The 144,179-nt window shown below is 38.4% G+C and overlaps 2 protein-coding genes across 3 annotated transcripts; one reads left to right on the top strand and one right to left on the bottom strand.

Annotated features, from left to right (window-relative positions):
- The first annotated feature begins 499 nt into the window (after nucleotides 1-499).
- KCNK15 (potassium two pore domain channel subfamily K member 15) lies at nucleotides 500-7,563 on the top strand. The gene is made up of 2 exons (XM_087720403.1): nucleotides 500-1,129; nucleotides 6,538-7,563. Exons 1-2 carry the CDS (start codon nucleotides 814-816, stop codon nucleotides 7,452-7,454), a joined length of 1,233 nt encoding a protein of 410 aa, XP_087576529.1. The 5' UTR covers nucleotides 500-813; the 3' UTR covers nucleotides 7,455-7,563.
- Nucleotides 7,564-24,478: 16,915 nt separating this feature from the next.
- RIMS4 (regulating synaptic membrane exocytosis 4) lies at nucleotides 24,479-120,970 on the bottom strand. Of its 2 annotated transcripts, none has more exons than XM_087720401.1 (6): nucleotides 120,225-120,970; nucleotides 58,822-58,963; nucleotides 39,731-39,843; nucleotides 36,039-36,140; nucleotides 34,082-34,221; nucleotides 24,479-30,798 (listed from the first exon to the last, which is right to left on the bottom strand). In XM_087720401.1, exons 1-6 carry the CDS (start codon nucleotides 120,319-120,321, stop codon nucleotides 30,580-30,582), a joined length of 813 nt encoding a protein of 270 aa, XP_087576527.1. In that variant the 5' UTR covers nucleotides 120,322-120,970; the 3' UTR covers nucleotides 24,479-30,579. The 2 variants fall into 2 exon arrangements, with proteins under 2 accessions (XP_087576527.1, XP_087576528.1); XM_087720402.1 differs by having other exon boundaries at nucleotides 58,822-58,960.
- Between the last annotated feature and the right edge of the window lie 23,209 nt (nucleotides 120,971-144,179).

Genomic DNA, 144,179 nt, shown 5'->3' with positions numbered 1-144,179 from the left:
CTGTTTTCCAGCTTTTGAAATCCAAAAAGTTATTGCCAGTGGAGAGGGGGAGCTAAAAGACGCCAAATGCAAATAAAAGCCAGTTTAATGTTTGTCCTGCTAGAGGGGCTCACTGCTCAAAATGTCAGAGCGCCAGGACAAAAACTGGGCCCAATGACGTCATTCAAAGACCAAATAAGCTGTGCAGTTGGCTATGGGGGGGAAATGCATGCAGTACTTGGAAAGAAATTCTACTGGGTTCCATCGGCTATGTGTGCACCAGTGACTGCCTTGCTGAGAGAAACCGATGGGATTTTGCTTCCAGTATGGCTAAGGCTCCGGACCACAGTTAGGAGCTAACCTGAAGGCGATTCGCGGTCTCCGCGTTCAAGGCGCTCAGGTTCCAGCTAGGACAGCGCGAGTTCACAACCAAGCTCCTTCGGCTCACCGGGGCGCGGCCTCCGGTGGCGCAAGCGCTCCCGGCCCCACCCGCCTCCTCTTCCCACACCCGCAGCTGGGAAGGGGAGGCGTGGTAGCTCCTTGCCTGCGACTGGAGCCGCCGCTCGTTTCTGGCTGCAACACGCCGGAGATCGCCGCCGGTACGAGCAGCTTAACCAGGGCGGAAGGCGGAATCGACCTCCTGGCTGTCACTCGGAGAGCCGCTCGATCTGAGGCAGGGCAGGCGGGACGGGAGGTGAGCCCGGCTGCTGGCGGAAGCTGCTGCTCTCCAACCGGGCTCCCTCGCCACGCAAAGCCCGGGGTCGCCGAGGGGATGGCGGACTGCGCCTAGGGAGGTCTGGTCGGCTGCTCCGGGGCCATGCGGCTCCCCAGCTGATGATGCCTCCTTGGGGCGGCCGCCTGCTCGCCATGAAGCGGCAGAACCTCCGCACGGTCTCCCTGATCGTCTGCGTTTTCTCCTATCTGCTGGTGGGCGCCGCCGTCTTCGATGCGCTCGAGTCCGAGGCCGAGATCGGCCACAAGCGCCTCCTGGAGCAGAAGCGCAGCGACCTCCGAAAGAAGTACCGCTTCTCGCCGGAAGACTACCGGGAGTTTGAGCGGCTGGTCCTACGGGCCGAGCCTCACCGAGCCGGCCGCCAGTGGAGGTTCGCCGGCTCCTTTTACTTTGCCATCACGGTGATCACCACCATCGGTGAGTGCGCGGCTCTCGGCATCCAGGGTCCGCTTTCCCTTTGACCACGAGGCGGCAGGGTGGCCCTCCCCTCCCCTCCCTTCCCCCGCCCCATCATCATCATCGTCATCATTATCATCCCCTCGCCCTCCTTCCAAGGAGCCACCTGTGGGTGAGCCCGGGGCTCCATCTGCCCCGCCAGCTGTAGGAGGTGTGCCGTGTGGGCATCCTGGGGCATCCAGTCTAGGCTGAACGCCGAGCTTAAAAGGCATAGCAATTTAGGGGCGTTGGCCTCTGCATGTAGAAGGATTGGTGGACAGAGTTTACCTGCGTCCAAGTGAGCATTTCACTCTTCCGTGGACCCAGAGCCCACGAAGTCACAAGAAGCCGATGACCCTAGTCAGTGTGAACTTGGTTCCTGCAGCTTCTCTTACACCAGCCTTCCCCAGCTTGGTGGTCTCGGGATGCTTTGGGGCTACAAGTTGTTTTGGGGCTACAAGCTGAGGAATTCGTAGGCAGATTGGACCACCAGAAATCACTTGTTGCAGCCATCAGTCAGTGTGAGCTTCCCTCAGCTCTCCCAACAAGCCTACATTTCAAACTTAATTTTAGCTGTTTTCACGATAGAATGTGTGAGCTAACTATTATGAAAAGCATTTTGGAATATGTACAGAGTACTTCGCTTGATCACAATCCACTTTCCACCTGGAACTGGGGTCACTTACGAAAGAGAAAAGGACGGTACAGGTAGCCCTCGACTTACAACAGTTCGCTTAGTGACCGTTTGAAGTTACAACAGCCCTCAAAAAAGCGACTTACGACTGCTTTTCAGACTTACGACTGTTGCAGCATCCCCATGGATGTGTGACGCAGATGCTTGGCTACTGACTCATATTTATGACGGTGGCGGTGTCCCTGGGTCATGCAATCCCTTTTTGAAACAGTCTGACAAGCAAAGTCAACAGGGAAACCATAATCACTTTACAGCTGTATTATTCATATAACAACTGCAGTGATTCACTTAGCAAAAGTGGCAAGAAAAGTTGTAAAATGGGGCAAAATTCACTTAACAAACTTCTCCCTCAGCAGTGTAAATTTTGGGCTCAGTTGTGGTCGTAAATTGAAGACTTTATGTACTTCCAATGAAGGCTTGAGATGTAAATACTGCTCACTGAAGAAGTCCAGCCTCAATTCCAGTTTAGTGTACTCACACTGGTTCATAATTTTCAACAAAATTACTACTCTTATACTCTTTTGCAATCTTATACGCTGTAATGTAACTGGCCACTCATCCCCAGTTGATCTGGGAAAGTGAAGAGAAGGGCCAGGGGAGACATGATAGCAGTGTTCCAATATTTGAGGGCTGCCAGAGAGAGGAAGGGATCCAGCTATTTTCCAAAGTCCCTGAAGGCCAGATAAGGAATAATGGGTGGAAGCTGATCAAGGAGAGATTCAACTTAGAAATAAGGATAAATTTTCTGACAGTGACAACAATCAAACAATGGAACAGAAGTTGCCTTCGGAAGTTGTGAGGAAGTTGTTGGAGGCTTTCAAGAAGAGATTGGATTGTCATTTGTCAGAAATGGTGTAGGGTATCCTGCTTGGGGGTGTGGGGGGTTGCATTAGATGACTTACAAGGTTCCTTCCAACTCTGTTAAGCTGTAAATTGTCAGCAGAGTGTCCTTGCCACATCAAGGCTGTTGACCTGGTCTCTGAAGCCGTTACTGTTACCGATCTAGTCCTAAGACTGGGGGAGAAAGGGGAGGGGCATTGGAAATAGTGACATGGCTATAGGATTAGAAATGGCCACTCTCAACTTAGGCCCACAATTGAGCCCAAAATTTATGTTGCTAACTGAGACATTTGTTAAGGGAGTTTTGCCCCATTTTTCAACCTTTCTTGCCACATTTGTTAAGTGAATCACTGCAGTTGTTAAATTCGTAAGCATTTGTTAAGTGAATCTGGCTCCGCCATTGACTTTCCTTGTCAGAAGGTTGCAAGAGGGGATCACAAGACCCTGGGACACTTCAGCCATCATAAATATAAAATCCCTAATTTTGATCACATGACCATGGGGAGGCTGCAAAGGTTGCGACTGTGAAAAACGGTCATCGGTCACATTTTTCAATGCTGTTATAACTTTGAATGGTCACTAAATGAACTGTTGTAAGTCGAGGACGACCTGTAGTTCATTCATGTAAAGGCGCACGGGTAGTCTTTCACATGCAACCATAATTGGGTCCAGAATTTCCATTGCTAAGCAAGGCAGTGATTAAGTGTGCCTGATTTTAGGACCTTTTTGCCACAGTTATTATGCCAATCACTGCAATTGTTAAATGAATCGTGAGGTTCTTAAGCAAATCTGGCTTTCTCAATTGACTTTGCTCATCAGAAGCTAGCTAGAAAGGCAATCCCATGATTCCCAGAATGCTGCAACCATCATAAATACATGCCAATTGCCAAACACCCAAAGTTGATCACATGACCTTGGAGACGCTGCAATGGACCAATCGTAACTTTTTCCAACCCTATTCTGACTTTGAATGGTGGCTAAACCTATAGTTTTAAGTTGAGTATCCCTTTCGTATATCCAATTCTTCTATTGCAGATGTATATCCTTGTGGAGCATGAAAGGGATATAGTGGCTCAGTGGCTAAGACTCTGAGCTTGTCAATCAGAATAGTCGGCAGTTTGGAGGTTCGAATCCCTAGTACCGCATAACGGAGTGAGCTCCCATTACTTGTCTTAGTTTCTGCCAACCTAGCAATTCGAAAGCATGCAAAAATGCAAGTAGAAAAATAGGAACCACACTTGGTAGGAAGGTAACAGTGTTCTGTGCGCCTGTGGCGTTTAGTCATGCCGGCCATATGATCACAGAGATGTCTTCGGACAGCGCTCTTCGGGTTTGAAATGGAGATGAGCATCACCCCCTAGAGTCGGGAATGAATAGCATATATGTGCGAGGGGAACCTTTACCTTTATCCTTATATGGAGCATGACACAAATTAAATCACTTAAAACAAAAGCAACATTCTCTCTGCTGTTATAAAACAAGGCATAGGAACGTATTTATGGAGAGAATATATGTATTTTTGGGCACTTGTTTCTGCCCTGGGTTTGCCCAGCATTTTGGAGAACTGGCAGTGATTGCTTCTTTCACCATCCATGGGGCAAGTGGGTTTCAAATATTAAAAATTACACATTAATTACCAACTATGCAATTTAGGACATTTTTGTTTTCCCAATCCCCACTGTCCAAATGATAGAGTTTGATTTTTTTTTAAAGGACAATATTTGATAGAAAGAAAAAATAAGTATTGCACCATAATGAGACTCCTCTCTCCCCACAATAACATAAATAATAGCAAGTATGATTTCCATCTATGGTGATATATTCATGTATCTTTAACTGTCTTTTCTTTGGAGAAGAACTGCTTACATCATTGTTTATGTACAGGATAAAGGGACAAGCATGAATGGGAAAGAATCCATGCAAAGTTGCTCTTGCCAAACCTTGCAGAAAGCAAGTTGCAATGTCCTTTGCATGGGACTCTTATCAGGGGTGGAATCCTACCAGTTTAACAACCAGTTTGCTGAGCGCACACATGCACCTGACCTGCCTGATGAGCACTGCATGCATGGGCACACTTTACAGAAAACTCACCTTCTGCATTACTGCTGGCGAGGAAACCAGCTGAGGTGCGGCAATCCACTCTGCTGGGCTTCTGAAAAGGAAGTATAGATGAGTATAGCGCGGGGGCAGGTGGGTGGACCCACATCAAAGTCAGAGCGAACTGGTTCACTCCCAGCTGATAGTCGGAGCTACTGGTTCACCTGAACTGGTTTGAACTGGTAGAATCCCACCCCTGGACTCTATCCTTAGAGTACCTTCTCTTCCACTGTACTTTTGTGCAACTTACATTTCTCAACATTCAATTTTTGATCCCCACTTTCTTTTATCTTGTCATGCAAATATTGTTTTTACTTCTCAGGAAACCAGGACTTGGGTTTCAATTTGGTTAAAGAATGAAGTAGATAGTAGAAAAGATGGGCATTTTTCTCGGTGGAGGGATGTAAGACATGGAGCCCCAAGTGAGACTCACCAATAGTAATGTTGCTTTTTAATATTTTCGCAGATTACATTAGAATGGGCAGTAGATGATGCTCATTGATGGTGGGGGGAAGGGATTACAGAGAGTTCTCCAAGCAATTTCCGAACTGAATGGATAACCAGTAAAATGTAGATGTAGGTTATGATATAAATATTTTATCAAAAGTGCTGTAATGAGCATACTGTCCTCAAAGAAAACATTGACCTGACATTTGGCAACTGTTTGGCAAAAAGATAATGGTGTGGCACATTTCATTAGGAAAGGAATTGAAAAGAAAATAAACCCCATCATTTATAATGCTTATAAACAAATCTAGAGAGGAATGACATTTGAAATATTTATTTGTCTACCCACTCCAGCCAAAAAATGAGGAGAAGAGAAAAGAAAAGAAAGGAAGGAAGGAAAGAGAAAGAAAGAAAGAAAGAAAGAAAAGAAAAAAGATAAATAGGGAAAGAATTAGAAAAATAACAAACAAAATAATAGTTACTATTAAAACATAAAGAAAATCAGTCTTGTAGGTTTGGAGTGGAAATTCATCGTTCAGCTTTGCTAGTAAGTCTACAAAAGCAGCTACTAAACAAATATTTACTAGTTTTCTGCCAATACAATTTCACGCCTGAACTAATTTATGTTCCACTCAATAAACTGGGCATGTACGAACAAGCTGGAGTTGTTGCTTATAGGCATCTTTGTTTTTAAATTTACTGGAGTAGTGGCCTTTTAGTGAACTGGCTACTCAACAAGGGTATTGGATAGAGAAGACCAGAAAGCTTTTCCAACGGTTCTCAAACTTGGCATTGAACATAACAAATTTCACTTTCTCCTCTTGAGTAACTCCACTCGCTAACTGTTCATGCACATCTTTAACACTTTCAGCAGCAAGTGTTTTTAATTCTCGGAAAGGATTATCAATAATCTCTAGTGTGAACGTGGAAGCCTTGTTCTACTATGTATTATGGGTTAATATCAAGTTTTCTTCAGATAACATCACACATTGGGCCAATAAATTATTGCTTGTGTTTTCTAAGGGATCATATCATTTCATGTTTGCATTTCTTCTCATCATCCTTAAATATCTGGTCCTTCAACACATGTGAAGTTTCATCATTTTTTCTTTGTGTATCATATTGTACAAGGTTGTTTTGTATCCATGGGGAATATCTAGTTCTTGAGACCGACAGCACCCGTCGTCACCCAAAGGCAGTTACATGAAATTTCCATGATTAAGCTAGTTCTTGAAATAGGATGGACTGTAATTTTCTTTCTTTCTTCATTTTTAATAAAAATTTCTCTTTTTATTTCTTTGTTTTGCTGCAGGCTATGGGCATGCAGCTCCTGGAACTGATGTTGGCAAAGTGTTTTGCATGTTCTATGCAATCCTTGGTATCCCACTCACCCTGGTTATGTTCCAGAGCCTTGGGGAGCGCATGAACATCCTTGTTCGGATGCTGCTAAAAAAAATAAAGCAGTGTCTGGGAATGAGGCAGACCACAGTCTCCATGAAAAACATGGTTGTGGTTGGTTTTCTCTCATGTATGGGGACATTAGGCATTGGGGCAGCTGCCTTTTCCTACTTTGAAGGCTGGACTTTCTTTCATGCCTTTTATTACTGCTTCATAACCTTGACCACCATTGGATTTGGAGACTTTGTCGCCTTGCAGAAACACGAAGCTTTGCAGAAGAAGCCTCCTTATGTCGCCTTCAGCTTTATGTACATCTTAGTGGGCTTGACGGTGATCGGGGCCTTCCTGAATTTAGTGGTCTTCAGATTTTTGATCATGAACTCAGAAGATGAGCGCCGGGATGAAGAAGAGAAGGCGTCTTTAAGGCGAGCCAGAAATTACATCAACTTGAAACCCAGGGAAGATAGCCAGAGTACAAATGACATCTTGCTCCCTGTAGAAGACAGGACCAGTCAGATGAACCTCATCCCATTGATCCATGATGACGCTGAGCGGCAGAGAGGAAAATCCTTGGTTTCTACCACAAAGGTCCCTTCCTTTTGTACATGCCTGTGTTACAGGCCACGGCTGAACAGAAGCCCAGATCCTCCCCACGCTGAACCTTTCAACTGTCATACAAATCTGGTTTATTATAACTCCATTTCTTACAAAATCATGGAAGTCTCCCTAGGTGGTAAGGATCACACTGGCCTGAATTCTCCTGGCAGTACTTTGTCATCTGATAGTCCCAGTTGCCGAGGGCACTCCAGAGTCCGGAGAAAGTCTATTTGAAAAGCATGCATGTTCTTTGGAACTTTTGTTTTTTGTTTTTAATTTTTACTCGGGCCTGTGTCCTGCTACCGAACATGTGCTTTGATGATAAATTGTGAATTGAATTGTCAGATAATTGTGGAGTGCCCTCTTTTCTTTCCCCTCCCCCTTTTCCTTGCAGGCGTGTTCTGAAATGTCTACCCATGGATTGGGGTGGGTTGCTACCAGCATTACTGGCGGTTCAGCGTGCAAAAAATTCTCTAGGTCTGCAATGGAGATTGTCCTGTGCATGCGCAGAAGCAAAAATCAAGATGGCGCCAGTGACAATAGAACCGGTTCGGGTGCGTGGGCGGCCGTGTTACTACCTACTCGGCTGAACCGGGGTAAACCAGTAGGAATCCACCTCTGTCCTGGATATTGCATTCCTGCCAAGCCCTTGCAATGCTGCCTGAGCAATGCCCTTTGGAAATTAATGCTGAATAATAGTTCTTCCGTCAACATATGTCACAACATTTGCATTAGAAGGCGAGTGCTCAATGGATTTAAGTACTAAAACTCCACAGTGCCTCTGAGTTTCCATAACATCTGTGGAGATGTCTAATTATTCCACTGGGGTAAATGTACAGATAATACCCAGTTGTAGCAAGACAGCCTGTAGGCTCAGCTTGTCTTGTTTTTGCTGAAGAAGTCGACAGATCTACACCCTAAAAGAAACGGGACAGATGTCAGACTTGTGGGTTCTACTGAGTATTCTGTAATAGGGCAAAGAATGGACATGCAGTTTGGGAGCACCTTGGTGGTGTATTAACTATTAAGCAGACTAAGCACGTGCTTAGGCCACCAGGCCCAAAGGGGGCACCACAAAGTTGAGAAAGAAAGAAAAACACCAATGAAGATTTGTACAGTATGTACAAAGGAGGGGGGCACCAAGATTTGTCAGTGGTTAGGACACCAGTGAGCCTTAATCTGTCACTGGATTCATTTAGCGACTGCCTCATTTAATGACTGTTCACAGTAACAACAATGGTGAAAAAGTAACTTTACAAACAATCCATTAACCATCTTTGCCGGTAAAGGAAGGTAAAGGAAAGCTGAACTAAGGTCATAAGCACAGTCACAGTTTCATTTAGCATCCACTTCACTTAACAACAGAGCTTTGGTCATAGTTTTGGTCACTAAACAAGGACTATCCATACTTGTGTGCCCCACCGAGGCTTCTTTGTAATAGTTATTGTGGAGAGGTTCTGCTTTCTCACCACAACTGTCTTTGTCTACAGTAGTGGTGCACATCTTTAAACATCAAAAGTTATTTGGAGGGATGTTGATAGGAAGATTCTTCCATTCATATTTTATAGAACAGTGTTTTACTTGCTCTCCCATTAGGTGTTCTGGATTTGAAATGTTATTCAGGGATGAAGGTGGGTGGGCTTATTTTAAGGCGGAAAATGGGGAGGACTAATGGTGCCTCAATTAAATTTATGTGCATGTATTTACAAGTGTTTTAGGCCACTGAAAACAGCCATATAGCTGTCCACCAGACGTGAATGATAATCTATCATAGTCCCATCACTCAGACTACACATCTATGTGCATCTCACTTCATTTTAGCTGTGCAAATAGCATATTTAGAAACCTATTTGCATACACAGTGGTAGGAAATAAAATTGTACAGTGATCTATCACTTTGGGGCTGAAAACAGTATTCAGGAGGAGTGGGAAGAAAGATACTATAAAAAGGCAATGTGGCTTTTTTAAACTAAAGAAACACAGCAGCGATTTATATAGCCAACTTTCACATACAGACAGCATCCAATTAAAGGCATCGCTCTGTCTGGAAATCATTATGGAGCAATTGCCTGCCACGACTGTTTCATGTCTTTAGCCCTTCTCTCGGTTATTTATATTCCAAGCCTTCCAGTGTTGCTAGGATCTCTCAACTGCCTTTCTCCCAGCTGATAAAACTGGGCAAGGCACGTAAGATAACATTGTTCCTTGGGCCTTCTAGTAGTTTACATTTCACCTGAAATCCTTAGCGGCCTTTGGAAGAAAGCCAATCAACCTGTGCTAACCATCAGAAAACCTCTCCTGCTCCTCTGCACCAATCCCAATCATCGTTACAATTGTTCTCCTCATTTCCCTTCTGGTTTAGAAGAACAAATGGGATCACATCTCTGAGGGGCAGCAGATTGGGGAGCAGCCAATTGTGATTCACAATGTCTCTTATTGCTCCTTCCCTCCCAAGGTTTCAATCTTGTTGGACCAATATATGCAAATATTTGCTTGTAAAAAAAATTAATTATTATCACTTGGCAAAGCTAGGCATAGAATAGAATAGAATAGAATAGAATATTGCAGAGCAGAGCATAAACAGTTCTAAGCCCTGTGGAGAAATTTCAAAATCAAGTAGTCCATATTTGCAGGCTTTAAAATTCATAAACGTCATTAAAAAAGAAAGAAAAGGGAAGCTGGTGCACCAAAGACCGAAACCAGCCTTGGAATAGCTGTATCTATTCAGCCGCCTTCAGCAGCTCTACCATCAATATATGCAATATATGCCTAGAGCACCGATGGAGGTCCAATAAGTCCGAAACGAACCGAGCAATGGTAACCACCTGCACCAAGGAATACACCAGAGCGCTTAGGGCAGCAAAAAGATCCCACATAGCCACCTTGGTTGCGTCCGCTGAATCCCGCCCAGCCGCCCTGTTTAAGATAACCCGCTCCCTATTAAATAAAAGGGAGGTAGGGGAACCCTTGCAGGGCAGAGCTGAGGATTATGCCCAATTCCTAGCGGACAAAATTGCTCGGTTTCGGTCGGACTTGGACTCCACCCCTGCAGTTCCAGCCGAGGCACAAGAGGATCAAATGGAACATCTCTGAGTTGAGTTTCAGGATGTTACCCCCGGGGATGTGGACAAGGCCATGAGGGCTGTGAGTGCCTCCACCTGCGTACTGGACCCGTGTCCCTCATGGCTGGTTGCCAGCAGCAGTGAGGTGACACGAGGCTGGATCCAGGCGGTCGTGACCGCCTCTCTTCGGGAGGGGAACTTCCCCGCCGCACTGAAAGCGGCGGTGGTGAGACCCCTCCTAAAGAAGCCATCTTTGGATCCAGCTGTCCTTAATAACTATCGTCCAGTCTCCAACCTTCCCTTCCTTGGGAAGGTTGTTGAGAAGGTGGTGGCCTCTCAGCTCCAGCGGTCCTTGGAGGAAGCAAACTATCTCGACCCCTTCCAGTCAGGCTTCAGACCCGGCTACAGCACAGAAACCGCTTTGGTCGCATTGACGGATGATCTCTGGAGAGCCAGAGATGGAGGATTCCCCTCCATCCTGGTTCTCCTTGACCTCTCAGCGGCTTTTGATACCATCGACCATGGTATCCTTCTGCGACGACTGCGGGGGGTGGGAGTGGGAGGCACCGTGCTACGGTGGTTCTCTTCCTACCTCTCAGACAGGTCGCAGTCGGTGTTAGTGGGGGGGCAGAGATCGTCCCCTAGGCCCCTAACATATGGGGTGCCTCAGGGTTCGGTCTTATCCCCCCTACTATTCAACATCTACATGAAACCGCTGGGAGAGATCATCCGCAGGCACGGGATCAGATACCATCAATATGCGGACGATACTCAACTGTATCTGTCCGCCCCGTGCCAACTCAATGAAGCGGCAGACGTGATGAGCCGGGGTCTGGAGGCGGTTATGGACTGGATGAAGGCTAACAAGCTTGTGCTCAACCCAGAAAAGACCGAGTGGCTGTTGTGTTTCCCTCCCAAGGATTCCACCAATATTCCATCTCTCAGGCTGGGGGGTCAAACTCTATACCCCTCAGAGAGGGTTCGCAACTTAGGAGTCCTCCTAGATCCACAGCTATCGTTCGACCATCATTTGACGGCTGTGGCTAGGGGGGCATTCGCCCAGGTTCGCCTGGTGCGCCAGTTGCGACCCTACCTGAATCGGGAGGCACTCACAACAGTCACTCGGGCCCTCGTGACCTCTAGGCTGGAATACTGCAATGTGCTCTACATGGGGCTGCCCTTGAAAAGCATCCGGCGTCTTCAGCTGGTGCAGAACGCGGCCGCGCGAGCGATTGTGGGTGCACCGCGGTTCACCCACATTACACCTATCATCCGCGAGCTGCGCTGGCTACCTGTCGACTTCCGGATGCGCTTCAAGGTGCTGTTAATCACCCATAAAGCCCTACATGGTAGTGGATCTGGATACTTGAGAGACCGCCTTCTGCCAATTACCTCCCTGCGACCAATAAGATCACACAGATTGGGCCTCCTCCGTATTCCATCGGCCAGCCAGTGTCGGCTGGCAACTACAAGGAGGAGGGCCTTGGAACGAGCTCCCCGTGGAGATTCGTACCCTCACCACCGTCCAGGCCTTCCGCACAGCCTTGAAGAACTGGCTAGCCCGTCAGGCCTGGGGATGAAGATAGTTGCCCCTCCCGAATGATGAATGCATGTTGGTTACTGTTTTTATTATATGTGTCTTTGTTATTGTCTGCATTTCCCCTTCCCTGATTTATGTGAGCCGCCCTGAGTCCCCTCAGGGAAAAGGGCGGCCTACAAATGTCAATAAATCTACAAAAAAAAAAAATGCAATTACAAAACAGAAAAGGGATCAAGTTAGAAGAGAAACTGTGTGTCTTTCATAGTCTGCTGCTGCAGCAGCTGCTGCCTGGACTTGGTTGGCAGATAACATGAGAAATAATGGCAATAGAAGGTTGCTATTTTCCCTTTGGCAACCCAAGGCTTTATTGTAGAGCTGCTGGTTATATGTGAAGTGAGAAAGAGAGTAAGTATTGTCTTCTCCGTATCATTTTTTGGCTTTACTTGGGATGGTTAGCAGTGGCATGGTTAAACTCCTTTCAGAAAGGCCAAGGATGATATTTATATTATTGTTTAGGTTCTGCGGGGTCCTTGGTGCCCTCTAGGCTTGGTTGTTTTAGTTCTGTTTCTAGTTTAGAATAGATCAGAATAACAGAGTTGGAAAGGATCCTGGAGGTCTTCTAGTCCAACCCCCTCCTTAGGCAAGAAATTCTATACCAGGGGTGTCAAACTCAAGACCCATGGGCTGGATCTGGCCTGCATGATACTTAGATCTGGCCTGCGGGGCCGCTCTGGAAACAGCAAAGGACCTGCCCGCAATGCTTCTGCCAGCAAAAATGGGCTCTCGAACTCCGGTTTGGACTGCCACGGCCTCCTGCAACCCTCTGCCAGCAAAAACTGGCATAGTTTTCACTGGCAGAGGGTTGCAGGAGGCTGTGGCAGCTGAAAATGGAACTCAGGAACCTGTTTTCGCTGGCAGAACACTCAGGCCACCTCTAGCGCTCTTGACAGGAGTGATGTCAAGCTGGCCACACCCACCCTGACCACGCCCACCCTGGCCCCCACAAGGTCACTGATTAATTGTTTTAACTGTCAAGACATTTCTTCTTAGTTCTAAACATACAAAGTTAATAACGTACAGAAAGCATTCTTGCTGTCAAAGGATTTATTTGGGGACCCTCCATCTCAGAAAACCCTAAGCTACATTTCCTCATCGGGCAGCATCCACCTTTGGATTCAGGCCAATTCAGATATTCTCAATGTCCTGCAATACTAGAATGTGTGCTGTGATTTAACACTGACTCTTCCCATTCTGAAGTACCTTTTAAAAATCGGGAAGATCACCCCTGTGGGACAGAGGATTGGCCTATATTGTCTGGGAATGTTAACTAAAGTGCTGGGAACGAAAATGACACTTTCCCCCCCCAGTTAGATAATTAAAATAGGCACACCAAAAAGCAGCACTAATGTCTTAACACTGAATTCCAGTCTTGAGTGTAATGACTAATCTGCCACAGTGGTTAATTACTTTTTAATTTAGTTTCTTGTACAGTGAATGCAGGAGCTTCCCCTCCTAAGGCGCCATAGAAATGCCATAGGGGTTGCACTTAAATAAGTGGGCACAACATTTCCAGGCTTCCATAAGAAGTGAGTGGGCTTCTAAATGGCTTCAAACTAATTTGAATAATTATTGCAAATCAGGCTCAGGATGGTGAGTGAACCTAGTTATTTGTGACTTATTCAACAGCCTGTATGTGTAGCACTGGCTTCGTGTGACATATGAACCTTTGCTATTACATAAGAAGTTGCTTTTCTTAAACAAGGTCTATTTGCCCATCTAGTCCAGCATAATCTAGCTAGGCCTTTGGTGATGAGGGAAATGTCCAGATACATTTTTTTTATCCATATATTTTTAGCTATAATATTACATGTATCCTTTTACACGCAAAGCAGACATATTGCAGATGAGAGATGTTCTTATTTCTTTCACAAGAAATATATTGCTATATTTATTGCTTGGCACTCTCCTATGATTGCTGAACAATATTGGGCTGGGAAGTTAGCTTATTATAATATTAAGCCTCTTGGAGTATAATAACTCTTGAAAGGCATGGATGACAAGCATAATTTTTCCTTTTTAGAAAGCCCAATTTTGTTGCATATTGTATAATAATGTATGGGTTTCTGTAAACACACATTGTCTTGCTAATGAAAAAATTGAAAATCTTATTATGCAGGAGTTGGAAGCAGAGTATCTGTGTTTGCCTGCCGATGATTTAATCTCAGGATGTGGACCAATCACCTGATTTGATTCTGGGTTTATTCTAGTATTTTAGGATGGGGGATCCCCTTTCCTTGAATCAGAAGTTGTCTGCTTCAACTTTGAGCCTGATTTGTGTCTCTCATCAACCAGCATGGGAGAAACCATAAATGGCTGCATCTTTTTCAACAGATGAATTTACTGTGACAAATCAGTACCATGTTTCCCAAAAATAAGACAGGGTCTTATTTTCTTTTAACCCCCAAAATAAGCACTTCCCTTATTTTCGGGGAGATCTTATTATTTTTCAGGTGTGGGAGGCGGCGAGCGTGGTCACCTCATGGCTGCTTCTGTGTTGCAATATTTTTGGGGGGAGGGCTTATTTTAGTGCATGCGGTTAAAAGCCTGATTGGGCTCATTACCTGGAGAGGTCTTATTTTCAGGGAAACAGGGTAAGTATATCTGAAGGAATCAAGTTGCTTAATTTTTAAAAACATGTCAGAGGTTTACATAAAGGACCCTTTAATTCCACCCCCCCACCCCCCGACAATGGTAATGTTATTTTTGGAATTGGTTTAGCAACCAAATTTAGAGAGATGTAAATTGGATGGTGGGTAGGGAAAAAATATTAATCCTACATTGTTTAATAGGTAAAGTCACTGTAGAAGTTTAACACAGGGAACCTGCAAATTACCAAACAAAAGGAGGTTTTTATTATTTTAACTTTTCTATGCTATAGTTACTAGGTGCTGGACAACATTAAAATACTTCCTATGCCGTTAATCTAATAACCCACCTAAAGTAATACAAAATTAACCTATATTTAAACCTATAAACAATGGAGTTTAAATAATGTGGGTGTAGCAGCTGCATGAGACATCAAATTCTAGGAAATGAATGATTTTAACAACATTGAAAGTAAGTTTTATACTGATTTTAATGAAATTGTCTGGAAGACTCTGTTCAAACAAATGTTTTAATTTGGCTATGTTTTCTAAAAAGATATAAGTGCTCAGGTCCATTTTGTTACTACATATGGATGGTGCCTAAACTTTTCCAGTGGTTTCTATGTCCATCCAGAGGGACCTTCTTCGTGAGAAAAGATATTCTGTATTCTTCCTTCAAATATTTCTGTACTTGCTCTAAGTAAAGAACTGTTTCAAATTAAAGTGTGACTTTATTCCACCCTACAGGTGTGCATACAATGGGGAAACTATCCTCCTGAACTATTTCAGGTCAGCTACATATGTCTATGGAGATTCTCAGTCATCCAGGTCATGGTTGTCCCAAAGGTGCTTTTTCAGGAGGCAACTGGACTTTCTGGTTTTTCTTTGAAGATGTTTCACTTCACTCAGCTATAACAGATTAACAGAGTTGGAAGGGACTTTATAGATCATCTAGTCCAATCCCCCGCTTAAGCAGGAGATCCTATATCATTTCTGACAAATGGCAGTCCAGTCTCTTCTTGAAAGTCTCAAGTGATGAAACTCTCACAACTCCCGAAAGGCAAGCTGTTCCATTGTTCTCACTGTCAGAAAGTCCCTTCTTACTTCTAGATTGAATCTCTCCTTGGTCAATTTCCATCCATTATTCCTTGTCTGGCCTTCGGGTGCTTTGGAAAATAAGAAGCTTCTTGGATGAGAAGTGAAACATCTTCAAAGAAAAACCAGAAAGTCCAGTTGCCTCTTGAAAAAGGACCTTTGGTTCAGACCAGCTATAGTTACATAGAACTGAAACTCAGAGAGGGTGGTGGAAGTGGTGTCAAGGTTGGTCTCTCTTGGACCATGGAGATACATCTCTGCAATTCAATCTTCCCAGCATGTTCCTCCCTTCCTCTCTCTTCACCAACTGCTGATTTCAACTTTTTCTCCCTGCTGCCCAAATCTGCTTGGACCAAAATATCCTCATTTTATTCTGTGCACAGACCAAACAGGTGCTTCTGTTCAGGCACAAGCTGTTCCTTACCCAGGATTTTTTCTGCATATACCTATTTCTGGCTTTTTCCCATCAGAATGCTTTATAGGGAAAAAAATTGAAACAATCAAGTTTTATCAATAATCTATCCTCTTTTAATATCCCAGTCCTTTAAAACGGTGTTTTTCAACCTTAAAATCTTAATCTTAAAATCACATCTTAAAAATTGCCGTAGTTGAGAAACTCTCCTTTATAGCATCAAATCATATGCAAAACATATCTGCTTCAAGTTTTTTTTTTCATAGGAATCTTCCTTTATTTTTCCTATCATAGGCCATGTAGCAATTTTGACTAAATCTAGGGCAAATGTATGCCTTAACCCTGGCTAAAAGAAGAACAGATTCTTTTCTGTACGAAAGATCTTGGAATTTCAAAGTGCATTTATCCAGAATCCAAATTGCTGGACTAAATAGACTTTCTGTGATAATGTAATTCTGTTTCTCTTGATCATTACATCTGGAACAAAAAAAAGGGAAGCCATTTTTCAGATTGGGCCCTCAGGCCTGCCACATTTTCTACTGTAGGAAAATGGGAGGGGGGATTATATGGAATATGGAAGATATATAGTCTAATTAACATTCCTTTCTCAGAGTGGCAAGGACATTTTGCCCTGCATCTTGAGTGGCGTGCCTGGGAGGCATCTCCAGTTGGGATGGAACCCTGACAAATAATTGACATCATGACTTTTAGAGTTTGGTTTAAATGGAAATATTTAGAATAGTTGGGGGACCACCTGTTTTTTCCTATATGAGAGGACAGGCTCATTGTGAATCTCTTGTTTAACACCCCCACCTAGTTTTCTTAATCTGACTAATCAAATTAGGATGTTCTCACATGCCATTCTGAATCAGAAAGCAGACAATCATATTTTTATCTAATGGGAAGGGCAAAACAAGCCATTTAGAGTACATTGTTTGCAAGTGCTTTAAAAAAAAATCCATTTTTAATTCAGCTTCAGTGTGCTAATAATTTATGAAGAAGTAAGTGGGTCAACATACTTGATACGTTGCTAAAAATAGTAACTGCCATGTGAATAGCACTGCTTCAATTAGCTGTGTGGGGATTTAAAAATACAAATTATCTGAAAATACACTTTGATAACACATGGTGTAATTATTTTGAGAGCTGTCTTTGTTCGGTGATCTCAGAATAGATTGGTATTTTCAGTTTTACCTTGAATTAATCCTCTAGAAGTGTGAGGTGGAGTGAGAGGGTTGGACCAACTTAATTTTTTTTATTTAAAATTTCATTTCTCCACTGAACTGCTTTAATGACCGAATTATGAATGTTAAAATTCATAGTTAAATAGTTACAATTAAGTATACTTTGAGACAGGCTTTCATTTTTTTCCAGAAAATATGAACATATTTTTCCTATATTCAGACGCCTGGACAACAGAAATGCATTCCCCATCTTTTAACTTGTTTTTTAACTTTACAAAGATACTAAATGGATTAAACACTTGGACCTTGTAAACGAATTCCTTCCGGACCAAATTATAATATGCTTTTTTTATTGAAATATTTGGTTAAATTTTCTACGTTCATAGATATGCATGAGATGCCTTAGGTTCCTCCCTCCTTTCCACTATTTAATTAACTAAAAAAAAGGAGGGGAGGCAAAAATACAACCCTACTTAACATGTTTCCCTGAAAATAAGACAGGGTCTTATTTTCTTTTGACCCCTGAAATAAGCACTTGGCCTTATTTTTTGGGAGGTCTTATTATTTTTGAGGTGCAGGAGGCAGCAAGCATGGTCACCTCATGGCTACTGTTGTGTTGCATTATTTTCAGGGAGGGCTTATTTTAGCGCATGTGCTCAAAAGCCAAAGTGGGCTTAATATCTGGGGAAGTCTTATTTTGGGGAAAACATTGTAGGTATACCACAGCAAGATTGCAAAAGTTCAGAAAGCCGCTACATGGAAATCATAAGAATTATCTTTTATTCCTTTGCTGTCATCCAATGCTTGTCCAGATGCTTGCACTACAGATATAAGCTAATTTTAAACATGGTAAGAAATATACAAATAGAATTTTTTTTATTACATTCTTCCAATTTCCCAAAATTAGGAGAACCATTTATGGGTATAATGTAGAGGTAGTCCTCAACTTAAAACAGTTCATTTAGTGGCCAAAGATACAACAGTACTAAAGAGAGAGGCTTATGGCCATTTATCACACTTACAATCATTGCAGCATCCCCTTGGTCATGTGATCAAAATTCAGATGCTTTGCAGCTGGTTCATATTTATGATGGTTGCACTGTCTTGGAGTCACGTGATCAGCTTTTGTGACCTTCTGACAAGCAAAGTCAATGGAGAAGCCAGATTCACTAAACAATCATGTTACTATCTTAATAACTGTAGTGATTCACTGTAACAAGAAATGTAAAATCAGGCAAAACTCACTTAACAAATGTGTCACTTACAGTAGTAACATAAATGTGGGGTTGAATTGTGGTTGTAAGTCGAGGACTATCTGTAGGGTATCTGTATGACTGTAAATCTTTGACCATGGCTACCCGTGTGCCAGTGGTGGGTTCCGGTTGGTACGCCCCGGTACGGGCATACCGGTGCCTGCTGGAAACAGCAGGCACCATTCCGGTACGGTGCTTCAGAGGGCCCACCCACCCGCCTGCATTCCTTACCTGTATTTGACCTAACTGGGCTATTTATTTCCACATATGCATGCAGCGTACAGCACCTGTGTGACACTCCGCCAAGCAGCTGGAGCATCACAGGTGGGTTTGCATGCATGCGCAGCGCGCGTGCATGTGGTGGACGCCTGGCCCCGTCGTAGCATACCGGTTGCGACGGGATCCAGAACCCATCACTGCCGTGTTCCTGTGAGAAGAAAATACTCTTAAGGCAAAACCACAGTAAGGAAATACTTAATGAGTTATTATTTCACAGAAATGAGTGCCATCTTGTGGCCAACAGGCAGAACAACTACCCAACATCCTATGATTACAGAATTTTGTCAAGCAGGAAGATTTTTTTGACATGGTTGAAGAGCCAGCCCAAAGAACCTCTTAGGCTGGGGACCTCTCCTGATTTTCATCCATTTAAAAAAATCACAAGACTGACATTTGACTCAACTGCCAATCTTGTTTCTCTCCTTCTCTCCTTCCACCCCCTCTCTGTCTCTGTCTCTCTCTCACACACACACAGACACACAGACAGACAGACAAACACACATGTATGCACCCCTTACCGTATTTTTCGGAGTATAAGACACACCCTTTTCCCTCAAAAAAGAGGCTGAATATCTGGGTGCATCTTATACATCGGATACAGCATTTTTTGCCTCCCGAAACCCTGCCCCTTCACCAAAATGGGGGTGCATAGCTTTTAGAAAGCTTTCAGAGAGTTCCTAGGGTCTGGGGAGGACAGAAATGAGCAAAAAACAGCCTGTTGTTTGCCCCCCCCCAGCAGCATTCTATATGCTTCCTAAAGGCTATCCATGCCCTTTTATTTACAAAAAAACGGGCCCATTTTCGTGAAAAGGCCATTTTTTTCTTGTTTTTGCCTCCCCCCAAGCCCCAGGAGCACTCTACAAGCCTCCAAAGGACTATTCATGCCCTTTTTCTGAAAAAAAAAAGAGGCCCATTTTTGCAAAATAACAGGCCGTTTTTGGGAGGTTTGTAGAGTGCAAAAACTTGTTTTCAAGTTTTCCTCTCAAAAACCTTGCTGCATCTTATGCTCTGGTGCGTCTTATACTCCAAAAATACGGTATTTCTTAGAGTCTTCCACTTCAATAGACTTAAGCAGAATGAGCTTTTGACACTCTAAATATAGCAGCACCTTGGATTCTGCATCCAGAAACAGATTGCACTGCTTTCCATGGTTGTAGGCTTAGTGAAGACTGGCAAACAAGGAAGGGCACATAGGCAAGGGAAAGACAATAAGTTCACAAAGGAACTTTTGGTAGCTGTCACTGGAGAACTGGTGCCAGGAAAGCAAAAGCATAGCATTAGCAAAGGATGTTACGAATAACAAAACAAACAAACAAACAAACTTAAGTTTTCCTCAGTTTCTCTTAAAAATATGACGTTTTATCAGTGGTGATTGAAGAAGGCAAAATTCTAACAGGGTAACAAAGGAAAATCAGAGTAACTCAACAGTCCTTTTGGGTTATTTCTCTCTCTCAAAAGAAAAAGTTCCAATAGGAATTTGTGAAAAACAAGATGAAAGGCAGGATTGAAACTAAATTTTTAGGGATATGGTCAGAAAGTGCATCTTTATTTTGAATTAAGCTAAACGTCCATAACAAAATGGATAGCATCTGGCCAAAAGTCAGCAAGGACTTGTCTGGGGAAAAAAAAATCTTGCACAGCTGTAGCATCATCAAACTAGATATAAGTATCAAGTAGCTCTATAAGAATCAGAATTGGCCCATCTGCTATTCATTATTTTTTAGTAATGACTTGAAGTGGTTTAGGGAAATCTAGTTACATCTGCAGTTGATACAATTAGTGGGTGGATAGCTCATAATGTAAGAAAACCATTTAAAACTGTACTGTGACATAATGTATTTTGTTTAGTTTGGATCTTGTGTGAATCAGTCTGAACCCACTCGCTGTAAACCATGGTTTGACTTATCTTAATGTCTCTAGTCATTTTTCCTTGCGCTTCCTGCCTCACTCAGCTTCCCACATTCAAAGTAATTTGTTAAAAAAATTAAAGAGATACTGGCAAATAATAAAACTAAAAACAATAGCCTCTGGCATCATCTTAATTTCTAAGAATGCTTCTGGAAGCTTTCTGAGAAGATAAAAAGGATTGGTAGACACTGCCCTGAAGTAGAAAAAAGTAAGCAAGGATATTGAAACATCCTAAGATGGTAAGTTAGAAGTGGTTGCAAATGGCAGCCATTTTGCAGACTGAAAAAGTCCTTTGGCAACCATTTTTGTCAGACTCTCAGGACATGTTCTCAAATATCTAAACAAGACTTTGTTACCCAGAAAGGTTACAGATACTTAATGTACTGTAGCTAAAAGGAATCTTCAGGAGGCAGAATCTGGATCCAGATTATTTTTCTGAATGATTGTTTGTGGATCATATACTTGTGTATGACCACAGTGAGGCAGCAAACAGTTCTGTGACTCAAAGCCTGCTTGCTATTCCTTTAACGCAGTGGTTCCCAAACTTGGCAACTTTAAGACTTGTGGACTTCAACTCCCAGAATTCTCCAGCCAGCAGGGAACCATTGCTTTAACGGTTCCCCTTTTTACACTCTTGTCTTTTTGCAGTGTCTCCAGAACTGATGGAATTTCTAAGTGGGGCTTCCAGTGGGTTCTGTTACTTTCACAAAGCAGCGTGACTGCTGGCCCTATAGAAACTGGCAAACCATCAAGCGAAACAACCATTTGTTGTTTATTGCCATTACCATGCTGAAGTTGCTAGGTGATATTGATGCTAAGGCCACTAGTTGCCTAGCAACTGTCAGAAATTGATGTTGCCTTTGGAAACTGGGTTGAGGGACTTTATAGTGGCTCTCTCACATTCCTTTATTAAACTTTTGATTACCAGGAATGGAGCAAACTTGGCATCATTTCTTCCTTTGCTATTCTTTCTGGATATTACTTCATCCCTTCATTCCTTTCAACATTTCATTCCATCTTCCATTGCTGTGTTCAAAGGTGTATATATTAATATGAGTAAGACCTTTGGATGTGGCTGTAATTGACTCCAGATAAAGCTTGTGTATTCACCTACCAATATTTCTATCATATATTCAGTTTTGTCCAACTTGATAGACTTGCTAGATTTGTTGGTCTAGTGATAACATAATGGTGTTATCAGCCTATATGGCTTATCAATAACCACTTTACTATGACATTATCCATGCCAATGAGGAATTCTGGGGCCACATCATGTTTAGAAGAAATGCGAAAATATTTAGGAGAAAAATACCCTAAGACTAGAAGATTGGATCCTGCAACATTATCCTGGGACATGTATATTCTCCTTCATTTGTGCATCTTATTTGTTTATAAACATGCATATATTACCTACTCAATATATTATATAACATTTATGAAAATATTGCAACCCATTAGAAGGTTCCCAGGAAAAACCTGAGCACCCCATTCAATTATGTTGGTTCTCTGAATTGATCTCATCTAATATCTTACTTACCAGTTCCAACACTTATTGTGTTTTATGTGTTAGAGTTCCTGCTCCCACCTTCCTCCAACAAATGTTGAAGAGAACATGCCTTTTAAATCTGAAAAATGTCTAGGGTTATGGCAGCAATAACAGTCTGATTAGAAGTCTTTTTGGACAGACTTAATACCAAGGTTATAATGATATTATACAACACTTGTATTTACAATACAAGAAATGCATTTTACAAGAGTTAAATCTAAATGGAATCAGCAATAAGTGAGCATATTTCAAATCCTCATAAGGAGTGAACCTAATATGTATGATGCAAATTGGGCATGTTCTCTTTACTTCATTTCTTTCCTGAACAAGGAAAATGTGTTTTTAATTCCAATGCAATGTGGTAAAAAAAGCATGTATTCAATAAAAAGCCCCAGATTCGTTTTTTTAAAAAATGAAGGAAGATTTTTATTATTTTATTATTATTATTTTCAACAATTTCTTTAGCTTAACACTTAATTGTAAATTACCCAACCATTGTGTATTTTCCAGATAAAATTAACAAAGAAAACAGTATACCAGAATCTTCCCTTAAAGACAAAAGACAGTATCCAACATGAAGGTGCCAGACACTATGTGTGAAATCACACTTTGCCACATGTACAGCATTGCGATTGTGTGCAGAACAATCTGCCACAAAAAATTCCAACCAGGGAAATGCATGCACCTTTAGTAAAAGTTTAATAGTATTCATTAGTAGAAGTTGGTGCCCTGGTCTTTTGGGGGAGAGATTGTGCTGTGTGCTGCAGTTGTAAATTGGCAATAAAACAAAACAAACCTATTTATTTACTCAAACTGCTGGAATTCTCGTGTGCTGGTTATTAAATTCTAACACCAGCTAAGCATGGCAATGGAGATGAGATATCCTACCTTGAGCAGGGAGATAGGGATTAGATGACTACCAAGATCTCATTCTTTTCCATACTTTTACACAGTATATTTTGACTATCTTCATACCTAGAGTTATTGTGTACAGGCTGGACTTAATCAACCCTCACATGAAGCAAAGGCGCTTACCTATATGAGTTATTATTTTGGAGGCTATGTAATCATACTATTTAGGGATGGGTTTTTGCTGGCATTACTGCCAGTTCGGTGCGTGTGCAGTTGCCTATAAATAGCTCTGCACATGTGCAGAACATTTAAAAAGGTCAAAAAAAGATGTCACAGCAACCAGGGAACCAGTTTGGGAGCGTGGCAAGCATGACGTCGCTACTGGTTCGGAGACCCAGTCGCCATTTCCACTACCGGTTCCACCAAACTGATGTGAACCGGTAGGAGCCCACCTCTGATACTATTGAACTTTTAACCTTCTGAGTGGGAGGCGAGCATTTATACCACTAGGCCATCATGCTACTCATCCATTGCACCCTGATGCTTATAAAAAGGACTCTTTTATATTCTGTTAACTATTGTGTCAAAGATGCGATCTAAAGACAATATTTGCACCCCCTCCCTCTTACTCTGGTTTCTTAGCAGCTCTAGAAGTAGGCTAGCAGATATTGTAACTAGTTTCATATTCTGTGAATATATATATATATATATATATATATATATATATATATATATATATATATATATATATATATATATATATATATATATATATATATATATATATATATATATATATATATACACTTTACCACGGTGAATTCCATGATTTAACTACTGTAGTCATGCTGACTTGGGAATTCAGGGAGTTGAAGTTTACACATCTTAAAGTTGCCAAGGTTGAGAAACACTGGTACACATAATGTGACTTTTCAGGGAAGGCCTTGGCATTAGAGTGGTGAACTTCTCTAGGGAAAATAATGAACCTTTGTGTTTGGGCTCTGGGTTTGGCAGATGGAAGTAAGAAAACAGATTTGGCCCAGAGGAATTGTTCCCTGACAGCTATTTTAAATTTGGCACCCTAAATGTAGCTGGTGATTAAATTAATCAGCACAAAGATATTTAACTTTCCATCGGATTGCCAGAAAAAAAGGGCTACCTGAGCTAAATTTTAGTACAAGAAAGTAAAATATATTTTCAATGGGATTTTGCCTGCTCATTTCTCCCCCCCCCCCTTCTCATTGCATTTCAGCACTTTTGTTTGGCACTGGATGGGGAAGAATAATATTTTACTTTGTAAATTGGGCTGATGGCTTTTTGGATGCTATTTAACATTTTATAACCAAGTAGATTCTACAGCTGTCATCTGGCAGAAGCCTTAGGTAAAAGCTCCTAGAAATCATTTGCAATTTTGTGAAAAGACACACAAACAATACAGGTTTGGCCGTTGATTCATCCTTGCGGTTTATCAAGGTGCATGTATTTCTCTGCTTTGGTGTCATGTTAGAAATATTAGAATATAGCCAAGGAAAAATAATGCACTGTAACTCGTTTCTTTCAGTGAGGAACATTTGCCAAAGAGGCCATTAGAGGGGGCAGTGCTACTATGAAATTCAGAGTTTACATTTTGGCAGTGGCAAAGCCTGGAACAACAATGACAAATGTTAAATAATCCCAAAACTAGAAAATCTGACACATCTGTAAATTTTATATTGAACCCTGTATCATGAAAGTCAACTTACAGAAATGTGATAGTCAGTGAAAGAATTTGCTTGCACAAGTACTTTGAGAATTAAACCATTGGCAGAGCATTACTAAAACACACTTAAAGGACCATGATTAATATGGCTATTCCAGAGCTGAAATCCCAAAGAATTAAGTCTGTCATTGTAGATTATATCCATGTACTGACATCTCCACATCACAATCAATACACACCCCAAAAAAATATTATTGCTTGTAAGACTATTTAAACTTATTATTAAAAAAATCTTTTATTTTGTTTATAGGGATATAGGATTAGGACAACTAGCAAAGTATTGTAGGTCTCTTTTTTCCCCTCAGCTTCAAATTTCAACATCCATTCCTTCAAGAAAGGCTTAGTTCTTAAGATTGTTAGCAGTGATTTAATAAAGAATTGCAAATATTCTTATACAATATTAATAATATTAAATTATAAATTCAAGTGGAATTTATACAGGAAGATTTCCTGGTAGCTATTTACATATTTCTGCATTTCCAGACTAAAATGTTTAAATTATAATATACTGTATCTAATACTAACTCAATAAAGTCTTTCAAGGTTAACTTATGAGTTGTGCTGAAGTTCTGTTTTAATTCAGTGGGACAAACCCGTTACTATGATCTTGTAACCCATTTATTTCTAGTAGGTTTTAAAAATGTTTCTATGGACAAGAAAAAAGCAATATTATGCCAAGAGCATAAAACATTTTCTGTTAAAAAAAAGATTAAATTATATAGCCTCTGTAAAAAAAAAATACAGCATTTTTTTGTTTTTAAAGAACATATTTCTCCAGTGTTAAACAGCCTGTAATAAACTTAGAATGTATTTCATTAAAAAGTTGACCTGCTATCTAAGATGGTTTCTACTATACATGCTTACACTGAGATTCTTACTGCCTCAACTTCTACAGAATTTCATTCTATACATTAATTTATGACTACTTTTTAAACAGTACATTTATAAGAGAGCCAGTATTAGAAACATTAAAAAGGCGTTATATATACAACGAAACCGTTCACGAATTGTTCTTTTCTTTTTCTTCGGAACTCTCATCACAGAGCTAGAAATTATGAGTTGAACTACAGCAGTCTGATTTTGTTTTATCTCTCATGTTCAAAATAATTCTACTTATCGAGAAAGAATAATCAGGTACTCCCGGGAAACCCAGATTCAGTTTCCTGTTTCAAAAAGCAGATTTCAATTCTTAATCTGGGTACATCCTGTTCCATGAAAATTATTATGGACAGATCTTTTCACTCTTAACAAATCTTTATTCTTGCAAATTTCTACACCATTTTTGGCTGTTGTTAAAAAAATGGATCTCATATGGCTCATCTTTTATCAGATGTATACAGGTGAAGAAAAACTGCACCTAAAAATATAACTTAATTCTGGTGCCAGTAGGTAGGTATATTTGCATGTAAGTAGGGGTTGGAAGTGGTTGTTTTCAGATCAAATCTATATATCTGCCTTACTATTTATGATAATTGCTGGAGTCTTGCAACTATGAGTGTTGCTAATTCCCTCTGATGACACAGTTTTGTCAATAATTATTAATAATACTGTTCCCATAATATATCCATCTTCAGAGGAAGTCTTTTGGACTGAATGCTAGGAATGAGAAGGGGCTAAATAATTTCCATAAATTTAAAATGTTACCAGTAAACCACCCCCCTCCCCTCCGTTTGACTTGTAGTACATGCACCAGGATTTCTTGTTGGGACTTATTATGTGGTCATGGCTGATATATTTGATCCTTCCTATTACTTTGATGTATACACCATCCATGTGTATAGCTGGTTTCTCTTTTAGAGCAGGGGTCACCAACTTTTTGGACCTTAGGAATCACTAAATTCATAATTTAAAATCTTGAGGACCACTAATATGAATTTTTAAAAAAGATAAATAGTATTTAGTGCAATATAAAACATGCAAATAAATTTTCTGCGGACCACCAGTGGTCCACAGATCATGGTTGGTGACCACTGTTTTAGAGGATGCAGAGAGCTTAACCAAGAAGTGGAAACTATAATTTGTGACTCTTGTTCTCCTGCTCCGAGCGTGAATGAGATGCAGGGCACATAAAATGACTTGGAGGAGCACTGTAAAAGTTGTTTACCCTCTGGCACCATTTTTATTTAATACTATCACTGACGTAACTTTACAGAGGAGTTAGTAACCTTGACTGCTATTTCAACAAATTTCAATTAATTTGTAAATAATTTGTATACAGACCAATTAATGGAATCGCATGCTTACAAAGAGCATAAAACCTGAATTTCAATAAATCAATTTTCAATACTTCATTTAAAAACAATCACTATGTGCATTATGCATATGGTTTAATAACGTATTCGAAATCATTCTAGATCAAATAGCAATTTATATCTCACTTTACAACAGTGATTTATTCAGCAGGCTTGGAACCAGCTTTTAACCTGATCGTAAAGCCAATACTGAGATGACTTGAATTAACAGAAATATTTCAATGCAGATGGTATTCTACTACTTTTGGTATTATGCTGAACAATTTTGCATATTAATTATTGTTTGCAACCTTCCAAGTCAGATAGCTGTATATTACAGTAAGTAAATATTTAAATCACAAATGTATGTTAGCTTTATATTTCATTGCCTATTTGCAAATGCAGGGTGTACATTTACATATATTAAATCATATGCCATAATGTATACTTCTCAATCAAGATAGCTTTAGGCAGAATTTCTCAGAGGATGAGAACTTACTGAAAACTTTATCATCTTTGTCCACTCAACTTTTTATCAATGATTTTTGCCCTAGGCATGCAAAACTCTTTTTTATGCTCCCAGGGCTTTAGTCTATTAAGAAGTGAATTTTAATCATGTTAATATTCTATTCTATTTTGCTATATTTAATAGAATCTCTTACTGGAATCCTTGGGGTTTTTTTCTGATGCAGTTTTTGTTGTCTTTTTTTTTATTTTGTTGATAATTATCCCGGGAATATAAGAATAAAAGATATTTAAATTTGCAGTAAAAATTGGCAGCTGATTGCAGAACACATACAAAATACGATCAGATTTATAAGTTTAAATAACCAAAACATCTTCTGAATTTATAAAACATGAACATCTGCCCTTCAGTTCCCAATCCTGAAATGCATCAGTTTCCTATAGTTCTTCTAAACAACAAGATTGTTAGATTGGCTACCAACTATTAAATCTAACCTAAACTATTCTAATTCATACAGATATTGTACAATATTGCCTAATAATTACTATACATAAGTATGAATATATACCAACTTGAAGTATAAGGTTTTTTAAAAAATAAACTTAAAGAGTCATAACATACTTTGACCAGTGTCTATACTGCAACTATCTTCCTTCAGTCTATACACAGAAATTCTCTGATATGAATGTTGAAAGAAATTCTCTGGAAAGCACATAAATAAAATAGTTTTAGACAATCAGACTGAAACTCTGGAGGTTTTATGATTGTAAATGCTTAAAATTAACATCATTCTTGTATTCTATTATCTATATTAGATTATTCCTAGCAGAGTTCATACTAGACCTATTGATTTTGCGATCAACATTTGATTGTTATTTTACAAACCATTAAAATGCTACATATAACATATAACTGTCTAGATTTCATTCTATGGGTATCCCTATAGTCATGCTTTAGCCATGCTTTTTTTGTGTCCCCTGATTACTACTTTGTGCTGTAATAACAGGTTAGGAAGCCATTTTCAGATGGCTCCAAAATATTAATACATAGTTTGGAATCTTGACTTGTGAAATGAAGACAACTGTTGCCATTCTAACAGAAAAACATAGCAATCATTAGAGTAGAAACTAAAAGGAATATAATAACATCTAGATAGAATTTCTAATCCTGGCATGAAACACTGTTTAAAACAGCTGTCTCTAATGCAGTCTTCTTATGAATGTTAACTTCTAGATGTGTTGGGGTATAAATCCCAGAATTCCCAGCCAAATATGGACATCCATCATGCTGCCTGGGAATTAGGGCCTTGTAATTAAACATTTGGTGAGGACCAGATTGGAGAGGCAATTCTACTGCCTTCAGTTAGAACAATGCCCAGGAAATCTAGTGTAGAGATTAAACTATCCACCACCAACTGTTCTTGAAATTTGTTGTCTAGCCATATATTATATATGTGTATATATAGCTAACCTTTTTATTGGCTAATTTAAAATATTTACATTATTATTATTATTATAGTTTCAAATTCTCCCAAAGGTAATTTGCAACAACTAGAGCATTTTCACAAGTGACTTGTTAGAAAGTCATTATTCCATCTGCAAACCTTCAGTGACAGTTCCATCTCTTCTGCTGATTCAAAGCTAACTCTGCTAAAAAATAAACCTTCTTTTTATACTAGATGTATATCAATATATCTAGCACAGTAGAAGCCATATTCTTATTTGCTGCTTCTGGAACATGTACAATTGTATAATGATGCATGGAGGAATCAAGAATATAATACGAGTAGGGCATGTTCACTCACAGATTAGCTATATGTACAAGCATACAAAGCCACATGAAAGCCAAAATGCCAATTTTAATTATTCCCTGCGCTCATTAATTCAAAAGTGCATTATAATAACTCACATATGAACACAAATAATTTCAAAGACCTCATGATGCTTTTAGAGTCACTTGTGAAAATGCCTTTTCTACTTCCTGCAACTGAACTTTGAAAAAAATCCAACTTTTCCTCTTCTTTTTCCAGGTTGCCTCGCAACACTGGTAGATCAAATAAAAATTCCTTCTGTTAAATGTAGCTTCCCAAGACCTTTTGCACATGTCTCTCAGATGATGAATGGAATGTCACCTTCTTGTATCTTCCCCTTAAATAAAGCAAACCTTTATATTGTAATTTTATTTGCAATAGTGGAATAAATTATTGTCCTTGAAACCAAACCCTATTCTACATCAAAAGATATGCACTAAAAACCCAAAGCATGGCTAGAATTTGGGAATAAGAAGACACAACGAGAAGAAGCACAGCAAAAGCTGAGGTAAGGTATGGTGTGTGTCTTTTGTGTGCTGACAATGTTCATATCCAATAATAAACCTAATCGCTACAAATTTTCCAATTTGTAATTTTTGTGCAGTGTTCCAGTTATGTGGTTTGCTATGTTCTGTGTTGCAACTGAGTGACCTAGAACATTTCTAGTTTTCCCCACAAAATAATTCTTCAGCAGTATTGTTGACCTAAGTCCTATAGTAGTAGAAGACACTGCTGGTAATTTGGCACAGTATTAAAAAAATACAGCAATGGTACTTGTACCTTAAATGCAACTTGCTCTAAGAAATAATTGCAGTTCTTTCTCCCTCCTCCCCATTCTTTAAAAGGAAAAAGAACATTTACAAACTCCATAAAGTTTCCCTGAAACTGCTGTTATTTAGGTCAGATGTTTGCTTTGAATAATTAAGAATAGCCAAAGTTCATTTTATTTTCAAATTTGTAAAATAGTATTAAAAAAGAACATCTTCCCCAATGAGAATAAATGGTTGCAACATTTCAAGATGTTACATTGATCTGAAGATGTGTAGATGACAGTGAATAAATGAAAAACCAAAAAGTGTGTCTTATCAGCATCATTTCATAATTAGGACTTGTGCCCCACAGCTCCTCCTACTTGGATGGAGAAAGGTCAGTGGCCTCCATTTTGATTTCATCAAGGTTACTTGGCTATCCTCACCTTCAGACTCCCCCAGGGACTGATTGAAGATGCAATGCACTTGAGGACAGCGTTCAGGCAAACAAAACCTTGAGATCATGATCTTAAAAATAGAATCAGTACCCTTAGTACTTCCTTGCTCATTAAGATCTGTCACAACAAGGTCCTACTGTACTCTCTAGGGAAAGCTGTGAGGACTGGCGCAGGAGGGGAGCAGTAGTAGGATCCACCATTGAAGAGGTTGGGAAAAGCTTATACCAACCAACTGCCAGAGTGGACAAATCCAGTTCTTCCAAGAGGACCCGAGCAACACCCATGAAGTGCTTGCGTTCCATGCGCCCATAGTTTCCCCAGACGATCACCTTGGGAACAAAAAGAATGGGAGTTGAGTTGGATCCAGGGACACTAATGATAGATGTTGAGATTTTTTTTACTGGGGGATTTTTTTTCCTTTTGACAAAATATTGTCACACACTGAGATCTGATCAACATCAAAAGGAGAAACTTGAGGGAAATATCGGAGGAGGTTGACACCAGGCATTTCCAGTATTGTCAAGATGGAAAAACCTATTGGTTTGTCTCCTACATTTCTACTTTTGACATAGCATTGTGGAAGACAGCCCAGCTATAGGAATATAGACATCTCTTTTAATCTACATTATATTATTCGATCCTCCTAACCTATTGTTTACTCTTACTTACAATAGCTGGCTGGGGTCTTACTATCTCCTACTATCTGACCTATTTTTTTTTCTAATTATAATATATTGAAGACCTCCTGCACGATATTGAGCTATGGTTCCTTCCACGTTTTGTCATTTTCTATTAGAATCAGAAAAATAAATTAGGGTACAGATGAGAAAAGAAACGATTCCTAATTATGGAAAGCAGTGGGGAATGGTTCACTATTATATCCCTCCCCTTTTTAAGGCATATGAATTACTCAAGCCAGTTGGTAGAGATTTATCCTTTTATCAGCTACACTGAACAATGTTTTTGAAGATTACATTTTGTATACCATCTAGAATCTTTTGGGACTGAGTCATTCATAAATATTATAAATAAATGAAGGACTATAAATATTTCAATAGGTTTTCAGGCTAGTAACTGTTACTGATTTGATTATACCTCCACCATCCTTAACTAGAGGGCTGGGTTGTGCCTTTGAACAATGTTTAGAAAGTCCATCTGGCCCCAGAATTTTGCAGCAAGACTGCTGATTATGGGAAATATATGACTTTCCTGGTCATTGGGTTTTTTCCCAAAGGCAATTAAAGTTATTGGTTATATATGACTTATATACAGTACATGGCTTCATACTATAGGGCAGTGATGGCGAAGCTTTTTCTTATGGTGCGCCAAAATTGTGTGTGCATGTGCTATCGCATGCGCATGCATGCCCACACAATTCAATCCTACCCAACCACATGTGCATGTGCATGCGACCCCTTCCCAAGCTCCAGAGGCTTTCCTGAAGCCTGGGGAGAGTGAAAACAGCCTCCCCCTGCCCTCTGGAGACCCTCCAGAAGCTGGAAATGGATCATTCCTGAATTTCCAGTTGGCTCGTTTTTCACCCTCTCCAGCCTCTGGAGCTGCCAGCAAATATGGCTCCGTGTGCCATCTGTGGCATGCGTGCCATAGGTTTGCCATCATGGCTATAGGGCCTGGTTGTCATGCTTTCTGCCCATTCTGTAAGACCGATCAGGCATGTTTTGAGTCCCATCCATCCAGTAACATTTTCAAATGGCTGCTAAGAAAACATATTTTTTGTTACATTGCCTGCTGTATGCAATAGCAGTCCACCAGAACTTTGAATTGCCTTTGTATGACTCTTGTAAACCTATTTTTTTCCTCAAGCTCTGGAATAGATCAATATATCTCTTTTCACAAGGTTCTAAAAGGTTTGCCTTTCCCCCTGAAAATTGCACCAGAACATGGGATGAATCCATACAGAGTTTAAGACCGTTGAATGAGATTTGTGTTGGTTGGTCTCAATTGCTTCCGTTATTATTGTTATTTCTATTTCATTGCCCTGTTTGTTTTTAACATTCCAACGCTGTATCTTTTTAGAATGTGTTTTGTTTTAGTTTTTTCATGTTCCTTTAAGTTGCCCAACATCACTCTTACATATTGTTAACAATATACATCAAATAAAATAAACAAACAAACAAGGGAGCATATTTGTCAGGAATACCAGCGATAGTTTCAGAAATTTTCTGCAAAAGGAGGGAAATGTAGCTTTGATTTCAAGTACTTGACATGACTACTATTTTGACTTCTCAAAATTTCAAGAGCTGTTTATAAAACAATTGTGATTATGTATTTATTCTATTGACTTGAAATGCTGAGAACATTGAGCAAAAAATTCTAAGGTTGCTGCTCAAGATCCTGTAGCAATATTTTTCCCCTCAGCAATGTTTTCACAGGAGTGGCAGGAAGCAGCCTGTGATTATAAGGTGTTTTTTTTCCTGCTGAAGAGAAAGCGAAACAGAAAACTTTGATCAAATTTACCTCTGCTTCTTTTGGCCGGATTATTAAGTGGAAGTGCAAAGCCCTCAGAATAGCATCTCCTTTAGAGAACCTCTGCAGGCAGAAGGAAGGATAAGGGAAGAGTGCCTTGCTGCACCATTTCAAAAAGGCACAACATTGCAGTAGGAAAATACTAGTTTCACTCTGCAGAAGAGCCAGAAAGAAACTGATTTGCTGATGTTGTGAAAACACTGGAGTTACTTTCTGACTGGTGCAGCACCCTGGTGTGCACTCTCCCAACTTTTTGCCAACAAGCAAACACATTTCATTGGGATTTTGAGAGTTAAACTGTCTTGCTCCTTAATTAGATTTTGGTACCTGCTTCCCCGCCTCTCCCCCCACCATTGGTATGCTTTTCATTTCATTTAAAGAGTGTAGAAAGTCAGCACCTTCCCCCCCTTCTAGAAGCATGAAATATTTTGAGGAATATTTTTAAAAAGGCAGAATATTATATTTCCCTAAATGAGAAATGGAGAAACATGTTTTTCGAGGCAGAAAGCAGCCCACCACAGATGTCAGCTCTTAAGACATAAAAAGCTTATTGAAAGAAGGTAAGTATCTAGATAGCTATATTCATCAGCAAATACCCCCACCCAAGAGCCAAAACAGGACAAAAGCCATTAAGTCACAATAGGAATTGCATCACCCTTAGAGCAGTCCAAACTTCAACCAAACCTGGGAGCTCAGACAAACACCTAGGATTTGCATTTCCACTTTTGCCTACAGAGCTAGCTATGACCCCTACATAACCCATACATGACCCCATAGGAATCTGACAACAGCAAATAGAAGACATGTTCTTCCACAGGAACAGGAAGCTCAAGTGCGAAGCCCAGAGAAGGTATAAAAACTCCTCACTCTAATTCTATTTTGTCAGCTGCCCAGAATCACAGGTGCTTGGTGTTTCTGCTTCATCAATAAATGGACCCTCTTTCCAATCAGCCTCCAGCCTCCATTTTATTTCCAGTGCCTTCCTCCTGGATTGGAACTGAATCAGGTCGATATTTCTTCCCACTAGAGTTTTGATCATGTTATTTTATTTAGTTTTGATTGTGTCCTGAAAGCAATTTTAATGGAAAGGGGGAATATAAATAAAGTGAACAAATTGCATCTTACCTGAAGTACTTTACCTTGCGGGCTCTCTGGGAAAAGTAACACTTGATTGTACAGGGGGTCTAAAGACTTGCGAGCCACTTTAGTTTTCTTCTTTGCAATGCAAACCCCATTTTCTAGGAGATAGGCCTTGATGTATGCCGCTGGAAGAAAAGCATGTGATTCAGGGTAAGTTCAAAGCCTTTTTTAAAAAAAAAAAAATCCACCATGAAGCTCATATGGCTTTTTTCACAGGCAGGAAGTTGTTTTGTGGAAAGAGTTTCCTGTATAGTTACTGGCTTTATTTTTAAGATGATTTTAAAAAGTTTCTTCACTTGTGTGTCTCAGCAAAGATCAAACCTAACTATTACTTGAATCTCAAGGAAACATCAAGGCTGTAAGCTGGGCTGAAAAGTCAAAATATATTTTAGAAAAAGGCAGTGGCAAACTAGTTCTGCATTGCTTCACTTAAATTTCAGTTTGTACTTTGCTTGATGGTGCCCTGATCTAGTGCCTGAAGGTTGTGGGGATTGGAGGTGGATGAGCAGACTGAAACTGAATCCCATTAAGACAATGTTATTGTTTATACACATGAGTTCTGGGCCCCATTTGCTTCCTTTATTACTCTTGGTGGAATTGTGTTTATCTGAAGAAGTTGATGTAAAAACTCAGGGTTCTTCTGGTTTCCCAGCTTCAGTAGAGCAGCAAGTTGGGATCCGTGGCCAGGGAACTTTCAGCCAGCTCTGGCTGTTCTGTCAGTTGCAAATTTAATTCCATTCTCACAACTAGACAGCTTGTGAAAATTAAGTTTCCCAGTAAGAAAAGTAAGAAGGGGGTTTTCTTCCTAGGGATCCTAATTGCACAAAGAGATGAATTTTTGTTCCAATCATAGTGGGGAAAGAAAAGAGATATACCTTAATGTTCATGTACTGTGTTTCTGCTATAGATCACACATCATAAGGTCACTCATATTTAATTAAATTGTGTTACATGGAGTGCAATTAATTTCCCACAGTGATAGCTTGATTTGTTTACAGCTACAATGACAGTTCACAATCATAACGTAAAGCTCAATTTTTAGCAATGATTGGAAGAATTTTTCTCACTATCTTGCATGAACTTTTTTATCTCTATAGGAGACTTTATAATACAGTTAACCAATGAGATGATACAACCAACAGTTCTTACTAGGTTTTAACAATTTGTGGACTGTTCGTACTCGTGGTCCATCATCTTGCAACAATACTACTCAATGCCTTGAAACAGAAATGCAAAAAACTACCGTATAAGGAGAATAACAAAATGGTTTTATCTTCCCTTTCTCATACCTTTCCTCATCCTTTTTGCAAGCAAAGAAGTGCCCTAATAGATTGCTTACTCCATGTAGTCACATTAGCTAGCAGAGTAGCTAACATCCCAGCCTATCCAGCCATATGTTTTCTTGAATGCTTAGGAACATCACTGCAAATCCAAGGATTGTTTGGGTAAATTGTCACTGGCAAAATTGGCCAATCAATGTCCTCTCAGATTAGTCCCAAGGTTATACCCTGCACAATGGTAAGGAAACGTTAATGGGCACTTTTGGGAGGGGATTGGCAGGAAAAGACTAGCTGAGTAAAATAGAATGTTGGCAAAAGATTTCAAGCCTTAATCTAGACTTTTTTGGGGCTGGGACTATCTTAGAACAGATTGCAACTTTTCAAAAGGTGTGGTTTTCACTTTAAACATCTTTAAAAGTGTTTATCCATGTCTGAAAATTTATCATAGAAGGACTTCAAATCATTCAGCTGTCACTAAAATATTTAACTGCACTGTACAGAGAAATAAATTGCTGTAAAACCCTTCCTGATTATTCTTTCTAGAATCAAGCAGCTTCTGCTAACAATATCAGGGACACAGGTATTGTCCAGCATTTTGTAACAACAGTGAGGAAACAACAGTTTATTAAAAGGAAGAAAGAACTGAGATTGAAATATAGTACCTGGAAGGGTTTTAGAGCCAGGCTTTGGGGTCAATCCTCGGGCTTGAATAATATCCACTTCCAGCTGTCCATTTCGTTCTTGCAATCCGATTTCCACATCTCCTGTGCACCAAGCAAGGTGTAAATTAAAAGCCAAATAGTCTTAACATTTATTCCCAATATTCCATACAAAATAGCAACATTTAACAGATTCTTTACATTTAAATGGCTTTTAAATATAAGGGGGTCTGTTCAACATTGATTATTTCTAAGAAAAATTGCAAACTTTAGAGATAGCTTTTCCAAATACTTCCTTCCAGACATTTTGTGTTCACCCATCACCTTGGCAATTCAGTTTAGCACTAAGTACACCACGAGGAATGAATATTCCTAAATCCTCAATTTTTTAAAAATTGTGTTTGTTTATTGGAGCTCTGCCCACAGCCTGGAGTTTGATCTTGATGGGGCACAAAGTTGACTCAGCTTTCCATACTTCTGAGGCCAGTAAAATGAGGACTCAGATTGTTGGGGGCAATGTGCAAATAATGTTTACCTTGTAAACAGAGTGCTGCAAAGCGCTATGGGACAGTATATAAGTTTAAATGCAATTGCTCTTTATTTTACTGACCACCTTTTCTTGGGAAATGCAGGACAGTTTGCATGGAGGGTTCCCTGTGATTTTATTCAAGATTAACCTTTTGGTGTAGGTTGGGCTGTGAAAGAAGAACTAGGCCAGAAAATCACTCTGTAAGTTCTATGGTCACGTAGAATTGTTTTGATCTACAGGGCAGCATCTTAACAGCTACATTTCCCCGAACAATACTACAGTGGCAATAGTGCAAATAAGATGGGAGAAAACAGCTACAATTAGAGATATTATCTGAATCAACCGGGGGGGGGGGGGAGACCATCTGCCCAGGAAGAACATGCTTGCACTTTTTCCATCTGTTTCTCTTTGACCTTTTCCTCAAGAAATACTCCAAAATACTGCTAACCATTCTCTTTTGCCTCCTTGCCTCAGCTAATTTCAGCAATCCTTGCACATTTCTGGGACAGGGTTACAAAAATTGTCTGCTGCTAAAGGATTGTTCTACAGAAAATCATTTTTGTTTTCTTTCCTTCTTTCTTCTCTTCATCCCTCCCTAACTTCATAGCATAATTAGATATGTTGTTATAGAACAAAATTTCTTAATATGTAAAGAATGGTAATAGACAGTTCTATAAAGTAGGGCATAACTCTTTTTAAACAAATATCTGATCATAGATTACCATGTACAAGTAGTGGCCAAAATTGTTGAAACCTTTTGGAAAAAGCATATTTTTAAGGTTTGATGGCTAATAACACCACGTTTTTTTGGAGTAGTACCATAACATTATATATCGACGGAAAGATAATTTAATCAAGAATGTAATGCAACAACGTCTGATTAATTATCTGTATTCTATGAAAAATTATAGTCAAATAGCCAGAAACAGGAAGCACAACTTGCTTAAGTTGATATCAGGTAGCTTTCCTTCATCTGATTGTAGCCAATGAGCATGAGTGTTTAGAGAGCCAATCAGGTGTCATCTTGCTTTGGCAATGAGCCAATCAGATCACAGTAGGATTCAGTTATTGATGACATGTATTGAAGCTGAGAGGAGGACATTTGTCAGTGTGTTATGTGATCGCTATCAAGTTGGTTGGGATTTTTTTGTGTTCTTTCATTTAGTGAGCTTGTAAAACATAATAAAATTAAAGTAATGGTGCAAAGCATTGACTGGTTGCCCAGAAAGCGATGTAAAATAGTATTATTAAGTGAACAACGCTACAGTTATAAAGAAATTAGAAGAAAAATTGGTGGCAACCTAACCAAAGGTGGCATTTCTAAGATTTTGTAGAGGTATAAGGAGACTCAGTCACTACAAAACCACACTGGTAAAGGCAGGAAAAGGTGCAGAACAGCAAGTGATGATAGAAGAATTAAGAGACTGTGCCTATATGACATAAGAAAACCATCTGGGTATATACAAGATGAAATGGTTCAACCAGGGGTAGGTTCCTGCCAGTTCTAAATTCTTCTATAAAATAAGTTCCACAAATCTACAGTGCCGTTTAGAACCGGTTCCAGCTCCCTCCCCCCACCCATCTGCACATCATCAAGATGAAGAGCGAGAGGAGGAATTCTGGGAGTTGAAGTCCACAAGTCTTAAAGCTGTCAAGTTTGAACAGCTCTGGGGGGTTTTTTCTAAAGGGTTAGGGGTGCAAGGGTCTTGTAACTTGACAGCTTTAAGACTTGTGTGCTTCAAATGCCAGAGTTTCTGAGCCAACATTTTGGTTGCTAAGCAAGAGCTTTGTTAAGTGAGTTTCAACACATTTTACAAGTTGGCCATACCCACCCAGTCACATGGCTGACAAGCCACTCCCACCCAGTCACATGGCTGACAAGCCACTCCCACCTGGTCACATGGCCAGCAATCCACTCCCACAAAGCAGGCCATACCTACAGAAGAGGTTCTAAAAATTTTTGAAACCCACCACTGAGTACAATGCAATGTGAAGTTGAGTGCAAGGACTGCAGGAATTTGGCCTAAAATCTAGAATTCCACCAAAAAAAAGTTACTTTTATCTCTCAAATCCTTCATAAGAGTTATTGCATTACATTCTTGATTAAATTATATTTCCATTGATATATAATTTTATGGTACTACTCCAAATAAAAATGGTGTTATTAGCCATCAAATCTCAACAATACTGTACACTTTTCCCAAAAGGTTTCCACAATTTTGGCTACTATTGTAAGGTGGTCATCTGGAGATATATATGGTGTGGATAGAGTAGCAAAATCTATAAGATGGCGGTCCTGGCATTGTGGCAGAGGTCATGCCACCTTGCATCCATACACAATATGAACAAAGTTCTGATTGCAAAGCAGTGCCCATTATTAGGGCCTGTGATAACAGAGAAAAGGATGGCCTTGATCCTTAGCTATATAAGGAAGTATTGGCAAGCTAGGAAGAAAATGGATCCACTTTAATAAACAGAAGGTTACAGCATTCAAAGTTCAGCTGCAGATCACTAAATTGAAGAGAATATAGTTTAAACCTTTCATCTGCTTCCCCTTCAGCTTAATCTGTCCATCTCAATTGCACTGGTTGCTTCCTTATGACCATTAGAAAACCTTTTAATCTCTGTATCCTTTTAACTGCTAAGGCAAAGTACATACTGTATAATTGAAATTAGGACTTATTCCTTTCCTGCTTTTGTCCAAATCTCTCCGAGTTGTTTTCCCTGACCCCTTGTGATATGGATTCATCTAACACAGGGTTGTCAAACTGGATTTCTTTAAGGGTGGAACAGCATTGCAGTTGTCCTCCACAGGACGGCCGGGGGGAAGGGACAGACAGCAGACGGGAAGGACGCCTGCTGCAGCACCCTGCTTGCTAAAATGTGGCAGACTCCATTTTGGCCAGCAGAGTGCTACAGGAGGCTGTCCAGGCCAAAATGGGGCACTGGGGGCCCCTGTGCCCCATTTTCATGAGCAGAGGCACCACAGGCCATAGCTATTTCCAGGCTGGCCCCCCGGGCCAAATCTAAGCACTCGATGGGCCTGATCTAGCCCGCGGGCCTTGAGTTTGACACCCCTGATTTAGCCAATTCTTTCTAAAGCACCACAGAGATAGATAGGACGAAATGAATACTTACTTACATTCAGAGAAAAAAAAATTCTTACCCATGGAGGTAGTGGCCAAGGTCTGGCGACCCACAAACTGTGCTGGTCCCATGCTGCCCAAGAAATCACTGAACTGCCCAGTGGATGCCAGATGAACTCCATTGAAATTCAAGCTGCAAAATCAGTAGGTTAGCATTGACTATTATTTCAAGTCTTTACAATAGTCAACAATTACTTGAAGATATGCATAGAATAAACAACTATTTCTATAGATGCCATTCTCACTGATTTTCACACAGATTGTTACATGTCTTTTTCAGTCGATTTCTCTTTCTAATTTAGGAAATGTATATGCGCGAGCAGGTACAGATAATTACAAGCAAATTCTTCTTGGTAAAAGAATTTGAGGAAAATATAATTTTCTACACCAATCTTAGATGTTTGCCCCTCTCAACTGTACTCCTCTCTCCTCCCCCAAATACTTCAGAAAAATATAAAATATCTATCCTGCAGAGACAAGTAGTTTGCAATTAATGTTTTAATGAATCTCTTCTGATATACATTTTAAGAAGAAATCTAATATTGCACAGACCAGCTAGTTGCTACTTATGCTCAAAGAAAGTGCTGGAAATTGGGGGGGGGGGGGGATCGATCTACTGTTACATTTTTTTTAAAAAACTAAGCTTTTTATTCTTTTAAAGATCCTGTTCAGAAATTAAAATAACAGGGTATGACATACAGAATGTCTGCTACGGAATAAGCAGATAATTTTCTTAATTTTATTTTAGCACCTCTTTGTCACAACTGGGGAGGAGGAACCCCCCACCCAATTAATACATAATTTTATAATCAAATATCACCCCTCATCTTATTCAAGGGTGTTTTTTTCCCTTATGTAATTGTTTTTCCCCTAATTTTTTCCCTAATGTAAAATGTCTCCCAAATGTCTCTCAAAATGTCTCTCTCGTGTTTTGGGTAAAATTGGGCTCATTGCTCCCAAATCATTGCTCATATTCTCTTTATCATTTTGATTTTTCTGCCTTTTCCAGCTGCATAATATAAGATAATACAATCATTTGAGGCAGCAACCAGTTAAAAATAGTATTTAAACACTGCACTATATACTTTTATAAAGACATTCCATTGATCTATTTTCAATTCCTGTCTTAAGAACTTCCAACATGGAAGCTGTGTTTTGCATTTTAACCACACCCAATGAACAGTTTCATCAAGCCATAAACCACAGTGTCATGATCTATTTCTTGGACAGCTGACTCAGTTTTCTCCCAATGACCCCAATACAGTCTGAAGTTACAACAAAAATAAAAGCAAAGGAATAAAGCAAGCAAACAAACAAACCCCAATATAACACCTTTAAAAACTTATTTATTAAAAACTAGTTGATTACCTGGTGTTGCCCAGGTATTTATTTATAGGGGGAAAATATCTGGACCAAACATAATTTCTAATGTTGGATTTTCCCCCTTACCAGAGAAAGCCCCCTTGTGGAGTACTGTGAAGCCATTACCATGGCAACGCCACTGTGCTGTACAGTAGAAGCCATTTTAAGGCAGAAAAGGCTGTATCTTCACACAACAGAACACACATCCCGAGGGATGTTAAGGGTGTCTAACCTCAGGCTGGTGCCTTTGGCTTCGTGCTTGTGCCAGCAAAGCGTGATTGGAGCTGCTGTTTTACCAAGACACAGAACAGGACAACAGCATTGCCTTCTTTCCTTACATCAAAGGCACCACAGATAAAATCAGCAAAATTCTCCACAAACACAATATCAAGGCAGCCTTTGGCACTGACCAAAAAATAGCCAACATCTTAAGAAACCCCAAAGACAAGATCCAGCTAAAAAACCAAGGACTCTATGAAATACCATGCAAAAACTGCCCAGCCACATACATTGGACAAACTAATAGGAGAATAAATGCATGCATCGCTGAACACAAGAACGCAGTCAGAAAAGAAGAAAAAACTCCCTCCCTTTTCCAGTGCCTTAAAGCAAGAGGACATGAAATTGATTTTGAAGGAACCAAATTAGTCTCCAAAACTGAACACTTCAACAAGAGAATAATTATGGAAGCTATTGAAATAGAGAAACATCCCCACAACATGAATAAACGTGATGATTTTGCATGGTATTTCATTCATTTGTTTCTTTATTGTTTCTATGAAGTGGAGTGAGTTTTGTACATGTGAGGTGATGGATTCTGCGTAGGGTTGAAGTTGTTTGGCAAGGAATTTGGCAAGATTCTGTAGAGGTGAACCTATGGAGCTGACTAAGGGTCTGAGTGGTGTTCCTTCTTTGTGCATTTTGAGGAGGCCATAGAGTTTGGGGCATCCGGAAGATTTCTCTCTGGGGATCATTACTTTTTAAACCCTTCCACATATATGTTCTTCAGCTAAATATTGACCACTAGAGCAGGGGTGTCAAACCTTGGCAACTTTATGACTTGTGGGCTTCAACTCCTAGAATTCTCCTAGCATGCGCTGGCTGAGGAATTCTGGGAGTCAAAGCCCACAAGTCATAAAGTTGCCAAGGTTGGAGCCCCCTACACTAGAGGACCTCCATTTCTGTTCTACATGGTAACTGTAGGGTGGTTTTTTAGGAGGAATTTTAATTATATGCTCTTTTGAAAATCCAGATTAATAATAACTGCAAAATATTTAGTCTACATGTTTTTGACAGTCTTGATGAAATAGAACTTTATTAAGTATTACTTTTGCAAACTTTCTTTGCAGAAGTCATATTGATCCTTAAGATCTGTCCTTGACTTTTCCTCGATGTGTTCTTTATTAATTTTTGCAGCAATTATCTAGAAGAGACTATAAGCCAGTAACTTCCTTTTGGGGCCTTTAAAAAAAATAAGTAAATTGGAATTGCATAATGTTTCCAAAGTTATAGAAATTGGCCTCGGGAAAATATCATCTCCACATTCAGGTTTTTTAGAATTCTCAGACAGATATTGTAATGTTTGCTTTCAATGTGTTTGTATGATTTTATTGGGAATTTTATAGCAATAGGCTCCTTTGTCTGATGCCTGAGGAACACATCTCACAGAAGAAAATAGCAGAAAATTAATTATACCATTTCAATCAATTGATGGGAATCCTTTTAGAAACGGGAGGGGAGATTTTAACCTTTACCTCCAAATCCCTTGTAAATTAAAATGGGTGGGAGGCTGAAAGATTTCATCCCAGCATATTATGCTAGCGTTCTGTTTAAGGAGCTCCAGAATTTTATGTAAAGAAACCTTCATGAATAACATCATCTTTATTTGCAATTTAAAGTGATACATCCTGTTCTACCATTTGTTTTTGCCTTATGCTGCACTTCCTGCTCTTCCTCGTTAGAAAGCTAAAACATCTTTATGGCATCATCTAACCATCACTGATATAGTACAAAACCTGTCCTCATTACTGTTATGTCAGTACAATGCTGTTTGAATGACATAAAAGAGAGTGGAAGTCACTAATGAGAAACCGACCCAAGTGTTGTCTTCAGTCATCAGTGCAAAAATAAATAGGCTCAGTCTGCCCAACAGAATGCTAATAACAATGCATTTCCTGCAAAATTTGTTTGTTCCAAAACCATGTTAGGAAGAATTCCATTCCACATAATTATATGAATATAGAGAGCCTAATGTGTGGCCTATAAGAACAAATTTACGTACTGTAGTTAGTTAACAATCAGTAGCTGGTATATTTCACCAGCTGTAAGATGGTAGTTAATTTATAATCAGAGATGTTAGAATCCTCCATTCTTGATTTGGATACATTAGTCCAAAATGTCCCTTCTCCTTTATTCTACAAATGTGTATACCTTCTGGGTTTATTCATCAGCAAAATAAGCCCTGTTCAAAACTTTTTTTCATTATTAATTGGAATATAATTTAATCATTGTATAATGACATAGAAAATGAGCGACATTCACAAAACCATAAGGCCTTTCTACTCTACAGATAATACATATCCATCTTTAATGCATTTCTTTGTTTCTGAAAAATAAAATAAATTATGTATTGCTATATCACATTTATAGTTGATGATGAATTAGAGAGCCTAGCTGCTAGACCCACCCTATTCCTGCTGCAGATATTTCTCCCAGATGTTGGTGCCATGCAGAAGCAAGGCTGGAAAAAATATATCAGTCTTGTGCTACTTGTGAAAAATCAAGCCAGCATCTTTCAACAATGAATTGGAATAGGAGGAGACTGGCAGGATTGGCAAATGTGAGGCTGGCATAGTTTCTTGCCATCTGAAAGACAGATGAGCTTCACCTTAAATCTGCAATAGCAAAAAGCTCCCAAACTATCATTCTTTGTACCTAAGATGCAAATGCTTAATGGTATATGTATGTGTATATGTATGTTTAGGTGCATGTTTAGGCTGAGGAAACTGGAAATAAAGGGAAGTTAAATAGACAAAGTGAAGGAGTGACATTAAGTGGCCTACAGGAATATCCTTTAAAGAAACTCCAGAAGGTCCAGATTATTACTAGAGACAGGTTGAGATGGGATTTATCCATGCAGTCACTGGAGATAAACATTGACTTGATGCACTTAACTAAATCATAAACAGGTTCCTGTGCAACTTGACCAAAAAACAAAATACCCAAACCAAAAGATTAAGACAAATTACTTCTTGTACATTCCAGAAAATATAAATCAGGGAAGAAGGAAACTGATTGGGAGGGGGAGGGGCTCTACTTATTCTCTTTTACATAAAATAAGACGTTCGCAGTTCTATTAATTGTCCCAGACCTGAAGAAACCCCTGCATTCTTTATTTAACAATGGTTTTGTCCTCTGTGCTTGGCTCTCTAATCTTTACATATGCAAGCAAGGAACAAAAACAAAGCTAAACTCAATGAGCCACCTCTTTTAAATCCCTTCAATCTCTTGCCTTCTATCATTTCTGCCTTCTAGTCAGTATAATTAATGATGTACTCATTCCAGCAGCATGTTAATGATTTTTAGAAAATTAGATCAGATGGCTTTAGGAAAAGTCCTCCTCAAAACTTTATACTGATGGAAAAACCTACCCTGAGGAGCAGCTGATGAACCAGTATGTGCTGTATCATCAGGTTTGAACAAGGTCAGCAGAGGGCAGAAAGGGTTGCTGGGCCATTGTAGTGGAAAGAAAGCTATCAGCAAGAAAAGGAGGGTGTGAAGGAGAAATAAGCCCACATTACCCTCAGTCAAGCACTGGAGATTTTTAAGAGCCGAGGTGGCGCAGTGGTTAAATGCAGCACTGCAGGCTACTTCAGCTGACTGCAGTTCTGCAGTTTGGCTGTTCAAATCTCACCGGCTCAAGGTTGACTCAGCCTTCCATCCTTCTGAGGTGGGTAAAATGAGGACCCGGATTGTTGTTGTGGGCAATATGCTGACTGTGTAAATCGCTTAGAGAGGGCTGAAAGCCCTTTGAAGCGGTATATAAGTCTAACAGCTATTGCTATTGCAATTGCTATTAATAGATTTGTGAGGTGGAAGCAGGGGTGGGTTCCCGATCCTGTTCCAACCGGTACAGTTGGAATGGGCCTGGCATTGTCCACATGGACGCGTGCAGCACATGTGCACACATGCGTGGCGTGAACATGCTTCGTACCTGCCAGCGATGTCTCCACAAGCTATATGGGAATATGGGAATGTCTCTGGTGGAGTGTCGCGCAGGCACTGTACGCACCATGCTCGTGTGCGTAAGCGCCAAAGGCTTTAAAGGACAGGTAAGGAGATCAGGCGGGCGGGTGGGCCCTCCGGAGCACTGTACCGGAACGGTAACCAGTGCTCCGGGCAGGCTCCGTTATGCCCTTACCGGGGCGTACCCCCTGCAACCCACCACTGGGTGCAAGGAATTAAGCATGACAGGAGTAGTTACCTCCAAGTATTGTTGCTCACCTATAGACAGGAATCTTGCCAGACTTAAGCACAAATTTGCATGATTATTACATGTACCCGGTAAAAGGTTAGGGAGGGTTACTTTGGCTCTCTTCCTACATATCAAAACTTCCACACTGAACTGCCTCCTTGGAAAAAGTAACTTCTTTAAAATGTTCAATATAATCCAGGTTTATAGGCACTGATTTATAGGTAAAGGTCCCCTTGCGCAAATGTGCTAGTTGTTCCCGACTCTAGGGGTCGGTGCTCATCTCTGTTTCAAAGCGGAAGAATCAGCGCTGTCCAAAGACGTCTCCGTGGTCATATGGCTGGCATGACTAAACGCCAAAGGCGCACAGAACGCTGTTACCTTCCCACCAAAGTGGTCCCTATTTTTCTACTTGCATTTTTACATGCTATTCAAACTCCTAGGTTAGCAGAAGCTGGAAAAGTAACGGGAGCTCACTCCATTACGCGGCACTAGGGATTCAAACCACCGAACTACCGATCTTTCTGATCAACAAGCTCAAAGCCTTAGCCACTGAGCCACCATGTCCCTATTGATTTATAGGTGTTTATAAATATTTGGAGAACCAGTTTGACGTAGTGGTTAAAATACCAAGCAAGAAACTAGGAAATGAAAGCTTCTAATCCCACTTTAGGCATGAAGCCAATTGGGTCACCTGGCCAGCCAGACACCCTCTCAGAACTAGGAAGGAGGCAAGACAAACCAATTCTGAAATTATCACTAAGAAAATTGCAGGTACTAGTCCCTAGAGTCACCAGGAATCAACACTGATTCCAGGGAAAATCAGGCTAATGAAAGCAGCCTTGCAGTTTCATTTGAATTAGATAGCTTCAAGTTGTCGTTTACTTTTAAAATTACCAGCTGAAACCTTGGATCAGACCACCTTCAAAAATGGTATTTTGAGGATGACTGTGGGTAGTTCTACTGTATCATGCTAACCAGGAGACACAAAAAAGAACAAGTGCATGTATAGAATCTGCAAATTTGCAATAATCTCTGATCCTTTTTGATCACATAACATTGTGATGGATTGCTGAGCTGATTTATTTCTGGATTAGCCTTTTCTTATTTGAAATTGTAGTACAGCTCGTATTTTGTTTTAAAAGCTAGGCTCTTTGAAGCTTGAAGCTTGTGAGTAGACCATTTTATCATTTGCTTCCTCCTACCTCCCAGTTTTAGTATTTCAAAATGATCAGATTTTTTTTTGACAGATAAATGCACACCATCTGAAATATTGACATGGGAGCATGGTGTGGGCACAAGCAGTATGTTTTATTTCCCTTTGGCATGGATTGGGAGGTTAGGGGATTTTTGTTTCCCATCAATGATTATTTTTTCCCTATGTTGGCAGAGAAGGGAATTCTCTATTGATTGACACTACTTTTGAAGAATTCAAGTTAAAAAAAAACTGATGTTATGAAAATGCCAACTAGTTCTGCTCTTAGTTACAGGGACTGACAGGAGTACCACAGACCACTTATTAGTCTTCAATGATATTTAACATGTATATAAAAAGATCTATGGCAGGTGTTATTGATATGCTGATGATGCTATACTTTTCCATATAACATGAATCAAGAATGTCAACATGTTCCAAACTAGAGTCTGAAGACAGCAATGAGATGGATGAGAGCCAATAAACTAAGAATAAATCATGACAAGATCATGAAGTTCTTCAGTGTGCAAATTTGGAAGTTTGCTTGTTGTCAAAAAGAACACCTAAACCAGTTCTCTGCCCTAATGACCAGCTGGGTAGGCATGGCTCGGTGGTCAGGTGACTGGGTGGGCATGGCCAACTCAACATCACTCACGTCGATGGGCGCTTCGCTTTAGCTGTTACAATGTAATAAGGGTTGATCAGAGAGGCAGTTTCTGTAAGCAGGGCACTAAAGATTAGGCTAGAAACAACACCAGAATGTTTCCTTCCTGCCTTCCTTACAGGATTAGCCCTGTAAAATGGAAAAAAACAAAATGAGATTTCTTCCAACAACCAGGTCTCCTGAATAGGTGCGGACTGAATCCAACCACTGGAGAGGGGGCTCTTACAGATTTCACTGTCATGGAAGGTCAATTTTGAGTGGCAGCTATGCTAAAAAATAACCTTGTCCCTGAAATTCACAAGGGGCTTATTGTTACATCATCTTTTAGACCTCTGCTGAAAATCCTTCTGTTCACCTAGGCATTCTCTGTATGGAGGTTAGATTAATTTTTTTCCCTAGCGTTTTTCCCATTTCTATTTATGGTTTATATATTTTTAGGGCATTGTTCCTATTCTTTGTTTTGTAAACCATTTCGAGAAGCTTTTTTACAGGAAGTGGCACAAATATTAAATAACAAAGCATGTGGAACAAATGTAACCATGTAGAAATAGAAGCAACAGCAGCATCAACAATAAAGTTAGACCGAAAGAACAAAGTCACAGATGTTGCAGTTATTCATGACAATACTAGGTCAGCCAATTCATTAATGCTTACCTAGTGGCTAATCCCATCTTAGTTAACCTGCTGTTGTGCTCCTAGTTGAACCTGACATTTCTAATATGTAAATATTCTCCTAGCTCAATGTCTCTCAGCATCACATTTATTCTGTGCCATCAATCAGCTAGATGTTCAAACAGATCACCTTATTGTCTTTGCTGGATTTAATGATATTTTTTCCAATACATTTCCTTGTAAATTATCTGTATTCTTGACCTGCTTTTAAACTCTTATTTTGGAAAGTCATAGTCTTCAAAGAGCCTAATGAAAGAAATTGCCTGCAGCAGGGAATGGCTTTGAAGAAATCCCAAGTGGAAGCAGTTCCCTTCAATGTGCCAAATGTGACACATTAGCAGGTGGAAAGCATCTTTTGCACAGCTAAGTTTAGTCCAACATATCATTAATTTCTTTTCTTGACTGTGTGGAGTTTGTGACCTCTTTTTAAATCTATTTTTAATGCTCTTCTAAGATCTTGCATGCCAAGCACCGCTCTGCAGTGCCAGACCAAGAACTTAGTATTCAGCTTCTTAAATTCCTCCAACCCCTCAAATAGCTATTGATCCATATCTCAAAAAAAAAAAGATTCATGTAGGAAAAGCAGGTTGAAGAACCTCCTGACTGACATTCAAAAGCCCTGTCTTTTTGTTACTTACTTGGGCTAACATTATGGCATTTTTGTAGCAAGCGAAGACCGTATATTTAGTAAGATTACCCTGCTTTTCTGTGTAAAGAGTTTCAAGTTCAATCATAGCAACTTTAATTGAAAGAATCTTGCCTTAGAGATTCAGTAAGATTCCAGACATGACCTTGGGAAAATGATGCTACACGGAAAGAGAATATTCCCATATTTCATGTCACCAGATAACTAAAGTAGGTGAAAAAATTCTGCACCATTCTTGTGAATATTCCACCCAGCAAGCCTTTTTTAATCCCACCAAATTGAAAGAGAATAATAAAAGAAATTTCTAGCCCAGTGATCATTAATCTAAAAACAACAACAAAAACAACACGCCACTGGAAAAGTGCAGGAAGAATTAGGGAACTTAATTTAACATTTAACATCCAGACTTGCTGCTGGATGTTAAATGAAGTGGAAGGAGACCTAAGTAAGAGAACTTCAAATCATCATTCTGGGGTTTGGCTTGGTTGGGAAGATAACTATACGCAAGTGGTGAAATTAAAATTTTCTTACTACTAGTTCTGTGGGCGTGGTGTGGCTTGGTGGGCGTGGCTTGGTAAGGATACTGCAAAATCTCCATTCCCACCCCATTCCAGGGGAATGATACTGCAAAATATCAATTCCCACCCCACTCTGGAGCAAGCCAGAGGTGGCAGTTGCAAGGGAAGGCCTCAATCTTAGTAAGATTACCCTGATTTTCTGTGTAAAGAGTTTCAAGTTCTCCGAACTATTCAAAATTTCCGCTACCGGTTCTCTAGAACCTGTCAGAACCTGCTGGATTTCACGCCTGCTATATACCAGTTATAAACTACAAAATTATGGATGATTACTAGATGGCATCAAAACTATAAAAGTTTAAAAATCTACTAGCCCAACTGTGGCAGATGGGCATTTAATTGTCAGAAGCCCCAATAATTTGGCCAAATGGAAGTGAAGAAAGTGAGTTTTCAACATATAAGTGAATTCAAAATGCTATCACCAGTGAGAGGGAATATAATGGAGAGCATACTAACAGATATCCAATACTAAGAATACTGTAATTGCTGTGAATTTCATGCTTCTGTTCATCAGACATTGACCTGAGAATTGAGAGAAGCTGAATCAAAGATACTGTTATATGCAGTCAAAAGAAAGAGAATTGCAGTAGCTTCCTCTTATTCCTGAAGACTATTTATTAAGGGCCATGGTTTATAAAGCAAGCACCAATGATCAGAAAAGAATGAGAGCGAAAACCATTGTCTTAATTGTTAAATGCTGCATCACCATATATATTTTTCTAAAATTGGTCTTTTACGAAATCTGTGGGCACTGAGTTGCCTGATTACCTAACATAATAAATGGAGCAAATAATCTGTTAGAACTGGCTTTTTGTTTACCGCCTTACTGCTGAAAAGAGATTAGCTCTTGTTGTTGCTGATGTCATATAATTTAGACAATTAAATGTATTTCTATTCTCCCTTCTTCCCAGGCAATTTTCAAGAGAATTTTCCTCTTTATTGTTAGGAAGCCCTGGACCACCTTGTCAGTTTTTTTTTCTAAACCAGCATGTCCCAGCCAATTATCCTTTAAAGTTGATGGAAATTCCATTTAAAAACTGAACTGGCTAGATTCTGCAGTGACTAATGACCATTATAGATCTATAGAGAGGAAACTGTCAGGCCTGCAGCCATCTTTTCTTTTGGATCTTTGGTCTGCCACACTTTCTATTATTCTACTATGCATTTTCTATTGTGGGAAAATGGGAGGAGGAATTGTAGGAGTGAGATGCTATGTAGCCATAACAAAATTATTTCTAGAAAGCCAAGGTCATCCTTTGTCTTTGCACCTGACCGGAACTGGATGGGTGCAACTGCCAGCATGGCAATGGAGGTTTGGGCCATGTGATGGACTTGTGGGTGTAGGGGGCAAGATCTTGAACTTTCAACTGGGTGGGGAAGCTTTCAGATTCGGGTTTTCCCAGATGTCCCAACATGGCTCTCTTAATAAATTGGAACTTTGAGCAATACTTTGCCTTGGATTCTGATATACTTTTGGATGCTATTTGGAATCCTGACAGAAACATTTCTAGTTACATAGAGAAGGCCTCCCTGGAATCAAGTTCCACTACATAGATGTGATCATGTATTTTCTTAGGAACAAAAATGTTAGATATGTAAGAAGACTGGAAGGCAGGTTAGACATAAATAATCAAAGGAGAGCAACAAAGTCTACAGGAGTTTATCATCCCCCTTATATTATGCAATCCAAGGTTGGATCTATCTTTACTTTAAGGTAGTCCAATGTGAGAAAGTTGAAAGGCACTTTATTCATAACCAAAAGAGAGCAGAAAATCTATTGGCAGTTTATTTCAAATGACAATTTAGTTGGCATGGCAAATCTAAGAAGAATGGGCTTAAATCAAGTTGAGATAATCTATTTTAATAAACATACGGTTTCCCAAATTCTCTATTTACCTTTAGTACTAGTATAAAAGACACCTTCCTGCAGTCTGGATAATTCATGAATTATCTAATCCAACTGGATGGGAACTTCACCCAGGTGAACTTTCTAGTGTTTAGCACACCTGTGTCTGCTATGAACAGAAATGGTGTCTCAAGTAGATGTGTAACAAACAGCTGTAGGCTCTTCAGCCACTCAAGTTGCCTTTTTGGGTGGAGTAAATGAGAAACAGGCTCATACAATCTCCAGGGAAGCAGAAAGAGAACATTTTATTTTAAGAGTTCAAATAAAACCTGAAAGGGAAGGCAGAATACAGTGACAAAGTGTCCTTGAATTTCTTTTTTCTTTTTACTTCCTCTTATCAAACAGGAGTATGTATGTCTCTCCTCTTCTTGCAGTGACAGACTGTTGAGTTATTCTAAAGAAGGGTATCTTAGCTTCAGTAAGCAAAACAAACCAGAGGTAAATTAGAAAACAAGAAAGCATTTAAATACTACTCAATGTGGAATATATGAGACTTTTGCACTGTTAGTGTCATGTGGACTAATCAGCACATTGTAATCTGGGTAAATATTATAGGATAGTGTGGGAGAATAATCTTTTCTGTTTTTGCAATAATCCATGAGCTCTCTTACACATTAGGGCTCTTGTATTTCATCTAAACACTTATACTCCACTTTCTGGCCACATCAACATCCTTCTCAAAATAATTATAATTAAAACAATAAAATTTCCCTCAGACATCTCCTCTCAAACACAGTCAAGAAAGCATCATAAAAATTGTGCTGAATGAGTGCAAAGGTCTAGTTCAGCAGTTTATTCCTATGGTGGCTAAATAAATCGTTTCAGTACAATATCTAATCACGGTAGGAGGATGCAAGCATCCCACAGAGTCAATAAAACAAACATAATCTGCTGAAAAAACAAAACAACAAAAGCCTACTGCATTTCTATCAGACTTTGTTCCAAATCTGAAAGAACAGCAGTGATACTGTGATCCAAACTTGTCCTTTCTCTTCACTGAAACCAGAGTTCTAAAGGCAACAATACATGAAAAAAGTCATAAGAGAATTCTGAAGAACATCTTCATATAGACTGAATATGCAAAACGTTGCAAGGATATGGGAATTAGCTACAGTTTGTGCTTCACAGCTAAAATGATGTCTGTAAGCCTATGAGGGAATTTTAGGCATGTATTGATATATCACATACAGACCAACTAGAATAATAGAACTGCCATATTGAAAAAGATCACAAAGGCCATCTATAGTAGTCCGATTAATCCCTGGTGATGTATCGGATAACCATCCAAGAGAACTTCTTCTTAAAAAATTCCAGATATATAGAACCCAACACCGCCCGCCCCACCATAGATCAGTGGTGGGTTTCAAAGTTTTTTCAAGCCTCCTTGGGTGTGGCCTCCTTTGTGGGAGTGGCTTGCTGGCCATATGACCTGGTGGGAGTGGCTTGCTGGCCATGTGTTTTCTTTCTTTCCCCCTCCCTCTCTGTCTCTCTCTCTCTCTTTCCTTCCTTTTGTCTCTCTGTCCCTTTTTCCTTTTTTTCTTTCATCTCTCACTTTTTCTTTCTTTTTTCTTTATTTATTTCTTTCTCTTTCTCTCTCTGTGTGAGTCTGTGTGTGTGTGTGTGTGTGTCAGTGGTGGGTTTCAAAAATTTTTGGAACCTCTTCTGTAGGTGTGGCCTGCTTTCTGGTGGAACCTCTTCTAACAGTTCGGTAAATTTGACGAATCGGTTCTACAGAACTGGTGCGAACTGGTAGGAACCCACCTCTGCCATAGATACTTTGTTCTGCTATTAGGAAAGTTTTCCTTATATTTTTTAAAAATCTAGGTGGCTACAATTTAAATCCTTTGTTTCTGGTTCTACTTTCTGTGGGCATGGAAAATAGTTCTCAGGCAGCTTCCCTATAGCTTTTCTTTATGGATCCAAACATGGTTATCATGTCTACTTCAATCCTCTCTTCCTGAAGTCCCCGAATCATCTTTGTTACTGTCCTTTGATCGGTTTGTCAGCATTTTTCTGCAAATATGTTGCTTAGAGTTGTAAACAGTACTCCAGGTCTGGTCTTCTATAAAGGAAGGATTCTAACTGGGCGGAGATTTGTTTTCATACCTCAGTATGTGCCTCCATTATATACATAATGCCATTTCACAAAGTGAATTTTGTCCTGTGGAGTGGGCCTTCTTACATGAGTTCATGTGTTTCGGCATGAAATCATGCTGTATGGAAGATTCATATGGGAGAGACTAGTCTTGCAAATAAATTGTACTTAGACCTTTGAAACAAATGCAGATGGATCAAGATAATGTACTTTACAAAGCACATAGCAGTGGGCATTTTAGCTCTGCATTTCAGATTGGATGAAATTAATGAACACTTTATAAAAATATTCCCATGAAGAGTGCTTGATCTGGTTTCTTCCTGACTATCTGTAAGACATGGTTTGGAAATTAGAAAACAGCCTCAAAAACATCAGGTCCTCTAATAAATAATAGTTTTAATTAGATCAGCATCAGTTCATGTTTAATCCTAAACCACAGTTATAGCTTACAAGATAAAGAAGAATCATGGTTGAAAGCATTAAAAAGGAAGGGATCAACATTTTCAAAGATGATTCCTGTCTAAATACTATTAATTACAAGGGGAATATATATATATATATATATATATATATATATATATATATATATATATATATATATGTGTATGTATGTATGTATGTATGTATGTATGTATGTATGTATGTATATGTTGTATTTGTGCTGATAAATAAAGGGAGACACGTTTGTGTGTGTATACATTATATATATATGTATATATATATATATATATATATATATATATATATATATATATATATATATATATATATATATATACACACACATACATACATACATACATACATACATACATACATGGCTTTGTATATGAAGAACACTTATTTCCATGTAAACTATGTCAAGTTAAAAGCAATGCATAAGATAGGTGAGCCAATGTAACTGTTTGTTAGTTTCATTAAACAATTACTTTTTTATGAATTCAAATCTAATCGAAAGAATATTAAAGTTAGGGTTGAAAACTGCATTCTACTATGTAAGCTATAACCTAATATTTTAAGCAATGTTTCTAATGGGAAGGATTCAATCCTTAGTGAAGATGCCAGGACTGTATGTTGAACTTTCAACATGGAAAGCATCAGTTCTTACATCAAATCATAACATCACAAGACCATGAAGAAAAGTAGAAGATGTATAGTCATTATTAACACATATATTCTGAATGCACTAATTTAAACCATAGCTTATGAAAAATGAAATTACATCAATATTTGCAAGTAAACAACCAAGCTCAGAGAGCTTCAAGGAGTTCATAATTACATCATATAAGTTATACATATAGTGCATTTGTTCTTTAGCAATATTCCCTTAAATAAATTACAGTAGCAATCAGTGCACTGTTGGAAGACTTGAATGAACATATTAAGGACAGATCATCAAGGGAAAAAACTCTACATGTGTTGTGGCTGGGAGTCAAAAATTACTTAATGGCATATAATCAATCAATCAATCAATCAAATATTGCCTTAAATAAATACAAGTTTAGTCAGCTTTAACTGAAATCTTAATTCAAACACATCTTTATTAATCCTTTAGCACAGATTCATTTTGGCAATCAATTGAAAAGGAAATTAAAATTGAGATTGCATGGCAAATATTTATTTAGTGCCTTCCTTCTTTGAACACAGAAAAGGCAATAATAGAACATTCTCTAGTACAGCAAATGGTGTCCAAGTCCAGAAAATAAAAGAGAGATTGGTACTGGAATAAATTTAAGGAGTCACATCTCACACTTTCCTTAAACTGCCTATAAATTATGCAACAATGAGATACTATCAGAAACCTAAAACTGTGTCTGAATTTGGGAACCTTAACCTTTTAATTTGGAAGAAAGCTTTCACTAAGGAATTATATAAGGTAATAATTCTGCTTTTATCGTGTTTTATGGAGCCATCGTTTTGTCTGTTGTATTAATAGCTATTAATCCCATGACATGAATACTTCAGATGCATAAATGTCCATCAACTGACATTTTACACTAAGGAAAATATAACCCGCAGGGAAGCAAACTATCAAGAATGAAAATGAGCGTTTCCAGATAAGCACGAATTCACACCATTATCCTCACATCCCATTGGTTTATTTAAAAATACCCCAAACGTGACATTTTCAGCATAATGTAAAAGAATCCTTTGTGGATCAATACAAGAGAGGGTCTAGAATATGAGGCAGATTTTTTATTCTTCCATTCCTCCTCTGACTTTACTGCCAAGACCACAGGTGCATGCCATTAAGGGAGCAACTTTATATTTTGTTCAGATGCAATACTATTTTTAGGATTGCACTGTTATTGCCTTCTCCCCTCTGATCACAGCTGGAAAGCAAAAGCAGCACACTCTGCAATAAAGCTGCTGAGATGATGCAAGGTGTTTGTTGTTTCTGAGGAAAAGTCAGAATATCTGAAAAGGAAGATCTGCTGTCATGTGGCAAACAGCTTTTAGCACTGTCAAAGGCGTAAAAATGCATTCCTGTTCATCTCAGTTTTGTAATACAGACAAGGAGCAGAGCTGCATTATTAAAATTACACAGGAGAATCATTTGCTGGAGGCATTTTCATGGAGAATGTAAGTTGTATTATAGTTACATAGAGCAAAGCAACTTGATGACAGTGATGAGTGTAATATGATGATGAGGAAAAATAACAATCCTGTAAAGGTTCTTAGTTTTAAATCATCCTTCAAAAATTAACTGAGTCACTTGTCTACACATCAGTTAGAAGGAAATTAACTAGCGAGACAGACCAAATACTGAATGCTAAGACAGTGAATGATAAATACTGAATGATAAGACAGTGAAAGGGTTGGCAAAAATTAAATAAGAACGTGCAGAGGAGGTTGAATGAATTATTTGCAACTGTCTTTTCAGGAAGAAAGAGGAAAAAGGCAAATATTGCCATGAGGTGAACTAGGATCTAAAACCTAGATTTTACTGACAAACTGAAGACAACATAGATTTTACTGACAAACTGAAGAAAATCACCAGGTCAACATAAGAGTCAACTATACATTCTTCAAAAATGTGAATGTAAAATTCTGAATTGTTCAATAAAACAGGCAACATGCCCTTCTTTATATTGGAAAACTGAAAAGTGGCCAGTGTTAACATCCATTTTAAAAAAGGAATGGAGAAGAGTTCAAGAGAACTACAGACTGACTGGCTTAAGTGTCTGTTTTAAAGCAAATTGAGGGGAGAAATTGCAACATGGGGGGACATTGGTTCAAAGTGGTCCAAGAAATTGGAACATTGGGAAGAGGACTAGTCCCAGAAACTGGTGCTAGGAGATTGTTGCTAAGGGGATGGAACATACAATAAAGAGCAGTTTTATAAAGCAATTGGAGAAAGGAGGAAGAAGAGGAAAATTGTGTCCTCTGCAGATCCAGAAATGAATCAACATCATTATCACCATTCCAGTAAGAAGAAAGCAATGCAAGGGGCAGGTTAAAAATGCTATGGATGTGCAGGAGCTTTTGACCAAGCTAAGAGTTAAAAGAAAAGTGTAGAAAATGGTAGATGGGTGAAATCATCAAGCAGAAATACCAGCAAGGGCCTCATACCTGGAAAAAGAGAGTCAGAAAGGCAAACATGCCAAAGGAACTTAGGTTGAAAGATCCCCAAAAGGGGTGCTTTGGGGTTAAAAAGGAATTTTAAAGCAAATTTTAAAAAATGTAAATGCTCCTCATATAATATAGTGGGACTGTCAACCCCGAAGTTGGCTGAACTCTGGCCATTTTCTTTGTGGCAGCTTTCTCTAGGAAGGTTTCTCTTTTCACTGCTTCAGGGCTGACACAGCCTAGAGCGAATGGCCAGGGAGGGGTGTGTGTGTAGAGGTAGCTGAGGTGTTGTAGCCTAAATAAAATTCTTTCTTCTGCTAATCAAGGACGTTGGTGCAGGTGTTCAAAAGGTGGAAAGTGAGGTTACTTAGCAACTGGACTGTATGCTGATTGGATCATGTGACTGGAGACTCTGGAGGGGGGAGTGACTACGTTTTAGTTTTAATTGGGTATAAAACCAACGGGAACTTAAAGCCGGTTTTCCACCGAGAATGTGCCAATTTGATATATCCCAATAAAATGTTATTTGAGGAATTGCCTGCCTCAGAGTTCTTATTGAATAGAGTGTAGTACTTGGAACCTTGACAGGGATATTAACAGGTGATGGGAATATACACTTTGCTTCAGTCTTGCCCTGTAAAAGGAACTATGTTCCAGGACCTCAAGGTAGAAACAACAAGAAAATATAAGCAAAGAGTAGTAGATACGCAAAGAGACAGGAAGCTGCCATAAATATGCCCTCAGGACAGTGGTGGGATTCATTTTTTTACTACAGATTCTGTGGACATGACTTGGTGGGCGTGGCAGGGAAAGGATACTGTAAAATCTCCATTCCCACCTCACTCCAAGAGAAGGTTACTGCAAAATCCCCATTTCCTCCCGATCAGCTGAGACTTGGGAGGCAGAGAATATATGGGGGCAGGACCAGTCAGAGGTAGCATTTACCAATTCTCCGAACTACTCAAAATTTCTGCTACCAGTTCTCCAGAACTGGTCAGAACCTGCTGAATACCACCTCTGCCTCAGGACCAACTCATTTATATCCAAGAGTCTTGAAAGACCTTGAAGGATGCCACCTCAGGGTCCTGTTCTATGAACTCTGAAACTCACAAAAGATGGGGATAATTCCAGAGGATCAAGGAATGGGAAATATTGTTCCTGTCTTTAAAAAAGGAGAAAAAAGAGGACCCAAGCATATGATCAGCTTGATATTGATACGTGGTTTATGTAATGTAAGCATTACTTGGCAGGCACCCGCATGGAATTATCAATGTTCTTTGATCTTAAAAGATTCAACCAGATTGCCACCAGATTTTTATGAGGCAGAATGGCTCTGAGCGACAGTGATGTGGATCTTGTGGGAGGAAAGAGTTCAGCATATTGCTGATTTTTCATTAAAAAAAGACACCGAGAGGGCACAGCTGCTAAAACTGAGAATATCAATAATGAATAAAGAAGAAATATAATTGTTAGGGAAAGCAGACAAGATACAACCCTGATCCTTAAAAATAGGATTTTAATATATGAAATTTCACTGCTTTCTCTACGTGACTAGATTGTTCTCAGGGCTTTGTTTATCAGAACATGTGATTTTTAGATATCACATGTCGTTTAAAGATAACATTATAAACCATCCAGAAGGACAAGTCTGGATAAAAAACACTTGGATATGTTTTTAAAAAAATGTTTTTAAATAAAGTAAACAATTAAATGATTATTCCAGTTGATGAAAACAAACAAAAACCATAAAGAATTCAAAAAAGGGTCTCCCCAAACTGGGGCTAAATTGATTCATGCAGTTCATATAATCAAATATAAAGGGATACACATGAACTAAAGGAAAGTCCACCTTTACATATATATTGGTGGAAAACCATCAAAAGCATGAATTGCAGAGAGTGTGGAACCACTTGTTTTTCAACCTGTGCTCCTTTGTCTCTTTGCTTACTACTTACTTTCCTTCTGATCCATAGCTGTTCATACTGTCCTCAATGGATTCGTGACTGGCTTGCCGGATAGTTCGACTTGGCATTTCAACAGCAAGTCCAGTTTCTGTACTTCGCTGGATAGCACCTTTGAGTTTCCGGCCATCTCCTTCTAAAGCAAAGAGGAAGAGAGTGGGGGGAAGGGAAAGCAAGGAGAGACGGAGGGAGGGAGGGAGGGAGAGAGAGAGAGAGAAAGAGAGAGAGAGAGAGAGAGAGAGATTAGGCATTTAGACATTGGATGAAGAATATTCAGTAATGAAACACTAAATATTAGCAGCATGCCTAAAACACCAACACTTAGAAATCCGACATTTCTGAAATCTGAAAGCTAGCATAGACATTATTTAACTTTAAGAAGATCTCTTTCAGATATACAGGTGGTCCTACACTTATTACCACAATTGAGAACCGGTAGTGGAAATTTTGAGTAATTCGGAGAACCGGTAAATATCACTTCTGACTGGCTCCACCCCCATCTATTCCCTGCCTCCTAAGTCCCAGCTGATCAGTGAGGGAATGGGGATTTTGCAGTAACCTTCTCCTGCCATGCCAACCAAGCCACACCCACCAAGCCACAGCACGGTCACCAAGCCATGCCATGCCCACCAAGCCACGCCCACAGAAGTGGTAGTAAAAAAAGTGAATCCCACCACTGCTACAGTGGTTCAGTTAGTAACACAGATGTTAAGTGAATCTGACTTCCCCATTTACTTTGCTAGTCAGAAGGCTGCAAAAGGTAGAATGACTCAATAGTCCTATATGACGCTGGGATATAAATATGAGTCAGTTGCCAAACATCTGAATTTTGATGACATGACCATAGGCATGTTGCAATGGTTATAAGTGTGAAAAGTGGTCATAAGTCACTTTTATCAGTGCCGTAGTAACTTTGAACAATCACCGTTGTAAGTCAAGGACTACCTGTATTACCATAACACTTTTCAGATTTTGTAGATTAAATTAAAGGGAGAACCTTTTTGTCTTTATCCTCCAATAACAAAACTTGTGGGCTTGGTCTTTCCTCTAAATGCTGGTTCAGTTGAAATTACTAGACCCACTTATTCTTTCACACTTTTTCTGGGTTCTGTCTTGAGATTGTATTGAAATAATATTTGTCTATTATATTTAAAAATCCAGTTCTGTCTGAAAAATGACATTTTCAGTGCTAATAGCGCAACCACCCATTTAAAATAATGAGACATTGCTGATCAAGTGCAATCAAGAAGAGATTGGACTATTGGATGCAACCAGAAAAGAGTGTGCGGTAAGGCTCGGGTATTTGTTCCTGAGAAAAGACCATCTCTTGTCATGGCAAACCATTAAATGAATGTTATACAGAGCTACCAGTTGATGCATTATTTATTCATTTAGTATATGGCAATGATACATTAGCCAGCATATTACTATGTTAATACAGAGTACAGTTATTTGGCTGCCTAAGATTGCTAGTCTGTTCACTTCATGCTTGTGCAATATCCAGAAGAGTACAAAAAGGGACAAACAAGCTCTGCACTCAGAATGCTAACAGCCTTCTGCAGCATCATTCAGGACTTTCTTCCTCCACTGAGGTTGCCTCACCTTCAGGTGGCACATTTGGGCAAGTTCAGCACCAGTTGGATTTGTACTACTGCATGAAGTGGCATTATTTTCCCACCAAAATGGTACCTATTTATCTACTGGCATGCTTTCAAACTGCTAGGTTGGCAGAAGCCAAGGCAAGTGACATTAGCTCCCTCCATCTCCTGGTGCTAGGACTTGAATTGAAGCACAGACCTTCTTGAGTGTCTTTAAGCCATTGAGCCACCACACCAAAAACCAGCTGATGCAACATCAATTGTTTGCAAGCTAAAAGCCCAGTTTTTGAAATCTTTCATATGAAGACTTTGAGAATAATGAATAATTTAATTAATTTTTCACATTTGGAGCCAACAAAGTTTAGCGGGCAAGTGAAAGTCGTCCCCTCTCCTGCCAATTCATAAATATCATGGGGAATTTTAAGATAAAGGGTAGAAAACCAGTAGCTTTCCATATGTTAAGAGTATAATTTCCTTCAGTCTCTTTCAGTATACTCTGAGATATCAGTTATTGTCTACCTATTGGATTTATCAACTTATTTTTATGAACACCTGTTGCTTCTATTCCTGGGAAATTTTTTAAAAACATCTTCTTTTATGAGTAATGAAAATCATATGTAGCCAATAAGATAGGGAGGTTATTATTTATGCAACAATTCCTTTTCAGCCACTGTATTTTATGTATTTTATTTCTGTCTTGCAATGTGGTTCATATTTTAATATTTTTCCCTGTTTCTTAACTTAATAGTGTATTCAGATTAGGCTTTTGTGCAGGGGTGGTATTTATTTACCTTCCCTATCGGTTCGTAAATTTGAGCATGTGCGCTGACCTCCATGCATGCACTAAGTCTTCTGTGCATGCACTTTTTGGTTAAAAAAATGGCCTAAATGGGGTGCCATACAGCTGGGATGGGCAGGCGGGGCCACCAAAGATTTCCGCTACTGGTTTGGGCGAACTGGTAGAATACCATCTCTGCTTTCGTGAGATAATTAACCATTTTACCAAACTATGACCAGTTCAAGAAAAAAAAGTCTTACACAGTGGCACTGAGTGATAGTTGGCAAAACAATGAATTTTTGACCCACTAATATATCCGTTAATTTCAGCTTCTGCTAAAGTCAAAGCCTGTCAATGTCTTTCTTCTTTACTGTATATCAATTTATCCACCATGAGAGTTCTTACAAACAGTAATTACAGATGAAGCCACCACTTATCTAAAACTAGAATCAGTAATGATTATTTATTCCAGTCTTCTGGGAACTTGTTTGCTGCTCCTTATCAGAGGCTCCTGTCACGCAGTGATTAAATAAGATTAAGTGATGTGAAATCCTCATTCACTCTAAACCCATTAAGTAGTTCTATGCCAAGGGAGCAGAGTATACTTTTGGGTGGCTAAGACCACCCTGAGAATTTTCAAAAGGGTACTAGGTTAAAAAAATGGGTAGGAACAGGGTAAAGAGAAGAACCGCTAAATTTGACCTGATCAAATTAATTAAATACAACAGAACTACTCCCAATGCATGCAATATTTTTTTCTCAATTCAGAAATACAAATTAAACATGCCAAGCAGATGGCTCTCCAGCCTTTCTTTGAACATAGCTAAGGAAAAGAAGGCTTCCCAACTGTGAGTAACTGGTTCTGTTGTTGAACTTGTGCTTTTCTCTAAGATGTATCTGTTATTCCATATCCAGCACTTTGGGATAATGGAAAACAGATCTTTACTTTCTATATGAAATCCTTTCTGGTAACTGAAGCATACTACAATATCCCCTCTCAGCTGTCTTTTCTCAATTTTATATTTGCCCAGATCCTTCAATCTTCTTTATCTTTCCTAAACCTGTTCCAGTTTCTCAGAATCTTTCAAATGTCATGTCGGGAACTGAACACAGTGCTTGAGGTGAGATCTGAGCAAAGCAGAATAGAGTGAAATGATTACATCCCATGATCTGGAAATAATACTTGGTGTATGATGCTACCTAGGACTGCATTTCTTTCTTTCATTCATTCTTTGTTTTTCTTTCTTTCTTTTTTCTTCCTTCCTCCCATCTTTTCTTTCTTTCTTTCTTTCTTTCTTTCTTTCTTTCTTTCTTTCTCTTTCTTTCTTTCTTTCTTTCTTTCTTTTTCACCAATTCACATTGCTGGCTCAGATTCAATTTGCTACTAACTACTATTCCAATATTTTTCTCACAGTGCCTGTTATCTGATCCTACAACTCCTATTATCTGATCCTACACCTAACATTTAAATTTTGCTTCTAAGTGAAATTTTCTACATTACTCTGTTGCCAATTTATTCTTATCTTCAACCCATCCTTCCATATCATATCACGGTCATTTAATTGTATTTCTATCTTATAATATTAGTGATGCCACCCAATTTTGTAACATCTGCAAATTTGATAAGCATTTTCTCTTCCTATTGATCTAGGTCATTAATAAAAATGCTGAAGAGAACCCAGGATGGATCCTTGTGGCATATCACTTGATACCACTTCAATGTGATGAATAACTATTGATGAACAATGCTTAGTACAGTTTTCAAGCAACCTAATTGTAATGCCATCCAGAGCACATTTACTTCAGGCTGCAAATGCTAGTTATAAATATGAATACATGGGAAAAATGTAAGAAAGTAGTGTTAAATTTGCACTGTATCACAAAGTAAGAGGATTTTTAAAAAAATAAAATGATGTATCATAGATATATGACACTGGTCAAGCTGTCAAAAATGTACAAAGAAATATCAAATCAGTGTTGGAAGTGTGAAAATGAAGAGGGGACCTTTTATCATGCATTGTAGACTGGAGCGGAGGTGGCGCAGTGGTTTGGGTGCAGTACTGCAGGCCACTTCAGCTGACTGTTATCTGCAGTTATCTGCAGTTCAGCGGTTCTAATCTCACCGGCTCAAGGTTGACTCAGCCTTCCATCCTTCCAAGGTGGGTGAAATGAGGACCCAGATTGTGGGGGCGATATGCTGACTCTGTAAACCGCTTAGAGAGGGCTGAAAGCCCTATGAAGCGGTATATAAGTCTAACTGCTATTGCTATTGCTATTGCTATTGGTGAAAAAGCAGAGGAATTTTGGGAGCAAATCCATATCCAAAAGATATTGCAGATTAACATTATGATGAAATCAGAAATTTCTACTGAGTTTTATGGACATTGAACTAGAAAATAAATACCGGAAATTAATATTGCATCACAAAAGAAGACTGGATTATAAAATTGATGAAGCTTACAGAAGATTTTTTTTTAAGATTGGAAACTTTGTATGAACTTTTTGTTGACAAAAAAAAAGGAATAGAAAGAATAAGTGAATAACTAAAGGGCGGAAGTTATAATTCTATTTTTATTTTTTATTTCTTCCCTTTATTTTCTTTTTTTCTTATTTACTTATTTACTTACTCGTCTTAAAGTATAATTTTTATGCTTTTACTGTATCCAAAAATTCTAATAACAAATTTAAAATGATTATTTTTACATTGCAAGTGTATAAATTACTGAAATAACATACATGAATATTTGGGAGAATATATGTGAACACATAGACTTACTTCAGCCCAAATTATATGAGAAAGATATATATAAGTTGACCAAAGTTTTGTTTTATTTTACATTTGTGCCTTAATAAGTAATTTCTTCTTTTTATCCAAAAGGCATTTTTCACCTCCCCTTTTAGACCTTTCTGGTTATAAATTACATTTGCTGTGATCATCAGTTTTTATCAGATCCATACGTGGCTTTTATTCCCATATTACTAAATAACAATACAATAGCAGAGTTGGAAGGGACCTTGGAGGTCTTCTAGTCCAACCCCCTGCCTAGGCAGGAAACCCTATACCGTTTCAGACAAATGGCTATCCAACATCTTCTTAAAGACTTCCAGTGTTGGAGCATTCACAACTTCTGGAGGCAAGTTATTTCACTTATTAATTGTTCTAACAGTCAGGAAATTTCTCCTCAGTTTTAAGTTGCTTCTCTCCTTGATCAGTTTCTACCCATTGCTTCTAATCTACCCTCAAGTGCTTTGGAGAATAGTTTGACTCCCTCTTCTTTGTGGCAACCCCTGAGATATTGGAACACTGCTATCATGTCTCCCTTAGTCCTTCTTTTCATTAAACTAGACATACCCAGTTCCTGCAACCGTTCTTCATATGTTTTAGTCTCCAGTCTCCTAATCATCTTTGTTGCTCTTCTCTGCACTCTTTCTAGAGTCTCCACATCTTTTCTACATCGTGGCGACCAAAACTGAATGCAGTATTCCAAGTGTGGCCTTACTAAGGCATTATAAAGTGGTATTAACATTTCACGTGATCTTGATTTTATCCCTCTGTTTATGCAGCCTAGAACTGTGTTGGCTTTTTTGGCAGCTGCTTCACACTGCTGGCTAAATAACATTTATTTAATAGTTTAGAAAAGTTCACTTGAGAAGTGCCTTTTCTCACAGTTAAATTAAATACTACTGATTCAAGATTGAAACACAAAGAAAAAAAATGGTGTAAAGAACCTTACCTTCCAAGAATTTTGGTTTTGCTTTAAAGCACACTGTGCATTAATATGGCCAACATTTCTTTTTCTGCAAAAGTTCATTAATGCACCAGCAACAACTCGGGTTCTCATCAGCAATAGCCAAATGTCTTGAGACCCATAATTTAATAGTCTTCTAGTTCAGCTTATTTCAGTGGGTTGTGTCTTCTGCCTATTTTTAAGAAATAGGCAAGAAAGCCAGTTTTCTCATCCACATTTAGGTCACCATTCCCATTTTTTTTTTAAAAAAATCTATTTTCATAGACTACTTTAAGAAACCACCCTTATGCCCAGTTGCAATTTTTATTTTTATTTTTTTAAAAAACCTAGGAACTTTAACAGGGGAACGTTTTGTTCGGAGGCATTCTTGTTTGGAGGTCCATTTAAGAGTAAATAAATACAGGAAGGGGCTCCAGTAGATGTTTTAATCAATAGTTGGTCCTACAGAGCAAACTGAACAGGTTCATCAGTTGCTTGGCCATAAATGCCCACTTTATTAATAGATGTATTTAATTTTTTAAACTTTGAAAAAGATGTGATAAGCCTTGTAAATATATATACAAAAATAACCATTATAATGATTTTAATGTCTTTCTTCTGATGTGGCGGCATAAAAGTGCCCACATTATTATACCCTAAAGCTTCTTAGTGAATTAAGAATGTAAAGCTTTTTTGTTAAATCCCAACAGGTTCCTCCTTCTTTAACAAGTTCAGTTTTTATTTTCAGAGGTCACGTCCAAAATTTTGAGCATTTGCATCTGTCACTTTTCTTCCAAGTAGCAAAAATCAGTGAGCAATGTTCTCTCCAGCTTTCCTTGTGACAAGGATAGTGACTCAAGGTCATCTACTGAACTTCAAGGATGAGCCTCCTCTAGTACTGATCAGCCACCTTTTTTCTTCCAATTCTTTAATTTGATTCTTGTCTCAGGAAGCTTGGTTCAATGTGATTTTGTTGATAGCATGTATTTTAATTTTCTCTTTCTCTCTAATTCACATGCAGACAACAGAAATCCAATGGATTATTTGCCAGGAGGTATTTCATTACACATTCATTCTTTGCTGAATTAAAAAAAAACCTTTTGTTCAAAATAAAAGTGATAAAAATAGTAACTTAGCTGAATGACATGAATACTTAACATCCTGCTGCACACTCTAAGTTCACAAAATGATTTGTTTTCACCGGGTATTTTATGCAGGTTTTCATTTTCTTGTATTAGTATGTTTAACCCCTGTGGATTGGTGTACCAGGAGCAAACAAGGATATATTTTGTAAATTTGACAAGGAAGGAAGGAGAATGAACAAAAAAGCTTACTCTTTAGTAGAGAGAAGCCAAAGTCAATGACTAAAGTCAAAGGAACAGCAACAACAAAAAGCCTCTATTGAAGCAGAACTGTGTGCTTGTATGTGTGTTTGTGTGTGTGTGTATCCCACAAAGGCAGATCACAGTCTTCCACTTCTGATGCAGGAACTGCAATCCATTGATGTCAGATGTAATGCTTCATTTTAAACTGAATAATTAGGATTTATGTTCATTCCACCTAAGCCAGTTTGGCCATTTCTATATCCCATGACAATGAATTCTTTATGCATTCTGAAATTGCTTTCAGTTCTAATGAGATGCCCCTGAGGTTTAATGAAAAAACAATGTAGTCGATGCAGCTTATGTGACTGAGTATGTAAGAAGAGCTAACGTGTCATTGACAGCCATTTAAGAGTCTTTATTTTTAAGAAGCCCAGTTCAATAAATAAGTGACCTTGACTAACTTCCAAAAGCTAAACAAGATTGGTCCAGTTAATATTTGGAAGGGAGACTACAAAAGAAAATCAGAGTTGCAGAGTAGATAGGAAGTTAAAAAAAGAAGAAGTAGCTAAATGAAGACCATTTTCCTCTAATGGCAAGGAAGAAGGAACAGAGGTTATTGCCAGACTAAGGAGAACTCAGCTGAGATGACTGTCCCTCATCCTATCCAGATGCCTCTCTGGGGCAGAACTAATCTTTTGAATTCTGTACAGTTTCATTATCTTTGGACTGACCTTTTCGTATGGCAATCTTTTTTTTTTTTTTTAAATGTTCTCATATGAAAGGTTAAACAAGACTTTAGAAAACAGCATTAAAAATTACCAAAGTTTCCCATATCTAAAAGGCAACTTGCCTCATTTAAAAAAACAACGCATAGACCAGGGCTATAATGTAAATGAAGATTCTCAGTCACCCAGATGGAGTAGTCTGGAACTTGAGTCATGGTAATGTTTCTGACTGTCTGCATTTTGTAAAATAGAAGAAATAAAAACTATTAATGAATTCTTCCTGTTTATCTTGGAACCTGGTTCCAGGAAATGACCTTGTGAACACACCAAAAAGATCCACCTACACAAAGATACCTTTTCATGAAAAGAGTCAAATGCCAAAATCAGAAAGAATGACTAAATAATCCCATATGCCCAGAATTCCCTGGGTATAGGGGAGAAAAAACTCATTGGGGAAATGACTATATTAAAACGCACCTTTTATTGTTCTAGGCATCTGAACAAGTCTAATCTCAAATGTTCAAAATCACTGGTATGACATTTTAGTCTCCTAAGACCTTCAGCTGTGGTCTGGCAACTGACCATTAATGAAATAATTTCCAAGTGTACAATTGCTCAACCTGAATATATCAGGATGCTTACTTTTATTACTTGTGTTCAAAAACCAACAACCCGTTAGATCAGAGGTGGGGGAATGATGACTCCATTATGACTAGCTCAGAAATTCTGGGAGTTGAAGCCCACAACTCATAAAAGGACCATCATTCCCCACCCTGCATTAGATTCTGAACAATTACTTAAGTTTTGATTCCAGAGATCACAATCTGTGGACAGGGGGTGACACAAGTCCCAACACAATGTGGTTTTTCAAACCTGATAAAACTGATCTGTTAGACTGGATATCATAATGTTGTTTCTGTAGTCTGTAATCATCTTAATTGTCTGAACTCAGGTGAAGCCAATGCCTTTACTAAAATGTGTTTAGTATATTAGAACATATCCATGCTATTTTTCCAGGAGAAACAAAAATGGAACGGGCCATTTATGCTATTGACTTCAATATCCTGCTTGGTGCAGGAATACAAATTAAAGCAATCCATAGAATGAGTTCTTAAGAAGTTTTGCACTGCGTGAATCCAAATAGTATCACAACAACATTGCCAATTAAAACAGCCAAAGAAAGACAATTTCTCCATGAAAGCCGAATTGGGAGAGCTCACAACCAACTCCAAACGTAGGAGAAAATAATTTAAAGTCTGGATGGAGGCAGTTCTATATTTTATGGAAATCATTGCAGAGAATTAAATTCCTGACTGTTTCCAGACTAACTGAATCCACTGTAGAAAAGGAACAGAGAAATATTCTGACCTGAATGTGCAAATGTGTTCATATGAGCATTAGGCACAAAAGACTTTTTGATAGGGAGTTAATTAAATTCAGACAGAGAAGAAAAAAATAAGCAGTATGCAATTGTCCCAATTTGTAGTCAAATTGTGGGGGGTTGCTATCTTTCTAGCACAACAGAAAGCTTCTGATCACATTCCTTGACCTTGTGTGCTGGGAAGAAGATGATATATAGAAATGAACTTGGTATGCAAATAAAATAAAAGGACTTGAACTTGAAAATGGTCACTTTTAGGTAATCCTCCGGCTTAAGCCAATAAGTGAAATTCAGCTAATGATATGTAATAGCTCCTGAGAATAAAGACACTCTAAAGCTTGAAGTGCAGCACCATAAACTTGGCCTGAAAGCAAACAGATGTCAGGGTTCCAAGTAATACAGTCACATGGTCCAAACAGCATATAGTCCAGTTGCTAGGTTACTTCAGTCTCCACCTTTCGAACACCTGCATGAACATCCTTGATTCCCAGGGGAAAGAATTTTATTTTGGCTACCGCACCCCAGTTATCTCTACTCTTAGAGCCGAGGTGGCGCAGTGGTTAGAGTGCAGCACTGCAGGCTACTTCAGCTGACTGCAGTTCTGCAGTTCGGCTGTTCAAATCTCACCGGCTCAAGGTTGACTCAGCCTTCCATCCTTCTGAGGTGGGTAAAATGAGGACCCGGATTGTTGGGGGCAATATGCTGACTCTGTAAACCGCTTAGAGAGGGCTGAAAGCCCTATGAAGCAGTATATAAGTCTAACTGCTATTGCTATTGCTACACACACACACCTCCCTGTCCCTTAGCGACAGGCTGTGTCAGCCCTGAAGGAATGTGAAGAGAAATCTCCTTAGAGGAAAGCTACAGAAAAGAAAATGGCTCCAGTTAGGCCAGCTTCAGGGTTGACAACAGATAATCAAAATCGCAAGCAGAGACAACCACAACAGTTATAATAGTACTTGCTGGAATGTAGAGAGCTTTCTGCACCATATGAAAAGATCATCTTTTCTTGCCTTTTTCAGGGGAAGTCACAAGTTTCTTGCTGGCGCAAGAGATTTTGTCCCAAAATTAGCTGAATTTTCCTCTAGCGCAGGTAACACTGTGCCCTTTCTGTTGCATCTGAATGCAACAGATGAGCTGAATGATAACAGGACAGATCCAGTGACAAAGCAGAGCTTTTCCTCTTGCCTACCCCACCACTCCCCTGCCAGGCATTTGCTGCCTTATTATGCCAAAGCCTAACCATGGATCACCACAACAAAATCTGACCCCAGAAAGAGAACGTCCTGTTATTAGTCAAGCCTGAAAGCAATCAACCCTTAAAACTAAATCCATCCTGCTTTTTCTGAAAACAGGAATAGCTTCAGGCTTCTCATCACAAGTGCTTGCAGTATGGGAAGGAAGCATGTCATACCTGTGCCTAAATATAATCTCGTGAAACTCATTTGTCACGTATCAGCATGCAGTCTCAAGGGAGGGGAAAGGGGAATTTTCATTTTGCCATCGCTACTGAAATAGATTTCATGGGGACAGATTTATAGAGTGCACTGGAAACAATCTGCAATAAACTGTGATTAAAACAAGGTCAGCCTGTATGGAGAGACTGGATTATTTAAGGCCCTGTAAATTATTTTGATGCTGTGCCAGAGATGCAGCTTGCTTGCTTTATTCTTGTCATCTTTTTGTCATTATTCGTGTTTACAGGTTTTCATAATTAACTGAGGAGCTTTTGGGAATCTAACATACATTGGATTTTTCTTCATTTCTGTGAAGGGCGGATGCTGTCAACAAAGAAAATTAATTTAATATGCAGCACAACAAATTTTCTGCCTGAAAATCTGGAGCCACATGAACTTTCTTGTGACAGGCACTGTAATTGTGTTGTGGTTCTGTACCAATTCAGCTACACTCTGGGGCTGCCAGCAGTTATCCAGTGGAAGCACCAAAACTCCATTGGCCCAGAGAAAATGCAATAATAATTTATCATACAACTGATTCAGTGCTGACAATACCTGCAATTCAGAGAAATTGGCGTATTGCTGTTAAGAATGCATAATTTTACTTGTACTTAATTTGGTGTTCAGGAATATCATACATAGTTACTACATGGCATGGAGAAAAACTCATTAGCCTACAATATCATTTTCACTTCAGGGTATTTCTTCTTAGGAATTAACCAGGTGTGTTCTTTAGAGCAGAGATAGATCAGAAACCTTGACTGTATTCCTAACAGCATTCCCAAAATCTTTAGTTTTAATATGACATAAATTTCTTAAATGCATGGAAATAATTATAATCACTTAATCATTTAAAATATATTTAATTTAATTAAAGCTTAATTACATCTTGATCAAAATTAAATGCTATATAATTTTTGTTATCACTTAGCACAGTTTCCTTGGGTCCCACTCATATTTTGGATTGTACCTCTTGATGTGCGCAAAAAGCATAACCTTTGGTTGCAAAAAGTTACACATATGGACATAAAAGTAAACATTGCTTAAGAGCACAAATCTGTCTTTAACTTGCATTATAGATAAATGGATTGAAAATGAGATGGTATGCACTTGTTGTATCTCACAGTATTTTGTTGTTTATTTTTCAGCTGTCCCTGACTTGGTTCTAAAATGCAATTTTGTGCACAATTGATTCAGATTTAGAAGTTGGGTCCTTGTAATACCTAATTTAGCTCAGACGGTGGTTACTTCTCTTGTGTCTTTTATGCTGCTCAAACAAGAAACTTCTGAACTAGAAGCACATTTTCTGCTTTGCGCATATTTCAGCGCGTTACAAACAAAGAAAATTAACAAAACAGCAATGGTAAATCACAATAAAATTAGTTGGTAAATTAACTAATAAAATAACTATATATTCTTTTGGAGCAGAATTTCTACTGCAATTAAAGAATCAAGCTGATTTTGTGTGTGTCTGTATGCCTTCAAGTCAGTCTTGAGTATTGGAGACTGCTTGATAAGTCCATGAAGTTTCATTGGCAAAAAATTTCAGATGTGGCTTGCCATTGCTTTTTTCCTAGGCTTAAGGAGGACTGATCCATCCTAAGACAGGCCTGGAACTGAGTCTCCTCGTTTCCAATCTGATGCCTTTAACCACTACACTCAATGGGATTTTGTTATGTTGTTAGTAATGTGCTGCATTTTTACTATTAGTAAAACATCACCAAGCCAGACTATAATTTTAAAGAACGTAGGAAGAAAAATTACCCACTCAAATTTTTAAAAATTATCTCTGCCAAGAGACAAATTTCAATTATTGTGTCAATTATTCGTATCTTTTATGGTTATGCAATTGCAGGAGCATACAAGAGAGATTATGACTTGTGTAAAGTTCACTAATAGCCTATTGGCCAAGGTAGGATTTTGCATTCATAATATTCCTTTTGTAGCATCCAGTTGATAATGCCAGATCATAAACTATTGCAATTTGTTCTATGTAGTCTGGCAGACCTCTGGCAAGACGACGTGGATTCTGTGCAGAACATTTCCATAAATGCAAATGTGACTGACTTGACTCATAAGAGGCCATAAAATGTCTGAGCTGAAACCAGCTTAGCCAGAGCAAGAGAAAACTGCAAACCAAAACTGAGTGAAGACACACTGACTTTTTCTTTTAATGAACATCTGTTATAATAACCATTAGACTGTTTCAGTTTTTATTATTGTAACGCACTAAAATAAAGTGTAGAAGTAGTCCTAACATAAAAGAGGCTACATCTATATACCCAACACAAACAAAGCCATTATATGATTTGATTTGGCATGTTACATGAAACACAATCTTTCTGAACTCATAATCATAACTTAGTCTGAAAAATGAACCAAAGTATTGTGGTCGGTTTAACTAATCCTGATTAAGTCAAACCATTGTTCTTGCACAGAAGATGGATTGATATGTTCTAGCCATAATTTTTTAAACCCTGATTTTTTGCATGAGTCACAAGTCTCTGAGTGCAGATACCATGCTGTGCCAGGAGAGGATGCTGATTTCCCCCCACCCCCTTGCTATTATAAGCTCCATGAACAGGATTTCTGTCTTGTTTAAAAAAGTATAGATAGCAGTTTTCTGAACTGTCTTTATACAATCTTGAGCAGTAATGAGTATCCTGCCTTTCATGGTATTATTACATTAAACAACAACACTACAGTTAAGTGTCCTCATTTAGCAACTATATCCATTCACATTTATGACAGTAATAAAAAAGTAAATTCGCAATTAATCCTCAAATTTATGACTTTTGCAGGTCAGTAAAGCAAAGGAAAGCTGAAATAAGTTCATAAGCACAGTTTCACTTAGCAACCATTTCACTTGTCTTAATTGGTGGTTCCAATTGTAATCACTAAATGAGGACTATCTGTAATGTTAAATTATGATTGGACTCATTTTTTTCTATTTCAGAATATTATTTGGTTAGCTCTAAATGAAGCTCTTTTATTGGCATTTGAACTATTTAATCTCTGCATTTTGTTCTTTGAGAAATCACATAATCCCCTACTTGGTTTTCAAATGCCTTTCTGTTCTATCTAAGATGTATTCAAAGCTTAATCATATTCCACGTGCAACTTATTTAGATTTTCTCTATGTTGAAGCATGTTAGCCAATCCTTTCCCTCTTGTTGCATCCAGACTAAAGGGAAAACGCGGCAGAAGGATACTTTTTCCTCTTACTATGAAGTATGAGATTTCCCTCTTTATATTCCAAAACAACATAGCAGTGAATCATACTTGTTAAACAAAATAGGAGCTGTATGCCATTTTAAATATTTTCTGCTATCCATCTACCCTAATGCTGCTGCTAGCGCATGTTGCAGCTTGTGTGGAGCAAATTAATCATTCTTCATAAACAGACGCTGAATTGCAAGAGCAATTTCTGCAACATAATTCTTGCCGTTCATTAACATGTAAGGCAGCACATTCAGTTTTGGCACGAAAATTCCACCAAGTCAAAGCCATAATCAATTAGAGAATCACATGTCAGATTGACTGCAGCATGACAGATATAAGAATTGCCAAGTAGGAAGGCCATTTTTAATATTTAAATATACTCATAGCCTTAACATCTCAGGAGGAGCTAAAAAAAGGAAGTAAGGAAAGAAGATAGATGCAATAAGGGGGGGGGGGAGGAGAAAAGAAAATAGTATTCCAGAAAATAATAAGAAAAAAAATAACATAAATTGGTAATATGTGCTATCTACTCAGATTCCAGACAAATGTGTACATTGTATACACATTAACAGAACAGTGTATATTAACAGAAGGTAAAATATTCATTAAATAATATATAATTCTGAGTTAATACAAATAATTTCTTCCACTTTCTTCTTTATTATGCACAATACCTTCTGACTTTGGAAGTAATTAGGGAATAGCAAAGAGACTGAGCAAAACTGTGCTCAGCCAAACTTTATCAGCCACACCACTGGATTCTGAAATGAGTTGGTATCACCTCCACATATTTTAAACCAAGTGGTTCCCAACCTTCTTTTGGCCATGCCCCACCTAAGTATCTCTACAATCCTGATGCGCCCCCCCCCCCATGACATACATTCAAAAAGTGAACTCTACTCTTGTGAAGGAAGTCTAAAAGGCCATTAGCTTGGTTTAAACAAGGTTCAAATTGCCCCCATTAAAAATCAAATTGCCCCCTTTGGGGCATGGGCCCCATAGGGGGGACCCACTGCATTAGAGGGAACAACTGCATTAGAGTTTGACACTTGTTTTAGAAGTTAGGAAACACAAGAGGGAAATAGAGAATGAACGATCTCAGCTGGCCAAATGTGGTCAAGAGCATTCTTTGTATAAATTCAGTGTACATATTTCATATGGTGCTACCTCCTTTCTCTTTAGAGGTTGCACACCCAAAGATACAGGCTAATTCAGACATCACTTCAAATGGAGGATTGTACTAATATGAGTATAGGATAAAACTTATGTAATGGTAGTCTATGAACAGTCTTATCTCACAGACATTTTGTTGGATTGTTTTGTTCAGTGCACTTTCCCCATGAATCAACATTACATGTGAAACAGGTCATGGCAATTGTATTGACCTGAATTGAACAAAAAAAAAGTGGGTAAATGCAACTTTTTGGTTCAGTCATTGCATTTCTCCTATCTGTGTTTTGCAACAGCTATAGATGTGAAGTAAAAACAGCAATTTATTTCTGACATTGCATTTATCCTAATTTTCAAATATGCTGCACATGAGAGCTGTAAAAAAAAGTTCACTCTGGAGATTTATGTCAGATACTGGGCATCATTCCTCCACAAGCACCTATTTCTAAACTAGAGACGGGGTATCTATGAGCAACACTGCCTCAAACAGAGAGCAATGGGAGGAGCGAGATCCTTATTGTGTTAGTTGTAAACCACAGCAAGGTACTTAGTCTGGTACACCTTTGTCAAAATAGCATCCGAGCTAGAAATGAATAATAATATCTATTTATGCATAAATAAGTCTACCCCACGGATACAAGGTAGAAACCCGTAGAAAAGGGAGAAATTACTTTATATACACAGTTCAAACACGTTGGGTTTGGAATGCATTCTTCAGTGGGCCAGTATCATTTGAGTCATCATGCATCTAGTGAACATGCTCAGTAACTATATATCTATGGTGTAACAGTTCATAGCATCTCACAATATTGTTAGCATGATCTTGTTAATGTCTAATTGCATATTCAGGAGGTGTGTTTTCCGCATTATAATGAGTTTTCAGGTTATTAACGTTTAACATTCTGAATAGTTCTTGTCTTTAGCCACTTTGAACCAATTCTCATCAGATTCTTGCTATCAGAATCCTTATTGTAGCTTCTTTATTTCAAAAAAGTAAAAACTATCAACGGCATGCCTTGTTATTGAAAACAACAACAAGGAAGTCCCCTTGTCCTACCCCTATCATTTGCAACTAGTTGCTTAACATTCCTCATTGTAAGCAGCTTTCCCCAAGAGAGAAAAGTTCATCGTCAATCCAATAGACAAAATGGATTCTGTTCATTCAACCTACCGTCTGTGGCCTGAGATGTCCAATTAAAAATCTATTGGTGGGAGAATTCCAAATTTCTTTGCCACTTATTGAAAATTGTGGCTTTCCCCTTTTTCAGATCACATGGCATATTGCAGGCTCTCTTAGCCACAAATAGCATGGTGTTCTTATAAGAAAGGCTGTGAATTTGCAAAATGTGACCACAGTAAGACTCTGTTTCACCCCCAGTACAAGGACAGCCAAACACGTTAATAAATCAAAATGACAATAAACGGTTAGAGGGCAATGAATTATTGAGCAGAAAGTAATTTACTAAGTCAGGCAAAAACCTAAAAGTGCATAAGCCAATAACTAACCAATGTAGGAACCGATTGCTTTTTATTGATTGGCTATAAATTGCCAATCTAGGAAATATTAAACTGGGATTGAAATAACACTTTTGGCCTCCATCATTAAAGTAAGAGTAATAATGACATTCTATAGACAAAAAATAAGAAAAAAATTAACAATTCTTTAATGTAACAAGGCAGACTTTTACACCAGTGTAAATCATTAGGAACTCTTATATTTATTAGATTTGGTGCAATTTGAGTATTACAGTTACACAATGTTGCATTTTAATGCCTCTAAGATTTTGTTTAAAGTTTTTTAAAAAGCAGTTAAAATACTATGGTGTTTCCCCCCCCCCCTCAAATGCCTGTATGTATTTATTAGAATCTTATGTTTTTCCTTTAAAACCTAGATGGCTTAGAACTGAAATACACAAAGTAGTATATTTTCTGTATTATATATATTCCATAACTTCAAATACTTTTTCAAGACATCAACGTACATTTATAGAACAAGTCAGTAGTGGATCTTCTTTGTTGTCGTCAGGAATGTTGTTTTAGGACTAATGCTAAACCAATTAGTTTTTTCCAGTATTTTAATTGCATGATATGAACTATTGTACAGTTGCATGCAAATGTTTAGGCTCCTCTAATCAAGCTGCATGCTTTAATGATTCCCTAAGAAAATAGAAGCTTCTCCTGCATGGCAAAAATGTTAAATGCAACATCTTTCACCAAACTTGAATGAATATTTATTTATGGCAGTTCTTTACGGATTCAGAATAGGAAAACTTTGAATACAGCAGGTGCAAATATCTCAGGTTACGATTAGACTTTCATTCCGAATATTCCTATAGCAAAAATAACAGCTTCCAAGTATTTTCCATAGTCAGCCAAGAACTTTTCTGTCCTTACCTATGTTATATTTTGTACCCTTTTCCCCACAGAACTCTTCTAGTTCAGAAATATTCTTAGGTCTCCTTGCATAAACTGCAACTTAGGATCTTCCCACAGAGTCCAAATAATATTCAAGTCTGGGGACTGTAAAGGCCATTCTAAAATCTTTTTATATCTCATGAGTACACAGGGCACTCTTAACTTATGACCATAATTGGGATCCAAACTTCTGTTATTAAACAAGGTGTTTATTAAGTGAGTTGCACCTGATTTTACAACTTATTTTTCACATGGTTGTTAAGGAAATCACTGCAGTTAAGTGAACCACTTAGTCATTAAATGGATCCTACTTCCCTCATTGACTTTGCTTGTTGGAAACCAGTGGGGAAGATCACAATTGGAACAAATGAACCTGGGATGCTGCAAACATTGTAAATACATGCTGCTTGCGAAGCGCCTGAATATTGATCATGTGACCATGGAGATGCTGCAATGGCTGTAGGTGTGAAGACCAGTCACTTTTTTAAAAATAAAGTTTTTTATTTTTGTTTATTTTCATAACCAACATTCTTTTGTATTATTAAATATTTACATCAATTCATCTTACCATCAATCCCCAAAAATGATTATTGGCTTTTCTGCTCTCCATACACCATATTTGTACCTTAGCCATCATTTTCTTCTCCCTCTCTCCTCATCCTCCCTACCTCCTTTCTTCCCTCTATCATCCTTCTCTTCTCTACTTCCCCTTCCTCTCTCCATTTTATAAACTTTGAACAGTCACTAAATAACTGGCTGGAAGTAGAAAATACTTGTACTTCATTATTAATTTAGAAGCACGTTTCAGACTGTATTGTTAAAATATTCAACCTCTCTTAGCTTTAATTTCATTTCTCATCCAAGAAGCTTCTTCAGCTCTGACCCAAAAAGCTTCTTGGAGGAGAAGTGAAACGTCTTCAAGGAAAAACAAATTACATTTGCCTTTTTGGGGGGGGGGCGGGGGAGGACAACCACTTTTGGGACAACCATGATCTGAATAACTGAGAATCTCCATAGATATTGGATGAAAAGACAAATAGCCTAGCACTGAATGGTGGAAACTTGTTATGGCAGAAGCCGTAGAATTGGATTCAGAGATTTCCTGATTCATCTCATGAACCAGCTAACAGAGACAATGCATAATTGGAGATTTTGCTCCTTGGTTGTTTGCTTCAAGATTTTTCATTACTTAACAAGGTAACCTCTTCAAAAAAAAACAATAGCCTAATCAATGAACTACCAAGGAGAAAACTACACCCTTCACCACGGGTGGGTTCCTGCCAGTTCTAACCTCTTCTATAGAAGAGGTTCCACAAATCTTCAGTGCCGTTTAGAACCGGTTCCGGCTCCCCCGCCGCCGCCGCCGCCCGTCCACAGATCATCAAGATGAAGAGCGAGAGGAGGAATTCTGAGAGTTGAAGTCCACAAGTCTTAAAGCTGTCAAGTTTGAACACCCCTGGTTTTTTTTTTCTCTAAAGGGTTAGGGGTGCAAGGGTCTTGTAACTCGACAGCTTTAAGACTTGCGTGCTTCAAATGCCAGAGTTTCTGAGCCAACATTTTGGTTGCTAAGCAAGAGCGTTGTTAAGTGAGTTTCACCACATTTTACAAGTTGGCCACACCCACCCAGTCACATGGTCGGCAAGCCACTCCCACAAAGCAGGCCATACTTACAGAAGAGGTTCTAAAAAACTTTGAAACCCGCCACTGACCTTCACCAATACTGGCAGGGCAAGGTACTGTATGTAATAGAGAGCAAACCCCTCACTAGCACTGATGATGTTGCCTAGTCAGTAAGGAAACATCTGCAAACAAACAACCAAGCTCAGAGAGAATCAAGGACGCCACAGTTCAACCTGGAGTTGCATTTATCTTCTCCTAATGGAAACACTAAGTAGCTTTGTAATGACTTTTACTGTCCTCTGGCTCAAGAAAGCTACTAGTGCTGCTTTTGTCCATGCATTCTTTAAGATCCAAGATAGGAAAGTCATGAACCATGTGAAGATTTCTTTGTGCATCTGAGCAGGCATCATTAAATCACAATAGCTTAGTGAACAATTTTGCCTGGCATTAATCATGCATCATTAACCTCCACTTTGTCCTTTTCAAATACTTTTTATTTTCACCTCTATCTGTTTCCAAGTTGGTGTTACATACCTTGTTAATTACACCATTCAGTATCACATGCTGATTAAATCCACCAAATTTGCACCAGAAAATGGCTTGGTGCTTTAAATGCACAGTATATCACCAATTTCTCAACATTTATGCAATAGAAATGAATGACATCATCAAATATAATTCAGCTTGCTAAACAGGTCATTGACAAACTATGAGGGAGACATGAAGATTGCATTACTTCTGGCAATTTGTTGTCCCCTGGGCAACGGTGTTGTCACCAGCAAATCCTTTCAATCCAGAAGCAACCTCTGGTTAGCTTTGTAGGTGCTTCTGACAAGAACACAAACAGGCAAACTATGAAGGAGTGGAGAGCAAATAAGTGACCCATTTATATCTCAACCTGTTAAATCTTTCCCATCTGAAAATAGGAAAGATCAGCAAAGATTTTTGCCCATACTTATATTGAGCCTGACTCTAAATGACAGAGATATTTTGTTAATTCATTTTAAAAGACTTTCTGACAGATGCAAGGTATATTATCTGTAGAAAGATGTATCTAGAATATTTGAATTATGTAGATACATTACTCATAGACATTGAGGGAAAATGGTGCTATAAATCATGTTCAAAATCAATACATGTTTGTCTTTTGTCTTTTTTAAATAAAACCAGTCTCTGGAGCAGCCTTTCTTTAGGGCTTCCAGTGCTGGCTATAATAAAACTGGAGGTACTAAATTGAGGATGATGCAGTGAGTTCTCCTTATAGTTCACTTATAATGGTTACAGAGAATAATAGTTTGTAAAATTTGTAAAACATCCCTATAGGGAAAATATAGCTCCACGTGAAAAGTTTTTCTTAATAACTATAGGTCAGGAAAAATAGAGTCATATCAAGGTGTCAAGTGTTTTTATGAATATCAAAGATAAAATGATGATATAGTCAGTTTGCAAAAAAAACAACCCTTAAGAAACGTGGATGAATCAAAAGGTGGAAAAAGGCAGAATAGAAATAAGGAAAATAAAGGTAGCTAAAAAGAGTGAAATCAGAGGAATACAAAAAATTATGCAACTCACCAACCCCGACAAACAACAGTGATAATAACTTGAGACATACCAGCCACCAATTCCCTGCTATTAAAAATAACTATGATGAGATAAGATGGAATAGCAACATAGATGCCTGAGATACAGTCAGAGAAATCATTTTGGACTGAGATATAGTTAAATTAATTAATTATATTGATTCTCTGAAGCTAGTCAAATTGCATTGTAGGGTCTGAAAGAAATTGCTGATGGCCTGGCTGAAACTCTTATTATTTTTGAGAAATCCTAAAGTTTCAGATGGAAATTCAGATGGTTTGAGGAAGATAAATGTCCCTGCATTCAGACTAGAGAAAAATAAGGATTATAGGGAGCTTGAAAACAATGCATTAATGATCAAAACTCAGTATAGATTTATTCAAAAAATGTCATTCTTTAAATGAGTAATTTCCTTGATAGAAGTGCTATGGAGGAAATATATCTTCAGCGAAGTATTAGACCAAAAAGTGATTAGCAAACTGACAGCCTGATTTGTAAACTAGTTAACTAAGAGCCGGATAACCTGACAACCTGTGGTGGGATTCAATTTTTTTTACTACCGGTTCTGTGGGCATGGCTTGGTGCGCTTGGCTTGGTGCGTGTGGCATGGTGGCATGGCAGAGGAAGGATACTTCAAAATCCCCATTTCCTCCCAATCAGCTAGGACTTGGGAGGCAGAGAATAGATGGGGCGGGGCCAGTCAGAGGTGTTATTTACCAGTTCTCCGAACTACTCAAGATTTCCACTACTGGTTCTCCAGAACTGGTCAGAACCTGCTGAATACCACCTCTCCTGACAACTGAATGAAAATTCTGCTAGCTTGAAAAGTTGCAAAGACTGTTCTTCTACTCTTTGAACGTTCAACATGTAAAGTGTGGCTCTTCTATTAATCAGAACATTTTTCAACATATGTGTTGAATCAATAGTGATGGAGAATAAAGGATAAACTTTTTAAGATGAAGTTGAAAATGAGAACAAAAGCTGAAAAACCATGTTTAGAGTGCTTATGAGCAGTTCTTCACACTAGAATTAGGTTTACAATGGGAGCCACAAGCATCTTGGTCCATCATTCTGCCACATTTATGGATGGCTTGAATGAGAAAGTGAAGAGTATGTTTATCAAACTGCAGCTGATATGATACTGAGGAAATAAATAATAGAATATCTTAGAAGACAGAAATAAAATTTGAACTTGACAGCTAAGGCAGAGCTGGGAATAATGGAACAAAGATTAATTGACGCAATTGAGAAATAATTCATGGAAACATAGATCAAATGAAGAAAAAAAACCCAGAATAAGGCATATCTGGTTTGGTTGCACCACTTATACAAAATATCTTAGAATAATAGTTGATCATAACCTGTATATTAGTCAACCATGTGATGTAACTGCAAAATAACCACCACCAAAAAATCCCACTAACAATCATTTAAGCCTACGTCAATGAAAGTATAATTTTCAGGACTTCCTGGGAGGAGCCTACTGGTGAAGGCAGCAAAAAATCAGCTGCCTCCGAATTCCTGGCTACGTACCTGTTTAGAGGATCTTCCATCTGACGTCTTATCAGGTTTTCTTATCCTTCAGGCAAGAGGGAAAGAAGAAACTGTTTTGCTGGCAAATGCTCTTCGATTTTTGCAGCTTTTGTGCTTGCAAGGAAAGGGGGGCGAGCCCAAGGCAGAACGGCTGTCCGTGCTGGGAACTTCAAACTGCCTTGTGCAGGACAAAGTAGGTCTCTCCCACTCTGCTCTAAGTTTTGTTTGATTTAATCTTATCACGAGCTGAATCCGTTTACTGCGAGGACAATAATTGCTTATCAACATTTTAGTTTCTTCTCTTTTTCTCCTCCGAAAAATTATTTACTCAGAGGCCTTTAAAATGGCGCCGAGCAGGCTGGTTTCTCCGGTAATAACGAACACTTTTTGCTAATCCTCACAAGACTTCAAAAGAATTCAAAACAAAAGAGATAGCTTATCAAATGTTTTGGTTTCACAATAGAAGAATTTTACTCCTTCATTAGCTTTGTTATTTGGAAGTTAAATGGTGATGAATCTGTTGAACGGTCTTGTTACAATGTTTACTCACTGAAAGTTTTGCCAAGCCTTAAACTTCAAAATAAAAGCCTCTTTACTTAAAGCTGCATATTTAGGCGATAGAGTTTTATTAACTGCAGGCAGACAAATTTTGAAATGGCCTCTAAACCAAATATTAACTTGAAGTCTTCACCCTCTACTTCCAGGGGCACACCCTCAGTGCCTGGCACAAAGCTGCAGCCTCCGCTTCCTACGCCCCCTGCTGGGGATGTGTTAACGAAAGAATTTTTTCTGAGTAATCTAAGCGAGGCTCTTAATGCACAGACAATTAAAATGGAAGATAAATTTAGAGATAATAGAGAGGAGAGAAAAGAGGAAATAAAAGAAATGAAAGAAGAAATTAAAAGTGAAATTAAAAGTGAAATAAAAGGACTTAAACAGGAGTTGTATGAGAAATTTGAGGCTAAGGTTGATAAAATTAGAGACGACATGCTGAGTCTTGTAACTGTATTAACAGAACATATTTCTGGAGTGGAAGATACTCTAGAGGTTCTTAATGATGCCAATGCTAACTTGACATTGAAAACAGAGGTGGTGGAACAAAAAGTGGAAAATGCTGAAAAAGAAATTATTATGATACAGTACCGACAAATGGAGCTTGCATTAAGAGTAAGGGGGCTGCGTGAGGAGAAACAGGAGAACCTGAAACAGATCCTATCGGAAGCTTTTGACCGCCTGATGGGAAGACCAGGGACCAACCAAGGCTGGCAAATTGACAAAGCTTACCGCGTTAACTCCTGGCTGGCAAAGCAGAAGCAGCTTCCTCGAGACATCGTTATATATTTTACTACAAGAGAGTTCAGAAATATGGTACTGCAAGCGTCTTATAACACTAAGCTTCAAATTGGCGGTCAAGACCTGGCTGTTTTGAAAGAGATACCACCTCAAATGTTAAGAGCCAGAAGAGACTACGCTTTTTTGGTCGAAGAACTCAGAAACCGTCAGATACAGTATAGATGGGATGCACCATTCGGCATCATATTTACATTTGATAAGCAAAGGTACCGCCTCAACTCTGTATGGAAAGCCCGAGATTTTTATTATAATATATTGAAGGCCGGACACCCTGCACCATCTGGACCTAGAGAAAGACCACAAGAAGGACAGGATAGACAGCAAACTACACAACCACCAGACAAGATGGAGCATCTCTCTTCTCTAGAAGTGCAAGGTGCTATGGAACCAAGACCTAGCCGCATGACTACTAGACGTATGGAGAAACAAGCTAAGAAGCAACAGTATCAACAATTATCGGCCATCGATCAAGGAACTACAACAACAAATCTGGAAGCAGTGGGAGGAGCTAAACCTAAGGTTAAACAGGCCGTGCAGGAAGCTCTAAAAATGCTTCAACCAACCAAAGATGACAACTAAGATTTTAACATGGAATGTCAACGGACTGAACTCTCCACAGAAGAGGAAGAAAATATTTCATTATCTTAAACAGTTTAAGAACGATGTAATTTGTTTGCAAGAAACTCATATCAAGTCAACTGATCAAAAATATTTGATCAACTCAAAACTTGGTCAACATTTTGCAGCTTCTGCTATGGAAAAGAAGAATGGTATAGTTGTATACTTAAGAAAAGATATGAAAGCTGAATTAATAGAAGCAGATCCCTTCGGAAGATATATTGCTTTAGACTTGATCTTAGAAGGGAAAAAGACATTACTTTTGGGAATTTATGCACCCAATCAACAGCAAGATAGATTCTATAGAAATCTTCATGCTAAATTAGTACAGTGGGACTATAGTTCCTGTATACTATTGGGTGACTGGAATGGAGTGATAGACACTAAGAGAGATAAGAAGATTTCCCGCCTAAATACCAAGATGCGAGCAAAGTTACCCAAATCCTTCTTTGACATTATGGATGATTTTGAATTGAGAGATATCTGGCGAGAAAGAAATGCAGAGGAATATGACTTCACTTTCTTCTCGGACAGGCATCAATCCCTTTCAAGGATTGATTTTATTCTAACCACTAATGATTTGCTTTCTAGGGTCAAGAAAACAAAGATTGCAGCTAGAGTCCTTTCGGACCATAACCCAGTTTGGATGGAGTTGGGAAGGGTAGTGCAGGCAAGAAGGTTTTGGAGACTGAATGAAAATTTATTTAGATATGAAAACTATATTAATGATTGTAAAAAATTACTATCTGAATATTTTGTTTTGAATATGAATAAGGGTACATCTATGGAATTTGTATGGGATGCAAGCAAAGCGTATATGAGAGGAGTTTTGATGAATATAAATAAAACACATAGAAATAAGCAAGGGTTAAAACGAACAGAACTGGAAGAGGAAATTAAGAGAAAAGAGCTGGAGTTAACAAGGAAACCAGACGATACAAAGGTTAAGGAAACTATTAACATATTAAAATCTCAATTTGACATGTTGATCTCTGACCAGGTAGCTACTAATTTATTATATGCAAAACACAATACTTTTTGTAATGCAAACAAACCTGGCAGATGGTTAGCTTATCAGATTAGGAAAAAAAGGAAAACTCGAAATATATCTAAACTGATTTACAGAGGGAAGGAGGTGTTCCAACAGGAAGAGATTCAAAAGGCTTTCTGGGAATTTTTTACAGAACTGTATAAAGGGGATAAAATTAATGGTTTAGACATAGACAAATATTTAGACAAGGAGAAAATACCTTCAGTTAGAGAAGAACACAGGCAAAAATTGAATCAACCAATAACCTCGGGGGAAATCCTGCAGGTAATTAAGCAATTAAAGCCAGGGAAAGCACCAGGTACAGATGGCTTGACAGCGGTTTACTATAAAAACTTACAGTTAGAAATGGTAGAACCTCTTAGAGAATTATTTAATATGATTCAAACGGAAGGTAAAGTCCCTCCATCTTGGAAGACAGCGTTTATATCTTTGATACCCAAAGAAGATCAAGATACTACTCAACCCAAAAATTATAGACCCATTTCATTACTGAATGTAGATTATAAAATTTTTACTAAAATATTAGCAAATAGGTTAATGTTGGTCATTCAACAATTGATACATACGGACCAAACAGGTTTTATACAAGGGAGACAGATGAAAAGTAATGTCAGATTAATTATTAATGCATTAGAATATTTGGGAAAGAACAACCAGATCCCTGCTGCGTTTATATTTTTGGATGCTGAGAAGGCCTTTGATCGAGTTAACTGGCAATTTCTGCTGAAGATATTGCAAAAAATGCAGATAGGAGATAATTTTTTACAGTCAATTAAAGCAATATACCAACAGCAAACGGCACAAATCATAATCAATGGAAGTTTAACAGACTCTATTCAAATTGGAAAAGGTACAAGACAGGGTTGTCCTTTGTCCCCATTATTGTTTATTATAACTTTGGAAGTATTGTTGAATAAAATACGGGGCTTGGATGGCTTAAAAGGGATCAAGATTAGGCAGCAAGAATATAGAGTCCGCGCTTTTGCGGATGATTTGGTCATAATATTGGAACAACCGCAGGAATCCAGTATGGTTTTAATGAATACGATTAATCAATATGGTCAAGTGTCTGGCTTTAAAATAAACTTAGGAAAAACCAAGGCTGCCACAACTAAAGGAAGATGGAAAAGATGTTTGTGGGGTGGGAGATAAACTGCATTTGGATGTAAGGGTGGCAGCCTGTCTGGTGCTCATCTTTATCTCCCAACACTATTTCCCACCACCCCTCAGCCATTATGTGCTGCCACCCTTGAAAACAAGCTCAATATATCCATTGCCCCACTAGCTTCTCCCACGATTTTCCCAGCACCTTCCTTTCCCTCTAGCCATCATCACTGCCACATACTCCACACCATTTTCCCAGTTATTCCACCCAAAACATTTAAGTCCAGAATACCCAGTTTTAGGCTGAAACGAATCACCTAGAAGTGGCAGTCCAATGTACAAAACATTTTATTCATGGAATGCTTTGCACCTAATTTTAATACATTTAATTATTTATGTAGCACATAAAAGAGGAAACCGTTTTCATGGGATGGCTTACAATCAATTCTTTTGCAATGATCACTGTATCTAAAGCAAAATAAAGTACACCATTTTATCTCTTTTATAGAAGGGAGACTGTAAAGTTGCTATTATGTATTTATGCATTTAAGCCAGGGGTGGGTTTCAACCGGTACGGACCGGTACGGCCATACCTGATGGTGAAATTTAGCGTGCCTTCCCATACCCGTTGATCAGGAGGCCCCATACCGGAATGCTCCCTCTCCTCATTCACTCTTTCATTCATCCCATCCTCACCATGCTGCCGAAAAGTTCTCAGAAGAAGAACCAGAAGAAGAAAGAATTGGTGAGTGGCTGGGGTGGGGAGGGAGGATGTTGGGGAAGAGGGAAGAGCTAGAGGGGCTGCTAGAAGAGTATGTGCACAGGCTGTGGGTTTTAAAAAAGTCTGGGTGAATGCAGGAAGTGGGAAGAGGCAGAGGGGCTGGAAGAGTGTGTGTAAGGTGGTCAGTAATGTTGAAGTCCAGCAAGGACAGCCATATTTCCTATTCTTATTTAAGTAGTAAGTGCACAAAATAATAAATTTCCTTTTTTTATATCTTCTTTATGTAGGTCATTCTTTGGGGCAAAGAATTCAGTGGCATTGACTTGGCCACTCCCATCCAGTCACATGACTGCCAAGCTACTCCCATCCAGTCACATGACCACCAAGCCACTCCCACAAAACAGGCCACACCTACAGAATAGGTTCTAAACAAATTTGAAACCCACCACTGATTTAAGCCATAATTTTCCCCAAGGTTTAAACTGTGAAATCATAAAGGGGACATTCTCTTATCCAATCAAGTATTAGGAAGCTGACGAGAGAGACTTCATGTAACTATTAGGCTCACCTGACTAAATATTTCAGAGCAATCTTGCTTCTTAAATATTAACAACACTGGTGAAACTGGAGGAAGCAATATATTATATATGGGACTGTCTTTCAGAAATTTCAATTAATTAACTGGCTAACTAGGACTGGCCAGAACAGTCCTATGATGCCAATAGTTTATCATCAGTACTGGCTACTGATGTATCTTCAGATGGATACTACTAATACATCTTCAAACAGGCATTAACCTAAAGAATGGCTTAAATGGGTCATGTCAAGATCAACTCTTAATGATTTCATGGGTACATCAATTTATTTTTCTTGGCAACACTATGAAAATAATTATTGCCTATTTTAGGTTGTTTTTAAAATGTTGCAGTCTAGCCTGAACTCTTAGAATGCCTTTAGAACAATAAATCCCTTATGTAGTAGAAACTCAACCAAGCAGCAAAAGCATCAAGGAGTTCATTCATATAGAAAATGTGCTTTTATTATAGATATCAGGAACTCTAATGAATATGATCAGCTACTTTGGAATCTAGCAATACTGTTTAATGTAAGAAATTCGAGTATCTCATCCTTCTTGTATCATGTTTTGTGACTGGTCTTGTCTAATCTCAAATTCTTTGCTTCCAGATTTGGAAACTTCAGTCTTTACAATAGTAATCAAGTCCAACCTTATTTATCTTTTTGAAAACAGTCAAAGTTGGATTTGGACTTTCTCAAGGAGCATTTTTACTATTTAAACTTTATTCACTAATGAAAACCTTAAGATTTTCATCTTGTGATATGGCAAGATGGGTGGCTACTAGAGGAAGGAACTTTTCAAGGGTTGTGTTCCATCTATGGAATTGTCTCTCAAGAGAGGCTTACAGTGCCAGGTGAAATAGCAATAGCACTTAGACTTACATACACTTCATAGTGCTTTACGGCCCTCTTTAAGTGGTTTACAGAGTCAGCATATTGCCCCCGACAACCTGGGTCCTCATTTTACCAACCTGGAGGAGGTCAGGAAGAAATTTCTGGCAGTCAGCAGAATTGACCTGCAATACTGCATTCTAACCACTGTGCCACCATGACTCTACAGTGCCAGGTGAAATATTATATGGTCTATAAAAACCATTTTGACGTTTTACATTTTTGACATTTTATAGTTACTTTATTGTATATTGTCGTCTATTGTGATTGTAGGCCATATTCATTGCCCTTATTGCTGCTTCTGATTTTTATTGTGTGTTTCTCTGTTGGCTTTTTCTTTTGTTTCATATTATTTCACCTCTTCATGTTTAATTATCATACAGAGCCCATGGGTTGCTGTTATATCTCAGCTGGTTTCAATAATGCAGGCTTGCCCTGCAAATGACTTGAAGTGTTGTTCGGTTCAGGTTTAGAAGACATAGAAGGTTCATGATTTATCATTTTGGATCAAATGAACTATAACTGAAAAAGTAACAGGAATCAAAGATGCAAAGGGTTGAACAGCCACATATTAATTTCTATACCATTAAATCCATGTTTTAATGGGGTTTTTTTTGTGAAGCAATCCATTGGGAAGAGCTCAAAAGTTAATAATTTGCATGAAAAATCAGATCAGTGATTGATGACTTCAGGCTACATATCTGAAACCCTAAACAGAATTACCTAGATGAATCAAATGCCATCTATAAAGCAAGTTTCATCATACGATTTAAACAAAAGTTGTAAACTCACAAACTAAAACAAATATAATAGCAGTATTACGATCTAGTTTGCGCATTACCAAACAAAGATGCTCTACAAGCAAATAACACTTTTGTTCAACTAAGCTATTTTACAAAACAGAACCAGACAGATCTGTATCCAATTACAGCTCCGTTATTCCAAACATGAATTAAAACAATTAAAATACCTATTTTAAGTGAGAATGATGCCTGCAAAAAGAATGCAAGCATAAAAAATGGCTATATTTTCTGTATGCATCTTATGCCCCTGTCTTTGAAATCACTGGTATTTGTTTGTGGAAGTAATTAATGAAGCTGTTTCCTAAATGTGGGTACAATTATGTGGCTATATATACCCAGTGAAATTAAACACATCCCTTTTGGAGTGTTTCACAGATTCAAGTCTCATTTGGGTTATCAACCTGATAACTAGTTGTCAAGTTGAAACAGAACAGTGTTAAATATAATCCAGATCTGGCCTACATTTTTGTCTTTAAAAAATAACAATAAAAGTAGCTTATTTGTACAGCTTCAAAACTTACAATGTAAGCACCAAGAAACTAGAACAAAAATGAGTTAAACTGAAATGATCTATTTTTTATCAGTTTATAATTAAACACATTTTACTTTGTGCTTTCAGTTTTTCTCCTTCCAAAAATATAAAGGAGGCATTAATAAGGAAATATTCTATAAAACTTGACCCTAGAAAGATGTATTTATGCCTAGCATGAAATCATTCTTTGTCTTGCTTCAGTCTACATAAATAGATATATCAGTGTAATTTCCTACAGAAATTATGACAAGCTTTCTTGTGCATTTGATCAAATTCTATGGCAACATTTCTGGAGTTATAGCACTTAATAAAGGAGCCTCTATAGAGCCAAAATATTCCTATGTAATATTCGCCTGCCTCATGCTCTATTAAACATAAGCACCTCACCTATTCAGACCCTATACTCCAATATCCTTCTTCCATTACACAAACCTCCTGGCATAGATAGTCCATCATCCAGAATCTTCTTCTGGCACTACATACTTGATGGAGAATGAGTGTAGCAATGAAACAGATTGTACAGTTTTCCTGGCTGGTTGCCTTCTGTTTCACTCATCTTTAAAACTACATTTTCATGTTGGCTTTCCATAGTTGTTAACTCCTTACAATACTTGTGAGTTAATAGATTTTATTCTGAAATATTACAAACTGCTCTGGGATTGTTTGCAAAGAGATATAGTGTGCACAGATTTGTTGAGGTAACCTTAATTGGAATTCCTGCACTGAAAAGGGGATTAAATTCATATCTGGCTGCTTTCAACTCTATAGTTTACCAAAATGCTTTTCAAGAATAATACTTTTCAGTTCTTACATTTCCCCCATAATTGTAGTCCATGTTCTAAATTTTTGGTTATAGACATTCTACCTTAGTGTTTCTCAATCTTGGCAACTTCAATATTGCTGGTTGAGGAATTATGGGAGTTGAAGTCCATGCATTTTGAAGTTGGCAATGTTGAAAACATTGTTTTATATAGAAAAGTACTGTGAAAATGCCTTCAAAATATTTCAAAATCTTTAAAAGTAATACAACAGGAGGAGTTGTTTGCTCTCACTAACCAATTCTCTATAGTTTATCATAAACAATCAGGAAGAGAAGAAGAGACAAGAAGAAGATAGCTTTCCATCACTGATTGTTTTTAGTCAAGGGCTAATTCTGTTCTGAATTCCAGATCACAAGGCTAGTTTATGTTATAGGAAATGAATAGTAAAAACAGGATCACAGTGAGTTAGGACTTATGCAAACATGGAATTCTACTTACAATGTTTTTTTTTAACATTGACCCTAATAAATTCCAACAGATGAGTACATGGAAGTTCTTCCATTACCTCTTAAGGGAAAAAAGACATGCTCTGGCAATCAGAATATTCAGAGTTGCTTGTGTACATCATATAATTCCTCTAAAGTACAGAATAATGGTGAAATTTGGCTAAGTCTTATAGATACTGATATTTTGAAGATGCCATGAAATGATAGAGAAAAAATCTAAATTTGGAGCAAAAAAATGCAGCTTCTGCTTTTTTCAGCTTTGTTTTCTTAAATGACAACAATAGCAATCCTCTAGTGAGGCATGACTCTGATGCAATTTTAGGGCTTCGCATGCTTTGAGAGCTTTGCCAGAAGTTCAACCATACTGGACAAGTCTCATCAGAGGAGCCAGATAAAGAGTATCTTGCTCATAAACAATATTGTGAGATGTAATTTATAGAAATCTACATCAGATCAGTCATTGCCCAGATCAACAAGGACTATACTAGGCATTGGAGTTCCTGGACATCTGTAACAAGTGGATACAGGATTCAGGACTGCTGGCTGATCTACCAAGGCCAACAGCTGCAGGACTATTGGAAGAAAAATTGCTTACTTTGCAAAAATGCAAAGTCTGAAAGCAAAGAAATAATGATTTGGCATTACAAAGTCCAGTGAGAAGAGGATACCTGAAAAAATGCACCAGTTCCATTTCTCTGGAAAGAACATCCAGAATTAGAAATAGCAGAGCATAGCCTAGCAGAACATCTGGCAATGATAATGAAAGATTCAGCATCAGGCAATCATAGGCCAATTAGCTGTTTACTAACAATTTGCTAACTGGTGTGGTAACTGATGCCATCCAACAGCATATAGTTGAAAACAAACTGTTTTCATCTGAGCAGAAAAGGAAACCACCCAAATAGTAGAGAAACAAACAATCAACTGCTAATTGACAAGATGAATCATTGGATAATCAAGTATCTAGAAATAACAGGAATCAGTAGAAACATCAAAAAATGTGCAAAGATCAATGGCGCAATGGAAAACATAATTGCTGGTCAATTGTGATAGACTGAGAGAGTTTAAAATCAAGAGATAAATCTTTCAAGAAGATTAATTATCACCACTAATGTTTGCCATTGCATTGATTTATCTATCAGCAATACTGAACAAGACAGGCCATGACTAACAAATACCCAAAATGTCTGTCCAGCTGTCTCACCTCTTTTACACGGACGACTGGAAGCTGTATGGAAAAGCATGATCTGAATTGGAATTACTGATATACACTGTTCAAATACGCAGCCAAAATATTGGAGAAACGTGCCACCTTTATCACCAATTGGGGGGAAACAGTGAAAACTGAAGGAATCAAGATGCTTACAAAAACAACACAAAGAGTCATTGAATCCAGTCATTTAAATACAGCTAGAATAGTGGACTGGATTCAAACTGAACTAGAAGTCCTAGACAGAAAAAGACCAGAAAAATAATGACATGAATCATGTCCTTCATTTATGCAGCAACGTTGACAGACTCTGTGGGGCATAGGTGGACATGGAATGTTGCAAGTACATTAAACAATTGAAGAAGAAGAAAAAAGGACATAAGAAGACTATCTGAAGGACAGTGAAGAAGATGCACTGAAGCTAGTACATTGTGAAGTCTTACTGAATAGCAAGGAGATCAAACTGACGTATATGAAAGATCAAATTAAGAATAGAAAAGAGACATGGCAAGGCAAAGTATTACATGGCCAGAATATTAAAAAAAAAGAAAACTACCATAACAAGATCTGGTAATAGTTAAGAGCAGGAAATTTGAAGACATTGGGCGTTAAATCTGGCACAAAACCAAGCCTTAAGAACAAATGCATACAAAGCCAGAATTGAAAAGACAATAACAGAGAGCAAGCGTCACCTCTTCAAAGAAGCTGAAGAAACAGAAGATCACTGCAAGAAGATTGCACAGACTGATTATAAGCCACGGCATGCCAAAGTAGCAACCATAGTGCATTGGAAGATTTGAGAGATACCATTTGCCTGCAAGCAACAATTAGTGGGAACACAAAATAAACAAATAATAGAAAATTAAGAAACTGAAGCGCTTTGGGAAATTAGAATTCAAACAGAAAAGCATCTGCCACATAATGCCACAGATTTCATAACTGTTGATAAGAAATATAAACAAATCATTGCAATACCTGGAAACAGGAGAATAGAAGGGGAAAAAAACTGGTTATAAAATCACAAAATATAAAGACCTGCAAATAGAAGTAGAATGATTGTGGCAAAAGAAAACAAGGACAGTGCCGTTAGTAATAGGTTTTGGTTTGTTTTGTTTGTTTATTGGATTTATATGTCGCCCTTCTCCCAAAGGACTCAGGACGGCGTACAACATTAAAACAAACACATATTGCCAAAGTTAAAAAGGAAATTAAATAAAGTATCCCAAAACAAACCCAATTAATATTAACTATACAATTTTAAAAATTAGATTAAAATTAACAATTAAATTAATCATTTATTTTATTCTGTTCGGGCCAGGCCGGCTTGATGGAAAAGCCAACTTTTTAGGACTGGAGGTCGGGGATTATACAAAGCTCCGGGGGCAGCTCATTCCAGAGGGAAGGGGCTCCCACAGAGAAGGCTTTCTCCATGGGGGTCGCTAGCCAACACTGTCTGGCCAACGGCACTCTGAGGAGGCCAACTCTGTGGGATCACACTGGGCGGTGGGAGGCTACCGATGGCAGTAGGTGGTCTCGCAGGTACCCTGGGCCTAAGCCATGGAGCACTTTCAATGTCATAATTAGTACCTTGAATCGCACCCAGAAAACAACCTGCAACCAGTGCAGGACACCTAAAAGGGGTGTAACATGGGAGCACCTAGGTACCCCCATGATAACCCGTGCGGCCGCATTCTGGACCAGCTGAAGCCTCCGGGTGGTCTTCAAGGGCAGCACCATGTAGAGAGCATTGCAGTAGTCCAGGCAAGAAAGGACAAGGGCATGAATGACTGTGCACAGAGCATCCCGATCCAGAAAGGGGCGCAACTGATGTACCAGGCAAACCTGGTAAAAGGCCCCCCTGGTCACGGCCGTCAGATGTTCTTCTAAACTAAGCCGTGTATCCAGGAGGACTCCCAGATTGCAGGCCCTCTCTGAGGGGGCTAAAATTTCTCCCTCTATCATCAAAGATGGAACAAGATGCACAAATCGGGATGACAGAAACCACAGCCACTCAGTCTTGGAGGGATTGAATTTGAGCCTGTTCCTCCCCATCCAGATCCCCACAGCGGGACATCACATTGAGGGCATCGCTTGGGTGGCTTGGGGTAGAGATGAAAAGTTGGGTATCATCAGCATATTGATGATACCATACCCCAAAACCACGGACGATCTCGCCCAGCGGTTTCATATATATGTTGAACAGAGGGGTGAGAGAACCGACTCCTGGGGCACCCCACAAGTGACGCATGCCAGAGGTCACACATAGAGCCCTCTCTGTGGACACACGGCCATCACCAGCTGCTCTTCTGGTTTCCAGTGTGCACATGTGCACCAGCCAGCTGGTCTTCACGGATACTGGAGCACCTGAAAGTGGCCTGAAAAATAGTCAAAAAGCCCCCCAAAACAGTCCAGAAAACGCGCCCAAAACAGGCTGTTTTTGGAGCCATTTTCAGGCCATTTTTGGGTTGACTTCCAAGGCAAAGGAGCCTGAAAACGGCCCCATAAACGCCCAAACAGGCATGTGTGCACCAGCCACCTGGTCTTCAGGTTTCCAGTGCTCGGGCTCGCATGCACAGGCACACGCATGCACAGGCACATGCATTTTAGTTTAGGCACTCGGTGCCAAAAAGGTTAGCCATCACTGCCCTATGGTGTAGAAAAATCAGTAGACAGTAAACACGTAATACAAGATGTCCATCTCTTACCTTTTTATTAAAAGGCACAGTCTGGATAAAAACAGTGTCGTAATAGCACATGCAGTTACAACAAGGCTCTCAATTAAGCTGCCCCTTTGGGTGTCACCACAGGAAGCTTTTTTTAAAGAAAAGAAATGGTGGCAAAGCCAGATTGGTTGATGCATGGTAAAATGTTATCTTTTAATTCTGGTGACCCAATATTGAAGCCGAGGGAAGAACTTGAATCAGAGGGTTACGTTTGCCATTGGTTTACTGGATAAAAATTGTTATGGATTTGACTATTAAAAATGAATAGGAAATTTTATTATGTGGCAATGATGAACATATTATTGCTAAGATCTACAAAATGTTATTGAAATTGAATTTGGAAAATAGACATGTAAAACATTTTATGATTCAGTGAGCAAGGAATTTTGGATATAATGTGATGCTTGAACAATGGGAAAATATGTGGATGAAGGGTTTAAATTTACATTTATAATTTAATGTCTAAAAGAAAATTTCTATAAAATGTTGTATCATTGGTATTTAACACCAGATAAGTTATTTAAATTGTATAAAGGTATGTCAAATTAATGTTGGAAGTGGACTTTTTATCATCTGTGATAAAGCAAAAAAAAAAAGACGTATGATTCATATTTTAATACAGAAAATTTTGAAAATGGAGATAAAAATGAAACTAGAACTTTTCCTTTTGGGCCTAATAGAAAAAGAACTTGTACTCAGCAAATGGGCAAAGATGTAACTGCATGTACCTTGTGCAAGCATTTTTTATTGAGTTATAGAATATTATAAAAGACAAAATACAAAACTAAATAGAAGAGCAGTGAGAGGAGGTGGGGAAAGGGGAAAGAGGTGAGGAAAGAGAGCAGAAAAAAATTGGAACTTTGTTACTATATATGTTGACAGCAGCAAGCCTATTCTATGCACAAAAATGGAAGGACACTTCTATTCCTAGCATGGAAGAATGGTTGCAGAAGTTGATGGAATTGGCTGAAATGGCAAAACTGACTACATTATTTAAAGAAAAGAACATAAGCATTTTTGCTTCCACATGGAGACCGCTTCTGAACTTTGTGCTCGATGTGGAAAAGAATGAAACTCTGACTTTGAGTTTTACAGATTAAACTGATAGATCTTTATAGAAATGGCTTGTTTATACTATTATGGAAAAGCAAAGAGTTGTGATTTGATGTTAATGCCTTATTTTACTGTAACAGAGAGATTTGGAAGTCTTTTTCTTTTTTCTCTCTCTCTTTCCTCACCTCTTTCCCCTTTCCTGCCTCCTCTCACTGCTCTTCTATTTAGTTTTGTACACATTTTGTCTTTTACAATATTCTATAACTCAATAAAAATGCTTGCACAAGGTACATTCAGTTATATCTTTGCCCATTTGCTGAATACCAGAAGTAAAAAAAAAAACCTTCAGAGATAACATTTCAATAACATCAGCACAAATGACATTTAAATTTCCTAGGTCAGTGAACCACATTTGAGAGTCAAGCACAACAAAGAAATGGAATGCTTAATCAGAATATTTTAGCAAATAACAATTTGCTAAGAATTCCTTAATTCAAAATAGCCAGCAAAAAAAACTAAACACCCTATCATGCAGATACAACAAGGAAATAAACCATGCTACAGACCACACAATGGTCAACAAAAGGTGACCTGGAAAAAAATGTGTGACAAATTGTCAGCCTTGTGAGATAGTCCAGACAAGAAGCACACCCAGAACTACAAGGTTTAACTTTATTGTAAGGTTACGTTAACAGAATTTTGCATGTCTGAAGTCCAAGAAAAACACAGGCCAAGAAACTGGGGGGGGGGCGGTCCCTTCTGAGACATTTGCAATGCCTCTATCCCTTCTGTGGACACATCTGCCCAGAGGTGGGCATCACATACTGCAACAACCGGTTCACCCAGAACCGAAAATGTGAGAGAGACCTTTCTGTGCATGTGTGTGGCATCAAAAAATTGCCGATTATATAGGATGTGATAGCGCCAGGGCAGGTGAGCAGGCCCAGCCGCTGGTCAGAACTAACAGTTCACCTGAACCAGTCTGAACCGGCAGTGCCCACCCACCCCCATTGCATCTGCCTCTTATCTGACAGCTGTCTGGTCTGCAACTCCTCTTCCTGTCTCCCAAGGTCATTTCTATTTACCATTACACAAATGCTGTTGGCTTTTTTTAAAAAAAAAATAGGGATTTAAAATTTTGCTGTAAGGGACCTCATTTTGAGAGACTTCACAATTTGTGCATGGAATCTTTGGATATTGGCACATCATCTATCCCAAAACCTTTGGCCAATTTGAATGACAATGTGTGACTAAATATTCAACAAAGCTTTTGTAGGCAACAGAGATCCTATGAGCATTTCATTGGATATGTGTGAGCAAATCCATTAATAAATCAGCCCAACCAACACTGGGTCACAAAGCCTCAGCTGCACCTATCTAGCTCTGGAGTAGGTAGAATGCAAGGAAGGTGCCATGCATATGTGCCTCTGAGGGATGTCTGAAAGTAAAACTGAATGAACAATAAACTGAGAGTTTTGTAACAATGAAGGGTGCTTGGTTTTGACAGTGTATTGTATAAACCCAGTTACTATGTTTTATGGTGTAGGATTTAGTATGTTAAATACATCAAGTCAACAGTAAGAAGGAGAAAATAAAGATTTACTGAAAAATTTGTTAATTCTACATGGTTACTTTTTTCCTTTAATAAATGTTATATGTAGGCAGAATGAATTCTCCATGTATAACTAAAAATGACCACATTTTTCTGTTCCCAAAACTATACAGTTTTCATCCAGTTAAGTTACATGTTTAACTTAACCCTGTAGCTTTTCTAGTGCATATTTTTTTCTTCCTAGAATTTTCCTGCAAGTGCAGCATCTCCCTTTCCAAATCAAGTGAGTGTTTGTTCCATCAGTTGCGACAGAAATTGACCTACAGGCTTATTGTATGATCCTGATGTCATGGGCTGAGAGAGAGAGACTGACCCAATGTTACCTAGCCAGCTTTCATGCCTAAGGCAGGACAAGCCTGTTGCCTTAACTACTGGACCATACTGGCTCTCTTTTCTGATTTCATTTCAGTGAAAACTTTTTGTTTCACGTATTAGTACTCTTACATTGTCTGATTTCATGGAAATATTTAATCTTTTTTTTTTAAAAGAAATTCTATCAGATTATGCTTGGTCTCAACAATACTTTAATCAGAAGCTATCCTAGAATTCTCTACTTAGAAGAGGAGACATTGAATTGAAAGAATATAAGCCCATGTAACCGGATACTGTACAAGACTGTAAAGATTAAGCCTGAAATACCAATCTGCGATTTATTTCTAAGTTAGATGTATGCAGAATTATGCAGTTAGAGACTATTTTGTTTCTGATGAAACTGATGCATAGGCATTTCAGTATTTTTGGTACAAGTAAAATATGAGTTAAATAGGTTGTTCTTCCAACTAATTGTGCCAAGTACTAAAGCCTTATGTTTTGGGGAAAAAGAAGAAATATATAAGATCAAATAAAAAAAAATAACTTATGCACATGAAATAGCAATTATATACTGACGAACTGTTAACAAACGTAACAGATGTAAAGAACATATTCTTTTTTATATAAATAGGATAAACAATTGCCAACACAGGGAAAGGTCCTTCATAATAGACAGTTTAATAACTGTATCCATGGGGAAAATGTATTACTGTAATATTTTTTTAAAACCCAAATACCATAAAATATTGATGTAGCACGGATGGGAATTGAAAACTCCTGGAGGAATCAGGCCGTATGCCAAAATGGCAGGATTCTCCCCCCCCCCCCCCCACATAGTTGTAGCAATGCCAGAAACATTAAGACACAACAAAACCAAGGGAGAGTTGTAGACAAAAGATGGAAAAAAGCAGACACTATAAAACGGCTGAAATGCCTTGTAAAAGGAAAAATGTCAGCGGTGTCAAGGAATACCTGATATTCAGCTGCAAAGTCAGTGCCCTGTCAGCTTGCATACTGAATTGACACTAATTTTTTGCAAAACAACATGGATAGCAGAACAGCAGATCTAAGCAATGGTAAACTTGACACTTTTAAGAAATACAGAAAGAAGAGATAGTGAAACAGGATATTTCAGAGCAGGCAGCCAACTAAAAACAAAAATTTTCTTAAAGTAGGAAAGGCAAGACAAGAATCTGTGTTTTATAACAAACATTTAAATATAACAATCACAAGACTGAAGCTCTGTTTAGGCTCCCCACTCCTGTGGTCAGCCATTATATGAAAGGAAAAGAGGGTCACACACACTGACCTTCACCCTCATTCAAAGCCGGTATAGGGACCATGTCTATAAAAGGAAATATGTAATATGAGTTACATGCATATGCTGCATACAATTTAATACCCAGCATAATCTGAGTCCGAAGGTTATACAAAGAGTTTACATGCAAAATCCTATCAGATCTGCTCTATTTCACTGTCAAATTTTGCTGGTCTGTTCCCCCTCCCCTATAGTCATACCCGGCTCAAGTAGGAAATCTGTTTCCCTTGCTGTAGTCTTTAAAATAATCAATGTATAATACTTGGGGTGGGGGAAGGGTCTTTTTACTCAAAGACTCCACCTTATAGAGCACTTCATAGAATTCCTATATTGGGTGACAATAGGTTATTACTTGGGCATTCCAGTAAATTGAAGTGATGCTTTAAATATTAAAGAAAAGACAAATGCAAAATATCACCATTCAGTATAATCGGACACTGATAAGAATTAGTGGGATTTCCAAGATCTAGTCACAACTTTGAAGATGTTCTCAAGGACAAGTCAAATTTTAGCTGGAATTCAGTTAATCTGTGCTATCATCAGAGCCAGACTCCCAAAGAGTTTCTCAGCCAAAATGGTGGAGAATATTATTTATATACCCAATGCAGCATGGTGCCCCTTTCAAACTTTCTATAACTATGAAGGACCAAAAAAAGAAAGGAAGGAAAAAAACATAAAAAACAACAAAAAAGTGAAATTGCAAGATACAAAAGAAAGAATCTGGGCCAGAGAGTTCATATTTAATCTTGCCTTCAATTGATTTTTTACTACATAAAAGATCAGATGCTTGAATTTTAAAAAGCACCCTGTTCTTTCACACTTTATTTAGTTACAAATTTCTGCACCACCCATTTTATCTAAATGGCGATGGTTTACAACAACATAATAAAACAATTAAAAGCAAAATGGAAAATGGGGTTAAAATTTACAAGTTAAAGCAAAAATCAAAGTTTAAAAATTCAAAAGGCTATAAACATTTACTATTTAAGCATCATTAACAATAATAGGTTTAACTCAACTTCATATATAAAGCAAGTCCCTGTTGAGCTACCATATGACTGGCTTCAAAACCCCAAGCAGCCCATTGAAATGAGGGAAAGCCATGTTTTACTTCTCCGTTTTAAATTTTTAATAAAGAATTAAAAGGGGAAGAAGGCAACAAAACCCCCTCTGCTTCTCCATCTGTTGCCTGCCTTTACTGAGTTTGCCATGAAATTGTAACATACTTTTGCATTTCATTTCATTTAATTTCGTTTCATTTCACTACATTTTGAATAAATGAAGAGGACCGTGGTAAGCATCTTTACCAAAGATTTATGTTATGTCTGGTTCTTTCTTGTAAGAACTTCATTTAAACTCAAAGAAGATATGGAAGTAAAATATTCCAAGGGGGGGGTGTTATTTTTCCTATAAAAACATCAACTCAGAACAGATCCTGAAGTTGGAGGTGGGTTGGTTATATTACCAATACCATACCATAAAAACAAGCCAATCTCCTAATCTGCTACTTGCCATTTGAGGGATGCCTAGCAATGCATGAAAATTAATTGAAGCCAACAAAAGAGTATTAGTAGCTGAAGAAGCTGAAGAAGCTTCTTGAATGAGAAGCGAAATTTCTGCAAGGGAAAACAAAAGTCCAGTTGCCTTTTTAAAAAGCATCTTTGGAACAACCATGACCTGGATGACTGAGAATCTCCATAGGCAATTTGTTCCGTCCCCACTGCACGTAATTCATCCATGCTAAGCAGTGACTTAACTGAAACTTCTGTCCTGGAGGGAGCTGAGACTATATTTCCACATACATCTCAATTTGCATTATTTATATTCCTCCCAGTTTTGTTATTTGTTGCCTCATTTTAAAAATTACAATTACACTTAAATGTGACTGCTTGGCATTATCATGTTTTTTTATAAAGCATTAAAAGGCTAGTTTACAAATCTTTTACAACACAAATAAATTACTATAATCATCCCAGTATGAATTCTGGCAATACAAGAGGCAGCAGAATATTCAGACAAAGATTGTGAGCCATGTGTTGGCTACTAGGTAGGCAAAGCGTATCATGTATGATCAGATGTAAACAGGGCCAGGCTTCCTGTAACTCTTACCACCATACATACCACCACATGATGAGATATGATTGCCTGAATACAGTCTGTCCGACCTTATTTACACCTGGTCAGGCAAAGTTTCATAATCCCCCCTGGTGTACCCTCGCTAGAACCTAGTTTAGGATGTTTATGCTGTTTGCAAGCAATCCTCTGGGAGAAGACTGTATAGGTGGCTACAGAAGCCTGTGCTGATTCTGAAGTTCAAAACGATGTACCTTGGGATCTGCACGTTGCCATGGAAATGTCCTCATACAGTGCAGCATTTTGACACAGGCGGTTTTATTGCAAGCAGCTTGAATACCACTCAGATCAAAACGTCTCAGTAGCTCACCACAATTACCGCAGCAACGGACAGACAATTCAAGCTGTGTGGCCACTGGATCCCCACCATTCTGAAAGCTTTCAGCTCTAAAACACCCAAGAAATCCTTTTTAAATGAAGAATCTCATAACGGATCACAAGACCCAATGTCTATTAGGGCCACTACTGGTTTGTCTGCTTAGTGTAGCATGTTACGAAAGGTTTATCTTTCAGATATGTTTAGGTAAGTCTGATGCTAGTGAATAGCTGTGTTCACGCATCATGCTTAACCAGGTCACTTGTAAATCTAGTTGCAAATCTGCAGCATGTGAGGTTGGACTGGTTTAATCTAATGATTTGTGACTTACCCTGAAGTGCAAACTCGAATTATTTGGCTAGTTTATGCTCCTATAGAGTGTGTAAACACATAACAGGTTAAATCTATAACTGGATTGAACGTGTTGTGTGAATAGTGCTATTGTATCCACACAGGACAGCATTTCATTTCTCATGTTCACTTTCTCATCTCTTTTAAAGTGGGACCTACTATTATTATTATTATTATGGTTCATCCCAGTCAGCCAGATGTTTAGGCTGGATTTGGCATTTTTATTCTCCTATTGAATCCTTCTCAAGGACCTGATATAGGCAGACATTCTTGTTTGATGGTGTTAAAGATATTGTTGCAGGATGTAAGTTGCTTCAAGTAAAACGGCTTTTTGCAATTGACTGATGGTGATTTTGTCAATGCCAATAGCATTCATGTGGTGTTCCAGATACATTGGGATTGCACCCGAGAAACCTCACTTTATTGATACAATACTTGCTTCCTTTTGACAGTTTCTCCAGTTCTTTCTCCTCTGTTTTACTGTCTCCAGTATTACAATGTCCACTATCCAAAATTATTTGTCTTTTTATTAAAAATGGTTAGGTTTGGGATGTTTTGTGGCAGATGCTTTTCTGACTTCTGAAGACTATTTTTTTTAGCTTTTTTGTTTTCTATTACTTTATCTATTTTGTGGTCCTGCCAGTTCTTGCTTGCAGGCAAATTGCTTGCAGACATTCCTTGCTACTTTGTCATTGTTTGCAATCAATCTGTGCCATCTTCTTGCAGCAGCTAACTAGGTGGTCTATTGTTTCTTTCGGTCAATTAGGAGCTGATCTTTTCTTCTCTGCTGTTTAAGCATTTTCCTATTTGCTCAAATGGAAAGAGCTTGTTTTCAACTAGATGTTGTTAGACTGCATCAACTACCATACCAGTTAGCAAGTTGCAAGTTGTTAAGCAGGTAATTAAGAGTGTAATTGGCTGGTGCTTCCCCTTTTGTTGGGTTTCTCATTATCAGATTTGCCAGATATTAACAAATCTTCCATCATTAACTCCTTGCAATATGTTGTTAAAGTGCTCAGCAATGAGTTCGCACAAAACAGTCAGATATTTCAGCCACAGCCCATTTTCAGTTGGTGCCAATCAATTCTTGATCTTCCTTGACCTTTTCTCTACCATTTCTGCTATAATTACAAGTTGTTTAATTTATTGTATTTCTTTGGGTTGTCCTGAACTGCAGTTTGTTCTTTGTCAGGTATTAGTTGATTCACTGCAGTCTCTCCAATGATGGACAGGTAGAAATATTTCTGATTTGACTGAAGGCTTTTCTTGTAGTGTGCCATTGGACCTTCATATTTGCCGATTTTCTTCGCTGTGGCTGTTATTGGTTGCTTTATTATTTCCAGTGATTCCTTGATCTTCCTTATATCTATTTCTCGATCAGATAGTATTGAGTCTTCTTGTTCTTCAGCTTCTTTTCTTTCATTTGTACTAGCCTGCTTGCATTTGATCTTAGCATGCTGATCGTATTTCCCAATCTGATTTCCATTTTGGCAGTGCACTATTTGGCTTTTCCCCTCTTGTTTGTTGATTTTGCATGCATGATCTTCAATTATAATTGCAGCTGTGCCATACATCAGTTGGTTTGTTTCTTACAGTGAGCTGGTACGTATCTTTGATAGTATTGGCATCTTTTAATACTTGCATGAACTTGTAACAGGCTTCAGTGCAAGCAACCTTATTGTTTTGTTTCTATACTTCAAGGTACTGCCTTGGTGGGGAATTATTGCTATTATTTTAAACTGGTTATTACCATATTCTCCTTATTTTTACTTATGGTAAGCCCCAAAGTTGTTGAAAGTTGGGTGACATACAAGCTTGATTAGTACATATATAGCAGGTATGTTAAGTGTAAATATTCTTTTCTCTCCCATGAGGGGAATCACCCGCATTACAAGCCTACAACATGGTGACATTATTACCTGTATTCAAATGGAACTTTTTTAATTTAAAATGTTAGATTTCCCATTCAGTTTTCTGCTTGCAAAATGACAAAATCCAATGTTTTTCTTATCTCTATAATTAGACATCTTTGAAACAGCAGTAAATTTTGTCATTTTCATCTTATTTGTTGTATTCCTTTTAAAATAATATAGGAAGCTGTAACAGCAGTGGTAGAATCATTTTTCCTACAGACCTAGATGTGGTTTGTAGGTAGGTAGGTATAGAAATACACTGTAAACTTCAGTTAAGACTTTTTTACAATAATTTTCTGAATAAAAGGTATGGTTACCAGAAATTGCAGAGATCATTATGCATTAGTTCTCAAAAGCTTCCTTAGAGCTTTGAAAAAATTACACTATAACTGAATTTTACATGACCAAAACATTTGCAAATTTAGTTTTTGCAAATGAAAAGAGAATGGACAACATAGCCTAACAATGGAATACACTGAGCTGGCAAAATAGGGGTATTTGAATTCTCCATTAAAAAAGAAGAGTTGTCTATAAAAATCCAGACGAGTCAGTGCAAGTTAGTGACTGAGGGGGTCACCATTAGTCATGAAAGCTCAGTGGGTGATTTGGGGCCAGTCATTCTCTCTCAGCTCAACCCACCTCATAAGTAAGAGAAAAGAGGAGGGAATGATACATACATCATTTTGACTTCCCAGAGAAACCGTAAAGATATAAATCTTAGAAATAAAGAAATGTGTAAGATACAACTCCAAATAAGAAAGAAATAACAGAGAAATCTTCATAACACAGGTAGTCCTCAACTTACAGCAGTTCACTTAGTGACTGATTGAAGTTACAATGGCACTGAAAAAAGTGACTTATGGCCATTTTCACACTTATGACCATTGCAGCATCCCCATGGTCACGTGATTTCAGATGCTTGACAACTGACTGACATTTATGATGGTTGCATTGTCCCGGGGTCATGTGATCAACTTTTGTATCCTTCTGACAAGCAAAGTCCAGGGAGGGGGGGAATCAGATTCACTTAACAACTGTGTTACTAATTTAACAACTGCACTGATTCATTTAATAAATGGGCAAGAAAAGTCATAAAAAGAAGCAAAGCTCACTTAACAAATTTGTCACCTAGCAACATACATTTTGGGCTCAATTGTGGTCGCAAGTTGAGGACTACCTATAGACAGCTCATTTCTTTGTATCACAAGAGTCTTCTGCAGAAGTCTCTTTCAAAAATATTAATTGATCCTAATTCCAGAAGCAATTTGGGAGAGTAAGGCTGCCTGGATTAGTTTTAATGTAGTTCAATGAACCAAAGCAAGATAGAAGACTTGCACTTTCTACATTTTGAATGCTAGGTTTTGCTGGTTAAAATATCCTGGCTGGTTTTATGCCATCAAATCATTTTCAATTCCTAGTGAACACATAGACAGATCCTAATAAAACATCCTAGTTGACCATAATTATTTGAAAAGTGTTCCCTTACTATTCAAATTAAACTGGCTTAACTCTTGTGAAAACTGAAAAATGCAATACAACAAGCTTAGTGAAACCAGATTTAAACTTGTGTTCCTGCTGTAAGGTATGCCATGATGAGCTTCAAGGGATAATGTCTGCTTTACACAGAATAGACCAACATTGCTTTTAGGGGATCAAATGCATCCCTGCTCTATCATGTTCGATTTATAAATAGGTAATTACCATTAAAATCTGCATCCTGCCAACATTTTCTCATTTAAAATGGAACAAAAGCCTGCACTGTGAATTCTGAAGCTGGTAGAACATATGTATTCAGAACTAATTTGTAAAAAAGGAAACACAATCCAAAAGAGACACTAACCCTGTATTTCTGTTTGAGATGCCTTTATTCTTATGATTTCTAGATTTAAGTAATCCTACCCCATGCAATTTCCTCCAAACCCCTTCAAACATATGGTACTGTAAATGTTGCAACTGAATACTCTTCCATTTCTGCATAGGCAACGAGATGAAGCAAGATGGCTGGGTTTGAAGTTCCATTAAATACATGATCAGATACTGTGAGAGACTCCAGAGGAATCATATTCTCTGAAAATAAATTCCAACAGAGATGGAAACCATCCCCTGTGCTCAACAACTGTTCAGAGAGAATTATGTTTCCATTCAATTGGTTAACTTGCTCCAGGCAAACCTTTAAAAACAGAAATGTTGTATCAAGATTAAAGTGATCAGACCTAAAATTTTGACAATTAAAACAGTCAGATCACACATTCGCTTTTGATGTATGACTAATTTTTATTTGAAAATATGAACATAAACATTGTCTACAACATTGAAGATAGAGCTCACTCTGTTCAAAGGTATTACAAATAATCATGACCATGTAGTAAGATGGGCAGCCAATAAAGTAAATAAATAACTAAATACATAAAAAATAAGTGCATAAATAAATAAAGGATTTCTATGTATCATCAGTGGACAGTACTGTATTTCTGATTTGGTACTTTGCATTGATATTTTACACTGGCATGCATTTTAAAAGGTTTATTTTTATCATAGATGCTTTATTATATCACTGCATTTTGTTGTCAACACCTGAGAGTCATACTGATTGCAGTGAAGATAAATCAAACTCAGAGAGAAATATTAAAAGTAGGCTAGTACAGTATAAGGTCATGTTTGCTGAGCCTATATTTCTTCAAAGTATTTCCCCCTCTTTATGAGAATCTGTATATTTGTACGAATGTATGAAATTATAGGGGTCTGTGAGAATGGTTCCTGTATGCCTATACAGAAGGGGTTCAATTACTACTACTATTATCACCAGCAAGTGTGTATATTTGTGTTTGTGTGTGTACACAATAATTTAAAAGCAATTAATTTTATTCTGTAGTTATTAATTCAGTTAATATTAAGTGATTTTCCCTTCCTTTAACCTGTCCTTCTTTGGTTACATACTCTAAGCATTGCATATACTGTATGCAAACACAAGCAGGTGTTGTATTATGTGCAAATTTATTGTAAGAAAAAAATGCTGAGCATTGACTTCATTGAGAGTTGGAAACCATAGAGGGCAGGATAAAAATATAGGGCATTATATGGGACTTTCGTACATGTTTATACTGCAACCTTCTAGCTATCTAAAGTTAATCTTTAAAAAAAGCTAAAAAGTTATTATTTTACTTTCTGGATGAGAGTGTCAAGGTTACATTCCTTTTGGATAAATACAGTATGAGTCATGAGAGAACTTCAAACAATTTGATAAGATTTAAACCATCTTTTTGTAACCATACTGTTATATTACAAATATGCTTAGATAATGATTTCTTGTCCAGTGCCAGAAATGTAAGGTTTTAAATCGAAGTGATTAAAGTGAGCATCTGTGTTATGATTTAACTATTACAACATACATACATTTTATGTTAGATTTCAAGATTGCAAGAGGCTTATTTTCATGAAAACATGAACTTTATTGCAACCAAGGGAGTACTGAGTCTTAGTGATCAGATCTGGACCTGCTGTAAGATTATCTAATTAATCTAAAGGTACACCTTCCAAATCTTAGTTTAATATACCAATCTGGTCACAGAGAGGTATTAAACAGATGTAATAAACAGATGTAATAAATAAATAAATAAAGAGTAACTAAGATCCCTTTATTAATCCCTTTTCCATCTTCCTATTTCTTCTACTAAGCTTGTTGCCTATCATTAAACAATGCACTAAAAAGACAAACACAGAAACATTGCTGAAAATCTTTTGATTAACAGTACTAAGAGTCACCCTGAATACAGCTAATCCCAAATTCTGTGTTCAGAAATGACATACCAGGACTTCTAATTAAAATGTCCCTGGTATCACTCTGCTGCATCTGTTGTCTTCTAGAGAACAGTGATGCTCTTTTGTTAAAATTAATGATTAAACTTTGCTTTTGTGAATCCAGTAATGAAATTGTTCATAACCTGTAATTGTTTATAAATCTTTAAAGAGGAGATAATAAGCCTCCAAATCTTGGAACAGTGGCTTCCTTCGTTCATCGGTAAAGATAAAAAATACAAATTCCTGATGTTAAATAAACATCATTTTAAAGGAAAGAGACAACTAGTGGTACGTCTACCTTCAGAACCAGAACTGATAAAATAGAGACCTCTTTCTCCCAACTGCATAGCAGTTCAACAGCTTCTGAAATCCCTATAACAACTTTACAAAAAAAAAGATTCAACTGTTACAAACAAAGCTTATGTACCTGGAAGTTCAAAACACAAAGAAGTAGCATAATTGTTGGCACTCATAAAAATATGAAAAAGAGAAATCCTGTTATTTAATTGAGACCTTCTGGTATGAAATATCTGATTTACCAATAGATTTCCCAATTAGAGAGGACTCATTAAATTCCACTTTCAGTTCCATCATCCTTGATGGAACAGGAACAGACATTCCTGGCCATTTAATTATCAACCCAGGAAGATGTATTTTACTGTGCTCATGAACAAGGGGAGATTACATGGATTGTTGGTTAAAATCAATTAAAGAGCTTTTCTGACTACAAAAGGAATAATGAAAAAGATGCCTAGAAAAAGAGACTCTCAGTATTACACTAAATATTCAGGTATAGTTTGTATCTGCTATTAAAACACTGTGATATTTTTAAAAGGTTGAAACTTAAAAACAATTTCTCACATAATAATTTTGAAGGGAAAAAAGGTGATATTTGGTGGTAGTTTTTTATTGTTTTACTTTTTTTCTGATATTTAAAAAAATGTTTTGGTTTTGAGCGTTATTATTTCCCTCCTGGTTCTCATTTTATTTTATTTGTAAAAGCATAGAAATTATGTCAGACAACACAGATGAAAATATAAATTCATTTGATGCTCAAATTAAAGATAAATGTGCAGATGTTACCACTGAAACAATTGCCTTTGCAGTTATGAAAAAGCTTTGGAATGTGTATATTTTTAATATTGGCCTTTTAGCATTTTTGCATGCAGATGTATACTTCCTTGAGTTATATTCTCCAATCTTGTCTTGTGTAATACATATGCAACCATAATAAAAGGAAGCAAACTTTTACTGCACTTAAAGAACTCCAAGCAGATTTTTTTTACAAGAAATGTGCCCAATGGATGAGGATAAGGATTAGCTGCAAAAAGAATGGGATTAATTAGTGAATTAAAAAAATGGAAGCAGCCATGTTAATAAAAACACTTTTCTTTCCATGGTGCTAATCAGTGGTATCCAACCTTGGCAACCTTAAGACTTGTGGACTTCAACTCCCAGAATTCCTCAGCCAGCTTTGCTAGGCATCTGGGAGTTGAAGTCCACAGGTCTTAAAGTTGCTAAGGTTGGAGACCACTGCTGCTAGTGACAGAATAACAAAGATCTTTATTTTATTTTGGTGGTTGTAGAAAAATTATGTTTTGGTTTATATTTTTCTTAAGTCTGATACCAATACTATATTTTATGTCTTTCTAAACAATTTTCCCTTGCTTCTGTGGCTTCTGGCTTCTGCTCCTTGCTCTTTCTACCACATTGCAAGAGCTGCATGGGTACTGTATACATGCATCATGTTTTATATTATTGTATATAAACAAGTTTCTTCTATAAATGAATCCTGCTGAATTATTTACTTGTGTGCTGGTCGGATTGCTGCAAACTCTAACAGTACAGATTTTAAAGGTGCTAATCTAAGAAACTACAGACTTTAATTTTGTTAACACTAAGAGCCAATTATAAGGGCAAAGATGGCTTTTAGATGCATCAAATTATCTTAACTGAAATAAATTATATCTTTATATAAAATTATTCTCACTGGATTTTTAAAATATTTCTTCATCTTTGTTTATAATATATGGATTTAGTATACAAAATACAATTGCAATATCCAATCATCTTTGCAACGGGGAATTCTTAAACACTTGTTTGGATATTTCCTAGCTAAGAAATAATTAAAAACAAAACACAAGAGAGTTTCACAAATAGGTAATTTGAGACAAATATATATAAGACAAATTGTTTTATATGCTGCATGTAATGGAAACAGCACTTCCAAAAAGAAAAATTACCTGCATTTTCTACCCAGTCCTCTCTTAAATTTTTCAAGGAACTGCAAAGTCCTAAGTAAAAAATTGAATAAACTAATTTCTACTAGGATAAATTATGCATTAGCATATTTAAGGTTTGATTATTTTGGAAAAAGAAATGGGACACTTTGGCATAATTTGATTATTTTGGAAAAAGAAATGGGACACTTTCAGCAGCAAGCCCTGAATTTTATTCAAATGATTTGGGGCACTCCCAATACTTACAATTCCCGAACAGATAAACTACAAATTTTACAAGTTTTCATCCCATTCTTATAAAAAAATAGGCCTTTTCTTCTATCAATGGAATATTTTGTATCAACAAAATGAGTTACTTGTGGAAGCTATTCAGACGAAAGATGACTGATTATATGTAGAACATTAAAATGCAGAGGAGAGATAGTTTTCCTAAAGAACAGTATGAAGCCTATACAGATTTCTACATTTTAAAATGTTTTATATCTTTATCTCATTATGCCTGTATGTGTTATCAACTTCTATTACTCCTGTTTAAATCATAGCACATATAGACTCATATTTCACTAACGAACATAGATGTTAATATACAATCTGGCATTCTTGCTAATTGACTAGAAAGTATGGCATGCTTAATAATTCCAATTAAGCATGATGTATTTATCATAAGGATCTGAAGATTTGAAAGTATTAATGAACCTTGTAGCTCTAAATAATGCTAAAAAACAACAACCCAGCTATACTGCAGGCTGTACAATTGAAAAAAATGCTATAGTTTGTCCCCGATTCTCCCAAAGAATTCTGGGAATTATGAACTGTTGATATTATTATGAATTTTTTGATCTTTCAAAAAACCTGTAGTGTTGAATAGCCACTTTGCACAGAGTTACCAAAGTATCTTTGCCATATTATTGTTCTATGATCATCAAGTAACTATCAAGACAGACCTTAAGGCAACTCACTCTCCTCTCCAGTTCCACTAAATACCAGAATGAACAAAAATGATTGAAATGAAGAATGCTTGGTATCAAGGATGGAATTCTACCGGTTCGGACTGGTTCGGGTAGCTCTGATTATCAGCTGGGAGGGAACTGGTTCACTCTGACTTTGATGTGGGCCCATCCACCCGACCCTGCGCTATACTCACCTATATTTCCTTTTCCAATCGGCTGATCGGCACGGCAGAGTAGATTGCTCCACCTCAGTTGTTTTCCTCAACAGCCGTAATGCGGAAGGTGAGTTTTTTTCTAAATTGCACGCAGCTCAGCAAACCAGTTATTAAACTGGCCACCCCTGCTTGATATGATGTAATATTTAAATGGTGGAAAATGGACCAGTCCATCCTTACCATAGAAGATGTGTTTATGCCAGCCACTGTTTCTCAGCTGAACTTACCTCACAAAATTGTGCTATGGAGATACAATTAGAGGAGGGAGAATATGCACACTGCCTTAAGCTCTTGGAGAAAAACGTTTAAATAAATAACAATGAAATTGGAGAACATTGATGCTTTTCAATATTTAAGTTTTTGTGCAACCTAAATAGACCTTTACAAAGGTAACCTAGACGTATATAAAATATATGTTCAATATCTATAGTTGTATTCCCATAAAGGATTTTATCTCCCATGCAATTAATACACTTTCTGAGGGAGGCAGCAAATGTTTATAACTATATCTGCAACATACTGAAATATGTAAAAACAATTCAGAAGCCTAAAAAATTAGGATTAATTATCAAAGAAATGCATACGTTTATACATACAGTATAGAGAGTTTTGTGTAGTGGTTAAAGTGCTGGACTAGAAACTAGAAGATTGTGAGTTTTAGTCCTACTTAGGTTATGAAAGACAACTGACATGCTTTGGGCCAGTCCCTGTCTCATCCCAATCCACCTCCCAAGGTTGTGGGGAAGGAGGGAGGAGTATTTTGAGTTTTTTTTAATAAAGATAATAAAGGCATAACAATAAAACAAATAAACAGCCTTGCAGCCATAGCATAAATGACTGTATACTGAAAACAGCTAGCTACAACCCTCATGGAAGCTCATTGTACATACAAAAGCCAAGCACCAGTGATTCTGTATTATGCATACAGGAATTTGTCCTATTAATATTTATTTCAGAACATCTGCCAAAGGACATAGAGAGCTTTCTTAAACACTTTTAAATCATTTTTTTTACCATTTTATTTGGTATATTTTGGATTTCTTCTCCACTATGTGAGAAATTAAAGAAGTATACAAATAAAAAGTATAAAATACATCACTACAAAAAGTTAATCAATGATGAAAATATTGTTCATCAAACCATCTAAGGGTTCAGATTTATTATCACTTGATACCTGGTCATTTCAAACTGAAAATCCAAGGACTTTCTGCAAGCCAAACTCTATCATACAACTATGATCTTGGCCTAAACCTAATAGCATCTTTTGGAAGAAGACCTCTTTCAAACATCTCAGCCAAGATCTTCGTTCATATAAGCCAGCTCAAACTTTGTAGGTCTTTAAGAATTAATATTTTAATCCCCCTGCAACTAATCTCCATACAGATCAGTTGAAATTCTGGCTCACAGCCCAGTTCATAGAATACTTCTCTAAAACTCAGCGCAAACTACAGGAAAAAGAGAAGGGAGATTACAGCTCTAATGCGACAAATAATTGATCCTAGTTTAGAGCTCTTACATAATTTCTTAGTAGCAACCGTTTGGTTTCTTGCTCTTACAAATCATTTGCTTGCTTGTGAATCCACTGGGATCAAGCAAGTTTCAAGTTCATTGCTTTTTGGCTTACTCTTACTTTTATTCTCTACCCTTCCACTTTCAGAAGTACAAGTATATCATAGTCTCTAGGAGTATAGCAACAATTATGTGACCTTGGAGTCAGGGGTGGGTTCCGGCAGGCACTACTGCCGGTTCGCTTGAGTGCGCACCATGGCGTGCACTTGATGCGCACTGTACATGCATGCGCAACACAATTAAAATGGTTCTGCACATGTGCAGAAGCTAAAAACAAGATGGCTAAAACCACAATACCACCCGGAAAACCAGTTTGGAGGCATGGCAGGCCTGGGTTGCTGCCAGTTCCAGTGACCAAACCGGTAAGAACCCACCACTGCTTTGAGTTCCCTAGTCTAGTGTATCACAACAATAATTTACAAAATTGTCTTTGATAAACCAGCATTTTCACGGGTCTCTTAAATGACTGATTCTCAAAGGCAGGTGAGCTTCAGAGTATCTCTGCAAGCTACACTCACAGAGCCAATCTCCAACTCAAAAATTTCCACAATCATAGGATTTGATTCCTGAAACTCCAGTTTGGATTATATTACACCAACTATAGGCGGTACAGTATGTATGTATACATGTACATACAATATTTAAAGGCACTTTAAAGTTTTCAGCAAAGAGTTCTGTTGGAATAATTTACTTGAGAGCTGCTATTACTCCTACGTAGCACTGCACTTTGAGGAAGAATGTGGATTAGCTAAAATGGAGTGGAGGCCTCAGAGAACACTAATATAAAAAGCTCTCAAAATAGTGTGTGGAAACAACATTTTCAACCTTTGGGGGAGTGGTCTAGTCAGGACGTATAATATACACCTAGATTTCTGAGCCTTTTTTGTGTCTATTATCTAAGTTCAACCATAATACCTTTGTTTTTTTTAAGTCATGGGTGGGATTGACTGTTCTTGCTGTCTTCCATCTGCTATTAAAGTCTTCTGCTTCTCTGATCACGATCATTAGACAAGGTTCATTTGCCTTGACCTACTGGAATAAGATACTAACCATGAACTTCAACTCTCATCTATAATATAACAATTCTAATGCTAATGTGTTTTCCATGACTACCTTAAGGATTCTCAAGTAACATATGCAAGCATATTTTGGATGCATTAAAAAATGCTATAAAACCATTATTTTATATGGGGTTGCCTGCAGTCTGTCTTTCCAGAAATTTCTAACAAAGCAGAGCTGATTCACCTATAGTCTTCCTTCTATTTCCCCTTATTAAATTACTGCATAGTTTATTTTACCCATTTGTTTCAGGACTGTCATAATTGCTTTAGCTGTCTGTATAAATATTTATATTTATATGATTTATAGAATTTATAATCTGCAGTAATTCATTCTGTTATTCCTTGAGAAATGTCTTAAAGGTTTACTGTTGGGCATAATATGCATTTTATCTTATCTTTTTCTAGATGAATGGAAGAAATATGACCCAGAAGATGTTCTTGTTTCACAAAGTACAATCTAGAATAAATGACATATATCAGTCATGAAATCAATTTATTTGGCAAAAAAACCCTGACTTTGTTAAAGTCATTAAGTGATGGGATTCAGCCAGTTTGCACCACTTTGGGAGAACCGGTTGTTAACTTTCTGGGCAGTTTGGTGAACTGGTTGTTGGAAGAAATCATTAGGGCAGAGAACCAGTTGCTAAATTATTTGAATCCCACCACTGAAACCATTGTATTGGCTAGCACAACTTGAAACATACCCAGTTTCCCTTTCAGCATTCTGAAAACAATATAACAATAACCCCAGTGCATTTGCATGAAAAATGAATTGTACACAAAAAATGTAGCATAATATTAAAAATGGTGTCAAGGAAAAAATGGGGAAAATGTAAGGAATTATGAGAACAGGAATGGCATTACAGGGTAATGATATTGCTTTAAAAAAGGAATTTAGCTTACAACATTAAGTTATTTGTTTAAGTTAGCACTCCTCTAGAATAACATTAGATCACATGCAGAACAGATCACAGGGTTGGTTTGGTTTTATTACTCTGCCCCCAATTAAAAAGGATGGGAGGACGCAATATAATTGCCCAGTAACCTATTGCTGGCAGCATGTGTGTGGTACATTGTAGTTATTTAAAATATATTAATGCTGTATCAGTTTTTGTCTTTTAAACCAACTCACTCTCTGCAATTTAGGATTTATGGAAACCGAACTGCAACCTTTTAGAGCTTTCTACATTGCTCTCTTTTCATCTGATCACATAATAACACAAAAAAACTTCTCGTTTATTCGTCCTGTTCTATAGTTAAAGTCATGCGCTCACAAACACACACACACACACACACACACACACACACACACACACACACACACACACAGGATACACAGAAAATCTTTGGAATCACTAACTTAATTATCACTATTGACTCCATTAATAAACAGGGATAAAAAGATAGAAATGTAACATTTTCTCTATTATATTGTTCTTTTCACATTGTCTACATCAAGCTATAATACAATACAATAACAGAGTTGAAAGGGACCTTGGAGGTCTTCTAGTCCAACCCCCTGCCTAGGCAGGAAACCCTATACCATTTCAGACAACATCCAACATCTTCTTAAAGATTTCCAGTATTGGGGCATTCACAACTTTTGGAGGCAAGCTGTTCCAACTGATTAATTGTTCTAACTGTCAGGAAATTTCTCCTCAATTCTAAGTTGCTTCTCTCCTTGATTAGTTTCCACCCATTGCTTCTTGTTCTACCCTCAGGTGCCTTGGAGAATAATTTGACTCCCTCTTCTTTGTGGCAACCCCTGATATATTGGAACACTGCTATCGTGTCTCCCCTAGTCCTTCTTTTCATTAAACTAGACATACCCAGTTCCTGCAACCGTTCTTCATATGTTTTAGCCTCCAGTCCCCTAATCATCTTTGTTGCTCTTCTCTGCACTCTCTCTAGAGTCTCCACATCTTTTCTACATCGTGGTGACCAAAACTGAATGCAGTATTCCAAGTGTGACTTTACCAAGGCATTATAAAGTGGTATTAACATTTCACATGATTTTGATTCTATCCCTCTGTTTATGCAGCCTAGAACTGTGTTGGCTTTTTTGGCAGCTGCTGCACACTGCTGGCTTGTATTTAAATGGTTGTCCACTAGGACTTCAAGATCCCTTTCATAGTTACTACTGTTGAGCAAGGTACCACCTATACTGTATCTGTGCATTTCATTTTTGTTGCCTAAATGTAGAACCTTACTCTTTTCACCATTGAATTTCATTTTATTAGATAGTGCCCAATGTTCAAGTTTGTCAAGATCCTTCTGTATCTTTAGCCTATCTTCTGAAGTGTTGGCTATTCCTGCCAGCTTGATGTCATCTGGAAATTTGATGAGTTCCCCATTTATTCCCTCATCCAAATCATTGATGAAGATGTTGAAGAGTACTGGGCCCAAAACAGAGCCTTGGGGTACTCCACTGCATACTTCCCTCCATGAAGATGCAGTTCCATTGAGGACTACACGTTGAGTGCGGTTGGTCAATCAGTTACAAATCCATCTGGTAGTGATGCTGTCTAACCACATTCTTCTACTTTATCTAGTAGTAGATTATGGTCTACCTTATCAAATGCCTTACTGAAGTCCAAGTAAACTATATCAACGACATTCCTCTGGTCCACTAATTTTGTTACATTATCAAAGAATGCAATAAGATTAGTCTGGCATGTTCTGTTTTTGACAAACACATGTTGACTTTTGGCTATTTGTTTGCTTCTAAGTGTTCGCTAATTCATTGCTTGATTATCTTTTCCAGAATCTTTCCTGGTATTGAGGTCAGGCTGATAGGTATGTAGTTTCTTGGATCTGTTTTTTCCCCTTTTTTGAAGATGGGAACCACATCAGCTCTTTTCTAGTCCTCTGGCAGTTCCCCGGTGCTCCAGGATGTCTGAAAGATATAGTTCAGTGGTTCTGAGATCTCGTCTGCCAGTTCCTTCAGAACCCTGGGGTGTAATCCATCCGGTCCTGGTGATTTGAACCCGTCTAGGGAAGACAGGTGCTCACTTACCATTTTCTTCCCTATGATCAATTAGCTACCCAAATGCATGCATACCTTCCAAATTATTTTGCTTAATATTATTATTTAGAAGTAGAATAAAATGGAATAAAGGAGTCAGACCTTGGAGGTCTTCTAGTCCAACCAGCTGCTTAGGCAGGAAACCCTATACCATTTCTGACATAAATGGTTGTTCAAACTCTTCTTAAAAACTTCCAGCGTTGGAGTTTTCACAACTTCTCGAGGCAAGTTGTTCCACTGATTAATTGTAATATCAGGTCATTTCTCCTTAGTTCTAAGTTGCTTGATTAGTTTCTACCCATTGCTTCTTGTCCTGTCCTCAGTGCTTTGGAGAATAGCTTGAATTCTTCTTCTTTGTGGCAACCCCTGAGATATTGGAACACTGCCATCATATCACCTCTAGCCTTCTTTTCATTAAATTAGACATACCCAATTCCAGCAAACATTCTTTATATATTTTAGCCTCCAGTCCCTGAGCATCTTTGTTGCTCTTCTCTGCATTATTTCTAGACTCTCCACATCTTTTTTACATTGTGGCAATTAAAACTGGATGCAGTATTCCAAGTGTGGCCTTACCAAGGCATTATAAAGTGGTATTAACACTTCATGTAATCTTGATTCTATCCCTCTGATAATGCAGATAAAGTTAATCAAAGAATACACATTTGAAAGATGAAATGATAAATGTAAATCAACTTCTACTAAGCTGGTATTCTACTTCTGGAGCCACAGCCCTAGCACATCTGAGGAATTTTAAGTTAGACCCTAATATAAGATTTTTCTGACCCAGGTAGAATGTTCTCATATTTGATGTTATCAATTATTCCTGTGCTGACTTGTCCAGTTGTTCTTTTCAAGTGATTAGCTATGTTAATGAAAGTATTTATTCAGTCTATGTTTTTCTATGTCTGGTTGTCCATGTTCGGATTTCAAGCAGATACAAATCTCTGTGTGATGCCCTTTGTGAGTGCTTATTTGTGAGGTTATTCTAGGACACCGGTATTCTTCCACAACTGATACTTTCCCCTTTTCTTAAAGGAAGGCTTAATATGTGCATTTCCATCCAATTACTCATCAAATTGGCCTCATCCTTCCCCTTTCCATATATGTTGCTTTTTTGGAAATGACTCTTTGACAAAGAAATTTGGAATTATCAGTGGTTGTCACATTAGAGAAATCGTAATTAGAAATAAAGCTAATAACCAATGGTTACAAGGGTTACACATTAACCATCATTTAAAAGAGAAACCCAGGATTAGAAATGAAAGCTAGAAAAGAAATATGAAAGTAGCAGTAAGATATCAAAAGAAGGTTACTGTTAAACTAAATGAAAACTTTTCATGTACGGACACAAGTTTACACACAAGATCCAGGGTACTTTATTAAGGCAAAGAATTTAAATTATAGGACATCCAGTCCAAATATGGAATTTAAACACAATAATACTGCAGTTTTTCTCAAAAGAAACAGATAACAGGAAACAGGTAAAGTTGACAGGTAACTTTCACTACTTGGAAATGGCAAGATAAATCTAGAAGTGGAAGGCCGGTGGTATAGCCTTCTCAAAATATTCTGAATTTGTCCCATCCCAAAGCATTTATTGCTGCCTGAGGCAGCCAACACAGTTGACCCAATAGCATGGGTGAACATTTATCTTCATTAATTGGCAACTCTGATTCTGCAGGAGAGTTTGCATGTAGCTGTAGCAAGCAAATCTACAAACTCACTTTCCATTTTATACTTTCATTAAAAAAAAAATAGCACGGAGCTACTACACATGAAATATCAAGGAAAGACAATAAGTATAAGATTTTTTTCGTTAGAGGTGCTTTTTCTCCCACATTCAAAAACTTTAATCTGGAGAACAGCTTCAATACTAGATCCCAGAATATAAAAATGTATGACTAATTAATTTTAAAATATAGTTTTTTTCTCTTTGATTCTATAAATCAATCTCACTGGTCCACAAAATGTAAGCTATACTGGAAGAGGTAGTTAGTACTGGTTCATAAAGAGTGTATCTATGAGATTAACACCTGGCATTTTAAATTTGAGTAAATCCCTTAATTGAGTAAATCCATTAATTAATGCTTTTACCTCTCCCTCAGGAAGCAGACATTTTGCTCCTCCAAAGGAATAATAATAAAAAAGAACCTCCAGCTTTTCAAAGTCAACAAAGCCCCAGATTGCATTTTTCACATCCAGTATTATTTTTACAATGCATATATTTGCTTGCATTTTAGCCACATTGATACAGTAATTGAATCAGAATCTTTATTGTAGTTGTATACCACTATATTGATGGATAAAGTTTTCTTTTAATTTGCAAATTTAAGTAAACATTAAAACAATGTTCTTCAATTAGCATAATTTAACTATTTATATGTATAAAATATTTGCTGTGCAAAGAGTCAAATCAATATATTCTTAATCAGTATATGACAACAACTGGTGTTTAGGATGCTTGGAAAGATTCATTGTCAGATGAGGCCTTTTCATCATATTTAAACTTTTGCATTTCAGTGTTTTTCTCAGAAGGCCGAGGAGTAAAATAAAAGGATTAAAATGTGTGTGATGCTTTTATAAATACACTGAATTCAGTAAAAATCAAAAAGTAAGGTGTTTGATTATGGGTAAAAAATGACCCTTTAATCCTATGCACAGTAATTCTGAAATCTAGCACAGTATGCTTCACAGGACACATAGACAACATGTACAAAGAGCTGCATCTGGCAGCTTGCAAAAAAGAATTAGCCAGATTAAATAAAATTGTCATCATACTGACTCAGGTAGAAATTGACTCAGCCCATCCATGACCGTGCCATTGTCCAGCAAAACTTCAAAAATCTAGTCCATCCTGTATTCTACACTTTAGTCATGCTGGCTGAGCATCATGGGAGCTCATGTTCAATATCTGAGGCCACCAGATTGCAGATAGTTGTCTTACAGGCTAATAGCAGTCATGCTACAGCCCTAGCTCTATAAACTCAGAGAAGGAAACTGCACACATACAAACGCATCTTATTCACACCCTGGATTTGAACACTGCTATCCCATAACACACTTTCATTGATATATTAGCCTCCTCCGGCATTTACTCCCACCTTCCATTCATTCCTCTCTAGAATTCAACCACTGCATATTATAGCTTTCCTCAACCTGATTATTGAACAGCAACTCCTCTTAGCAGCAGCCAGTACAGCTAATGGCCACATTGGGTGGAAGCTGTCACTCAACATCTCTGGAAGGCTTGAAGTTGGGTAAAGCTGGCACCCCGACTTACTTTCTCTCTCTCTTTCTCTTTGACATGCCTGGATTCCACTTTTCCCTTTCTTGGTTATTTATCCAAAAGATGCCTTTGGCTCATTCAACACGAAACCTGTTTGTTTCCTATCAGCTTATTTAATTTCACCAGTGCCCTGCTTCCTCACATCACAGGGCAGAAAAGCTTTCACAAAAGTGGGTGAACTCTTCCTCAGCCAGCGGCCTTTCCAGAATGTAAGCTTTCTCATTTTTAGTTCCATTCACGGTGGTGGTTTTCACCACTGCGGTGGGAAATTGAAATGCACCCAGCAGGGAAAAAACACACAGAATCGTTCCCTTTGCACCCTGATGTAGACCACAAGGAAAGGATGAGGAGCGTTCCTGGGGGCAGCCTTTTCCTCACCCTGTTTTTCTTTTCTAACCCTCAGCTAAAAAAGGAGAAACCCCCCTCCCCACAAAAAACACAGTGGAGGGAGAACAAAACTAATCCTCCCCTGGGTACCATCCTACTGTCTGAGGCTCAGGGGCTTTTAGTAGGAGGGCACCTGGTTGGAGAAAGTTGGTGCCTTTTATTAGGGGAGGAGGAGTTTAAGCTACCCCATTGCCTGTAAGGTAGACCAGTGTTTCTCAACCTTGGCAACTTGAAGATGTACTGACTTCAACTCCCAGAATTCCCCAGCCAGCATTCGCTGGGTGGGGAATTCTGGGAGTTGAAGTCCGTACATCTTCAAGTTGCCAAGGTTGAGAAACACTGAGGTAGACTATCTCCTTGGCTTCACTCCAGCGGGTCGGGGGTCTCTTTCCTCCCCCACTCCCTCTCCAAACCGCGGACAGGTGTGTCCTCCCTTCCACTTGGTCCACTTCTCCCCCCCCAAAAAAAAATCTTACCCGCCTCTTCCTCATCGAAGCTGTTCATGCAGGGGAAGTAAATGGCCAGGGCTTCGAAGGAGGCGGACAAGCTGAGGCGACTTTGCGAACGCTCCATGAAGAGCCCCGCGCCGGGGGCGCCGCCGGGGGCTTCGGCCGCCGCCGCCGCCGCTGCCGCCGCCTGGGATTTGGCCAGCTTCGACGCCCCATTCTTCACTCGGAGTACAGCCCGCGGCGTCTTGGCTGCTGAGGGGGCCTCGGGGAGGTGAGAAAAGGGCGGCAGGAGGAAAGGTTGAAGCGAGTCAAAAAGACGGGATGGGGAGACGGTGAGGAAAAAGGAGCCGGGACCCAGGCAGCGATGGAGAGGATGGAAAAGAGCCGCAGAAACGCCGGCGGGGCGGGAGAGCGAGAGAGCGAGAGAGCGAGAGAGAATAAGCCGAGGCTAGTGGTACTCAAGGGAAAGAGGAGACTGGGGTAAGGGATGCTGCTGTTGTCGGGAAAAGGCTGCCGCTGCCGCCCCGGCCAGAGGGATACAGAGTCTACGATTGCCGCTGATGCAGCAGTGCTGGGATGCTGAAGTTGCTGACGCCGCCAGAGACCGAAGACGCTTCCGCGGCTCCACAGAGGCAGGCGAGAGGACCACCTGCTGCTCAGTTCCCGTCTCCTCGGACGCCCTCGCCTCCGCCGCCCGGTTCCCAGTCAATTACGTCCCTTGCAACTCCTTGCGGCGGATGCTGCTCTCGCTCCGCTCCTTCATTCACTCCAGCTTCGGGGGCGGAGTCTGCCGTGAAGTCATTCCTGGAAGGCAGTGCCTCCAATCGTAGCCGGCTGGCGAAAGGCGAAGGGGCGGGGAGGGGGAGGGGGAGAGAGAGAGAGACGCTAGTCTTAAAAGGGGTTGGGCTACTACACTGGTTGGCGGGGGTTGTTGCTAAGCGAAAAGCGAAGGCGCGAGCGCTCCCCTCCCTCCCCTTCGGAGTCCACTTCCCAGTTTTCGGCTCGTGAAGTTCGGCTCCAGAGCGCGACGTGGAATATTAAATACCATCCATCATCTGGAATTATTTTAGCGGCACCATCAGATGGCTGGAGAAAAAGAGTGTTGTTTAAGGGCAAACCCTACATGTCTCTTCACCACCTGGCTCCCTGAATTAAAAAAGCAATTTAGGGATTGCACCACCTTGGACTTAAAAAAAAAACCTATAAGAAAGAAACTTCAAGGTGGCAGGATTTATAGAGCAGTGGGACAATCTGTCTAGAGAGGCTGTAGGTTCTCCATCTCTAGACCTCCACCTCTCATGGATAATGGAGTAGATAATCCTTTGGTCATTTTTAATGCCATGGTTTCTACTCTTGGGACCTAAACAGTGCCAGGCCTGGTTAGCATTTGGTTAGCACAGTACATTTGTAAACTAGACTGGGAAGGGGCAAAAGACATACTTGAAAGAAAGCTGTGGACCGTCCTAGGAATGTTTCTGTGGTTACCAGGAGTTGAGCTGTACTCCAGGGGAGAGAGATTATCTTTAATTCCCAGATAAATTGGTGAAAGTAATGCCCTGCTGATAGGTTTAGTTGGAAGGAAAAAATTGTAGGTATATTAGACAAGGAATCCAACCTGAGCAATAGAGGAACAGGATTTCTAACTATATACAAAGATTTGTTTAAGGATATACATTATAGAGACACAGCCCTAGAACCTAGCTAATTGCATCCTGCTAAAAGGAGAGTCAGAAAGTAAGAGTATATATGTAAAGGCCTGGGAGCAAAGACAGAAGGACCCCATCCCGAAATAAAGTTACAGAGAAGAGGCAAAGTGATAGAGGGGAGACAGAATAAATCTTTGACTCTGTCTGCCTCTTATGGCCAGTAGGTCAAGAAATGCCAGAGTCATTGTAACGAAAATTAGACTTCCAAGTGTAGCTAGCTAGCTGAGATTTAAAGGGGGCAGGATAAATCCATCACAGCTATAAATCATGAGGCTGGGGTAAAAGAGGAATAAATAGATAAAATGCTGCACAAAAATTAAGAGATCACATTGGCCAAACTTTTTAAAGACCGCTAAGGAAGTAACAATAGGATATATTATTCTAGAAAAGCAACAGTGCTTTTTAAATCATATACATATCTATTTGAATTGATTTCAGATAATAATGCTATCAGTTTGAACATGTCAGCTGAATGAATGAGGTGTTAATATATATAAGTAGAAGATAACCACTGAAATAATCAGAATCCAGGCACATATAGCCTTGCTGTAATATTTAACACTTGATTAATGGTCAAGCTTTAAGAAAACTGTAAAAGAAAGACAAGTAAAAAAATAAACAAATTTGGGTCATGAAAGAATGAAATACAAACATAAAGATCAGTTATAGCACAAACCTCTTCATATTGTTATCTTTTATTACATTTCTTTATACATATTTTCAAACTCTCACCCTTTAACTTAGAGATTCAGATATAAAAAATAAGAATTGGTTTATTTCTAAAAATATCATTATTGGTCATTCTTAAAATGGCTGCCTTGAATATGCGTGAAAAATGCCTGAGATAGTGAACATGAATGTTCACAAAATACTCATTTTTCAAAACATAGTCTGGATGAGAATGCTACCACTGTTCCCTGCAGGTTAAGATGATTCTTATCATTTCAATTAATCTTTATCTTTGTTTTTCTGTGTAGTACATATATCCAGTCAAAAAAGATATCTACCATCTTTATTTTCTAAATTGCCTGGAGATGAGCTATATCAGAGATGAGCAAAGGTCAATTGATGCTCATGAGCATCATGTAGAGAATTCTGACGGAAACTTAAGAATTTAGTTTTACTTTTTTTTATTCTGAATCTGTCCAACTCACTGTCTCACTCTTATCTACACATATATCATTGGAGAGTCTATTGTTCTTTGGTCAGTTTTGACTTTATCTGACCACAGACATAATTTTACCTGGATTGTCAATTACTATTGTAAGCTGTCCTTAGTATGTTAATGACAGTACCTAGCCATCCTGTTTCCTATTAGTCTCTTTTTTATTTCTTTTCATTTTTCCAAACATCAGAGTCTTTCCCAATAACCTCTGACTTTGTGTTTTTGTATTATTTAACTATTAAAGCAAACTATTTTAGCTTTATCTTGATTCTTGTTATAACTGAGGATTTTCCCAAGTCCCTGACAATGTACTTCTTTATTGTAATTGTGATGTTTCCACACTTCAAAATTTGGTCTAGATCAAGGGTGTCAAACTCAAGGCCCATAGGCTGGGTACTTAGATCTGGCTCTCAGGGTCAGCATGGAAATAGCAAAGGACCACCCCGCAGTGACTATGTTCGCAAAAATGGGGCACAGGGGGCCAGGTGGCCAGGAAGCCATCCAGATCCAAAATGGCGCCTCCAGGAAACCATCCTTGACTCAGAAGGTTATAAAAGGGAGGAAAGGTAAAATATTTTATCTTTCAGGCTTGCAAGATTCTGCTACTATAGCCTAGGTCAGGGGTGGGTTCCTGCCAGTTCTAACCTCTTCTATAGAAGAGGTTCCACAAATCTACTGTGCCATTTAGAACCGGTTCCAGCTACCTCCCCCCGCCCGTCCGCACATCATCAAGATAAAGAGCGAGAAGAGGAATTCTGGGAGTTGAAGTCCATAAGTCTTAAAGCTATCAAGTTTGAACACCCCCGGGGTATTTTTTTCTAAAGGGTTAGAGGTGCAAAGGTCTTGTAACTTGACAGCTTTAAGACTTGCATGCTTCAAATGCCAGAGTTTCTGAGCCAACATTTTGGTTGCTAAGCAAGAGTGTTGTTAAGTGAGTTTCACCACATTTTACAAGTTGGCCATGCCCACCCAATCACATGGCTGGCAAGCCACTCCCACCCAGTCACATGGCAAGCCACTCCCACAAAGCAGGCCACACCTACGGAAGAGGTTCTACAAAAATTTGAAACCCACCACTGGCCTAGGTCAATAATTTATAGTTCTAGTCTTCCTATGGAGTCAGTTTCTTGATCTGGTCTCCCTTTCATAAGGTGATCAAGTATTAAAAAATAAAATCACAGAAATGTATGCCTCTCTATTTTTATAAGTGTATAAAACCATGTGTGTAGAAGTATGGTCCCATCTCACATCCACCATAGCCATGCCTGCCATGGCCATGCCCACCCCCTCCCCTGACCCTCCGAGTTCAAACACAACCCTGATGAGGCCCTCAATGACATTGAGTTTGACACCCCTGGTCTGGACCAACTAAATATCAGATGTTATTTCATAACTACAGTTACTTTTGCTATGAATTTTTAAGACTCAATGTTTTCTGGAATTCAGTTTTTATTGGGCATGTTTTCCTCCCTGACTTGCTTTTTGTTTTCTCTTTGTTTTGTTTTTCATCTATTTACAGCGTATCAGCAGAAAAAAAAGTCTACATGTTTTTTGCTTACAGCTTTCAGAATATTTTTTACTCACTTCATCTTTAATCTTGTCATGAGTTTTAGAGTAAAACTCTTCAGGAAACCTCTCAATGACATCTAACCCATTAAAGTTGTTCTTTACCTTAATATTCGGTCATGTGGAATATTGCTGAGATAATGTTTTATTGTCTCATTATTATGGTTTAAGTTTAATTTATTATTTTGCAAAGCATTCATAAGCCATGATCAGCGCCACTTCTTGTTTTTGCTGATTGAAAATAACTTCTCTATTTTAACTTGCACAGTGCATAGTTAATTTGATTTTGTGAGTCCATCTGGTGATATTCATATAAATAAAGTAATTTTTAGGTGGTTGGAAGAAGATGTTTACTATAATTTCCTCACCAGTCTGTCTCCTGCTTAATTTCATATACCATGGACAAATTTTCCTGTTATTTCAGATGCTATTTCATTTCCCACTTCAGCATTCCAGTCTCCTATAGTTAGTATGATATATTTTTAAGGCATTGCATCAAGAAGATGTTGCAAGTCACCATCAAACTAATCTGTTTTCTCTAAATCCTATTGGTGCATAGACCTGAATCACTATGACATCAATTCACTGGCCTTGAACTTGAACTGAGATAATTATACCATTTGGGGGATTGTATTCCAGTACTGATCTTGACACCTCTTTGTTAATAATTAGAAATTGAGAAACATTCAATGTTTTTCTTGTCTGCAATAGATTGGATGTTCTTCTCATATCAGATTACCTCTTTCAGCTAGCTCATTACCAGAATGATACTGTGCAATCTTGGTGTTTCTGCTCTTACAAGAAATTTGCATGCTTTTGATATTCTGTTATCAGCAGTATCTTTACAGCCTCAAACATTCCTGTTGCTTCTTGGTCTATCAGCAACCACACAGCTTTAATCCAGCCAGTGGATAAACCTTAGTGCTATTCACATTTGTGCTTTGCTGTTCCTCAGCTGTTTGATGGATGCCTAAAAAGAATAACTTGGGGGGACTCATCTTCTAATGTCAGGTTGTTATTATTGTCTTAGAATGCCTTGTGGATTTTCTTGGCAGAAGACTGTAGTCATTGCCCTTTTCTTCTTCAGTGATTCATATTTGGTTTAATCCTTCACCTCATTGATATCCCCATTTCATGATAGCAGGTGTGCCAAATATATGGTTGGATCAGCATTGAATTGCATACTGTGTCCAGGAAACAGATATAACCACGGTTTTTAGAACTTCAAAAATCAGTATATGATCTGTATGACCAGAAAATTTAAACAGATGCAACTAGGCTATCATGATCAATCACAAAGAAATCCCCAAGAGATCAAGGAAGACTAGAATGGATGCTCTCCTTCCATACAGCCCCCCCCCCCCCGCAAATCATCCATAAATGCAGTCAATGCCATCTCAGAACTGGATCCTGTAACCTGAGTGGAAGGGGCCAAGATAATCCATTTTACCCAGAACCTTTTGGACTTGTAAGCCAATCACCTTCTCAACAGCTTTTCCTAAAAAGAGAAAGTTGGAAACAGATGAAAATTGTCCTGTATCTTTATGTCCAAGTAAGAGTTCTGGAAGAAAGGATACCCTAAAGATATGGGATACCATACCATCTCTCAAGGAAGTATTTTGTTTTAATAAACTGTGCACCGATTTTTAAATTAGTTGGGCAATCTATTGTACTATTTTAATTTATATATTAAAATATTTTCAACATCTACATTTACTGTTTGACAGATAAATGGTATGATGTACAATACAGTCAGCAACTGGAACAAAGGAAAACAGTAGAATTGATTAATCATCAGGGTCTTATATTTTGTGGCATCAAATACTTTGTTTCATGTAGGCATGAAACACTGGACACTCAAACAATCTGCCTATAAAAAGCACTCTGCAAGAATTCCAGAACCATTAATCTTTTAATGAATTCCACTTCTACTGATTATAAGTGTTTAAATGAAACAGATACAGCCGAAGGTTTCAGCGAATGTGGAAACTTCTTCCAGTCTTTCCTTCTGAAGGCCTCTTTCCTGCCCTTGTCTTTTCTTGAAACCCATTCAGAAAGGCTGGCAGTGGGTCAAAAGTGCCAGCTGTCCTCAGAAGACGAGCATTGCTCATCCAGGAAACTCAGAAGTAGTGTAGGCACAATTGCATCATATGCTTCGATTTGGGTGGAGGGATCTCTTGCTGCTGTAGAGAAACTGAATGACTCAAACTTCAAATGAAAAACAAGATGTTGGTTCATTCTTCAATTGGCTTTTCTAGGATTTGCGGAGGTTTCTTAAGAAAAGGTACTATTGGACTTTTACTAATATTGGAACCATATGATGTAATAATGGACAAGAAATCTGAAAAATAAATATATTTAGATGTAACAAATATTCTGTTCAATATGGTAGATCTTGCATAATATCTTGAATAACTTAGAGGAAGAACATCATACCCAAATGCTTTCATAAAGAAACATCTGAATTTTATTAATCTAGGAACCAGCTTTTCCACTTACTTCTGTGCCTTATTGTACAATGTACGTATAAAGATTCCAGACACAGAACAATAAAGGATTGAAGGGATAAGCCTGCCCAGGGGTGTCCATGGTGTATGGTAAAAAAATAAAAAAGAGAACATGGCAGCCACAATACCATTTTCCCCCCATAATATCCTGTGGAAACCCCTAATGAATCAGTTACAATTTCAATAGTTTTGTTTTATAGAAGAATACAAAAATCTAATAGAACGAAGATTTCCATTTCCAGAAGTGGCAAAATCAGCAATCCATTTACTTATTCCCCATGCTGTGTTAGATTATTTTGCATCAATCCATACAGATGTACATGTGTTGTTTCTAGCTTAGGGTAAAGGACCTTTGAGCTATTATTTGCAGTGAAGCCATTTCCATATGAACGATTGAATCTGAATACCCAGTTAATCACTTGCACTGTTTGGCAAGCTGTGCCTTTCTAGTTCTGTATTGTTCAGTAATAAATTATTTCATTATTCAGTGTTTCATGACTTTTGAAATCTTGTTAAGGTATTACCAGGTGAGCCTCCTTTGTTACCTTATTCATTACACTTAATCTCAGCTGATTTTCGATAGGAAGCTGTTGCCAGTTTCGTTTCTGTTATGTTTGGAAATGGATACTGCTTGCGTATGCAAAAGCAGAAGTTGCTTGTTTATGGGGGAAAAAGATTGACCCATATAGCTTTCTTTTGCAAAATGTGGAACAGACGTTTTGGGCTATGTATACGAGGAGGTGGAAAACATAATAATAAAAAACTTAGCAGAAATGGAAGCATGGTTATTGTGCAGGCAATCTGCTTCCTTCACATGACTTTCATTCATTCCCACTCATATCTCTGGCAGTGTTACAAATAGAGGCAGTGTTGAAAAGACAGGCGCTTTTTCAACTGTCTGAATTTTAATAAGCACTTTACCCACAAAGAATAACAAGCACAGTGGCTGGACATAATTTAAATCTAATTCCATGTAAATTTCCCACCTGTTAGGGCCTCATGGTATATGTGGAAGAAAGGTGGCCCAGGAATGCTTGAAGGGTAGGAGGAAAAGGTTCCCGGGTGCAACACTTTATAGGATAACAAAATAACGGAGTTGGACGGGATCTTGGAGATCTTCTAGTCCAACCCCCTGCTCAGTCAGGAAACACTATACCATTTCAGATAAATTGTTGTCCAATATCTTCTTAAAACCTTCCAATGTTGGAGTATTCACAACATCTGGAGGCAAGTTGTTCCAGTGATTAATTGTTCTAAGTGCCAGGAAATTTCTCTTTCGTTTTAGGTTGGTTGTCTCCTTGAGCTTCCATCCATTGCTTCTTGTGCTGAATTAGATTTTAAGTTAATAAAACGCACTTTAAATAGCTCCCCAAAAGATAATTGCATCTCAGATATATCTCTTCACACCATAAGATCATTAGTTGAAAATCTGAAATTTATCCACAACTCAGTTTGGCCATGATAAAGTTCCATCAGAAAACAAGCATCTCAGGGGTGGGCTTCAAAAATTTCAGCAATGGGTTCTCTGCCTGGTTGTTGTGTGGGTGTGGCCATGGTGGACTTGGCCTAGTTGGACATGGGGTTTCCTGGAGTCTCTGGGAAGGTGAAAACTGCTTTCCCCAGGCTTCAGAGGCCCTTTGGAGGCTAGAAATGGGCCAGTTTCCAGCCTTCCAGGAGACCCATTTTTCCCCTCCCCAAGCCTCTGCTCAGACTCTGCACTTATTTTGCATCCAAAATGGTCTGCATGGTGATGCCTGGGATGGGAGGGGTGGGCGGGGCCAGCCAAAGGTGAGATTTGGAGGTTCTCTAAACCGCCATAACGTTAGCTATGGGTTCCCCAGACCTAGGTGAAACGATAGCAGCCCACCCCTGAAATACCTCTACATTTATATCATACATGGAGATGAACAAGAGTAGACTTGCTTTGATTCTTTAAAAGTTAACTATGCTGTTAAGATAGTAAGAATAGGGTGTGTACCAAGGGTGTGTTCCAGATGCTGCTACTGCTGGTTCGCTCAGGGACGCACTGCGTGTATGCACGTTTCATGCATGCAGTGCGTGCAATGCATGCATGCACAGTACTAAAAATGCTTCTACGCATGCGCAGAAGCAAACGACAAGATTTGGGGGCATGGCAGGCCGAGTTACTACCTACTCAGCAAAACCTGTCTGAACTGGTAGGAACCCAGCTCTGGTGTGTACTGAGTAAGTTGTAAAAGGGGAATAAAGGCAAATCTAATAACTAAATAATGATAAACCAAAGGATCCTATAAATTCCCCAGCTAAGATAGTCATCACTCCCATGGAACAATTCCCAGAATTCTCAGGAATGGATGATGCTGTGGAGCAATTCTAAGAGATGACTTCTCATAATCTGGAAGGCAGCAGGCAGTTTAAGGGAGAATATTATATAATGTGTGCTAAATAAACACACAGTCCTATGGTTTAATACCCATGGTATAATACCCATTATACCATGTTGTATGAATCCATCTCCTGTGCAATTCCAGAGTTCAGACTGCTTGAGCTGAATTTAGAATTAGAATCTTCTGCTGTACCGACTATTAGTAATATACAACCTCTGCACCAAAAGCATAAAAACCATGACTGAATAGAAATACTCAGACAGTTTTCATCATTTCCTAATGCTTACCAAGCTCACCAGACCCACAAAGCAGAATTGCTATGTGTAAAGCTACATTTAATGAGCTTACATATTATAGCAATTGAAAGAAACAGCAGAAAATACTGAAAGAAGGATGTAATGTACTGTATATGGAGAGCCAGTATGATCTAATGGTTAAGGCACCAAGTTAGAAACAAGAGACTGTGAGTTCTAGTTCTGCCTTAGTCATGAAATCTAGTTGGGTGATTTTGGGCCAATCATTCTCTCAGCCCAACTTACTTCACAGGGTGGTTGTTGTGGGGAAAATAGAAGATGTATTGGATATGTTCTCAGCCCTGAGTTATATAAAAATAATAAAAAGGCGAGATACAAATAAAGAATAATAATAAAATAAAATAAATGAAATGAAATATTTACACAGGCAGGGAAATCCAATTCCATTATAATGTAATTTCTAACTGTAGGTCTTGATGCTTCATAGCAAATATATTGAAAACCTGAACAAGGAATTTGGGAGTGAAATGGGGCTTTGATAGGATAAATGTATTTAACTTGGGCCTAACAGTGAGCATTTGAAAGTCCAGATCTAAAGAACTTGCTCTTGTTAAGGAGAGATCTATTTTTATCTGGGATGGAAACAATAAATAGTCTGTCACATGAATTTAATCAATTAATGTTTGCTGTGCTATTTATAGTGAACTGCATAGTCTTGTTCATTCACTAAAACCTTCCAATGCACATGAAATATATTCTAGAAAATACTTTTGAGTATATGTGCTAATTTTTTAAAATATGAATTTATTGGAAAACTAATTACTGTTGACATAACTGATGGATCAATACTGAGAAAATCAAGAATCTGTCCTTCTCTCATGTATAAATGAAAAAATAAGGAGGAATATACCGTTGTAACATCATATGGATAGAAGTATAATCCAAATTAGTTAGGAAGGTTTTGGAGGATTGGTGGGATTCAAAAATTTTACTACCAGTTCTGTGGCCATGGTTTGGTGGGCGTGGCATGGCTTGGTAGGCATGGCTTGGTGGGCCTGGCAAGGGAAGGTTACTGAAAAATCCCAATTTCCTCCCGATCAGCTGGGACTCAGGAGGCAGAGAATAGATGGGGGGCGGAGCCAATCAGAGGTGGTATTTACTGGTTCTCCGAACTAGTAAAAATTTCTGTTACCAGTTCTCTAGAATTGGTCAGAACCTGCTGAATACCATGTCTGCCTTGGAGTTGTTAACGTTACTCATAGCTATGTCAGGATTTGTTCCTGGCCTCTCATCTGCTATTCCCCTGGATTGTCTGAATTTGGCAAAGTTGTTAGTTGAGACTCACAAGGAATGGGGATTGGGATTCCCAGTAACCCTCCCAAACTGACAAAGCCGATTGGACCTGTAACAAGTTGGATGAAAATGAATATACCCTAAATATGTTTTCTTTAATAAGACTCTTTTGATTGGATTTATGCTATTATATTAAGCCATGTTGCAAGAAATGAAAACATGATAACTATGTTTACAGTACACAGAAAGCTAAACCCACATACATTTTTGCTTAGTGTGATGAATGAATGCAATCACTGTGCATCAATTTCTTCTATTTTTTAATGTCACAATCACTAAGTATCAATTCGTAATCTGTTTAACTATGATTTGATTAGACTATTTTATACACCACGGGTGAACAAAACATAATGAGGTGGGCTCATACAACATTATGAAAACAAAATATTTATTACAACTTCATATGTTTATTTAAAATCTTCCACATGTAATTTGGGAGATCAGCCCTCGTTGTTGCTTCTACATCTCATTGTAGAATTAGCAGCATTAAAATCCTTATATGAATAGCTTTACAGGCAAGGCAGAATTTCACTGGAAAAAAAGGAAAATCCCACGGTCTTTCTTCCCAGGCATAATATAAAACAGCAACCATTGGAAGGAAAACAGGTAAACAGGTTTGTCTGTCTAATCATTCTTTTGCTTATATCTGACAAACAGTTATCTTGGAAAGGAAATATTGGATCAAGATTTAGACAAAGGGTGCTTTTAAAAATCTAGAGTAGATACTATACTATAATTTAGTGAAGAAGACTTTTTAATTTTATTAAATACTAGTTGATAACCTGGCGTTGCCCTGGTATTTATTTACAGAGGGGGAAATGTAATTTCTAATGTTGGATTTTCCCCCTTACCAGACGGAACCTCCTTGTGGAGTACTGTGAAGCCGTTACCATGGCAACTCCACTGTGCTGTACAGTAGAAGTCATTTTATGGCAGTACAGTAGAAACCATTTTAAGGCACAACATGCTGTAGCTTAACAGAACACGTCCCCGAGGGATGTTAGGGGTGTCTTACCCCCACAGTATTTATTTCCAGAGAATAAGTCATCTGTGTAGCAAGTTTGGTTGAAATTGCTCGAGGCCTTCCAGAGTTATTCTGGAACGTGTGCATGCACACACACACGCGCACAAACACATGTTTATATATACTGTATATAGATAATAGCAGCCATAAAATTCCAGTACAAAATGAAGGTATTGCAACAAAGCAACTTAATTGAACTGGTGTTGGGGAGAATTCTTAAGAACACTATTGAAAGCTAAGAAAAGAAACAAATGGATTATTTAGCAGGTCAACCCAGTGTTCTTACATTTGGCACAAAGGACCACGCTCAAATGATCCTACTTCAGGCACATTATGCAATGACCCAGCTCTCTGGAAAAGTTTCTCATAGTGGGAAATGTAAAGAAGAAGAGGGAAATGTGCAGCAAGGTGAATAGATTCAGTTACAGTGGTGGTGGATCAGTAGTGGGTTCCTACCGGTTCGTACCGGTTTAGCCAAACCGGTAGTGGTATGCCGGCCTGGGTCTCAGAACCAGCAGCAACCCAGACTGGCCATGCCCCCGAACCAGTTCCCCGGTCATCGCTGTCATCGCTACCATCTTTTTTTAGTTCTGCGCATGCACAGAACAATTGCCATTGAACTGTGCAGCGAACGCATGCACGAGCGAACCAGCAGTAATGCCGACCAAAACCCACCCCTGTGATGAATGCATTGTTGGAAGATTTGAAGGCTGGGTTAGAGACGGAGAAGAGAAATCTATCTATGTGGTCAACAATAATATGATGGTACTTAATCAATTAAAATTGACAATGATGTCATTGGCAGCACTTAGTTAGCCTTGGCCAATCTTGAAAAAACTACGCAGGGGCAAACATGGTTAATATTTGGATCAAAGAACACATGGAATCCTTAGTTTGATAGCTAGACTATGAAGTAAAAAAGAAAATCCCTCTGTACACATACAAACAGCACCCCAAAAGAACGCAATGGCAGAGAATTTCCATATTGTTGCCAAGAAATGAATAATTTTGCCCATGTAATTACCAGCAGGTTCTCCTGCAAGATGCTAGCTTTGAAAATTTCTGCAATACTGTTATATAGAGTATATACAGTATAATGAGCATTTTGAGAAATAGGATGGACAATGAGAATTAACAGATTGGGAAAGGGGTGAAAAGTAAACCAAAGAGGGCTGGGAGGAATTGTTGCCAAGATAAAAAACCTCAGCAGCTACTGGCTAGATTTTTCTGCTGTTTGTCTGTTCCTCTCAACAAGACCATCCAGTAAATGTCTTCCCCCCACCTTTGCATTGTTTGGGCTTTTAAACTTAATGACATAAAATCACAGAGTCAGGATGAATGTTATTATTTCTATTGTTATCATGAAACAATACACCCAGTTATATCCAAAGCCATCTCACATAATGGCATTTTGACATTTCTTTTAAAGGAGGCATGCTCTGATTAAAAATAAATAAATGTGAATGGATGCTCAGTGCTCTTGATTTTAACTGAAAATGGCCCATGTATGTATTTATCTAAGTGCTACCAATTGGTAGATATTTCACTGAATATGGCTACAGTCCCTTTGTCTTTTTTTTAAAAAAAATCCAAATGTTGGATAAATGTCTGAAGAAATTATGAGAAGCCAATGCATTTCAGTTTGGAATTCACACTGTTCATCTAATGTAATGCTATGCTACCTGATGATCTACCAAATCAAATAATAACTCACTTGCATCCTTTGTACTCCTGAATTCTACCTGTTTGAGAAAGCTTCCTGTTTCTGCAAGCCCAGGTATCCAGAAAGATGAGAGCAGGAGTAGGATGCTGTTGGTTTAACAACCAGTTTGTTGAGCATGCACTTTGCATGCAAGTGTGCTTTGTGTACGCAGCTCTGAAAATGGAGCATTTAGAAGCTCAGCTGCTTACCTTCCAAGTCAGCAACGCTAAGTAAAACATCTGGGGCAGAGGTGGGTTCCTACCTATTCGATCCGGTTCAGCTGAATACGTAGTAACTCTGGCAGACACGTGACCATACCGGTTCTATCCTTGGCAGTGTCATCCTGATTTTCTGTTCTGCACACAGTTTTATTCCTTTTTTAATGTTGTGCGCATGTGCAGATCTTTTTAAGTGCAAATGCACACACACATAAAGTGTGTGTCTGGTGTGCACACACACAAAAATTTTCAGGTGCCAAACTGGTAGTAATGGCGGCCGGAACCCACCCCTAATCTGCGGGGTGGTGGTGGTTGAAATCAGCTGTGCAGCACGATTGAGATTAGCTAGAAAGCAGGAAATAAAGGACAGGATAGAGCAGGGGTGGGCGGGCCCACCTGATTGTAGGAGTGAACCAATTCGCTCCCAGCTGATCGTCGGAGCTACCAGTTTGTCTGAACCAGTAGAATCCCACCCCTGTATGAGTGCTTTTATTAAGCCGGAATTGGTTATTTGCATAGCGTTTAATTTGCTGGATCATAATTGTTCAGCCTTTTCTAAACATTCTATTGAAGCTATGCATAGGCATTTAAATTAAGAATAGCTCTTAGCTAAGTGACAGCTGAATATAGACTGAGGATCAAATCAGATGCACTTTTCTCAATGTTACTCGCATCTATATTATGCTAAGAAACCAAGGCTTCTCCCAAAAGGAATATATGATTTCAACCTGGATTTAGCAGTATTAGAATCTTATAACCCTCTCCAGCCAATTTGGTTATTTTTCTTTTCTCTCAGTATCGGCTTGTGCAAGGCCAAAGATGTGAACAATGGCACATGCAATTTTGATGTGGAAATGTGGCAGTTAAAGTTGAGAGCTGTGAAACCCAGACTGCAAAAATCCAGCAAGCAGATAAGAAATGATTGGCTCTTTGCTGCCATTTTGTGGTGATCTAGATTTTTGCAGCATAGGTGATAGCCTTAAAAAAAGATGAGAACAGCTCAGCTTCTGATGCTAACCCCATCTGACAATGATGCTCCAGTTTCCAACAGAATCTCTCTCAATATTCCCTGTAGGAGCCAAGAATTAAATCGTCTCCTTCCTGCATGAAGAGCAGTAGCTATACTACTTGAGCAGCAGCATTAAGGGAGTGAAAGGCTAACCTTTCCTTAGCCTTTATTCATCCAGATTGTGCTCAGGTTAAAAAAAAAAAAAAAAGAAGGAATAAGAAATAATTTGCATAGTGCTCCCTAATTGAAATTTCTGGGTGAGATTTTAATAATTGGGACCATAAACCCCTAAGCAGAAAGGTTAATTTCTCTGAGTTACCATGAATTTTGCCTTGCCTGCACGTCAACTCCTCGGCAGAAAAATAACAAGATACTGTTGATGCTGCCTTGTTCCCACTATAGAACTGTCACTCATACAGCTCAGTATGCATCGTTGTGACGTCAGAACCATGTGTCTGAGCCAACTCTAGTGTCAATCAGAAGTCTTTGCAATTTGAGAATAGCATTAGGAAGGCATGCAAGAACACCCTCCTTGGCTACACTTTCCTCTCCACATGAATTTTTTCAGACTTACAGAATAATGACTAATAATGATGCCAATTCTGTAGTGGGGATTGTAATTTCTTTAAAAAAATATTTGGATCTTACTTTGAAGAGTTTACAATCTCAGTTTGCCTCTAGGGAGAGAGAAATGAGGGCAGAGTTAAACCCCAAAACAACATGCTGTAGCTTTCAGTTATCTGTGCTTAGATTGAACTTTGAGACTTATCAAAACCAGTTTCTGAAACTCCCAGGGAACATCTGGAGATTGGGAATGCTGATTAAAGAGTCTAGACCAAACATTTCAAGGAAAAGCTATTTTTATGATGAACTGAAATGTAAAAAAAAAAAAGTTTTTCAAGGACACTAAAGTTTTTGAAGAACCAGCCAGTCACAACTAATAAAGCTTCTTGGATGAGAAATGAAATGTGGTGTTTCTCCTCCACCACCACCACCTCCTCTTCCTCCTCCTCCACCTTCTCCTCTTCCATCACTTTCTCTTCCTCCTCTTCAAAACAAACAAACCAGTCCAGTTGCCTTTTGAAAAAGCACCTTTGGGACAATTATGATCTGGGTGAGCAAGAATCTCCATAGACATTTCTCAAGGACGGTTTTCATTAAAATAAGGGACTGATACTACTTTTCAGAGGTATTAGTTCAGAGCTGTGGTTGTACTTTTATTTTGTTAAAAATACAAGTTTCCTTATCCTGAAAAAGAAATCTATTTTTTACCAATTTGGTATAATATTTTCACAATGGAATAGATAGGTTGCAGTTAATATGAGACTTGGTTGAAAAATCTCACTAAACCACAAGTTCCTTAATTATGAGCTGAGGTGGCGCAATGGTTAGGGTGCAGGCCACTTCAGCTGACTGTTATTTGCAGTTCAGCGGTTCTAATCTCCCCGGCTCAAGGTTGACTCAGTCTTCCATCCTTCTGAGGTGGGTGAAATGAGGACCCAGATTGTGGGGGCGATATGCTGACTCTGCAAACCGCTTAGAGAGGGCTGAAAGCCCTATAAAGCGGTATATAAGTCTAACTGCTATTGCTATTGCTATGTTTATTTTTTTAAAAAACCAATTGGTTGAGATTATGCATCACATATAATAGGAACTGGTAACCTTTTTGTTGGTTGAGAGAAACTCCTTCCCTCTCTATTATTCTTTCCAATTCAGTTGGGCAAAGGGGCTATGTCCACTTGGCCATTAGCATAATAATTCTCTGAAAACTAAACAGAACAGAACTAAATGTCAAATGATGGAAAAAGAATGCACAAGAAAGTTTGAGTTTGAAATGATCGAGCCGGTGGCTGCAGGGGAAAAATCCAGGGAAAAAAATTCAATCCACATTATGGAAGATACGGTTGAATTATTGATTCTTTCATTCACGGTTGCTCTCCTGGTCATGTAACTCAAACTGGAGCATATGCAGCCTGCCCCTTGTTTCCCATCACACACTTTCACATATAAACACAGCAAAAGAGCAGAAACACATACAGAGATGCAACATGCTATTTCATTATGCAGAAGAGAGTTTAGGCACCTCCTAGAGTCACTGATGGTAAAAAGTTTGAAAAAGAATTCTAGGAGCCATTTTCAGCATATTTTCCCTACCTCATTATCTAAAGTATGGTAGGTTCTGTTCAAGAGAGCTCTCTGAAAAGCAAACAGAATGTGATGTAGAGAGCCAAAGTAAGATGATAATCTGACTGATGACTGAAGAAATTGAAGTCTTTTGTCATTGTCAGAAGGATTAGACTCCTTCTTTTTCCACAGTCCTGCCAAACTGGGATGCCAAGGAAACATACCAGATGTTCACTGGAGAGTCAAAAGAAATATATTTATTCAGTCCAAAGGTCTCAATTAACTTTAGATGGGTGCATCAAAGAAGGAGAGAGGGTAGGAAGGGGAAGAGAGAGGGTAGGAGTAGGGGAGAGGTAAGGGAAGAAGGAAGGGGAAGGAGAGGAGGAAGGAAGTAGAGAAGGAAGGGAGGGAGAAAAGAAAGGGAAAATAAGGTGGTGTTACAACAGGCGCTAGGGATGGTAAACAAAGCAACCCAAACTGTATATTATAACCTTTTAAATGGAATAACAAAAATATAAGAATGGCAAAGAAAAAGAATAACTATGTGAATGTATATCTATAATTGTATGTAAGAGAATAAATGATAGTAAGAATATAAAGCGTAATATAGGTAAACAATATTTTGTTATAAATAGCTAAGTATAAATAAATATAGAATAGTACCTAAAAATGGATAACAAATAAGGGGACCATGAATGCAAGATAGAAATGTATAGAAGGGAAAACGCTAACTGTAAAGAAACCGATACGGAACTGCTGTATGATATTTGGAACTTCTTGTTCCTATGTTGTTTTAAGTCATGTGTTTGTTTCTGTTGATGTGCTTATGTGTTTAAAATAAATTAAAATTAAAATTAAAAAAAAAAGAACTGCCCCTAACCTTCCTTTTTATAGGGTTTTGTAGAGTGGAGATTTAGCAGATCATTTCAATGGAATGTGTTAGCTTTTTACAAATATTCCCTTATCTTAATACTAAAGCAGATGCCTCGTTATTTGTAGTTAAACAAGTGTCTTTTTATCTGGAGTTGAAACAGATTTGTTTTTAAATGGGCATTTTATCTGTCCATGTGTTTTTCTGTTCATAAGATATATGTCTTCCTTTACATAGGTATACATAAGGTATATAACTTCCTTTATGGGGGTTTTCTATCTATATGATGCCCCCATTTGTTTCAAATGGCAAGAACCAACCTTTACTTATGTAAAATGGCTACTGCCTATAGAGTCTTTCCTTAATTTAAACTTACTGTGAACATATAAGAAATATATTCTAATGGTGATACAGAGGTTGGCTAAGATAGATGACTTCCATAATGTTGCCAAGGAAACTGTATGAATTTAGTTGCTGGGATGAAGCTAAACTGGAATGTCTTTATCTTTTCACACTAATTTTTTTTGGGTGGGGGCAGTGCCTGCAAGTCAATGCTGACTTCTGGCAGCTGTATGGAAAAATCGTTCACTATTGCCTTCTTCCTAGTTCAGAGAGGACAAGCTCAAGGTCACCCAGCTGTTTTGGGGCCTAAGGAAGAACTAGAACTCATAGTCTTTCATTTTCTAGTTTGGTTTTTTAACCACTAAACCAGAGTGACTCTCTACTTTTTACATATTCATAAATTATTCAGTGCAAGAACATCTATATGATATCTACTGTAACTGCTGCTTTATGTTTACCCTTAAGTAAATTTTATTCCCCCCCCCCCTTTCCTTTCATTATTCGTCCTCTGGCCTCCCTCCCAGCAATTACACCATACATAAATACTGTAATACTTTCTTCTCTCTGAATAATGCACCATGCATCTTACAATATGATCTTTGATCTAGAAATGCTTGTTTAGCTGCAAACTGTTTTAAGATGCCAAAATACTCTATTGCTTTCAATAAATACATGGATATTCTATTTTAAAGAAGTAAAACTCTGTCTCCCTTGCCCTTCTTAAGTAAACTCCAACCTTCCAAGATGTCAGGAGAACCCACATTCTGTTTCTAGCTGCTTTATAATATGTTGCTTCACTGTGATGTACCAGGCAGTTACCATTGGGGAAAAGGCCAATGATATACTGAATGATGCAGCTGTGACACGTGATTTATATTAGCTAGAAAGCAGAATTTCCTGCTTTCTAGCTAATCTAAATCGCGTGGCACAGCAGATTCCCCCCCCCCTTGCTGTTCTACTCACATTTCAGATGTGCTTGGTAGCTGGCTCTGCCCACCTGCCTCAACGCCATCACATCCATTTTTGATGCTCTGCGCATGAGCGGAAGGTCCTGCGCATGCACGGAGGTGGTGCATGCACTCACATTTGTGAACTGGTAACAAAGGTAAGTAGATTTTACCCCTGAGCCAAAGGAAGGACCCCTATTATGGCATCCCTTTGGCAATGGGTTGTGGCATTTGCTTCCGCTCTGCATTTCTGTTTTCTGAAGATATTTGTGCTAGACATGGACCAATATTGTGGGTCAGGGGATTGCCTAATGAATGACTGCTTCTCCCCGATTACATATATCTGCCCCACCAGAGTAGGGTGGGTCCCAATTATCAAGGAACTACACTTGTGGCACCTAAGAAAAGGGCCTTCTCTGTGATGGTTCCCTTTGTGCGGAATATCCTTCCCAAGAGATATAATTGGTCCCCATCTTATATGTTTTTCTGCAAGGACTTGAAGACATGGTTTTGTCAGTGGGCCTAGGGGCCCCTTCCATAACTGATCATGTGGCTTGTTTGATTCTGTTGTCACCAGTGGGGATGAGTGGATATTAAATTGTGGAGTTTTAACTGTGGGCTTTTAATGTGGACGCTTCCTGGAATCACTGTGTGTGAGTTGAGCAGTTATGTAAATTTGTTTAATATGTTAAATAATATTAATGCAATAATGGGGGGGGGATATTTTCCTGCAATAGGAACAGCATAATGACAATCACAAAAACAAATGCCAATTGACTCTCTATCTTGCTGAGAGATGATATCATTTCCTTGTTCTGGGGAATTGTGCAAAGGACTGGGCATCTGACTGGTTTTCAAGAGGTATTTTTAATTTTTTGTAGGTCAGGTCTCAAACAGAGTCCAAAGCTGTGGTCCTGCCCAAGAAAAGAGAAAGTACAGCCAAAAGCCAAGAGCAGGAAATATTACAGTGTCAGGCAAAAGAAAGGTACAGGCCTTTTCCCAACAAGCTCTCCTGAGTATTAAATAGACTGCCATGAAATGTTAACCATGCTGCATATTTATTTGTGCATTCATGGAGGCTTAATAGCTTTTACATTTGCATTATCCTGCAGGCAAGGAGAATGGTGGCAAGAGTTTTACACAGAGACAAACATTTTGACAAGCATGCTGTCAGCTGAAAATCTTGGTTGATTCATGCACAATTTAGTTACTTGTTTGGATTCTAAAGACTCTTTATTATTGATTATTTTTATGTCAAATAAACAGAGCTTCAAAAAACAACTTTTCAAAGTTAGATTTGAATTTAATTGTGCATGTGTATATGCTTGATTTCTTGTATCTGAAAACTGAGTAATAAAACTATGTAAATATCTTTTTTTAAAAAAAAAAATTCACAGTTCTTTTCAACTCTTTCGTTTACTTTTTCTGTGTCTTAAAGTCAGTCTTGACTCCCGGTGACTGCCTGGACAAGTGGGAATATTTTGAGAGGTGGCTTGCCATTGCTTTCTTCCTACTGGTCAGAGAGGATGACTGGCCCAAAGGCATTCTGCTGATTTTTGTACATAAGGCAGGATTAGAATTCACGTTCTGTTGGTAACTTATCTAGGCTTGCAACTTTAACCATTGTAGTGAACAGACTCTCATGAGCATTATTTATTTGAAAAATCCTCCATTTTTCAAATAAATTGCCCCATTAAAAATCAAATTGCACCCTGTGGGGCATGGCCCCCATGTTGGGAACCACTACACTAGATGCCTTTCCCATCCACCATAATTGATTACATAAGATTTCACTAGTTTTCTCTGTGCTTCTGGCCTCATCATAATATCATTTCAGAACTCAATAAATGAAGCCACCCTGCTCCCTATATAACTGGGGACTTTGCTATTCTAAAAGAAAAGGAAAAAAAGAAATTTGAATGCCTCAGCTATAATTGTCCAATGGAACCGACCAGTTTTTGGAGAACAAAAGTAATCAGAACACCTTCACAAGACTGACTCATGCTTGCTGCTCCATCCCTTGCACATTCACCTCTGGGTTGTAAGAAACTACAAAGAATAGTAATCAAAAGTGCTCCCCCGTTACAACTTGAAAGGCAAGGTATTCAAGGGAAGCATAAAAGCATCATCCTTGTGGACAGAAATAAACAGATTAAACATTTTAATAATTATCCATTAAGATGCCCTTGAAGTATTTCTCTTCCTTTCCAGTACAGGTAGTCCTCATTTACCGACTGCCCCATTAGGTACTGTATTTTGGGAGTATAAGATGCACCTTTTTCCCTCAAAAAAGAGGGTGAAAATCTGGGTGTGTCTTATACACTGAATACAGCATTTTTGGCCTACTGAAACCCCGCCCCTTTGCAAAAATGGATGTGCAGAGGGTTTTGGAGGCTTGCAAAGTGCGAAAGTTGGGGAGGGCAAAAACGAGCAAAAACCAGGCCATTTTTGCCCCCCAACCCCCAGGAGCACTCTACAAGCCTCCCAAAGCTCTGCATGCCCCACCTTTTTTTTGCAAAAACACAAGGCATGCAGAGGGTTTGGGAGGCCAGCAGAGTGCAAAACCTTTTTTTAATTTACCTCCTCAAAATCATGGTGTATCTTATACTCCAGTGCATCTTATAGTCCAAAAAATACGATAATCATTTGAAGTTACAGTGGTGCTGAAAAAATATCTTTATAACCAATGCCCACATTTACAAACTTTGTAGAATCCCCGAGTTGTGTAACTACCATTACAGTTAGTACATGTTGCCCTGTGAAGGAACTGTTTTTTTTCTCTCCCCATCCCTTGTAGTGTGAGGAGTTTGGAAAGGAAGGAGTTACAAGAGAGTAAGCAGCACACAATGGGGAATATGCATCAAAAGCAATGTACTGCCTCTAGTAGCTATACGTATGCTTCACACACAGCCTGGTATATTCCCGATTGTGTGCCTGCTTACTCTCTTATAATCCCTTCCTCCCCAATTAATGTAAACACAAATTAATTCCCTTCTTGCAAATTATTCCAGCATCTAGTTGAGCATTCCAAAGATCAGGGGAGTGAGTAGAAGGAAAGTACAGTCAAATTTGTGATTTCTCAGAGAACTACTATTTCACTTAGCGATTGAGTTGTTGTTCCCAATTGTAGCTGCTAAACAAGAACTTCCTGTAATTTATAGATTAAAACCAGAGTGTGAAAGAACAGCCTGTTTGAGCTGATTAGAAGCCCCTAGGTGCCTTCCTCCCTCTCCCTTGTTGGCCTGTCCTCTATCATTATAATGACTAAGCTGCCAATCAAACAACAGCTGTCAATCAAAAGCAGCATTAGACAGGAGGTGGGGGGGGAGACAAGATGGCTTCTGGGGAATTCTGCAGCCAAAGGCCTTGCAAAGAAGAGGTTGAATAAACAGACCCAAAGTCCTGAAGTTAAAGTAAAGAGGCAAATGAAAAGATAGACAGCTCTGATGGGGAGGCATTAGAAAAAGAGATTGAGAAAACAGGGAAGAGACTGACGTTTACATCATGAACATCTTTGAACTAGTGACTAATTAACAAGAGTATTGTGACTTTAAAATATTATTTGTCCCTATTCACATCACAGAAAATTGAATCAAAGCACCTGGTGAAATGCAGGCAAGCTATTTCACTTTCAACACTGATTTCAAAGATTATTGAGAGATTTCTGTAGGAGAGTCAAATGTTTCCCTACTGATTTTTGTACATTGCCATTTCTGATCACAAATAGGTGACCATTTATTCCTTAGTTTTAAGAAGAAGAATACAGAAAGAATATAAAAAAGCTGTGCTGGCCGATGATGGGATGAATATCCAGGTATGAATGAATGAATGAATGAATGAATGAATGAATGAATGAATGAATGAATGAATGAATGAATGAATGAATGAATGAATGTTCAGCAGTTCGGATGTTCAAATCTCACCGGCTCAGGGTTGACTCAGCCTTCCATCCTTCTGAGGTGGGTAAAATGAGGACCCAGATTGTTGTTGGGGGCAATATGCTGACTCTGTAAACCACTTAGAGAGGGCTGAAAGCCCTATGAAGTGGTATATAAGTCTAACTGCTATTGCTATTGCTATTGCTAATTTCTCATTCAGTGATGGAGTTCAATAGACAAAATTTGTTGCATGTATAAAATGAGAGAGAAAGGAAAGAAGAATATGTGCCAGCCTGAGGATTTTTGAAAAAGACTGGGATAGATAATTAACCAATAATATAATAGCTAACTTTAAGATATATTTTTAACATTTTGCTTCACAGGGTAGAAAACCTATTACATGCAAATTATTATGAAAATATTAGTCAATGAAGCTTTTCTCAATTCTGTAGCAGTTTGCAATAACAAAATGCACCAGGTGATTTGTTTTTCTATAGAGGGCTCTCCAGTATGATACAAATCATGATTAAAGAGAGAAAGTTAGCATTAGGATGAGTTTGAAGAAGCTAAAGCATTAGATATGTCAATGGCCTGGCAAATATCTGCTCATATTGGATTGGGGCTTTTTTTGGTGGGGGTGAGTTGCATTCTTAATGGTACTGCACCACACTGATTAGACCTACTGCCTAATGACATATAAATTGAATAATATTGCATTCTTAGCCCATTTGTGCATCACAGCAATTAGTTATAATTAAGTTAAAGTGTTTGTTTTGTTGTTGTTTTTTTAAAAATAAGCCTGGAAAGAAATGCTTAGAAAAATCATTGTAACTGAATCCTACGACTGCAAGCTGTGGGATTCAGCCTGGATCAGATAAGCATGGATTTCATGAAAGGGAAGATGGAAGACTTTGACCTGGGTTTGTAAAATGAACCTTTCTCCACTCTAT

This window comes from Thamnophis sirtalis, unplaced genomic scaffold (genome assembly GCF_051295495.1).
Source record: "Thamnophis sirtalis isolate CommonGarterSnake01/CBP01778 unplaced genomic scaffold, rThaSir2_p1.2 scaffold_7, whole genome shotgun sequence".
Classification (NCBI taxonomy): domain Eukaryota; kingdom Metazoa; phylum Chordata; class Lepidosauria; order Squamata; family Natricidae; genus Thamnophis; species Thamnophis sirtalis.
This window is presented reverse-complemented; position numbering and strand designations above follow the sequence as displayed.

What these genes read in the sequence shown, in the direction of transcription:
- KCNK15 (XM_087720403.1), top strand. Translation starts at nt 814, where the DNA reads ATGATGCCTCCTTGGGGCGGCCGCCTGCTCGCCATGAAGCGGCAGAAC. An exon ending in CACGGTGATCACCACCATCG is followed by an intron (nt 1,130 to 6,537) that starts GTGAGTGCGCGG and finishes GTTTTGCTGCAG; the next exon opens with GCTATGGGCATGCAGCTCCT.
- RIMS4 (XM_087720401.1), bottom strand. Translation starts at nt 120,321, where the DNA reads ATGGAGCGTTCGCAAAGTCGCCTCAGCTTGTCCGCCTCCTTCGAAGCC. An exon ending in CTTGGCCACTACCTCCATGG is followed by an intron (nt 36,141 to 39,730) that starts GTAAGAATTTTT and finishes CTTGGTGCACAG; the next exon opens with GAGATGTGGAAATCGGATTG. An exon ending in TGGCTCTAAAACCCTTCCAG is followed by an intron (nt 34,222 to 36,038) that starts GTACTATATTTC and finishes CTTTTCTTCCAG; the next exon opens with CGGCATACATCAAGGCCTAT.